Source organism: Amblyraja radiata, chromosome 4 (assembly GCF_010909765.2).
Source record: "Amblyraja radiata isolate CabotCenter1 chromosome 4, sAmbRad1.1.pri, whole genome shotgun sequence".
NCBI classification, from domain to species: Eukaryota; Metazoa; Chordata; class Chondrichthyes; order Rajiformes; family Rajidae; genus Amblyraja; species Amblyraja radiata.
Window position 1 is genome coordinate 14,188,033 of NC_045959.1, and position 144,179 is coordinate 14,332,211.

At 45.9% G+C, this 144,179-nt stretch overlaps 1 long non-coding RNA gene across 2 annotated transcripts; it reads right to left on the reverse strand.

The window, feature by feature from the left end:
• Nucleotides 1-38,469: 38,469 nt before the first annotated feature.
• LOC116971841 lies at nt 38,470-108,610 on the reverse strand. 2 transcript variants are annotated; one of them, XR_004411637.1, is made up of 4 exons: nt 108,409-108,610; nt 84,320-84,789; nt 69,276-69,419; nt 38,470-39,180 (listed from the first exon to the last, which is right to left on the reverse strand). It is a non-coding gene; the product is annotated as an uncharacterized LOC116971841 (long non-coding RNA). The 2 variants fall into 2 exon arrangements; XR_004411636.1 differs by lacking the exons at nt 69,276-69,419; nt 84,320-84,789; nt 108,409-108,610 and adding an exon at nt 74,524-74,650.
• Between the last annotated feature and the right edge of the window lie 35,569 nt (nt 108,611-144,179).

A 144,179-nucleotide genomic window follows, 5' to 3' on the forward strand; every position in this document is an offset into this window, starting at 1 on the left:
CGAATAGATCGATATCTGGTGTTCCATACCGTGCTGCAATATCAGCAAATACTTTTTTATCCAACATCCATTTGGTGTTTTCATTAAATTTGCGTGACCTGGTGTCTGCCACTAAATTTAGTTTACCTGGTAGGTAGGTAGCTGATATTCAAATATTTTTCTGGATACACCATTGCCAAATTGTGTTGGCCAGATTGTCACATGATGTCGATTTATTTCCACCCATGTGGTTGATATATGCTACCACGGTGGTATTGTCAATTTGTAGTCCAACATGCTGGTGATATAACCCAGAACAATATGACTTAAGGCCATGGAATGCACCCAACATTTCCAGGTAGTTTATGCCCAGTGTTTGTAATAATGATGCCTCCTTTGCATTCCATCTACCTCCACAGCTGGAGATGGAATTGGTAGCACCCCAACCAAGTGCACTGGCATCAGTTTGTAGTACCATAGACAGGCTGCTGATAAGGATTTGGTTGGAACAATGCCGAATGTTATCTTTCCACCATTTTAGTTCCATTATGGCCTCGCTTGGTAGCTTCATTGGTCTGTCAAAATGACCCCCATTAATTTTGAGTGCTCGTATTTTTGCCCTCTGTAAATTTTGATAATGTAAAGGTCCGAATTGTGTGGCTGGAAAGGCAGCCACTATTTTGCCAATTATTCTTGCTACCAATCTGATGGATGGTTTACTAATGTCAATGAGGTTACTGCAAGCCTCTGTTAAGGCTGTAACCTTTTCCTTAGGCAAAGTCACTGACATGTGAACTGAGTTAATGGTGAACCCTAGGTAATCCATTGTGGTAGAAGGCGTTAATTTAGATTTAACTGGATGGATGATAAAACCCAGTTTTTCAAATAATTGTTTTGTGGCTGTTACCGTTTGTTTAGCCAATTCCAAAGCTTTACCCACAATAAGTATATCGTCTAGGTATGCCATCATCATGTGTTTTTGTTTCCGCAGAAACGCTAGGGCTGGTTTCAAATTTTTTGTGAACAGCCTGGGGGCTGATGTTAGACCATTAGGTAGTGCCCTGTACTGCCAATGCTGACCCATTCAGTTGAATTTTAAATAACATCTGTGGTCACCTCGTATAGGTACTGAATAGTAAGCATCTTTTAGATCGATGCTTGCCATGTAGTAACCTTTGGAAATCAATTGCTTAGCAGTAACAAAGGTTTCCATCTTGAAATGAATATATTGTACGAAAGTATTCAAATTAGTCAAATCTATGATGATGCGACAACCACCATCTTTTTTGTTTTTGATAAAGATATTGGACACAAATTCTATTGATTCGTGTTGGGTTTTTTCAATTACCCCTTTTTCATAAAGCCGCTCCAGTTCAGCGTGTGCTTTTGATTTTTCTTTGCCTGAAAGCACGAACTTTCGGTTCGGTACATGCTGAGCTGGAGGGTTATGTTTATGTATAAATTCAATGGTATATCCCTGGATACTGCTTAAAATATAAGTGTCGGAAGTTAACTTATTCCATGCATCCAGATAGAAGTGTAATCTCCCACCAACCTCCATGCTTCCTTTAATTCGTAAGGAACCAGACCCACCTACCTCCATGGTTACCAGTGGTAGGTTTACTTCTTTCTCGGTATCCTTCGTGGACGTTGAGGCGCCGGTGTCTGGGTTTGTGGTTGGGTTGGTGTTGTGGGTTTGCGCATTTTCCAGGAAGGCCGGTCTGGGCCATGGCCTAAAAAAGACCGATGTTCAGTGTACCTGGCCTTCGAGCTTTCACCAGTTTGTTTTGTTCGACTGGTGGGTGCGTAGGGGTGCTGTTTCTGGCCGAAGTAGGTTTTAGCTGATGTTGCTTTGATGAGCCCCAGGGTTTTTGCCTCCTCATCGAGTTCTTTCACTTGTTTGGATAGATTACCTCCAAATAGTAGAATTGGTGGTTTAGGGGTTCCAGGTTTGCACAGACCTGCAAATTTAGGGTCTAAAGCAGGTTGGATGGCACTCTTCCTAATACTGTTTATTTCGTATTGAGTGTTACAGAATAAAGCAAGTGCATCCTGTTGATCCTGTGACATGTCTTTTTCATCTATTGTGCGGGCGAAAGCTGTAATTCCCGCTGTTAGGACCTTCAGTACTTTTTGGAGTTTCAAGTCCCTGGCTCTAATTGCTACTCCGAATGTGTTTCCATATGCACTGGTTTACAATGGGAACATTCAGTGATGTACAGTTCCCTGGTGGTAAGTGTCTTGCCGTGGTGTCCATTAATGCCTGTCCTTGTAGCTGCTTAAATGACATATAGTCAATACTGGCAGCTAGTTTTGGTTCCAGGTTTTGGCCAGTTAGGTCTGGTTGTATGAATTGGGACACCATGTCCAGTAAATTATCGTTTTCTTGCACCCCTCGCACACTTGGTGATTGTTCTGCAAACCCCTCTTCAGGGTCAGCCCAGAAGTGACCCCCAGTACTCCCCTCTGACGAGGGAGAAGCACTGTGCAGCCCTACAAGAGGTACTGCTGTAGGACTTACAAATTGCCCACAGTGACTAGCCTCCATCTCCCGGAGCCTGTCACGTTGGAACATTTGCTCCATCAGCCGCTCCAACCGGCTCCAATGCTCTCGGGCACTGGCCGCTCGCGGCTGCTCCTCAAGCCGCTCCAACCGGCTCCAATGCTCTCGGGCACTGGCCGCTCGCGGCTGCTCAAAGTCGGACTCATCGGAGTCAACGACTCTGTCAGACTTTTGCTTCGCCTTAGCGCCCGGCCGCGGTGTAGATCTGGCCGGTGCGGGGGCGAAGTCGGGCACAGCTGTTCGCATTACGGGCGATTCATGTGCCGTTGGCCGCTGCTGGCTGCCCGCAACTCCGCGGTTCTCCCCCGCCAGCTTTGTCGCACCCTTCTTATTCTTCTTTGTTCTGTCCATTGGCTCCACCTGTAACACAGTGAGTGGAAAAAGAACGCAGAGTCTCCTTACCTGCAGTTCCCGGCTTTTAAATTCTGCCGCTGAGGGGGAACGTCGTTCCACTTGCATGACTCTTTTGCAATGCGTGTAGCGATATGACACGCATGCGTCCTGGCGGGGTTCTTCACGTAGTCACTCACGTGACTCCGAAGTAAAATCTAAATTTTGGTTGGCACTAATGAATATTCAGTCCAATGTGGTCCTGTAAACATTCACTGGGCATTTTTGCACCAATCTTCTTTGCATTAAACCTTAGTGCCATACAATTGGTAGATGCACAGTCACCTCATTAATTCTTCAATTGCATGTGTTCCTCAGAGTCAAGTTCAGGGCAATCACTTTATCAAATAAGCAGTTTAACTCAAATGCTATGTACACCAGTAATCTGGGAGAGTTCTAGACCATAACTACTATTCAATCAAAATGTAATATACATTGCCTGTGGACCGAATTAAGCACCTACGCTGAGTTCTGATAACCAATGAGCTTACTGGTCTCTTTGGATCAATTTTGTGGTGCAAACTTCAAGGTACCCAGATGGATCATCAAGTTATCCTGTGTACAGCTATAATTATTTTGTAATGATTTGGCTAATCTCACCTGCTACAAGACTGGGGGGAATGCTATGGTGTGAAAGACACTATGTTTCCGATGACAGTTTAAACCAAGGATCCTGTTTTTATGTCTCATTGTCACCGATTCCTCGGCCAACAATGTGCCATCCTTGATCATCGTCTGCCTTGATCGATTGTTTTCACACCTTACTCATCCATATCTCTAGTTTCCCTCACCTCTGACTCTCAGTCTGAAGAAGGGTCTCAACCCAAAACGTCACCCAGTCCTTCTCTCTAGAGATGCTGCCAGAGTTATTCCAGCATTTTGTGTCTATCTCCATCCACCCTCTCAGGTGAATGTAAACCATCTTACGCCACTATATAAGAACACAAAACATATTGTCCTTGGACTGGTAATATTTACGCCTCAATCAACTTTTCCAGAAATGATTATCTGGTTATTAACATATTGCTATTGGTGGAAGTTAATTGCAAACATAATAGCTGCCAACTAACTCGCTTTGAGATATCCTAATGCCATAGAAATGCAAATCTTTTTTGGGATGCTGAATTGGTTCACCAGAAGTCAAAACAAACCAGAGTTGTAAATTGTTTGAGCTCAGGCATGAAGACAAAGGGTTGAAAGGTCTGATTCTGAGCTGTAAATTTATATGACAATGTAATCACATACATGGGACTTTGGTGATAAAATGATCAAATGGTATTAGTTTATTATTGTCACGTATACCGAGGTACGGTAAAGGATATTGATTTACAAGCTGTCCAAGTAAACATGAGTACAATCAAGCTATACACACGCCAACTGGTAGCGCAAGGAGAAAAATCATCAGACTGCAGAATATAGTGATATGGCTACAAATAAAATGCAGAGTACAAAAAGCTGCAAGTGCAGCAATGAAGTAGGTTGGAAGATCAGGACTACACCCTTCGCTAATGAGAATTCCACCCAGTAGCTTGATAATGGAGGGGAAGAAGCTGTTCCTGCATCCGGTATTATCACTTTCAGGCTTTTGCATCGGTTGCCCAACAGAAGAGAGAAGAAGGAATGACCTGGCTGTAAGTGGTCTTTGGTTATGTTGGGTGCTTTCCTGAGGCAGTGTGAAGTGTAGATAGATTCCATGGAAGAGAGGAGGAGAGTGGTTTGGTGATACATCCACAGCTCTCTGCAATTTCTTACAGTCTTGTGCAGAGCCGTTACCAAACCCATTCTATGGTGCATCTGTAGGAATTAGTAAAATTCAATGGAAACCTGCCAAGCTTAGTTGAGTTTAGTCTATTGTCATGTGTACTGAGGTACAGTGAAAAGCTTTTTGTTGTGTGCTATCCAGTCAGCGGAAAGACTATACATGATTACAATCGACCCATCCATAGTGTATAGATACAGGACAAAGGGAATAACATATAGTGCAAGATAAAGTCTAGTAAAGTCCAACTAAAGAAGCTCCAAAGGGTCTCAAAGAGGTAGAGGGTAGATCAGGACTACCCTCTCCTGATGGGGAGGGAAGAAGAGGGAGTGGCCGGGGTGAGACTCATCCTTGATTATGTTGGTGGTCTTGCTGAGGTAGCATGAAATGTAGATGAGTCAATGAAAGGGAGGATGGTACGTGTGATTTTCTGGGCTGCGTCCATAATTCTTTGCTATTTCTTGCAGTCTTGGATGGAGCTGTTCCTAAACCATGCTGTGATGGATCCCAATGAAATGGTTTCAACAGCCCATGTGTAGAAGCTGGTGAGAGATGTTTGCGAAATGCCGAACTTCGTAAGCCATGTGAGGAAGTAGAGGAGTTGGTGTGCTTTTTTGGCTGCAGCATCAATGTAGTTGGATATGGACAAATTCCATATTTACACTAGGAACTTGAAACTCTCAACAATCTCCACTTCAGCACCATTGATGCTTCCTGGACATGTACCCCGTTTCACCCCGTTTCTTCAAGTCCATGACAAACTTCTATGACTTGCGGACATATGAATCCTATGTGGTGATGTCAGCGCCTCACACACTTTTAACTAATACTCACGGAGCTTGTGAATAAAGCTTTTGTGCAGATTCCGCTCGGAGTCAGTGGCTTCTCCAGAGTCACGAGCAGTAAGGTTCGTGCTACACAGATATGAAGTATCTGTCTAGTACGAACCGTAACCAGCTCCATGCAGTGCGCAAGACATAAAGGTGCCAATCACAGTGAATGATGAGCACTGTAGAGCAGTCTCAAGAGCAGCAGAGACCTTGGTTAGCACACTCAGTTACTGGACTAGTGTCAAGAGGTCTGAATGGTTGAGTTCCAATCGCATCACCATTAATGAATTCATGTAATTGAATAAATCTGGAATTAAAACACGAGTGCAAAAAAAACACTGGATTGGTGTGAAAACAACGTTTCACTAACCACCAATAGGGTTTGCAACACTATTTAAATGTTGGTCTGGCCACATCCCATGTAATTTGCAAAAACAACATCGAAACCTGCCTGCTTTTCTCATTGCTATTCTTGGTGACTTTGTCTGTGTAAGAGTGACTGTAAATGAAAGTAGCACACATGACATTGGTACTCATCAATGGAAATTGTTTCACTTTCTTGTCCAGTGAAGATGGAATACATGAGAACAATCAGGAGAGGGAAAATCAGGAGCAATAAAATCGAATGATTAAGATGTCAACTTCATCAGTTTTCTGTGTGGCGGGGGCTGAAGGGAAACCTGACAAAAGTCCATAAAGTTCTGAGCATAGAGTAGGACCGATTGCCTCGGGTGGAAATGTCCAAAACTAGTTTGCCTTACTGTGCGTGCCTGGAATGTTTTACCAGGGGTGGTAGGGGAGGCAGACTCGACAGTGGCATTTGCAGGGGATGGAGGAATATGGATCATGTGCAGGCAGAGGGGATTAGGTTAACTTGGTATCATGTTCGGTACGCACATTGTGGGCTGAAGGGCCTGTTCCTGTGCTGTACTATTCTGAGTACCACTGAGGTAAATGTCACAGTGGGATTAGCAAAGCAAATGTCAGCTTGCTTCGTTCTGAGCTTGCCAAGGAAGTTGTCCCAAGCACTTCAAGGTCAGCATCAAAGGCCAAGCTATTTGTCCTCTACAGTTCCACTTTCTCTCTTGTAACTCTTAGACGAAAGCTGCTGAAGTAGGTCACCCATGGCACGTGTACGCTGTGTTCTAGGTCTGGCTGGCATGCACTTTGCCTTGAGATATCAAACTAAGAAGGAGGTTAAGGGGCAGAATCTGTAAAATTGGTTAAACATAAAGAAAATTCAAGTGCACACTCTTCATTCATCATCTGCACATCTGCTGAAGGCTCCACATTTTAGAATCGCCCTGCAGTTTCATGATATTCTCAAATGGAAAAAGTGAAGACTATTTTTTTTCTCTCGAAGGTATGCAATATATTTCCTAAGACAAATAGCTCCCAAGTTTTGAATTACATTGCACATTTTCTGAATTTACATTAGTCTTGACTTGTCTTGGTGAACACACTGTGGCACTGTCAGCTGAACTGACAGCTCAATTGTTCCAAGTACAAGACCAGAGGCACTTGGAATGATTGGTGTCATTGTTTATATAGGATAACCTAGTTATTGCAGCATTGATATCCAGTTTATCGTAACATGAGTCCCTTCACAGTTTTGCACTAGACAATAATTCTCCCATTACAGTGGAAAGGCTGTGGATCCCCACGGCAGAAGACCAGGACCCTGTACAACCCCGAGGATCAGAGAACCGGAGAGGAGTGTGGAGGGAGTCGGTGGTGGATGACGAAAAGCAAGAGAACCAGGGTCTGACCTTCCGCGCCCTCAAGGTCAGCTGAAGGAGGCACCGCCCAGCACAAAGGTTGAACGCGGGCCCAGCGAGGAGAGGCACGATGGCTGATCGGGGCCGAGTAGATGACTGGAGGCTCGCCTGGATCAGGGGTCGCTATAGAAGACCATGTGTGTGGATCGGAAGCAGCCTACAACGGACGCATGCAGAAGGCCAGGCCGACCCTACAACGCTGCCAGGCCAACGGTCCTTTATGGCCAGCTGCACTTAAAAGCAACTTGGACTTTGAAAATAAGTGAGTAAGTAAGTAAGTAAGTTTATTGGCCAGGTATTCACATACAAGGAACACAAGTAACAACATGACATACAGTGACAGTTACGAATGACTCAGAAAACACTAAACATTAATAATAATAAAACATTAATGATAAAACACCATTGATCAAGCATGTGAACCAACAAAATACCAGATCAAAGGGAAGCTACAGATTTTTGGCTGTTGAGTAGAGCTACTACTCGTGGATAAAAACTGTTTTTATGTCTGGCTGTGGCAGCTTTGACAGTCCGGAGTCGCCTTCCAGAGGGAAGTGATTCAAAGAGTTTGTGGCCAGGGTGAGAGGGGTCAGAGATGATCTTGCCCGCTCGCTTCCTGGCCCTTGCAGTGTACAGTTCATCAATGGTGGGAAGGTTGCAGCCAATAACCTTCTCTGGTGATCGGACGATTCGCTGTAGCCTCCAGGTGTCGTGCTTGGTGGCTGAGCCAAACCAGACCATGATGGAGAAGGTGAGGACAGACTCTACGATGGCCATGTAGAATTGGACCATCATTGCCTGTGGCAGATTGTGCTTCCTCAGCTGCCGTAGGAAGTACATCCTCTGTTGTGCCTTTTTGACTGTGGAGCCAATTGAGCCAAAACCTGGTGACTCTTGTATATGGACTATTTCTATACACGTTGTACTTAATGCTTATATATTTCAATACTTTACTGAGCCGTATGCAAAGAAAAATGTCACTGTACCTCTGTACATGTGATAATCAAGGACCATTGTAATGTCCCGTGGCTGAGTTGTACATTGGCTCCTGGCATGAATCATTCCACTTGCGGCCAGAATAAAATGGCAGGTGAGCTCTGCCAACAATGAGCATTTGCTCAGTTTGGGGGCAACACTTTACCCTGGGTGAAGTATGGGAACAAATATTTACTCAGGTATTCGCAACCTTCCATTTACAAAATGGGTTACCTTCCTGTAAAATGCTTCATATCATAAATCATAAGCAAAAATGCGAAATGCAGATTGAGATTTTGATCCAGTGTGTTCCTGCTTGTTGTGGCAAAGAATACCGTGGTAAGTCGATGACGCATAGCCAAAGGAGTTAAAGGCATTATAGACATGAGCTTTACTTATGGATTTTTGTAAATCAAGAAATACCAGTGTAACATTACAACCAGACTCAAAGCGGACTCTTCTTGATGCCAGACTTGTTCATACCACAGCCCATGTAGATGGCGAATGTTGAGCTGGACTGGGTGGTCAAGCACAAGTACAGGCTTGGCCTCAAACTGGCCGGCATCTACCAGGATACAATTGGGTGCTGTCTGGCAACTAGGCACTTACTGCACGTCTGTGTGTGGGTGATTGAAGGCTGGCGTGGACTCAGTGGGCCGAAGGGCCTGTTTCCATGCTGTACCTTTCAATTCTTGCAGTCTCCGCCAGGCGGCACTCCTGCACAATGCCAGTCAACGATTGGTGAGGGGTAGCAACAAGACCAGGGTGAATGGCTAGAAATGCCATTCTTCCAAGCAGTGCAGGACAGCCCAATTCAGTCCACCTTGCCAAGAGCCTAGTGCACTCTCCCATACTTTAGACTGTGGACTTTAAAGATACAGCATGGAAACAGTCCCTTCAGCTCACCGAGTCCGCAGCGACCAGCAATCATCCCGTACATTAGCACTATTCTACATTCTAGCGACAATTTACAATTTACAGGAGCCAATCGACCTCTAAACCTGAACGTTTTTGGAGTGTGGGAGGTGTCCGGAGCACCCGGAGGAAATCCATGCGGTCACAGGGAGAACGTACACTCTCCATACAGACGCTTCCTGTAGTCAGGGTGGAATCCAGGTGTATGGCGCTGTCGGCAGCAACCCGACTGTTGTGTCACTGTGCTGCACATTGACTGGAGATCTCTGGCAACTCCCACTACATGATGCCTTGCACACGTCCTCCAACCACAGCCCTTGGTCTATCTCAGAGGTCACAGGTGAAAAGGGAAATCCATCAGCATGTGTTCTTCAGAGTGTTTCCACCTCATAGACCTGCACATTTCAGCCTAATGCCATGGAGCAGAGAGATCCTGGAGCTTTGAGCAACTTACTAATTGTTCCACGAGCCTTCACCACCTGCCCTGTAAAAGCATTGGCCCAAACCTCTGGAAGCAGCAGACTGATGGGCTAGAGGGAGGCAGTACGGGACACTTAATGTAATTATCATCAGGATGAAGGCATCGCAGACAAGGCTATTAGTAAGTACCTGTCTCCAATTGCCCTTGAGGAAGTGGTGGTGAGTTGGCTTCATGAACTGCTGCTGTTCATTTGGTGAAGATGCTCCCACATTATGAAGATGTTTGGGACAGAATTCCAGGATCTGGACTCACCAACAGTGAATGGCAGTATATTTCCAAGTCAGTGTATGACTTATGCAGAACCTCCAGAAGGTTCTGTTCCCAGGTCCTTGTTGCCCTAGTCCTCCTTGGTGGAGGAGAAGGACGTTTGGGAAATGGTGCTGAAATAGCTGAGGTGAGTAATAGCTGTTAGACACAAAATGTTGGACTAACTCAGTGGGACAGGCAGCATCTCTGGAGAGAAGGAATGGGTGACGTTTTGGGTTGACATTTTATAGATGGTACACACTACAGTCACTGCCCGCTGGTGGTACAGGGAATGAATATTTAAGGTAGTCATTGGGTGATGTTGATCTTCTTGAATGTTATTAGTGTAGCATTCATGCAGGCAATTGAAGAGTATTCTATCATACTCTTGACTTTGTACTTTGTCAACAATGAAATACCTTGCAGTGTCAAAAGACGAGTCCCTCATTACGGGATACCTATGCTCTGACCAGCTACTGTAGCCATGTTATTTATATTGCTAGCCCAGTTGTGTTTCTGATCAATGGAAACCCCAAGGGTATTGAAGATGAGGGACTCAGTGATGGTGTTGACCTAGCGCATCACAGGTAGGTGGTTAAACTGTCACCATTTGGACAAGCTCATAGTCTGGCACTTTTAATATAACCATATAACCATATAACAATTACAGCACGGAAAACAGGCCATCTCGGCCCTTCAAGTCCGTGCCGAACACTTATTCTCCCCTCGTCCCATCTACCTGCACTCAGACCATAACCCTCCATTCCTTTCCCGTCCATATACCTATCCAATTTATTTTTAAATGATAAAATCGAACCTGCCTCCACCACTTCCACTGGAAGCTCATTCCACACAGCTACCACTCTCTGAATAAAGAAGTTCCCCCTCATGTCACCCCTAAACTTCTGTCCCTTAATTCTCAAGTCATGTCCTCTTGTTTGAATCGTCCTTTCTCTCAATGGGAAAAGCTTGTCCACGTCAACTCTGTCTATCCCTCCCATCATTTTAAAGACCTCTATCAAGTCCCCCATTGTATGTCTTGCTTGCCACTTATCAGACCATGCATGATCGTTGTCTGAGTCGTGGTGCATGCATGCGTGGGTTGCTTCATTTGCAGAGGAGGTACAAATGATTTGAACATTGTGCAATATTAGCAAACGGCCCCACTGAAAGTGGTTGATTGATTGATACTTTATTATCACATGTGACCATGTCACAGTGAATGTCTTTGTTTTGTATACCACACACAAAGAGTCACCACGTATAAGGCACTGACAAAGTTACAAAAGTATTCAACGTAGTCCCCAGTTTTCCCTCTTTAGTCTCGGCGGCAGAGCAGTGCAGTGCCCTTAACTAAGGTGGGAGTCCCCGGCTCACGGGCAGGGAGGGGGGTCACGGTTGGCAGCCAGTTGGAGCACCAAGGCACCAAGGCACTAAGGCACCAAGGCAACGGGAGATTATTTTTTATGATTCATCGTGATCTTTTACCAACGACCAACATTTCAAATGAAGTCATATGATGAGATTAATGCAATGATTTATAATAGCCTGCACTTTCTATTCAGACTTGAGTTTGAGGACTTAATTATTTTTTAGCAAGTCCTGTCAGGTTCAGGTCGGGCCCACTGGCTCCAACCGGGAAGATAAATGTTGCACATCAGATATATCACAGTTGGCACTTCAATGCTCCCTGCTCACGAAACACATAAATAAGGTTCACATCCCGAAATAAGGGTGGCACAGAGGTGCAGCGGTGGTTGCTGCCTGACAGCACCAGATACTCGCATTCGATCCTGACTACAGGTGTTGTCTGTACGGAGTTTGTACATACTTCCTGTGATCACATGGGTTTCTCCCAATGCTATGGTTTCCTCCCACACTACATACAACAAATAGTCCTCCGTCAATTTCGCCACCTCCAACGTGACCCCACCACTCGCCACATCTTCCCATCTCCCCTCCTGTCTGGCATCCGCAAAGACCGCTGCCTCCGCAACTCCCTTGTCAATTCTTCCCTTCCCTCCCGCTCCACCCCCTCCCCGGGCACTTTCCCTTGCAACTGCAAGAGATGCAACACTTGTCGCTTTACCTCCCCCCTCGACTCCATTCAAGGACCCAAGCAGTCGTTCCAGGTGCGACAGAGGTTCACCTGCACCTCCTCCAACCTCATCTATTGCATCCGCTGCTCTAGATGTCAGCTGATCTACATCGGTGAGACCAAGCGTAGGCTTGGTGATCGTTTCGCCGAACACCTCCGCTCGGTCCACACTAACCAACCTGACCTCCCGGTGGCTCAGCACTTCAACTCCCCCTCCCATTCCCCATCCGACCTCTCTGTCCTGGGTCTCCTCCACGGCCAGAGTGAGCAACACCGGAACTTGGGGGAACAGCACCTCATATTCCGCTTGGGGAGTCTGCATCCTGGGGGCATGAACATTGAATTCTCACAATTCTGTTAACCCTTGCTGTCTCCTCCCCTTCCTACCTCCGCCCTCGGGCTCCTCCTCCTCCTTTTTCCTTTCTTCTCCCCGCCTCCCCCCACCCCCCATCAGTCTGAATAAGGGTTTCGGCCTGAAACGTTGCCTATCTCCTTCGCTCCATAGATGCTGCTGCACCCGCTGAGTTTCTCCAGCATTTTTGTGTACCTTCGATTTTCCAGCATCTGCAGTTCCTTCTTAAACACAAGGTCTGTAGGTTGATTGGCTTTGGTGAAATTGTAAACTGTCCCGAGCGTGTCGGATACTGTTAGTGTACAAGGTGATCGCTAGTCGGCACAGACTCGGTGGGCCAAAATGAAATTCCTCCTTGCAGCAGCAGCACTCCCTGTTCTGAGTGCCCTCCCCTGCTAGAGGATTGGTCTCCCCTGCCACATACACAAGAGCGTCCTTCCTGCCAACTTCAGTAGAACCGTTTTCTCCATCTCTCCTACTGAGGGATACATTTATAAGCAATACCGGAAAATGTTCTCAATCCAGAACATCAGAATATGCTTTGTCGTACAAGATCTGATGGAAGTGGTGGATGGAACTCCAGTTTATTGTTCCTCCAAAGGAGACACATCTGACACTGCAGTAACCATTCAGGTCTCCAGGATTTGCAGGGAGGAGGAACTGCAGATGCTGGTTTACACCGAAGGTAGACACAACATGCGGGGGTAACTCAGCGGGTCAGGCAGCATCTCGGGAGTAAAGGAACAGGTGACATTTCGGGTTGAGACCCTTCTTCAAAATCCAGAGGGTCAAGCAGCATTGTGGAGTCAAAGCTCCAGATCACGGCGTCCACCTCAGTGGTGGACAATGCATCTCTCCTGCTGACATTGCTTCCCTTAAAAAGAAGTTCCATCATCAGCTGGCCCAACAACAGCTCACCGTGTACTTTGTCTCTCTACCCCACGTTAGATATTCCTCCCTCTCTGCGTTGTTGGTCACAGATGAAGTTGAGCTCACTCCATGTCTCACTTTATGACAGGTGCATTTATTTCACATTTAGGATTAAATGGCCTCCCTCCCTGCCCTCATTCAAACGGCAAGCTCTTTAATGCTATAACAAAGGGTCCCTTGGAGAACCGACACAGAGTTCCAAAGGCTGGAATGTTCGAAGAGCATTCGAGGCAGCACTAATGGCCTCTTTAGATGACAGAGCAGCTGCCAGTGGCAGGACCGACGCTGACAACTGTTTTATTGGCTACTGTCACCGTGCAGCTGCCTTCCAGCTATCCATGCGGGTGGTTTTCCCCAGAGCGCTCCTCACGTCCGCCGTGCCGGTGCCAGACATTTATATCACGTTCACAAGTTATAGGAGTAGAATTAGGCCATTCAGCCCATCGAGTCTACACTGCCATTCAATCATGGCTGATCACTGCCTCCTAATCCCATTTTCCTGCCATCTCCCCATAACCCTTGACATGCGTTCTAATCAAGAACTTGTCTATCTCTGCCTTACAAAATATCCACTTACTTGTCCTCCACGCAATGAGTTCCACAGATTAACTACCCTCTGACTAAAGAAGTTTCTCCTCACCTCCTAAAAGAGCGCCCTTTAATTCTGAGGCTTTGACCTCTGGTCCTAGACTCTCCCACCAGTGGAAACATCCTTTTCACATCCACTCTATCTATGCTTTTCATTCTTCAGTGTTTCAATGAGGTCCCGAAACACCTCCCAAAATGCTACAATCTCTCAAAATGTTTCTCAACTTGTTTGGGGGCAGCAGCGGTAGAGTTGCTGCCGTCCAGCGCCGGAGACCCGGGTCCGATCCTGGCTACAGGTGCTGTCTGTATGGAGTTTGTTCGACCTCCCCAACTCCCCAAAGGCGTTTGTTTTCCCTGAGTGCCTCGGTTTGCTCCCACATTCCAAAGACCTACAGGTTTGTAGGTTTATTTGCTTCGGTAAAGATTGTAAATTGTCCCTAGTGTGTCGGATGGTGCTAATGTGTAGGTATCACTGGTCGGCACGGACTCGGTGTGCAAAGGGCCTGTTCCTGCACTGCAACTATAAACTAAAATAAACTTTCCCAATACATATATCGGTGCAAACTATCGGTAACAATGCCGCTGGCCTCTAAGTTCTTTCACACTTTGTTCTAAACACAGTAAGAAGGCTGTGACCAGAGGTGGACCTAATAACTCAAATAACTACATGCAGGAAAATATGTCAAAGGGCTAATTGCATATTTATTGGAATTAGTGCTGGGGAACTTGCCTTGAAATCTGAATATAATCCAGCAAATTACAGAATTATTCTTGTACCTTGAACCCTTAAAGGAGAGAGATGCTCACTGTTTCTGTCCAAGATTTCTGGTTTGGATGGATTAACCTTATTATCCTAGCTCTCCTCACTTGAATCCCTGGAGTACAGAATAAGGTTTTGGTCTTCCTATTTAAGTAAGTAAGTAAGTTTATTGGCCAAGTATTCACATACAAGGAATTTGCCTTGGTGCTCCGCCCACAAGTAACAACATGACATACAGTGACAGTTACGAATGACTCAGAAAACACTAAACATTAATAATAATAAAACATTAATGATAAAACACCATTGATCAAGCATGTGAACCAACAAAATACCAGATCAAAGGGAGTACAGATTTTTGGCTGTTGAGTAGAGCAACTACTCGTGGATAAAAACAGTTTTTATGTCTGGCTGTGGTAGCTTTGACAGTCCGGAGTCACCTTCCAGAGGGAAGTGATTCAAAGAGTTTGTGGCCAGGGTGAGAGGGATCAGAGATGATCTTGCCCGCTCGCTTCCTGGCCCTTGCAGTGTACAGTTCATCAATGGAGGGAAGGTTGCAGCCAATAATCTTCTCTGCTGATCGGACGATTCGCTGCAGCCTCCAGGTGTCGTGCTTTGTGGCTGAGCCAAACCAGACCATGATGGAGAAGGTGAGAACAGACTCTACGATGGCCGTGTAGAATTCGACCATCATTTCCTGTGGCAGATTGTGCTTCCTCAGCTGCCGCAAGAAGTAAATCCTCTGTTGTGCCTTTTTGACTGTGGAATCGATGGTAGCCCCCCATTTAAGGTCCATGGAGATGATGGTTCGCAGGAACTTAAAAGACTCCACAGATGTGACTGTGGTGTTGTTGATGGTGAGTGGGGTGAGGGGAGGGGGAGCTCCCCTAAAGTCTACAATCAACTCCACTGTCCTATTGAGGAAAATATATATTGTACTGGATTTGGAGACAGCCCAGATGAAATACCTTCGACTAATTCCCGGCATGAGGGGGGTGCCCTATCACAAACAGCTAACCAAGTTTTAAAAAACAGGAACTAAAAACCAGAGTAAAAGGGTAAAATGTCCACGAGTAAAAAAGGTCGTGAATTAGGTTGTGAAAGTGGGACAGGCCCTTTATTCCACTTTTGAATCCACTCCCTACACACTAGGGGCAATTTACAGAGGTCAATGGTGGAAAACAGAGCACGCAGAAGAAGCCCACAGTTGCAGAACATGCAAACACCACACAGACAGCACCCAAGGTCAGGGTTGGACTGGGTTTCTGGTGCTATGAAGTAGCAGCTCTACCAGATACACGACTGTGCTGCAATATTTCAGGGGATCTGCTTACCGGGAAACAAACCAATTCAAAACAAGTAAAAGAAATCTAAGATCTACAAACTTCTGGGGCCTTACAATAGCAGGGTTTTGCCCAACATCAATATGAAACCAGCCATTTGAATCACTAGTAGTTCTGCGTGGATCCCTCGATAACAGATGGTTTGGTTCAGCGCGCTGCCCTAGAAAAGGTTAATTTAAAAGCTAATTACTTGTAAACCTATTATGGGATGTGTTATTTGTTTCAACATAATGAGATCTCAAGCCGGTTAAAATTTCACCCAAGATAGACACGAAATATCAGAATAACTCAGCGGATCAGGCAGCATCTCTGGGGAAAAGGAATAGGTAACGTTTCAAGTTGACGAATGGGTAAGCAGCCTGAAGAATGGTCTTTTACCCGAAACATCACCCGTTCCTTCTCTCCAGAGATGCTGTCCGTCCAGCTGGGTTACTCCACCATTTTGTGTCTAGATACCCGAATGTCATAGTTCTGTTTGGATGAAAGTGACTCAAATTTCCCAAAGTTCAGAGTCATTTGATGCAGACAGATCAAACAAAGTTTGTGGGACAATGTGCTAATCTAACAGCTGTGATTTGCATACATTTTCTCCTACGCCTTGTTATTTTCCCAAACCAGGCAGCCAACAACTGTCACACCTCTCTAAGTGTTACCCGTAATCATTTCTAATGGAACAAACTCACGGGTATGGTTCCATGACTTACTTGGATACTGACATGAGAAAACAACTCTGAATTTGCATTGCAATCTGACCTGTCCTTTGTGGTGGCTGGTAAACAAGGGACCTATAAGATAAAACAAAAATCCAGGAATCTGCAAAACCTGTTTTCACCAGCATCAGCTCTCTTGGAGACCTTAACTGGTGGGGTCAGATCTTCCTAATGTGGACGACTAAGCTGCTGTCTTTCCAGCTGCAAGGTGATGCAGCGATGGCCATCCCAGCTACACCCTTGAAAGGACCATACTGTGCAGGAGGCCAATCAGCCCATTGCACCCGTGCTAACTCCTTGCATGAGCTGAAAATTAGTCTTAATGCTATGCACCGGTGCAATGGTATCCACGAGTACTCAACAGCCAAAAATCTGTAGCCTCCCTTTGATCTGGTATTTTGTTGGTTCACATGCTTGATCAATGGTGTTTTATCATTAATGTTTTATTATTAATGTTTAGTGTTTTTCTGAGTCATTCGTAACCGTCACTGTATGTCATGTTGTTACTTGTGGGCGGAGCACCAAGGCAAATTCCTTGTATGTGAATACTTGGCCAATAAACTTATGCCCCTGTCCCACTTAGGAAACTTGAACGGAAACCTCTGGAGACTTTGCACCCCACCCAAGGTTTCCGTGCGGTTCCCGGAGGTTTTTGTCAGTCTCCCTACCTGCTTCCACTACCTGCAACCTCCGGCAACCACCTGCAGCCTCCGGGAACTGCACGGAAACCTTGGGTGGGGCGCAAAGTCTCCAGAGGTTTCCGTTCAGGTTTCCTAAGTGGGACAGGGACATTACTTACTTACTTATGCATGTGAGTTAGCTGTGTCTCTAACGTGATCTAAATTAAACTAAACGGAACACATCATAAATGGGTCTGGGATGAAACCAAATATCGTGTGCAGGTGTATAGGAAAGAGGAACAGATGGTTATACAAATAGCGATGAATGAGATAGGGGGGAAAGATCATTAGCAACAGCACAGATTGGATGATTTCAATGGTCTTTCGGCACCATGAAATTCTATGTAACTGTTATGAAATTTATTGTTTAAACTCATTTCATTGAACTGCTAACGAGTCTAAACCAGCTCTTCATCCAAAGTTCTGAAGGGATAATTGGATGGTGATCAGTTACTCATCCTCTCCTTCACAAGTTGAGGCCTAATTCACGAGTGCTCATTAACCTGTGAGGGGAACTATGTACCTCAAAGCCATTCTCTCGCACTGGACAGTCGCTTAGCAAGGAGAGCCACCGTTCAGGTGACCCAGTTCAATCCTGACTTCAGGTGCTGTCCATGTGGTGTTTGCATGTACTTCCTGTGACCCTTTGGCTTTCTTCCAGGAGCTCCAGTGCCCTTCTAAATCACAAAGAAGTGTGGGTTGTTAGGCTAATTGGCCACAGTAAATAACCCTGAATGTGTAGGTGAGAGGTCGAAACTGGGAAACTATCAGGAGAATAAAATGTGATTCGTTTTGGATGAGTGCTGGATGCTCAGTATAGACAGGGCACAGTGATGCAGTGGGTAAAAGCTGCCTCACAGTGCCGGAGACTCGGGTTCGATCCCGACCTCGGTGCTGTCTGTGTAGAGTTTGCACGTTCTCTCTGTGACCGCATGGGTTTACCACGGGTCTTTCAGTTTCCTCCAACATAACAAGAGGTTTTCAGTTTCAAGGGGAGTCCAGAACCAGGGGCCACAGTCTTAGAATAAAGGGGAGGTAATTTAAGACTGAGGTGAGAAAAATCAGAGAGTTGTGAATTTATGGAATTCCCTACCACAGAGGGCAGTGGAGGCCAGATTACTGGATGGATTTAAGAAAGAGTTAGAGCTCTAGGGGCTAGTGGAGTCAAGGGATGTGGGGAGAAGGCAGGCACGGGTTATTGATAGGGGACGATCAGCCATGATCACAATGAATGTTTCTATAACATCCAAAAGAAGTGGGTTTGTAGGTTAATTGGCCTCTGTAAATTGCCCCTAGTGCGTAGGGAGTGAATGTGAAAGTAGGATGAAATAGAGCTAGTGTGAGCGGGTGATCAATGGTTGGCATGGACACAGCCTGTTTCCATTCTGTATCTCTAGACTAAACTAAACTAAAGGGGTGGAAGGGCCTGTTTCCATGCTGTACGATTCCAGGAGAGGTTCGGTGCCTTCATTATTGCACTGGTCCTTGTGCCTGCAAGCTCAGGGCCACGATCAACAAGACCACCGCCCCATGGTCTTCAATACCTTAGCACGTTGACAATAGACAATAGGTGCAGGAGTAGGCCATTTGGCCCTTCGAGCCAGCACCACCATTCAATGTGATCATGGCTGATCATCCCCAATCAGTACCCCGTTCCTGCCTTCTCCCCATATCCCCTGACTCCGCTATTTTTAAGAGCCCTATCTAGCTCTCTCTTGAAAGCATCCAGAGAACCTGCCACCACCGCCCTCTGAGGCAGAGAATTCCATAGACTCAACACTCTCTGTGAGAAAAAGTGTTTCCTCGTCTCCATTCTAAATGTCTTACTCCTTATTCTTAAACTGTGGCCCCTGGTTCTGGACTCCCCCAACATCGGGAACATGTTTCCTGCCTCTAGTGTGTCCAAGCCCTTAACAATCTTGAGTTACTGTATGATGCATTGTATTCACACCTAAGCCTCTACACAAGCTTCAATGGTTTGGAGTGAAACTCTCACCTCTGCAGGCGTGCAGAGCTGCTCAAAGTGGTGTCTAGGTGTTCCTCTGGGCAGCAGTGGGCTGGGGCTGATATCAACTGTCCCCACACAGCCCATCTGCTTCTTGAGTAGAGGCAGATGAGTATCCTACCTGTTAAATCAGCACTTCTAATCCGAGGGGCAGACAACCACGTTTCAGTGCAAGTATCAGGACTGGGTTCACAAGTGCTTTCATTGCTGTTAGGGCCATGTCTGATCACTCTACTGTGCCCACCAAGATCAACTATCGGCGTGTGAATCAGACAAACCTCCTACAGCAAACCTCTAGACTTCCACAAGCATAAACGTTAGCAGGTACAATCATTGCACATATTTGTGACTGCTTATCATGTGCGATGATCTACCACCAAGCTTTTCTGCACTTGCTGATGGATCCGTGCAGTAGAAGGTAGGATTTAGTAATCGGACCCTCATGGTTATAAGATGCAGGAAGTGAGAACTCCAACCTTGGGCCATGAATGACTGGTGTTGTGGATTAGCCAGGAATGCGACACAAAGTGCTGGAGTAATCCAGCAGAACATTGAGCACCTCTGGAGAATATGAATAGGTGATATTTCGGGTCGAGAACCTTCTTCAGATTGAACTCCTGAACTGCTGGCAAGAGGCACTTCTCACTCAAGTAGCATTTCCCATTGATGCCCACCTGGCCTGCAACAGAGCTTCGAGCAAGAACAAACAAGGGACCTTCCCACAAGAGCCTAATGGCTTCTGCCACCTGTCTCAGCACAGCTGGCACTCCGCCTGGCTCTGCGAGCAGTCAATACGTATAACCCTCAAACATGGGTCTGTGTTTCACTGCGTAGATTAAAAAGCTGTGATTGTCTTGTGTCTCTTTCACATAGAAAATAGGTGCAGGAGTAGGCCATTCGATCCTTCGATCCTGCACCGCCATTCAATATGATCATGGCTGATCATCCAACTCAGTATCCTGTACCTGCCTTCTCTCCATACCCCCTGATCCCTTTAGCCACAAGGGCCACATCTAACTCCCTCTTAAATATAGCCAATGAACTGGCCTCAACTACCTTCTGTGGCAGAGAGTTCCAGAGATTCACCACTCACCGGACCAAAGGGGATACAATAAAACAAACTATCTCTAATGCAATTGGCTTTGGTTTGCCCAAAGTCTCGGGAATGCCGCTACTTCACCAGGCGATTCGTATAGTAAAGTATCAATATATCAAATGCGTACAGTTTTGGTCTCCTAATCTGAGGAAAGGCATTCTTGCCATAGAGGGAGTATAGAGAAGGTTCACCAAACTAATTCCTGGAATGTCAGGACTTTCATATGAAGAAAGACTGGATAGATTTGGCTTGTACTCGATAGAATTTAGAAGATTGAGGGGGGATCTTATAGAAACTTACAACATTCTTAAGGGGTTGGACAGGCTAGATGCAGGAAGATTGTTCCCGATGTTGGGGAAGTCCAGAACAAGGGGTCACAGTTTAAGGATAAGGGGGAAATCTTTTAAGACCGAGATGAGTAAAAACATTTTTCACACAGAGAGTGGTGAATCTCTGGAATTCTCTGCCACAGAAGGTAGTTGAGGCCAGTTCATGGGCTATATTTAAGAGGGAGTGAGATGTGGCCCTTGTGGCTAAAGGAATCAGGGGGTATGGAGAGAAGGCGGGTACAGGATACTGAGTTGGATGATCAGCCATGATCATATTGAATGGCGGTGCAGGCTCGAAGGGCCGAATGGCCTACTCCTGCACCTATTTTCTATGTTTCTATGTTTCTATGTTTACGATTTTGCTGAAATAAATGCACATTGCATTTACTTGCCAAGCTTATATAAAAACTATCGTCATTGGCAACAGGCATTAGAGTGAGTGAGAACGAGCACGGAAACAGATCCTTCGGCCCAACTCTGCACCAAACATCAACCTCGCGTTTATAGTGATCTAATAATAATATTATTTTATTCTTCCCTAGATTTGACCTTCACTCACATCTGAGGGCCAATTCTCTATTAGCTCGCACATCTTCAGGATGTGGGAGGAAAACGGAGTTCCTGGGGGCATCTTACACAGTCACAAACCTCATAGAGACAGCATCTGAGGTCAGGATGGAACCCGGGTCTCTGGGGCTGTAATGCAGCGACTCTACCGCTGCGTTCACTGCCCCATCCATGTAGACACCATCGGGGTCGGGATTGAACCTGTGTCCTTGTTGCTGCGAGACAGCAGTTCTACCAGTTGCAGGAAGAGAGATTTCTACAGAGAGATTTATGCCAGTTGGAAGAGTGGGCTGAAAGATGGCAGATGGAGTTTAATGCTGATAAGTGTGAGGTGCTACATCTTGGCAGGACAAATCAAAATAGGACGTACATGGTAAATGGTAGGGAATTGAAGAATGTAGGTGAACAGAGGGATCTGGGAATAACTGTGCACAGTTCCCTGAAAGTGGAATCTCATGTAGATAGGGTGGTAAAGAAAGCTTTTGGTGTGCTGGCCTTTATAAATCAGAGCATTGAGTATAGAAGTTGGGATGTAATGTTAAAATTGTACAAGGCATTGGTGAGGCCAATTCTGGAGTATGGTGTACAATTTTGGTCGCCTAATTATAGGAAGGATGTCAACAAAATAGAGAGAGTACAGAGGAGATTTACTAGAATGTTGCCTGGGTTTCAGCAACTAAGTTACAGGGAAAGGTTGAACAAGTTAGGGCTTTATTCTTTGGAGCGCAGAAGGTTAAGGGGGGACTTGATAGAGGTCTTTAAAATGATGAGAGGGATAGACAGAGTTGACGTGGAAAAGCTTTTCCCACTGAGAGTAGGGAAGATTCAAACAAGGGGACATGACTTGAGAATTAAGGGACTGAAGTTTAGGGGTAACATGAGGGGGAACTTCTTTACTCAGAGAGTGGTAGCTGTGTGGAATGAGCTTCCAGTGAAGGTGGTGGAGGCAGGTTCGTTTTTATCATTTAAAAATAAATTGGATAGTTATATGGATGGGAAAGGAATGGAGGGTTATGGTCTGAGCGCAGGTATATGGGACTAGGGGAGATTATGTGTTCGGCACGGACTAGAAGGGTCGAGATGGCCTGTTTCCGTGCTGTAATTGTTATATGGTTTATATGGTTATTAGTTACGCCGCTGTGCCAAGGGATTCTCAGCTGTTTCTTGCACTTTTCTCACACCCAACCCAATCTGGGTGTCGCTCCACAGAACAGGTACTCAATGCCCGCTCATGTGTACGCCTGCGCAACATCGCTGAGTTCAGTTCTCTTTGGAGAAGCCAAATATGATACAGTGTTGTGAAATCAACACTCCACTATCCATCTGCAAGGTGGGGAGAAAATAGCTGGAGATCTATATCTGCAGAGCCCCAGAGACCGGCAACATGGCAACTGGCCTTTCCCATAATATGCAACATGCATTTATCAATTCTTGCTAATTGCATTTTAATTCCTCAACGTCCTCATCAATCTATATATTACTAAAAGTCTGATCTTGACCGCTTTTGACCCACTGTGCTGCGATTTCCGAGAGAACGCCGCTACCTACAGCTGTCATTTTTGGCCACCTCGCTCAGAGCCCAGGTCTGCCTTTCTGGACCAGAGGATTTTTCCCATCGATGAAAAATCAGAGGGAGATTAATGTTTTTTTTAAAATCACCATTCTCTCTGCTGCCCCTGCTGGAGGGGGAGGGACTATAAAACTAGGAAGTGGTGTGCCTCACTCAGTCTCTGTAAGATGGAGGTCACGTATCTCTGAGCTCTGAATAACACTGAATGCATGTCTACTCAACTGTGAGTGCCCTTAATGTGGTTTGAAAATGAAAATATGATTGCCTGCAAATGGTTGTTTGGGGGGCTTGGGTTGAATTAAAAAGGCACTCCCTCTCTCTCCCCTCCTCTCCCCCCTCTCTCTCTCTCTCTCTCTCTCTCTCTCTCTCTCTCTCCTCTCTCTTCTCTCTCTCTCTCTCTCTCTCTCTCTCTCTCTCTCTCTCTTCTCTCTCTCTCTCTCTCTCCCCCCCTCTCTCTCTCTCTCTCTCCCCTCTCTCTCTCCCTCTTCCCCCTCTCTCTCTCTTCCCCCTCTTCTCTCTCTCCCCCCTCCTCTCCCTCTCTCCCCCCTCTCTCCACCCACTCCCCCCCCCTCCCCTCTTTTTCTCCCTCTCCTCCTCTCCATCCCCTCCCCCACCCTCCCTCCCCTAAACCCCCCTCCCCTCCACACCCCCCTACCCCCTTCCCTCCACCCTCCCTGCTCCCCACATCATCCCCTCTCTCTCCCCCTCACTCAGCACCCCCTCTCCCCCCCGTCTCCCCCCCTCTCTCTCCCCTCCCCACCCTTCTCCCCTCCACACCCCCTACCCTCTCCCTCCACCCCCACCTCCCCTCACCTCCCTCTCAGCACCCCCTCTCTCTTCTCCTCACTCTCACCCCCTCCCATCTCTCTCTCCTCCCCTCCCTCTCTCCCATCCTCCCCCGCCTTTCCCCCCTCACCAACCCTCCCTCTTCTCCTCCCCTCCACCCCCCTCTCCCTCTTGCCCCTCTCTCTCTGTCTCTGCCTCTCTCTCTGTCTCTGCCCCTTCTCTCTCTGCCCTCACTCTTTACCCCACCCCCCCTCTCTAGATGTGACTGCAAGTTGGGGGCTATGCGTCAGTAGATAGGGTGGTTATGGGGTAAAAGGAGCAAATTAATAACATTAATATAATATCAAGGGGGGGTAATTAGCGTGTGTGCAGGGGGTAGTTAGTGTGTGTGACGCTGCATGCCGCCTCTCCCCCCCCCCACAACTGCACGTTGGGGGAACAGACCCAACGGGTCTGCACTTGGTCTAGTTCCCCACTATTTCTACCACTCACGTCAATGGATCTACCAGCCTGTGTGTACTCAACAATATATAACAACAATATTTATTTCATGTCATTTGAACCTCAGTGAGGCTCAAATGAAACTCTGTTTCCACAGCCATACAAACAAAGACAATTTCCTACAGACATACACACAATTCAATTTACACAAACATCCATCACAGTGAATCTCCTCCTCACTGTGATGGAAGGCAAAGTCTTTTCTCTCCCCTGTTCTCCATTTTTCTCCCGATTTTGAAGCCCCAGGCGGGCGATGGTAAGTCCCACGGCCATTTTAGGATGGGATGTGCGAGAAAACAGGAGCATCCAGAGGAAGCCCATGTGGTCAGAGAGAGAATGCACATTCCCCACAGACAGCACCAGAGGTCAGAACCGAACCTGGGTCACTGAGGAAGCAGCTCTACACCGCCCACCCCATTCAACTCTCATTATCCGTACTTCAAAGGGGGTCATTGCCGTGACATTTTCAGAGATATCCATTGAATTCTTAAGTGATGCCCATGGATTATAGGCTTCATGAGATTGGATGGAGGAAAGAGAGTGTCATCCTACTGGGAGCAATTGAGTAGAGTACGTCCACATTCTCTGGATGTCAGATGAATGATCCAATAGAAATGTACAGAACGCAGTGGAGATGACAGAGTGGAAGCTGAGAGGCAAACTCAGATGTCTGGAGAGTCTAGGCTTGGGGTTTGGAGATTGGAGGCCTGGATAAGGCATCTGTCATTCAGCATGGGATCTGGCCTCACTCAGAAGAGCGTGGATCATTAGATTTGCGGATGCTCAACTGATGAGAATAATCAAGAATGAGAGATCTTTGGGCTCAAAGAGAAGGACATGGGTATATCCTTAGAGAGCTACATTAAAAGGGAAATGACAGGAATGCAAGGTCTTTTACTCTTTGACGCATGTAACCAAATGTCCTTGTTCAGTGGGCATTAGGTATCCACATGCCTTATTTAAAGAAGAGCATAGTCATGGAGTGATACAGTGTGGAAACAGGCCCTTCGGCCCAACTTGCACACACCGGTCAACATGTCCCAGCTACACCAGTCCCACCTGCCCGGGTTTGGCCCGTATCTCTCCAAACCTGTCCTATCCATGTACCTGTCTAATTCTTAAATGTTGGGATAGTCCCTGCCTCAACTACCTCCTCCGGCAGCATGTTCCATACACCCACCATCCACGGTGTGAAAATTTTACCCCTCAGATTCCTATTTTCCCATTCACCATGAACCTATGCCCTCTGGTCCTCGATTCACCTACTCTGGGCAAGAGACTCTGTGCATCTACCCAAAATATTTCTCTCATGATTGTATACACCTCTATAAGATCACCCCTCATCCTACTGCGCTCCAAAGAACAGAGTCCCAGCCTTAGCAACCAATGCAACATTTCCATGTGATGCCCATTCCTTCTCCCTTGGCCAATCCTTCTTAGAATGAGATTGCATAGAACATCAAACTTGGAAAAAACCCGCATGATCTCGAGAAGACAGCATCAAGGATCCCCCACCACTCAGGCCATGCCCTTTTCTCGCTGCTACCATCGGGCAGGAGGGAGAGAAGGTTGAAGTCCCACACTACCAGGTTCAGGAAGAGCTATGTTCCTTCAACTATCAAATTCTTAGACCAACCAACACAACCTAATCCAACCTCAGGAATGGAACTCTTTTTTTTGGTTTTGTCTTTTTGTACTATAATTGTTTAATTGTTTGTTTGTTTCAATGAGCATGTACGTGTGTGTGAACAGAACTTTTTATTCATGTTTATAATGTTTATAGGGAATGGTTTGCATATTCTGTTGTGCTGCTGCAAGTAATAATTTTGTTCTCTCTGGGACATATGACAATGAAATACTCTTGACTAATGACCACCTCTTGAACGACTACAAACTTGGGCTTTATTTCCAATTTTGATTTTGCACAAATGTTTTGGGCTTTTAATGCAGTCTTCTTTCTTTTAGATTTTTATATAATTTATGTATAATGTCTCTTTGTGCGTTTGCCTGAGTCTATGTGCCTGGGGTGTTGTTGCAAGCAAAGTTTTCATTGTACATGTAGTTCACTGTACATGTACATATGAGTAAACAACTCAACGCAATCCGATCTCTTGCGTTCATTTTATTTCTGATGTTTGCGTGACGTGCAGTGATAAAGCTACTTGCCTGAGAAACTCATTCCAGGGATGGTGAGACTAAATTGAGTCAATAGCCTTGGCACACTGCAACCCTCCTCCAAAATTAATCCAGCTGAAGTCTCTGAGTTTGTAGAGCCAGTGTGAAAAGTGCTGAGATACTATACAGCTGGCTCAGTGTTAGAGACCAACAATTGATTTCTAGTCAGTTCCACCTTATCATTTGTGACACCGCTTTACATTACAGCACTTAGTCAAAGGGAGGATCATTAATGCTGCCCATTGAGTTGCCAACTGTCTTGGCTGGAGGATAAGATGCTTCCCTCAAAGACACAGTGCAGCTGCTTGTAAATGGAACGAGGTGCTACCAACGATGCTCTGAGGCTTGTCTCTCTGATTAAAACCCGCTGTGCACTGTTGCAAAATTTTTCTGCTTTATGTTGCAGCCAACCCCTGAAGGAGGCTTGGAGATGCAAGGAACTGCAGATCTTGGATCTCAAGAGTCAAGAGAGTTTCATTGTCATTTGTCCCAAAACGGAACAATGAAATTCTCACTCGCAGCAGCACAACAGATATGTAAACAGAGTAATGCCTACTATGTTCTGTGTGCTGAAGCAAAGCAAGAATTTCATTGTCCTATCAGGGACACATGACAATAAACTCACTTGAACTACTCTGTAAACATCATAATAAATCACAAATAAAGTTCAGTATATATATAAAAAATCAAACGATAAAAGTTCAAAGACAAAATCAATGTCACCGGGTCTATGTCATCTGGAGCATATTTGGAGGTTGTGGTGCTTAATAGCCTGATGGTTGTTGGGAAGAAGCTGCTCCTGAACCTGCACATTAGTTTTCAGGCTCCTATACCTTCTTACTGATGGCAGGAGTGAAATGAAAGTGTGGCCTGGGTGGTGTGGGCCTCTGATGATGCTGGCTGCTGTTTTGATGCAGCCACTCCTGTAGATGGTGGGCAATGATGATCTTGAACAAAACACAGACTCGGAGTTTGAAGAAAGGTCCTGACCCAAAACATCGCCAATCTACTATTTCCACAGGAGCTGCTTGACCTGCTGAGGTACTCCAGCATTCTGTGCTTTCGTCCTGACGAAATAATCTATCATAACCAAGTTAGTGGGTGCCTTGCACAAAATGAATTATTGAGTGTAATGAGCATTATAATCACCAACAAGCACCTAACAGCCATTTCAAGTCCAGGATCACACAAACACCTACGACTAATTAGATTGGCCCGGGGAGAGATGGTTGACATCACCACAATCTCCTTTTTTCTTTGAATAAAGGATAGTTAATGCCCGTCAATAAAAAAATGTGTGTGGATTGGGTTTTTAGCTACTTTCAAGCAAGAAAACATTAATATCACAGCACTCTAATACTGGCAGCCTACACACTCTGGAATACCCCTAATATCACCCTCGGAAACAATAATGCTGCCAGCTGAGCCAAGCCAATGTTAATAAATCATTGTTGGGGAAGGTGCTACAGGATACCTAAGCAACATCACCTTAAGTCCATAGTGACTGACTGCCTTTTGATAATCCACATAACCTAGCTGTAGAATTCCATTCTTTCTAAAGCCAAACCCAGCAAACTAAAAAAATCCAATAAAGCCACTGATCATGACCCATCATAATTGCAAAATATGTTTTTATAGCAGTTTTATTTCATTTGAGACATCTGCTTTTCCTCCTGTCCATGAACAAAGCAGAAAGCTTCCTGACAACACTGTGAACATCAAACGTCATCTTGTTTTTGGATGACTTCGTTTAATTACTGGAAGTGTTGTTCCATTGCCTTACTACCATGGGAGGGATCAAGATCCTGGGTAGGAGTGTTACATGAATCATCATCATTGTGCACAATGATCGGACACAATGATCTCTGCCAAACCTCCAATCTCAATGCAACTGCCAACTCAAACTGCTGTTGCAAAATGACTTGGCAAGTGGTACACACTGGAGTGGAAGAGTGGATCTAGCAGCTGCAAACAGTGCTGCCCTGACAACTCTTGTGCACACAATGAAAAGGATATAACCAGATATCGGCTGCTATGCTGGAAATGACGTTGATGTGGATAAGTGTGGCCAATTCAACTATGAATAATTGTGCCTTTTGACTTCTTCTCCGCACATCACTGCTGGCCATAATGATGCTGTGAATCGTCTTCTCCTCTGTCTCTCATAGATACATAGAAAATAGGTGCAGGAGTAGGCCATTCGGCCCTTCGAGCCTGCACCGCCAGTCAATATAATCATGGCTGATCATCCAACTCAGTATCCTGTACCTGCCTTCTCTCCATACCCCCTGATCCCCTTAGCCACAATGGCCACATCTAACTCCCTCTTAAATATAGCCAATGAACTGGCCTCAACTACATTCTGTGGCAGAGAATTCCAGAGATTCACCACTCTCTGTGTGAAAAATGTTTTTCTCATCTCGGTCCTAAAAGATTTCCCCCTTATCCTTAAGCTGTGACTTCTTGTCCTGGACTTCCCCAACATCGGGAACAATCTTCCTGCATCTAGCCTGTCCAACCCCTTAAGAATTTTGTAAGTTTCTATAAGATCCCCCCTCAATTTTCTAAATTCTAGCGAGTACAAGCCGCTATCTCGTGTCTTAGGGTGGCTTAGTGGCACAGTGGTAGAGTTGCTGCCTTACAGCACCAGAGACCAGGGTTAAATCCTGACTACGGGTGTTGTCTGTATGGAGTTTGTATGTTCTCTCTATCCGGCATGGGTTTTCTCCAGATGCTCTGATTTCCTTACACATTCAAAAGACATGCAGGTTTGAGGGCTGATTGGTTTGTGAAATTGTCCCTAGTGTGTAGTATAGCACTAGTGCATCGCGAGTCGGGATCGCTGGTCGGGGGTGGCCTTGGTGATACCATGCTGTATCTCTAAAATTAAAACATCCTCCTTCAGGAAGGAGAATGGGCTGATTTTCAACCTGTCACTCCCACTACTCACCACCGCCTGCTAAATGTGAGCCAATATCAGCAAGGTGCATGCTGACCAGGCCAGGGATCATGAGGTCCACCCAGGACCAGACCTAAGGCAGTGACTACAGTGATTTAGCAGGGATTGGAGGGAGGGAGGATGAGTGAGGTAAGAGGTGTGCCAGAAGACAGGGTAAAAATAAATGTTAGCGCACTGAATCTCCCCGTTGGATTGCAACCTTGTCGTGGTCGGGGAGCTTGTGTGTCTCAGTGACCCCTGGAGCTATGCCAGTGGGAGATTCGTCTCCTGTTAGGGTCTCCCATGCTGGACAGGTCGAAGGGTAGAGGCCAGACGAAGAGCGATCCACTGGTCCTCCAGGCTGGAGGTTGAGCACAGGGCTAACAACCCTGTCTCGTAAAACAAATATGCTACGGAAACAGCAACTGAAGGAATCAACACTACTGAGTGTATCAGGAGAGGAGGACCTTCGTTGCTGCCCTACATGCCAGGAGGCAGAACAGGCAGTAAGTAAGTAAGTAGCGCGCTGAATCATTTCCTCCCCAGGTACATCAGAGCGCCACCCATCACTTATTGGGCCATGCGTGCAGTTAGTTGCCCGTTATCTCATGCTGATGTCCATTACAACACAATAATACTTTATTAGCCAAGTATGTTTTGCAACATACGAGGAATTTCATTTGCCAAGTCAGTCATTAAAATAAAAAGCAGCAGAGCACACAAAATACATTATAACATAAACATCCACCACAGTGACTCCTCCACATTCCTCATTGTGATGGAAGGCCAAAAAAAAGTTCAATCTCCTGTGCGTCTTTGGAGTGTGGGAATGAGGGAGTGCAGCGTAGGTTCACGAGGTTAATTCCCTGGATGGCAGGACCATCATATGATGAAAGAATGGAACGAGTGGGCTTGTATTCATTGGAATAGAAGGATGAGAGGGTTTCTTATAGAAACATAGAAAAATTATTAAGGGATTGGACACGCTAGATGTAGGAAACATGTTCCCGATGTTGGGGGAATAAGGGGTAGGCCATTTAAAACTGAGATGAGGAAAAACGTTTTCACCCAGAGAGTTGGGAATTTGTGGAATTCTCTGCCTCAGAAGGCAGTGGAGGCCGATTCACTGGATGCATTCAAAAGAGAGTTAGATAGAGCTCTTAGGGCTAGCGGAATCAAGGGATATGGGGAGAAGACAGGAATGGGGTACTGATTGGGGATGATCAGCCATGATCACATTGAAGGGCCGAATGACCTACTCCTGCACCTATTGTCTATGTTTCTATGTGGGAGGAAACTGGAACACCCGGGGAAAACCCACGCGGTCACAGGGAGAACGTACGAACTCTGTACAGACAGCACACGTAGTTCGGATGGTACCCGGGTCACTGGTGCAGTAAGGCAGCAACTCTACCGCTGCGCCCCTTTGCTCGATACAAGTTCATTTATCCATATATTAAAAAGCAGCAAACTACCGGGAGTGTGGGCAGAAGTGAGGCCTCACTCATTCTATTTCAAACAAACCCTTTCTCTCACAGTTCACAAATAAAAATATCTGAAGACATCCAGTTCCCCACCTCAGAGCAGGCACAATCCTGGTGCTAAAAATATCTGTGGTTCAACTAGCCCTCACTTCCTTCCAGTATCATTAACTGGATCATCAGCCTTGCAACCCATCAGGAAATCCTAGCTTGCTTCTCTTAGTGGGCAGGGTGCTCAGAGTGGTGTCTTGTAGAAGTAGGAGATCAGCACCAAGGTTACCAATATCTTCCCTGCGTGCAAGGAATGCAAATGAAAGGTTCAAATCCACAACCAAAAAAAAAGCACATTTGATTTTGTTAACATTTTCAGCCACTCCTGGGCTCCACCTTTCCCTGATCATTGTTGCTGGCTTTGATTTGTTCTTTCCATAACTTTCCATTCATTCGTTCTTTGTACCTTTTCATACCTCTAGTTTCCCTCTCCCGACTCTGTCTGAAGAAGGGTCTCGACCCGAAACGTCTCCAGATCCCTTTCTCAAGAGATGCTGCCTGACCCGCTGTTACTCCAGCATTTTGTGTCTGTCTTCAGTGTAAACCAGTATCTGTCGTTCCTTCCCACACGTTACGTTCATGCTTGTTATGTCAATTAGCTATTTCTAGTACCGTTGGTGGCAGGTACAACGCTGGTGTTGAGGTACTGTTGTTGTCTAGCTTTGGGTCCAGAGGTGTGGGCTCCTAGCCAGAGCTGCCCAGTTTTGTCAAAGGGCCGAATGGCCTACTCCTGCACCTATTTTCTATGTTTCTATGTCAAAGCCTGGTCTAGTATTCTAGTGCCTGAAAATCAGTATTTTGCTGAGGAAATCAGTATATTTACGCAGTGCCATTTTGCTGAATTAAATTTTTTTTTAAATGTGTGGTCATACCCATGTAAGAGTACAAGATTGCAAAACGTTGCTACCAATTGACATGTCTTCTATACACCTTACTTGATAGTGCATTCATTGCCATCTCTTTGTATACTGCTGTTTGAATGGATGCTTCCTGCTTTTAGCACCAATGATGTAGAAGCCATTTTGCATTTTTAATCCCTATTCTTTGTAATCTTGCCGCGTCTCATCCCTCGACATAACAGCTTCGCATCCACCATGCCACGTGGTACGTAACGCGCACCAACGCCCATGGAGCCCCGACCAAAGATTAAAGCCGTAGTGTCATGGGTAATTTTTTGCGCCATCTTAATGTGCTCGCGATTACCGTCATGGCGTCCACAGCTCACTCACTGAATGATACAGACCAAAGATCCTATAGCGAGCAAGATAGTCCACTCCTGCTAAATGCAATGGGCTGACGTGTAGTACGCAAAGGAGCGGAACGTGGGCCATTTCTTCGTCCATTTCAGTAAACCCGACCCGACTTTGTATATCCTTCTCCCAGTGTAATCAGCGTTGCGGGGGAACAGTTTGTGTGTGTGATATAGGGTTAGATTCATAATTCTGTTCATTCATAATTCTGTTAAATTTTGTTAAAGATTATTATGTTAACAAATTATGATTCTGTTAATTGCCATTTAAATGGGGTTTTTTAAACTTTTCTTTTTAAATGGTTCATGTGCTGTGATTGAGTTTGAGTTGATATTTGTATTAAACTTGCACTCTGTAATTCATCTAATCACACTGTTCACAACTGCGGTATTTGGAAAACTAATGGCAATATGTTCCTTAATGATTTTTTGTGTCTATTGAATTGTTTTTCAACAATAAAATGGGTCTGGTCTTCCCAATAGCCAGAGAGTGGAATGAGATCTGTCTGTAATGGTGTGGTTATCTAAATGAAGTATTTAACAAAATAACATTTGTTTTGAGCAAGATTGAAAAACGATGTATAACTTAAGGATGATTTTATTCAGCGAATATACAACTGATTAGATTGTATAGGAAAGAACACACATACACACATATATGAATGTGATATAGATGTATATATAATCATATAACACACACACACACATATATTTCTCCAGATTTTTGTATATAATGATAAACTTTATTTCGGACTCAAGGCCCAGATAAGGGACAACATTACATAAAAATACATTGCAAACCTCCCCGCAACTTTACCCTGGCATCCCAGCCGTGCTGATCCGGGCCAGACTCCCCACACGCTGTGGAAGGAACATAGGCATCTTTTTGCTTTTTATTGTGAGGCAGAGAGGCAGAAAGAAAATGAGGAGAAGATTTTTCCCAAAGGTGTTTGATTTTTACGAGGATATTTCCGTAACCGGCTTGTATCCGCACTGGTGGACAAAGATGGCGGAGACGGAAGCCGGTTACGGAAATGGGGACCGAAGATTACCCATGAATCTGCCCATGACCGTACTACGTCTTTTTCGTCGAGTGGACTAACTTGCTCGCTATAGGATCTTTGATACAGACGACTTGACTGAAAATCACACCCTTCCGATCAATTATTTTAGGATAAGCCTTTCCAGAGAACATGCTACTTTTTGCTTTGCCCCTTTTCAAAATAGTCATTCATGGGCAGAAATTGCTTTAAAAACCCTCCCACCCTCTGTCCCTCCCCTCTCCATCCTCTCCCTCTCTTCACCCCTTCCTCTCTCCCTCAGCGGGTGAGGCAGAAATGCGGGAGAAACTCAGCGGGTGAGACAAAATCTCACGGCAGCATCTCACCCGCTGAATTTCTCCAGCACTTTGCCTCACACGCTGTTTCTCCAGCCTTTTTGTCTCCCAACTGAGTTTCTCCAGCATTTTTGTCTCAGCCGCTGAGTTTCTCCAGCATTTATGTCCACCTTTGTTTGCTCCAGCTTCTGCAGTTCCTTCTTAAAAATAACATGGGTGAATGACCAGGAAGAAGCCCGTGCTCATGGTCCAGAGCCCTCAATGAGAGTGAGTTTTAAGAAATTCTCCCGTCATTAATACTTGGTCAAAACACAATTACATTTACTGAGGAATGTGGATCGATGTATTGATGACACATTGTATAACTACGTTTTAACTACTGGCTGTCAACAACTGCTAATAGTGGTAGTTAACAAATCGTTTTCGTCTCATGGCCGGTGCAGCGGTGACTCGTTGTAACGATTATCCATGGTCGTTTTTTTCTTTTTAAAGTCCGTGTTTCCGTATTCGTATTGCATTTTCGTACGAAATACGGAAAATCCGTACTACATGGCAGCTATGCCTAGCCATTCAATACAAATTCATAGCTGACGTTAACCCCCAAAAAATCCCCATCATGTTGCAATTTATCGTGGTCAAGTGCCTTATGGGTGCCTCAGTGGGCTAAGTCAACAGATTCCTTCATCCAATCTCAGGAGAAAAGAACAGAGTAGCAATTTGAGCTTGGGTCACAACATATGTAATTTGAATTAGAAAGGTAGCAGCCAAGACTGTTGTTATGCCGCTACATCCATAACCGTCTAATGCATCCTGAAGCTGCAGTATTTACAAAGTTGTTGTTGACACCAATTATCATCCTTACCGTTCCACCTCCAAAACGGTACCTGATGCTGCTCTGAGGCTGAGTCCTCCTCAACCGCTTTCCTAGTTCCACACTCAGCATTATTCCAATGACCTCCCTGGCCAGTTAGCTATTTCTACTCTTCCTAAGTGTGGTACCATTCCAACTGCTGTTTCCCGTTGTCCAACTCACATCAAGCCTTGTCCATCTAGTACCCACGTGTTCACTGACATACAATGGCTCCCACTCTAGTAAGGTCACAACTTCATAGAAACATAGAAAATAGGTGCAGGGGTAGGCCATTCGGTCCTTCAAGCCTGCACCGCCATTCAATATGATCACGGCTGATCATCCAACTCAGTATCCTGTACCTGCCTTCTCTCCATACCCCCTGGTCCCTTTAGCCACAAGGGCCACATCTAACTCCCACTTAAATATAGCCAATAAACTGGCCTCAACTACCTTCTGTGGCAGGGAATTCCAGAGATTCACCACTCTCTGTGTGAAAAAAGTTTTTCTCATCTCGGTTTTAAAGGATTTCCCCCTTATCCTTAAGCTGTGACCCCTTGTCCTGGACCTCCCCAACATCGGGAACAATCTTCCTGCATCTAGCCTGTCCAACCCCTTAAGAATTTTGTAAGTTTCTATAAGATTCCCCCTCAATCTTCTAAATTCTAGCGAGTACAAGCCGAGTCTATCCAGTCTTTCTTCATATGAAAGTCCTGACATCCCAGGAATCAGTCTGGTGAACCTTCTCTGTACTCCCTCTATGGCAAGAATGTTTCCTCAGATTTGGAGACCAAAACTGTATGCAATACTCCAGGTGTGGTCTCACCAAGACCCTGTACAACTGCAGTAGAACCTCCCTGCTCCTATACTCAAATCCTTTTGCTATGAATGCTAACATACCATTCGCTTTCTTCACTGCCTGTTGCACCTGCATGCCTACTTTCAATGATTGGTGTACCATGACACCCAGGTCTCGTTGCATCTCCCCTTTTCCTAATCGGCCATCAACATTACTAACACGTTTTCCAATCGCTCTATTGCTCACCCTTCCCCCATGTTATCGTTCCTCCATCCCATCTATCCTCCTGGGTATCTGGGATTAGGAATCTGTGCCACACCATTGGTGCTCCTATTTCTGCTGCCAAGGACTCAGGATCTGGGACTCTCTTCCTAAAGATCTTCCCCTCTCTGACCTGCTTGAAAATGCTCCTCTCAACCTACCTAAGTGACCAATAGCTCCTGTCCCATCGTCATGTTTTGTGATAATATTGTGAACCCTCCCAGGTTGTTCCACAATATTAATTGCATTTTATTAAGGAAATATTTTCTTTACTGATTACTGAGGCTTTGGGCAGCATTGGTGTCCATGCATGTCCTGTGCCTATATCTATCTGAGCACATGATCCAGCCGGTTGTGATCTACTATTAAACATTGGGGTCAAGAGTGTTTAATTGTCATATGCACCAGGAACGGAACAATTACCGGAACGGTTCGTTGGTATCATTTAAGAATAAATTGGATAGGCATATGGATGAGAAGGGAATGGAGGGTTATGGTATGAGTGCAGGCAGGTGGGACTAAGGGAAAAAAGTTGTTCGGCACGGACTTGTAGGGCCGAGATGGCTTGTTTCCGTGCTGTAATTGTTATATGGTTAATTACATTCTTTCTTGCTGCAGCTTTACAGGCACATTAAATGCAACAACAACACCAAATAAATATCCCATAAACAATAAATTATCAGTTATACTAGTTAACGAGAGTATAAAGTGTAAGCTGATATCTAGTGCAATCTATACAAACTGGGTCCTCTGTATTAATAACCACTTCTATGTGGTTAGTATGTTGAATATAGCAAATGTCACACGAGTTTTCACGGGAGTGTTATCAACCAAAGGTCAGGCACAGAGATATTAGGGGAGGTAAGAAAGAGTTAAAAGAGTGGCAAGGAGAAGGCGTGGGAAGAAGAATGGTGGCGGACCGATAATTCAAGAGTTTGAGGAATGGTCAGCTAAAGGGTGCAAATGTAGTGATAAAAATCAGGGTTGGGTGGAAGGTTCATTGGGGAAAGCACAGATCATGAGCAGAGGTACAGCTGGAGATAGAAACAAAGACATAGAAATTAGGTGCAGGAGTAGGCCATTCGGCCCTTCGAGCCTGCACCGCCATTCAATATGATCATGGCTGATCATCCAACTCAGTATCCCGTACCTGCCTTCTCTCCATACCCTCTGATCCCCTTAGCCACAAGGGCCACATCTAACTCCCTCTTAAATATAGCCAATGAACTGGCCTCAACTACCCTCTGTGGCAGAGAGTTCCAGAGATTCACCACTCTCTGTGTGAAAAAAGTTTTTCTCATCTCGGTTTTAAAGGATTTCCCCCTTATCCTTAAACTGTGACCCCTTGTCCTGGACTTCCCCAACATCGGGAACAATCTTCCTGCATCTAGCCTGTCCAACCCCTTAAGAATTTTGTAAGTTTCTATAAGATCCCCTCTCAATCTCCTAAATTCTAGAGAGTATAAACCAAGTCTATCCAGTCTTTCTTCATATGAAAGTCCTGACATCCCAGGAATCAGTCTGGTGAACCTTCTCTGCACTCCCTCTATGGCAATAATGTCCTTCCTCAGATTTGGAGACCAAAACTGTACGCAATACTCCAGGTGTGGTCTCACCAAGACCCTGTACAACTGCAGTAGAACCTCCCTGCTCAAGTAGGGTCCTGACCCATAAGTTCATAAGTCATAGGAGCTAACATAGCCCATTAAATCTACTCTGCCATTCAATCATGGCTGATCTATCATTCCCCTCTCATAGATTATAGAAGACGGAACAGTACAGCACAGGAACAAGCCTTTTGGCCCCCAACATCTGTGATGCTAACTAAGATAAACTAAACTTATCTGCCTGCACATTAAGTTTTTTTGGCTGATTTATTTTTTTTAAGTTAAGACCACAGTTATTGTGAAAGCAAACTTTTGGCAATGAGTCAGGCCAAACCGAGACTTTCTCGCTTGCTCGTGCAGGAGTGGGAAGTCGAACTGTGGCCTCTAACGATGCATCTCACCACTTTCACCGTCTCAAACCACACACCTTCCCTTCCTCTTGCGCCTGAATCTGAGGTAAATTTTTACAACGTTCAAAGCCTTGATCTGCAGAAGTGTAACAGACACAATAGGGCCCTTCCTGAAAAGGATGGAGATCGAGGGCTTGGCTGGACACAGCGGGATATTCTGCACAGAACGCTGCTCAGTGCACTCTGGCTACGATGCCAACTCTTTAATTGAAGCAACCTATTTTGATCGAGCACTTGACTGACAACTGGGAATTTATATCTCAATGCAGCAAGCTATGAAAGTTAAATTTATAAAGTCCGTTTATTTTCCTTAAAGCTGAATCCAGAAAAGATCTGTATAGCTGACATACTTCAGGGTTGTTATCTCAAGTAGGGTCCTGACCCATAAGTTCATAAATCATAGGAGCTAACATAGCCCATTAAATCTACTCTGCCATTCAATCATGGCTCATCTATCATTCCCCTCTCACCCCATTGCTCTGCCTTCTCCCCAAGACCCTTACCAATCAAGTATCTGTTAATCTCCGCCTTAAATACCCAATGAATTGGCCTTCACAGCCCTCTGGGGCAATGAATTCCACTGGTTCACCAGCCTCCGACTAAATAAATTCCTCCTCATTTCCTTTCTAAATAAACGTCCTTTTATTCTGAGGTTGTGTCCATTGGTTCTAGACTCTAGTGGAACTAGACTAGTGAAATATCCTCTCCACATCCACTCCATCCAGGCCTTTCACTATTTAGTAAGTTTCAATGAGGCTTCCCCTCATCCTTCTAAACTCCAGCGAGGGCCCGAAACGTCACATATCCATGTTCTCCAGGGATGCTGCCTGATCTGCTGAGTTACTCCAGTGCTTTGTGTCTTTTGTAAGCTAGCATCTGCAGTTCCTTGTTTCTACATAGTGCTGAATGTTACCCTGGTCAAATCCCAGACACTCTTTCACTGACTGGGCTGAGATGTAAAGGAACGAGGTGGAATAGAGAGAGTGCTAGGGTATGAGGGTGAAGAACGTGGAAGAATTAGGACACACTGGTACAGGCAAGGGTCCAAGATCAGGTGAAATGGGAGGTGCAATGAATGACCTGATTTAATTCTCAGTAGGTTCTTTGTAATTTCTGACCGAGAAAGACACTTCCTTGCCCTACATGGGACGTAGCTCACATTCGGGAGTTGATTCTCCATTCCTCTTTAAGTGGGACTGCGCCAACATTTGAAGGAATCCTGATGGAATTCCAACATCAATTCCTTTGGCAAGGCCAGCTTTATGTGAACACAAGGAACTGCAGATGCTGGAATCTTGCGTGGAGTATAAGTGCTGCAGTTAATCAGTGGGTCATGCAACATCTCTGGAGGATGTGGTTAGGCGACTTTTCAGGTCGGGAACGTTCGTTAGACTCTCCAGCTTTGTGGCCTCAATTCCCTAAAATCCCGTCCTTGAATGCATTCTTCATCTGAGTGCATTCTACTATCCGCAGAAGAGGATTCCAAAGTTCGACAATCCCGACAAAATTTCCTCATCTTAGTTTGAAATGATGAGATTAGAACCTGATGTACTGGGCTTTCCTGTCATGAGAAATAACTATTCAGTATCTGAGTAACTTTGAATGTTTCCAAGAACTGTGTCAATTCTTTCCAAAGACAACTGGAGATGAAAAATATGGTCTTGTCAGCCAAATAAATTTAAAAATTCATATTTTGCAGTCCTGTCTCTCCTTTTCGATTCTTCCATTTTGAAGTGTAGGTTCTTCAGCTGCGGGCCTCATGGTTCAAGAGAATGTTTCATTGTCATATGTCCTGAAATGGAACAATGAAATTCTTAAATGCAGAAGTACAACAGACATGTAAACATAGTACTCTGTAAAACCCATAATAAATAAAAAAACGTTCAGTATACATTAAAAACAGACACAAAAATAAACAATAATAGTGCAAAGTGAAAAATTAGAACTCTTTTTTATAACTCTTCCCCTCTGATGTGTGAAAGTTGGGTGTGATTTCTGGGTTCACCACAAGCCTAGTTCCAGTTGGTACCCTTCCATGATGCCATGAAATGGACAGATCCTCAATTTTGACTTCATGATGATAAGGAGATAGGCAAAAAGCACAAAGTCATGACTTTTTACCATTCTGGTGGTGCCGATCACTAGATTGATAGTTAGAATTTAGAAGATTGAGGGGGGATCTTAAGGGGTTGGACAGGCTAGATGCAGGAAGATTGCTCCCGATGTTGGGGAAGTCCAGAACAAGGGGTTTAAGGATAAGGGGGAAATCTTTTAGGACCGAGATGAGAAAAACATTTTTCACACAGAGAGTGGTGAATCTGTGGAATTCTCTGCCACAGAAGGTAGTTGGGGCCAGTTCATTGGCTATATTTAAGAGGGAGTTAGATGTGGCCCTTGTGGCTAAAGGGATCAGGGGGTATGGAGAGAAGGCAGGTACAGGATACTGAGTTGGATGATCAGCCATGATCATATTGAATGGCGGTGCAGGCTCGAAGGGCTGAATGGCCTACTCCTGCACTTAATTTCTATGTTTCTACACTTTTGAAGTAACCATGATAATGATAGTTAACCAGGGCACAGCTCAGAACTCTATAGATAGTACAAAAGCACAGATAGTGCAAGTTGTATTAACATGTTGCATTGTACCTACTTCTTTCTTTATTAAAACATGTGTTTGAATATTGTTTCTCAGAGGCTCTTTTCGCAGCTTCTCAAGCACTACGCATTTATTTTCAATGCTCAAACCCAAATGTTTCTGTTTGTAGAAGTACGGGTATCTGGCTTATAATAATGCTGTGTAAATCCTGTGAGCTTCAATAAGCTTGGAAGATTTAATCAATTTAATGGAGACTTACTGTACTCCTGTAATAGTAGTATTACTGTAGTTGATATATCCTAAAAATTCTCTTTGGAGGCTCCCTGAAGGCAGGCTTTTTTAGGGGATAGCGTTAATCTTTGAAACATTGCATGGTTAACCCATGAGGTAGTAAATCAACTGGTGGTTAATGGAGAGGTTGATGCAGCCGAACAGTATGTTGGAGTTGGTGTGGGTTCTACAGCCAAAGGGGGTTGCGAATGAAATGAGTGTCAGATTCCAAATGCTTCTTGAACTATGGTCTACGCCTGGGGTGCAATTTTCACTCATTCGGTTACCAATGACTGACAGCGCACTTCATTGGATGCCGTCCGGCTGCAGAGTTTCCTCCTGAAATTTGGACGAGGGGATGAGGAATTTATGGAAGCAGTGAGCCATCTGGCCCCAAATCTACTCTGCTATTTAATAACCTTTGACCGTTTTAATTCAGCATTGCTTTCTGCATGTCATACTAACTGCATGTCTCTTGGACCCAAAAAATAAATATTTAATAAACAATTAAGATCGCCGTCTGGAATGTATTCAGCAAGCAGACTTTCACAAGCTTTTTGTGTAGAGAATTAAAAGATTGGCTTCTGGATGAAGACATTTGTCCTCATCTTTGTCCTGAATGGCTTCCACATAAATTGAGACAGTGAACCCTGGGTCTAGACGTCAAGCCATGGGAAACAGCAGCTCCACGTTTACGTTGCAAATCCATGAAGAATTTTGTATGTTTGACAAATCACTTCCAAACTCTATCGCAATGACACCATGACAGTAAATCTTGAGCCACACGTGATGTTCCCATGCGCTGTCAGATTCAGATTTATTGTCATTGTGCAGTGTACAGTACAGACAACGAAATACAGTTAGCATCTCCCTCGAAGAGCGACATAGAATATGAGCAATAAATAAATATATTTACGTGCATAGTCATAGTAGTGCAATTATTTTTTTCCTGGTGTAAGGAGTGTCCGGGGGGGGGGGGGGGGGGGGGGTTTACCGAGGTAGTGTTGAGTAATGTAACAGCCGCCGGGAAGAAGCTGTTCCTGGACCTGCTGGTCCGGCAACAGAGAGACCTGTAGCGCCTCCCGGATGGTAGGAGGGTAAACAGTCTATGGTTGGGGTGAGAGCAGTCCTTGATGATGCTGAGCGCCCTTCGCAGACAACGCTTGCTTTGGACACTCAATGGAGGGGAGCAAGGAACCGGTGATGCGTTGGGCAATTTTCACCACCCTCTGCAGTGCTTTCCGGTCGGAGACAGAGCAGTTGCCGTACCATACTGTGATACAGTTGGTAAGGATGCTCTCGATGGTGCAGCTGTTTGTAACTCCTCACGGCCTCTTATTTCTGTATTGGAATCTTATTTTACCAGAGTATAGAAACATTGCTACATTTTCCATTGAACATAGCTAGCACTAGGGTATCAGTTGTAAACCATTTAGCAATCATCGATCAATCCTCTCATGATACTGCTGTGTCTGCAAAACTAAATATAGCAAAATCAATAAGAATGCCAAGATGAATACAGTTCTTTTAGAAGCATCCCATTAAGATGTGCTGATTGCTCAATTCAAAAATAAATCAGATATTATAAGATGCAGCCAACATCAACTTACTTTCCACCACACGTGAATCATTTCAAACTGCTGTCGCTAGATTAGACACAAGGAACTTTTCTTTACAGGAGAACCATACGTCAAACAGATAGCCAGACAATTAAACACGCAATCAATAAGTAGACTGGCTGCAGGAGTGCACTGCCTCGATGGTGGGGTAGGTCGCTGGAGGCCCTGCTACAGCCTGGACTGGGCTCAGCTCCAAGAAGCCAAGCGCGTGGACCACACACGGTGTACAGCGGTGGAGTAGTGGCGGAAATCACCAACGGCTATGTCTGGCTAGGCCGACCCGGCAATGCCGTCAGGACAACAGGCCTTCATGATTGTACAAGGCATTGGTGAGACCAAACCTGGAGTATGGTGTACAATTTTGGTCACCCAATTATAGGAAGGATGTCAACAAAATAGAGAGAGTACAGAGGAGATTTACTAGAATGTTGCCTGGGTTTCAACAACTAAGTTACAGAGAAAGGTTGAATAAGTTAGGTCTTTATTCTCTGGAGCGCAGAAGGTTAAGGGGGGACTTGATAGAGGTCTTTAAAATGATGAGAGGGATAGACAGAGTTGATGTGGACAAGCTTTTCCCACTGAGAGTAGGGAAGATTCAAACAAGAGGACATGGCTTCAGAATTAAGGGACAGAAGTTTAGGGGTAACATGAGGGGGAACTTCTTTACTCAGAGAGTGGTAGCGGTGTGGAATGAGCTTCCAGTGGGAGTGGTGGAGGCAGGTTCGTTGGTATCATTTAAAAATAAATTGGATAGGCATATGGATGAGAAGGGAATGGAGGGTTATGGTATGAGTGCAGGCAGGTGGGACTAAGGGAAAATAAGTGTTCGGCATGGACTTGTAGGGCCGAGATGGCCTGTTTCCGTGCTGTAATTGTTATATGGTTATATGATCAGGTCAAGAACCCTGCACTTACAACAACTGGGACTTGAAAATGAGTCAAACTGGTGACTCTGTATACTGCCTCGGTGTACTACTGCTATACGGTGTACTTACTGTTTCTGAGATGCTTATCTAAGATGTATCGTGCTTCTTCTTCTTCTTCTTGCGTATGGCGTGCACAGCCTAAAGTTGTAGGACAACTTGTTCTATTTGATTGTGCATGCCAGGTTGATTGCATTCGTCGAAACAGGGCGGACCACGTGAAGGTTGCAATCTCCCACCCCATCTAAGTGCTTATGTATCATAATAATTGTAATGAACTGTTTACAAACACTGTACCTCGGCACATGTGACAAATAAAGTATCATTGAACATATAGTACCATTGAACATTGATAATTAAGGTAATGTTCGTTTTTATTGTACGGAAAATGTATTTGGCAAACATTTTTGACAATTTCTCCATATATAAAATGATTGAATACATGTATCTGATATATACGACATGCAGTAATGATGTGGCTCTGTTGTTTAACAATGATTATGAATCTGCCACAGTGTCACTGTTTGAAGGTGTACACACCCAGCCTGGTTAGTCTCTCCTCATAACACAAACCTTGACCATCTCAGGAATCAAACTGATGAACATTCATTTGGTTCAACTGTTCATGGTGCAATAACGATAGCAACATAACGATGGGTAAAGAGGGGAGAGGAATTGTTGATGTGTGTTTGGGAGAATGTTCTGGTCTAATACTTGTATGGCTTAACAAGGACAGCAACACTGCTGGTTTCAGTTCTGGGAAATGAAGCTGGCCAAGTGGAGCAAATGTCAATGGTCTCATACAGGGAACATCAACCACTATTACAATCGTACTGTGAAGAACAAACAACTCTAAATGGTGGAAGGCTCATTTCTGGCCTGAATAAATTGGAATTAAGGAATAGCCGGGACAAACGACAACTAAGAGATCTTTAAAGAGATTATTTCTGTACAATCTAGTTGCATTCCCAAGTGGGAGAAAAGAGGTGTGGTTAAATCCAGAGCTATTTGGATGTCTAAGAACACAAACTATGAACAGGCGTAGGCCACTCGGCCCCTCAGGCCTGCCCCTGCCCTTCAGCAGGGAACCAACCTAAGCACAATGACTGGCTTGGACCCCACTTGTCAGAACACCCTATTTATATGCTGTAAACGCTGTGTACTGTTTACTGGATGGGGAAGCCCAAATGGTCTCATGATCAATAGGTGTCCGTTCGATATCTACCACGTTCACCGATCTATTGGGTTCTTTCGAGAAAAATGATAACTTCACATCTGTTTTCTCTCCACTGTATGAATCAACTCTCTCTACTCAACACGCCTTGAAACATTCTGAGCTGTTTCAAGGAGTTTTGGAATGGTTCGTATTCCAACAAAATACATCGCCTGGACAGTTGGGCGGTTTCCTTTGCCTACTGTTTATTTAATTGCGGATGTGCAGAATGCCACTCGCTCAAAAACCAGGATCCACCGTAATTTGGGCAACAGCGACTGTGAGTCACAGGTCGTTTTACACCTCTTTGGGTTTGGAAGTAGTGCTGTGTTTTTGAGCTGTGAAACTGTAATATCTTGAGCACAAAATAGACCTCAATATGCTGAAACACGCATTGCAATATCTTTAATCTACTACCGGCAAAATTCCACTTCCAGTGCACAAAACAATAGCACACACTCTTTCCAAAACCTTTCCCAAGATTGTCACAATAATGTTCTTTCCCATTGCACACATACTGCCTGACTTACATTGTACTTCCAGCACTATCTCCTTTTATACCTAATTTTACAGGTTGAGAATTTATCCTGTAGAAATAAGTAAAGTGTCCAACACAAATATGCGTCAGCAGTGTTTGGGATCCCACAGCATGTATTTAACACAGACAGTAGCTTTTGGCCACTGAGATTTCATTGACCGCCTTTAAAAAGCTTCCTGCGATTTTATCAGCTATGATTCATGTGTGCGGCAATGATTCAGAGGATGTACAAGCATTCCAACTGAGTGAAATGCACACTGAGTTTCTGAAAACCAAAGGCATTTATTACCCACTTTCTAAAAGATTCCATTTAAATTTCACAGGAAATTATTAGAAATAATTTTCCTGTTAACAGTCTCTCATGAGATTTCAGCTGCGGAGGCAGTCATTCATCCCCTCGAGTCTCTATCAGTTTGGTCATGGTTTGAGATGAGTTCAGCTCTAAGTGTCATCATCCTCTTTTCCCTGTTACTTCTATCCTGAAAATCAAAGCAAAACATGCTTTTAATTCCAGTTATTTCTATTTTCTCATGCACTCATCCAGCTGCTTATCAACACATCCTCTCTCTTACCATATTAAGGATCTTTTTTTGAGTGCGAATGGAACAGTATATCACTGAGAGAAGCCTTCTCTTCACCCAAAATGTCACCCTTTTCTCCAGAAATGCTATCTGACCCGCTGAGTAACTCCAGTCTTTTTGTGTCTATCTTTGGTTTATACCTCCATCTGTAGTTCCTTCCTACACATCTTGTTTGCTGTATTCACTTGATAAACCTTGACAAACTGCTCTTTTTCTCTTTAGTTTTTATAATGCATCATTTTCTGGGCATTATTCACTGCAGACTTGCTGCTTAGTGTCATCATCTAATTTTAGTTTCCTTTTTCCTTCACTGCAGGAACGGCAGCAAGTCACCCATTGTTATAAGCCTCTTTTTCCTGCATGTTGTTGTGACTGGACCATATCATTTCCTCTAGATCGCTCCCGCTGTCTGGCATTCTTCACGAAACTGCCCGCGAAGAAATGTTTCCCTTCCGTAATGCCAATTCAACACATTCCGTTTCCACATCATTCCCAAATGGGAAAGTAGATGCTCTGCCATAATTGAGTGGACTTTCACCATTCATTCTCCTCTGACAGACATAGAATACAAGGATTGCACTGTACGCAAGTAAGGCCACTCCTCTTTAGACAATAAACAATAGGTGCAGGAGTAGGCCATTCGGCCCTTCGAGCCAGCACCGCCATTCACTGTGATCATGGCTGATCATCCCAAATCAGTACCCCGTTCCTGCCTTCTGGAGGAAGGCTCTGCAGAGGGTAGTGAGGGGAGCAGAGAGGATCATTGCGTCTCCCTACCCTCGGTACAAGAACTGTTCCAGAGCCGCTGTCTGAAAAAAGCTCAGAGAATTGCTAAGGACAAACTGCACCCCCTCCACATACACCTGGATCTCCTGCCATCAGGCAAGAGATATCGCAGCATCAAAGCCCGGACTACAAGACTGCTAAACAGCTTCCTGCCACAGGCTGTGAGGCTGCTAAACAGTCACTCTGTACTCACAGTCACCTGATTCTGAGGCTTGGCACGGACACTTTAATAACTGGCACTGGCCACTCAAATCAGCTGCCCCGGACATTTTTATGATTGGTTTTACTGTATTTTAACGTAGTTGTTTTACCTGCTTTTAACTATTTATTTATACTGTTCCATCAGGGACTGGATTGTTTTTAGTGTTATTATGTGTGAAATGTTTTAAATTTCATGTGCGATGCTCCGCTATTCCCTGGGAAACGTCTTTTCATTTTGCACTGTACAACTGTTGCTTGCAGGATGACAATAAAGGTTGATTGATTGATTGATTGATTGATTCTCCCCATATCCCCATGACTACGCTATTTTTAAGAGCCCTATCTAGCTCTCTCTTGAAAGCATCCAGAGAACCCGCCTCCACCGCCCTCTGAGGCAGAGAATTCCACAGACTCACCACTCTCTGTGAGAAAAAGTGTTTCCTCGTCTCCGTTCTGAATGGCTTACTCCTTATTCTTGAACTGTGGCCCCTGGCTCTGGACTCCCCCAACATCGGGAACATGTTTCCTGCCTCTAGTGTGTCCAAACCCTTAACAATCTTATATGTTTCAATGAGTTGCACTCTCATCCTTCTAAACTCCAGAGTGTACAAGCCCAGCTGCTCCATTCTCTCAGCATATGACAGTCCCGCCATCCCGGGAATTAACCTTGTAAACCTACGCTGCACTCCCTCAATAGCAAGAATGTCCATCCTCAAATTAGGGGACCAAAACTGCACAATACTCCAGGTGTGGTCTCACTACGGCTCTGTACAACTGCAGAAGGACCTCTTTGCTCCTATATTCGATTCCTCTTGTTATAAAGGCCAACATGACATTCGCTTTCTTCACTGCCTGCTGTATCTGCATGCTTACTTTCATAGACTGATGTACAAGAACCCCTAGATCCCGTTGTACTTCCCCATTTCCCAACTTGACGCCATTTAGATAGTAATCTGCCTTCCTGTTTTTGCTACCAAAGTGGATAACCTCACATTTATCCGCATTAAACTTCATCTGCCATGCATCTGCCCACTCCCCCAACCTGTCCAAGTCACCCTGCATTCTCATAGCAATCTCCTCACAGTTCACACATGGCCACCCAGCTTTGTGTCATCTGCAAATTTGCTAATGCAACTTTGAATCCCTTCATCCAAATCATTGATGTATATTGTAAATAGCTGTGGTCCCAGCACCGAGGCTTGCGGTACCCCACTAGTCACAGCCTGCCATTCTGAAAGGGGCCCGTTAATCCCTACTATTTGTTTCCTGTCTGCCAACCGCTTCTCTATCCTTGTCAGCACTCTACCTCCAATACCATGTGCCCTAATTTTGCCCAGTAATCTCCTATGTGGGACCTTATCAAATGCAGATAAGGTCCCACATTTAGACGAGATACAGCGCAGAAACAGGCCCTTCAGCCCACCAAGTCGAGCCAGGCAGTGTTCCCCGTACACTAGCACTATGCTGCACACAAGGGACAATTTACAATTTTACCAAAACTAATTGACCTGCACGTCTATGGAATGTTGGAGGAAACCGGAGCACTGGGTAAAAACCCATGCGGTCACAGGGAGAACATACAAACTCCTTACAGACAGCACCAGTAGTCAGATCAGATTCAATCTTAATTGTCATTGTCAGTGTACAGTACAGAGACAACGAAATGCATTTAGCAACTCCCTGGAAGAGCGACATAGCAAATGATTTGAATAAATAATAATAAGTGTCCGGGGGGGGGGGGGGGGGGGGGGGGGAGGGGGGAGGGTGATTGGCAGTCACCGAGGTACGTTGTTGAGTAGAGTGACAGCCGCCGGGAAGAAGCTGTTCCTGGACCTGCTGGTTCGACAACGGAGAGACCTGTAGCGCCTCCCGGATGGTAGGAGGGTAAACAGTCCATGGTTGGGGTGAGAGCAGTCCTTGGCTATGCTGAGCGCCCTCCGCAGACAACGCTTCAGGATCGAACCTAGGTCTCTGGCGTGGTAAGGCTGCAACTCTGTGCCACTGTGCTTGAATAGTGTATAGATCAGATAAGCACATTCCATGAAGTTATGTGACAATACTACAGAAGGTGCAGAGAAGATTTCCATGCATATCGCCAATGCTGGAGAATTTTTGTTACGAGTAGAGTCTGTTTAGACTGGAGTGGTTTTTATTTGTAGTGGGGCAGGGAGACTGATAAGTGAATTCCAGGTGGTATATAAAATTACAAGAGAGCTTGTAGCGCAAACAGATTGGATCCAAACAGAAAGGGTTAGAGCGATATGTTCTAAACGTGGGCAGGTGGAACTAGCGTAGAGGGGGCATCAAGGTCAGCATGGGAACGTTGGGCTGAAGAGCCTGTATCCGTGCTGTATGACTATGAGTGAGGTTGAGCATCAACATTAATTGGCAGAAGGATTAGGAGAGTTTTGAGAGAAACACGGAAGCATGAACTCACTGTCTGAAAGGGTGGTGGAGGCAGAAACATGAAACCTTCGCACATTTAAAAATTATTAGCTGGATGACCATCTGCTGTGTCCTGAATGTCTAAGACCAAGAATGGGAAATGCAAGAACCAATGGTCCATTATTGGCTAATATGGACATAATGGGCTGAATGGTCTTTTTCTGTGCTATAACCTTGTGATTCAGCTCGCCACCTAAAATGGATTCATTAGCTCAATTTGTGGAATTGTGCTGGGTAAAATATAACTGCCAAGTGTGTTTAAACAAGCACAATGCACCCGAGAATAATTCAGACTGTCAAGCTGAAAACATTGTAAACTATTTCATTTTTAGCTTACCTATTAAATAAAGTTATCTAACTTCCTTGTCCAGCTATTGCCCTCCAAGTAAATTCCATCTTCAACTCTGCAACCTTACTCCAACATCCCACAATCATTGTTACTCATTTCATTTTGGTCAATATATCTTTGAGTCTACAAGCAGATCATTGTCTTTGTAGAGTCAGACCTAAAGCCTGAAGATTTTAGTTGATTAGATTATACCTTTAATAATCCTTTACAGGAAATTACAGTGCCACGACAGCTTCAAGACAGACATAACACCACACATTTCCTCAAATGGCTTCCATACTTAACAAGTTAAAATACAAGTTAAAATACAAGTTAAAATACAATTAATTTAAAAAAAAGTGCAGTTATTTTTTATTTGTGCTGCACAAGTTAAACATGAAATGCCTGGTAGGATCAGAAGCCCAATGCTTTGTTAGTGGTGGGGTCAGATTGGAGGATTATGTGTGTGTGTGTGCGTGTATGTATGTATGTATGTATGTATGTATGTATGTATGTATGTATGTATGTATGTATGTATGTATGTATGTATGTGAGGTGGTAGGGGATGAGGAGGAACATAGGGGGAGCTTCTGACACTTTATTTAAGATGCAACACTCCACAAGTTGGGTTTCGGCCCGAAACGTCACCTATTTCCTTCGCTCCATAGATGCTGCTGCACCCGCTGAGTTTCTCCAGCACTTTGGTCTACCCTTGAGACCTTTAAACGTCACTGACTTACGCCTTGCATTTGATCCCGAGTCCTGATTGTCTGCGACTTGCTTGTGGCTTCTACAAGTCATGCTTGTACGAATGAATTTTGTGGAAGATATTCGGGGAATGCCACTGTGCATCTTTACACTCCTGTGGCCTCTGGCACATCATAGTTAAGGAGGTCTGAGGGAAAATCTCCGACCTTGTAAATCACACCGCAAGTGCCATATACCAATAAATGTATTTAAAAAACATAAATAAACAGATAAATAAATACCCCGACAGTTTTGCTATGAAGTGAACATAAACGTCACACTACAACAGTAGCACAAATTTCTCCCATTTTGATCCTTTAAAAAAAATACTCCTCCCTTTTCCATAACCTTCTGGAAGATTTTTCTCGTTGCTTTCCAGAGGCATCGCTGAAATCACTGTTACCATCTCAGCAAAAACCTGAATCGAGTCTGTTGGACATGTGCGGTTAAGAACAAATAATATGGTGGGAGATGTCACAATCCTTCTCTCATGCCATACATTACCTCACTTCCTTGTTATTCCTGTACCGACACTCCCTAAATCTAGATTTGGACAGTTAAGGTTCCAAGGTAAATGCCTTCCCTTCTGGGTTTCTTGCTGAATGGTTGTAGTATACTGTCGAATAGCTCAAAAGAAAAAATAACATTAAGGAATCCGTCTTTCTAAACACCCTCAAGACTCTGCTATATGGGTACACGACAAGATTTATGCGTCCTGTTCTCGTTGCACTAACAGCTCACCCTGTGGCAGTCAACAGAGCAGAGCAGAGGAGAGACCTACCACCTAGCCCTTCGCTCATTGCAGGATTCAGCTAAACATTCCATGCTGCTCTCGAGACAGTTTGCTCGAGAGGATGACACCTGATGCATGGTGGGTTCGGAAACCAGAGATGGTGATGGTGCATGTGTAAATGACACCAACGCCTTCCTCACCACAGAGATCTGGCAGCTCTTGAGCCTTGAGTATGACTTTATTGGCCGAGAGCCTAAAAAGCAACATGCACATATGCTTACATCTTAATCAGATTTACTTGTTACTGACGTCGTTGCAGCAGCCTGATCAGTCTAGGTTTCAAGGGTTTAGCTTCGACAGGTAATGCAGAGGATGCTCAGACCTCCCTCCAATCCTCTTCATTGGAAGTAGAGCATCATCAATGGCTGCACCATGAGCTCATCCATCTTCCTCCAGGTCCTCTCATCCTCTGCAACATTGCTATTCACGCTCCTTGATGCCCAGAACAGTGGTACCACGCAGCATCGCTGTGAGAAACTAGGATCATAGAAACATAGATAGAAACATAGAAAATAGGTGCAGGAGTAGGCCATTCGGCCCTTCGAGCCTGCACCGCCATTCAATATGATCATGGCTGATCATCCAACTCAGTATCCTGTACCTGCCTTCTCTCCATACCCCCTGATCCCTTTAGCCGCAAGGGCCGCATCTAACTCCCTCTTAAATATAGCCAATGAACTGGCCTCAACTACCTTCTGTGGCAGAGAATTCCACAGATTCACCACTCTCTGTGTAAAAATTTATTTTCTCATCTCGGTCCTAAAAGATTTCCCCTTTATCCTTAAACTGTGACCCCGTGTCCTGGACTTCCCCAACATCGGGAACAATCTTCCTGCATCTAGCCTGTCCAACCCCTTAAGAATTTTGTACGTTTCTATAAGATCCCCCCTCAATCTTCTAAATTCTAGCGAGTACAAGCCGAGTCTATCCAGTCGTTCTTCATATGAAAGTCCTGACATCCCAGGAATCAGTCTGGTGAGCCTTCTCTGTACTCCCTCTATGGCAAGAATGTCTTTCCTCAGATTAGGCGACCAAAACTGTACGCAATACTCCAGGTGTGGTCTCACCAAGACCCTGTACAACTGCAGTAGAACCTCCCTGCTCCTATACTCAAATCCTTTTGCTATGGATCGGTGGCATTGTTGTTCTGCATTCCAAACGTGAAGGCGTGGGTTCAAATCCCGCCACAGGAGCTTAATAAACCTGCAATAAAAATCCTGTACTAGTGATGGTGACCATGAGGGCTTCAAAGTGGCTCAAAAACACATCTCTTTCTCTGGTACCCAGCAGGAAAGAAACTCAGTTTGATATTGAGACAACAAAGCCACCCCTTTTGCGCTCTCTAAAGTGACCAAGCGAGCCACTTAGCTCTAATAATTGAGGGTGTGGGCAGTAATGTCCACATCTCCTGTAGCATTCCAAAGGGTTATTAACCAGCTCTGAAGTGGTGGTGTTCGAGTTAACATGTATAGCATTCGCTGCCGAGATCTTCACAGACAACGACAAAGCCCTTAATAGCGTAGTCAACGAAATGGAAATATTGAGTTATGTAAAAGAGGTGGCACAACACTGAAACTTCAAAGGTAACTGAGCCAGATTAGAATCTCTCCAATTTTCGGCATGTTCAAAGCTTCAAACGCTCCACACCCACACTGTCACACAGAAAACGCAGCTGGGGTTCTCCCGGTAGGTGAGCTGTTTAATGTGCCGGGTAGTGGAGTTATACAGCTTTTGGGTGTCCCAGCTTTGAGTCTTGGCCCAGGTTGACTGGCCAGCAACCTCTCAGATGGGGGACGAGAGTAAGAAAATATATATAAATTGGAATAACAGCCCTTTGCCCTGGCCCTCAGCTGATCAGGTGAGGAAAATACTGTGTATGGAAATGAGGAACTGCAGACGTTGATTTACAAAACAAAGGCATGGTGTGCTGGAATAACTCCGCGGGTCAGACAGTATCCCTGGAGATTACGGATAGGTGATGTTTCGAATCGGGACTTTTCTTTTTCAGAGTCTGAAGAAGGGTTCTGACCCAAAACTTTGCCTATCCAGGGATACTCCCTGAACTGCCGAGTTATTCCTGTATCTTTGTTGAGGGAAATACCAAGAATGGCTATTGGGCCTCTGAGCAAAATAAAATATTCTGATGTAGGCTTCCTCTTGTATAATTTGACAAGGTAATGCAAGATTGCCAACAGCCAGGTAACATCCATTGCTCACACACTGCTCACAGTTCCTATACCGATGATGCAGACACAGATCAGCCAAAGAACAAAAAGTCCGTGTTTGATAGACTATTTCAGTCAAAGTAAGTTTTTGATAAAGTGAAGCCTTATTCATGTATTACTACCAATTTGGTAGTATTTGGTCAAAAATGAGCGATTGCAGAACCTTTCAAATTTTAATTGTTAAAGTTAAAAAAAAAGTTAAATTATTTCTGTTTTACATTTTGTTTGCCTCGTTTAATTTTTTCCCCTTTCAATCCAAACTTACTTTCCCTCTCTTCATTTTGCTTTCTTTATCTGACTCGATATTGGATTCATTATCCTAACATGCTGGTATGACTCCACGCTGCCCTTTGATGATTCCACAGGCAAGTTGGACCCGGAGACCTGCGGCAGCATTTCCTCTTCAGTTGGATCCACGAGACTCTGCAGAGGATGCTGTGGAGTTTTGAACTTTCACTTATAGCACCTCGCCATGCACAATCCCGTGGCAATCAAGTAGGCAGACCAAGTCTTGGTGGCCACAGGTAGACACAAAATGCTGGCGTTATGCCCTGTCCCACTTAGGAAACCTGAACGAAAAGCTCTGGAGACTTTGCGCCCCACCCAAGGTTTCCGTGCGGTTCCAGGAGGTTGCAGGTGGTTGTCGGAGGTTGCAGGTAGTGGAAGCAGGTAGGGAGACTGACAAAAACCTCAGGGAACCGCACGGAAACCTTGGGTGGGGCGCAAAGTCTCCAGAGGTTTCCGTTCAGGTTTCCTACGTGGGACAGGGGCATAACAGCGGGTCAGGCAGCATCTCTGGAGAGAAGGAATAGGTGATGTTTCGGGTCGAGCCCTTATTCATAGAAACATATAAATTAGGTGCAGGAGTAGGCCATTCGGCCCTTCGAGCCTGCACCGTCATTCAATATGATCATGGCTGATCATCCAACTCAGTATCCTGTACCTGCCTTCTCTCCATACCCCCTGATCCCTTTAGCCACAAGGGCCACTTCTAACTCCCTCTTAAATATAGCCAATGAACTGGCCTCCGCTACCTTCTGTGGCAGAGAATTCCAGAGATTCACCACTCTCTGTGTGAAAAATGTTTTATCTCATCTCGGTCCTAAAAGATTTCCCCCTTATCCTTAAACCGTGACCCTTTGTTCTGGACTTTCTGGAATTCAGACTGATCAAGACTGGGTGCCCACAGTCTACGTATATTTATTCATTATAGTTAGTTGCTGGAGAAAATAATTCAGGCACATTGTGCTGCATACTGGGTTGATGCACTTGTTTGAATCTGATAGAATGAACGTCTATTCGCCCTGCAGCCTACCAACTGCCAGAAAAATAGCTGGGCTCTTTCAACCCCAACTGTACTAGATGATGCCACTCTCACAGTCACAAGTGTGACAAGATTATGAGGCAGGAAGTTAAGATAAAGAGCTTGATTATCAACTGTGCTAATGGGATGATGAAGGTGGGGACATTAATATTTGCACTTGATGCAAGATAATTCACTTTGCAAATTTGGACTGCCTGCAACTTCCCTTGACTGATAAATGGAAGATTTATATGTGTGCCTCTGAGGTCTTGATGTGTACTCCCACTGTATGGAGCTCTGGCACATGGCATTGCCCATTCCACTGCAAATAAATTACTCACATGCAAGCAGCAAGCAAATACTTACGGAGAAACAGTTGGGATTTTAGATACAAGGAGATTGTTAAACATACTTGAACAATGCAAAAGAAAAATAGAAAACAGAGGAAATTTGCAGCTGGTGAGCCTGCATCTGAAGAAAAAGAAGCTGAATGTGACATGGATTTTAAGTCCGGTGCAAAGTTTTAACTCTGCTGGAATCCACGTGGAATTGTGTTCCTCAGCATAAAGAGAAAAATTATTTCCTGCTTTCAGTGAAATTTATCGTCTCAATCAGTGAAGTCTTCACATACATAATCAAAGAGGCGCAGCGACTACGACAGGTGCCGGCAGTCGCCGAAAAAAATCGCGTAAGTGGGACAGGCCCTTTCAAACACACTTCCCAACAGACATGGAAAGTATTGGAATGCTCAAAAGATTGTTAAGTACATCTATCTGCGTTTGGAAGCGTTGAACTGGTGAGCAGCAAAAGGATATTTGTTTGGAGGTTTGCTGGATTAATCCTTGTGTGATCATAGAATGGGGCAGAATTTATTATTACAATGATGAGCCAACAATGAGCAAGGTTGGCTCACGATTGATCAAAGGTGATGTGTAGGAATAAACTGCAGATGCTGGTTTATACCGAAGATACACACAAAGTTCTGGGGTAACTAAGCAGGCTAAGCAGCATCACTCGAGGAAAGAGACGGGCGACATTTCGGGTCCGATCCCTTCTTCAGACTGCGAGGTGTTCTGAAGAAGGGTGCCATCCCGAAACGTCACCCAGTGATCAAAGTGATGATAGAAACATAGAAAATATGTGCAGGAGTAGGCCATTCGGCCCTTCAAGCCTGCACCGCCATTCAATATGATCATGGCTGATCATCCAACAGTATCCTGTACCTGCCTTCTCTCCATACCCCCTGATCCCTTTAGCTACAAGGGCCACATCTAACTCCCTCTTAAATATAGCCAATGAACTTGCCTCAACTACCTTCTGTGGCAGAGAGTTCCAGAGATTCACCACTCTCTGTGTGAAAAATGATTTTCTCATACAATACAATATAATACAATTTATTTGTTGTCATTTGAACCTCATTGAGGTTCAAACGAAATTTGGTTTCTGCAGTCATACACACAAGAAAAAGAACCAAGACACAACACAATTTACACGAACATCCATCACAGTGAATCTCCTCCTCACTGTGATGGAAGGCAAAGTCTTATCTCTCCCCTGCACTCCTCGTTCCCCTCCCGATGTCAGAGTCAAAGCCCCGGCGGGCGATGGTAAGTGTCCCGCGGCCATTAAAGCCGCGCCGGGCGATGCAAGGCCCCGCTCCAGGTAATTTTCAACCCCGCAACTCGGGCGGGAGAAGTCGCCGTTGCGGTAGCCCCGGAAAGCGGTCTCCCAGCAGGGACCCACGGGCTCCCGGTGTCACCGTCCACCGGGCCGGCGGTTGGAGCCTCCGAATCTCCGGGGTCAGGTCTCAGCCGCGCGCCACCACAGCTCCACCCGCTCCGAACTCGGCCAGCTCAGCGATGGTGGATAAGTCCGCAGGCTCCGCGACTGGAGCCCCAGGTCGTTCCGGTTGGAGGCCGCTCCACAGTGCTAGGCCCCAACAACAACGGAGACCCGACAGGGAAAAGGTCGGGTTCTCCGTGCAGGGGAAAGATTTTAATAGTCGTATTGATATCCCCCGCCCCCCCCCCCCCCCCCCCCACACACATATCCAGTTAAAAAAAAAAGAAGCACTTTAAACTCCATTCAAACATTCAAACGCGACAAAAAAGAAAAAACGACAGACGGACTGCAGAGGCCGCTGCGACGCCCACCCATCTCGGTCCTAAAATACTTCCCTCTTATCCTTAAACTGTGACCCCTTGTTCTGGACTTCCCCAACATCGGGAATAATCTTCCTGTATCTAGCCTGTCCAACCCCTTAAGAATTTTGTAAGTTTCTATAAGATCCTCCCTCAATCTTCTAAATTCTAGCGAGTACAAGCCGAGTCTATCCAGTCTTTCTTCATATGAAAGTCCTGACATCCCAGGAATCAGTCTGGTGAACCTTCTCTGTACTCCCTCTATGGCAAGAATGTCTTTCCTCAGATTAGGAGACCAAAACTGTACGCAATACTCCAGGTGTGGTCTCACCAAGACCCTGTACAACTGCAGTAGAACCTCCCTGCTCCTATACTCAAATCCTTTTGCTATGAATGCTAACATACCATTCGCTTTCTTCACTGCCTGCTGCATGATGTGTAGTACAGGCAGCAGCCGCAGGTGGGTAAAGATGTGTAAATAAACAAAGACCATCTGCACTGAGAGCAACATGTCCTGGTTGTTCTCACCAAGGGACTGGAGGACGACTTCAGTGCCTCGCTGTCTCTACCAAGGCAGGCATCTATATGCCAGACTGCTGCTGCTGGATGAGCTGCTCTGGGCCTCTGTACCCATCTGATCCCCTCTCCAATTACATCAACCTGTTGTGCCCACTCTTTACACATTGCTTCCTCCTTATTCTTATCAGTACGACTCGTTCCTCAATTCTCCGTGGCTCATGTCCCAATGCAGAGAAATGGAGGGGGAAAAAAATTGGCTGCAACAAGAACAATCTGCCGGAGGAACTCAGCCGGTCAGACAGCATCTGTGCAGGGAAATGGCCAGTCGACGTTTTGGGTCAGAACTCTTCATCTGGGCTGAAAGAGGGCAGGTAGGCAGTATAAAGAGGTGAGGGGGCAAAGCGGAGCTTGGAAGTGATAGGTGGATCCAGGTGAGGAGGGGTTGACTGGTAGATCGAATCAGATGGGGGAGGGGGAGGATGGAGATAGTGAGAGAGGCTGGAAGTTGATTAGAGGAGACACCAAACGGCTGCAGATGATGGGATCGCATGAAGATGATGGAGTATGGATCCAAATAAGGGAGATGGGGTGGGCCGATGGGAACAGTGGGCGGTGGAGACCCAGCGGGTGGAGTGTGGGGTGATGGATTGATGGAAGGGGGAAAATCAACTGGCCTTCAACTGTGCAATGTTGCAGGATTGATGCACGCTCAGAGGTGCCATCTTCCAGCTGATACTTCCACCCCTGTCCCTTTCCCAACGGCTGTCCTCTTAATTGGATAGGAATACTTCCTTAGGACTATTTTAAACATGAGGGCAACTCGGGCTATGAGGGCAACTATCCAAGCTGTGCATCATCACTAAATCAGTTCACTACCACTTTCAGGGAGGACAGAGATAAGCAATGGGGCAGCACAGAAGTGCAGCTGTTAGAGACACTGCCTCTCAGCTCCAGCAAACTGCGTTTGATCTTCACCTTAACAGGTGTCGGTGTGAGGTTTGCACGTTCTCCCTGTCGATGTGTGGATTTCCCTCAGGTACTCCGGTTCCTGTCCCCACATCCTAAAGATGTGCTGGTCTGTGCATGTGTAGGGTGCAGGCACAAACCAGGGTGACGTATTAGGAATTAAATAGGGTTAGTACAACCTGAACGGCCTGCTTACGCGCTGTGTGGCTCTATTAGAGGACACAGCAAGGCAGGTGCAGTGCTGATCAGTACTTGAATGAGAGGCCATCTGGAAAACAGATGACCGACCAACAGGCAGAATTCATAACACAATGTGAATCTCAGCCACACTGCATATGCTTAAATAAAATGAATAGCTACTTGCGGGAGTTTGCAGTGCACAATCCAACTGCTGCTGTTCCTGCATCTGAATGGTGAATGTTGTTAAACATATTTAATTGGCTGGAAACTAGAACTAAAATTGTTTGGTTTTAACCATGCACACTTTTTGGCGTATGTGTCGGGAGTCTGTGTGCGCGTAAGGTGTGTGTCTGTGTGTGTGTGAGGGGCGTGTGTGTGTGTGTGTGTGTGTGTGAGGGGCGTGTGTGTATGTGTGAAAGAGGTGCGGGTCCACGTTTGTGTGCAATGTCTGTTTCCAAATATGTGTGTGCCGTGTGTGTGTGTGTGTGTGTGTGTGTGTGTGTGTGTGTGTGTGTGTGTGTGTGCATGCATGTATCTCTGCCAGTGTATCTGTGTGCGCAATTATGTCTGTGTAGGTACATACCTCTCTGCCTGTGTGCATGCGTGCATCTCTGCCTCTGCCTGTGTGCATGCGTGCATTTCCACCTGTGTGTCTGTGTGCATGTGCACATCTCTGCCTGTGTGTGTACATTGCTGCCTGTATGCATGGATCTTTGCGTGTGTGTGTGTGTGTGTGTGTGTGTGTGTGTGTGTGTGTGTGTGTGTGTGTGTGTGTGTGTGTGTGTGTGTGTGTGTGTGCGTGTGTGCGCGTATGCCCTATGGGTATCTGGCATTGCTCACTTTCGTCCCTTTTCGCGTGTCACATCATTTGCTTGGGTGACATTTGCTCGCCCAGCACTTCACCTCCAGTGATCTGCCTGCGGAAGCCACTTCCTCCAATGGCCGAGAACACCCAGACCAGATGCAGGCACCGGCGGCAGAGAGGAGCAGAAGCTCAGTGTGTGTGTCCTTCTCCTGCACGCACAGAACCTAGCGCCGATGATCCCAGCTCACTAAATCCAAAAGAGTAATGGGTAGGCTTTGAATAGGATGGAGCTGGTGGGAGACTAGTGAATTTGTTTTGTTTTGAGAGAGAGGAGAGAAAGGTCGCCATTGCCACAAGAATGATTTTTTACGGGTACAGGTAAGCCTTTGAATTATTACTGCCGATCTTCAAAACAAACTGTTAATTATTAGTTTCAACAACAAAAAAAGCTGCTTGCATAGGAAGAAGAAAATATTCCGTTCCGCAGTTAAAAACAGGCAAATATTCATAACGATTAGTAGACGAATGACATTCAACCGAGACTACATTTCTTATAACTGGGACAAACAAGGTATCTGTTCAACGTTCTACCTTAATTTAGCATCTGGAACACTATTTTAGGCTTAAATTACTAATACCGTTGCCGCTCTAATGGAATTTCCCCAACCAATGAAAAGAAATACAAAGTTTAGATTCTCTAAAGTAACACGAAGAAAATTAAATTTCCCCCTGTACCATCAGGGAATAATAGCAAGAACAAAAAAACAGATATCTTGAAAACCTTTATGAAAAGGGCGGTGAGTGAAAGCCGTTGGCAATTCAACGAAAAGAAAGCCATTGGAAGGAAATGCTGCAGAGTTTGCACCGTCGTCAGTGCAGTGGATATAAGTATCATCTGTTGCAGCTATTGGTCAAAGCAGACAGCACAGTGACACAGCAGTACAGCTGCTGCTTTACAACGATCCCAACTACCGGCGCTGTCTGTGCGGAGTTTGTACGTTCTCCGTGACACCGCGGGTTTCTCCGGTTTTCTCCCACGTTCCATGGACGTGCAGGATTGTAAGTTAATTGACTTCTGTAAATTGTCCCTAGTGTGTTGGATAGAACTAGCGTGCAGGCGATCGCTGTTCAGCTGTGGAACGGTCTATTTCCACGCTGCATCTCTAAACTAAAGTAAACTATGACCACATGAAAAAACCTCCGTCACTCCCTGTTCCTCCGACAGATTTACTGGAGACCATGGAGAACTAGTCTTCTGTGCCCAGACTGTGGGACAGATTAATGCACACTGACCCACTGCACCTACCTCAGCTATAAATGATAACTGTTTATCTGTTGTTGAACCTTCTCCCTTCAAATATCCAAACCGGGCCAGTTTAAACACGCAATATTTCAAAGCATCTCTGACAGCCAAGTTAAAGAGATGGGATGGAAAGCACTGCAACAACTCAGGCTGCACATTACCCAATCAAACCTCAGAAGTACCACGCTGCTTGATGTAGGGGCGTTTGCCCAGTTACTGCCGTCAGCAGTGAAACAGGAGCTAATATTGTGGCACAGTGGCGCTGCTTGTAGAGCTGCTGACTCACAGCGCCAGAGATCCCGAGTTCGGTCCCGGCTTTCTCCCCGTTTCTTTGCTGCATCTGTCAATCAATCGACGAAAAGGGTGATATGAGGGAGATTCCCTCCAACCTGGGACAGGTCATCACTTCTTTCCTCATATGCCACTGGATATCTAGGTCCCAGGACTGTGCTTGCCAGTGCTCAGTAGAAGGCTAAGACTTATGCCCCTGTCCCGCTTAGGAAACCTGATCGGAAACCTCTGGAGACTTTGCGCCCCACCCAAGGTTTCCGTGCGGTTCCCGGAGGTTGCAGGTGGTTGCCGAAGGTTGCAGGTAGTGGAAGCAGGCAGGGAGACTGACAAAAACCTCCGGGAACCGCACGGAAACCTTGGGTGGGGCGCAAAGTCTCCAGAGGTTTCCGTTCAGGTTTCCTAAGTGGGACAGGGGCATTAGCCAGCACTGAATGATGAAATGTTGCTGGAGAGGATGGTCCACAGATCAACTTTGCACCACTTAAAAGACACTTGTACAGGTACATGGATAGCAAAGGTTTGGAGATATGTGGGCAAGGCACAGGCTGGGTTAGCTGGGGAACTTGGTCGGCATAGGTGGGTTGTGCTGAAGGGACATTATCGTGTTGCATTGGTTCATGACTCTGGCACAGCCAGTGCTGGGGGTGCTGATCTTCTCCCAGTACCACAGCCACTGCTATGTGACAATGCCTTTCTCACTCTCAAGCAGAGTCCCATGCTCTCTGTCCCCAAGAAAAACTGGCCACCTACAGTTGCAAAATCAGAAAGACTTCACGTCTCTATCCCCTTGCAGCTCATTGACTACACATCACCTGTCTTTCTGCTGGTTTATTTACGAAGTGAAATCTGACCCGTTTTTGCGAGAGCATGTCGTCAGTACATATTATTCACAAATAGAAGACTGAAAAGACTGCAGATATTGGAATCTTGAGCAGTAAACAACCTGCTGGAAGAACTCAGCAGTCAGGCAGCATCTGTGGAAGAAAATGGGCAGACAACTTTTTGGGTCGGGACCATTGTCTGTCCATTTCTCTCCACAGATGCTGCCTCACTTGCTGAGTTCCTCCAACATTTTTAAAATCTGTTCTGTACAAATATGTTCTCTTGATAACTACAGTGAGGAGAGGGAAGTCACAGCCCAGACCTACCACACCCCTGCACCACACACTGGAGAAAGCTACATCGTGGAGTCACGCAGCAGAAAACAGGCCCTTCAGCCCATCCAGTCTTGCTAGCCATCAATCACAAATGTACGTTAATCCTACTTAATTCTTCTCACATTCCCATCAATACCAGGCCACCTATGACTCTACCTCTCACCTACATACGAGGGTTAATTTACAGCAGCCAAGATGCAGCCCCTCTACTAGCTGTGCTACTCTGCCGTCCTCGTTTGACCCTGCCTTCTTCAAATACAAACACCGCGTTCCATTTAGTAACTTACTGAATAAAGTGCTCAGATGAGTTTCAATAAGATAAACAGGATTGTACTATTATTTCACTGCCCCAGTGAACACCAATGCAAACCGCTTGCTTTTTATCTCCCCGTCCATTCAAGATCTAACGATCTTGTGCACGGCTCCATGCGAGGCAGTGTAACAATGTGTACTTGGCAAGCTACTCTCTTCCAACAAAATAAAATCAGAAATGGCTCTTTGGGGGAAAATAATATAATATACAGCATAGTCTGCTGTAAATATTAAATATTTTCAGGCATCAACAAATCATATGGCTCCAGGGCATTGCGCTACTGTAGAATTGGCGATTGAACATATCTTGGTGTGTGTCTGCAAGCCTGATACTATCTTGGCAGATTCATGACTGTTTCTAAATTTAGTTTAAAGTAAACTGGTGTTTCATACCCATACACAACAATAGAGCAGTGTCAAAGCAGCAAAAGGAGCAATGTACAATCACCCATGCTGGTGAGATGGCTTGCAGCCCAAATATTATTTTTAGCCGTTCCTTCCCTTTAAGGTTCCGCTTCTGCCAGACGCTATCGCCAAGTGGTGTAAATGGGATATTGGATTCAGTTCCCGGCAACTGCCCTGCGCCAATGTTCTCTGTCCTTCACTTCATTCCAGGCCATTGGTCAGCTTCCCATCAACGTCAAGGAACGGGTGTCCTTTATTTGTGCACATGCTTCAGTGTGAGCTGTCGGCAGCATTGTCCACTGTGAAGAGGGCAGTGACAAACTGCACCAGGAGATATATGCAGTGGTAGAATGGGCAGATGTGCAGCAAAGGGTGTTTAATGATGTGAGATGTTGCATTTTGGTAGGAAGAAAGTGGCATAATATAGAACAACGGTGTTCCCGATGCAGGATTTCGACTCAAAATGTTGTCCGTACTTCCTCCCTCCCATCTTTCCCCCACAGATGCTGCTTGATCCACTGAGTGTCTCCAACAGACTGTTAGTTGTTCCACATTCCAGCATCTTGTGTCTCCACAGAACAAAGGACATCGTCCCGAAAGAGATGCAGGAATGATCTGGGAGTAAGCTAGACCAAGATCATTGAAAGCGGCAGGGTTGATTCAGAAAGAGTTCAATAAGACACAGGCAACTTTGGGTTCTATCAATAAAAGCCGAGAATATAAAATGAAGGAAGTAACACTAAAACTTCTATAAAACACAGCTCCACCCTCAACTGGAGCAATATGTTCAATTCTAGTCACCACATTATAGGAAGGATGTGAAGGCATTAGACAAGTTCCGAAAAAGATTTGTGAGAACCGTTCTCAGGGCTAGGAACTACAATTAGATTTGAAAGGCTGGGAATAAGAGAAGGCCGAGGATAGGTTTGATAGAAGTCTATACAATGTCAATGGGTCCAGACATTGTGGAGAGTGGGAGGCTGGTCTCATGGCTGGAATGGTTAGGAAATGGAGGTCTCGGTTAGAAAAAAGGGGAAGAGAATTATCAGTGACATGAGAGAAAGTTGTTTTTAAACATTGCATGGTTGTTATCCGGAATGCACTGCTGAATATGTGGTAGAGGGAGGGTCCACTGTGGCCTTGAGAGAATTGGATAAGTGCGTGGTGGAGAACATTTTGCAAGGTTACGGAGAACGGCCAGGGTGGTTGTGGATGGGGTGGGGTGGAGGGAGTAAAGAAGGGTGGGACAAGAAATTTTCTCTGGAAAACGGCGGATTTGGTCATGGTACATGGATAGGAAAGGTTTAGAGGGATGTGGGCCAAACTTGGGCAATTGAGACCTGTTTAGATGGAGCATCTTGTTCGACATGAATGAGTTGGTCTGAAGGGCCTGTTGATGTGCTGTATGACTCTCCCTCTCACTCTCTGATGGGCCAAATGGCCTCCTTCTACGCAGTAACCATTCTACGATTCTATTTGGCTGCAAGGGAATCAGTGTGGACCCCAATCCTGCCAACTCGCACCAACGCTCACACACACACTGGCAGCGATGAAAGCAGGTTAAGTGGCTATCCACGAGTTCTGTTCTAACCTTTAGGAGACAAACAATTGAACCAGAGATGACAAATGCAGACCTGTGAAGCCGTGAGGATTTGAGCTTCACCGCATGCAAGGGAAGTGTGCTGAGAGGAGGTTCAAAATTAAATGCCACACAGTTTTCAAAGAGAACTGAGTATTCACTTGATGGAGAAACATATGGGGGTCTGAGGAAGGATCTGGTGAGAGGCCTAGTCTTCAGAAGGATCTTCAGGAACTTTCAAAATCTGAAGAAGGGTTTAGGCCCGAAACGTTGCCTATTTCCTTCGCTCCATAGATGCTGCTGCACCCGCTGAGTTTCTCCAGCACTTTTATCTACTTTCAAAATACATTTGGACAGATAAATGGAAAGCAGGGGCTTGGAGGAATATGAACTAAATGCAGGTAAGTGAGACTAACCCAAAGTGCCAACTTGGTGGGTGTGGACAAGTTGAGCCAAAGAGCCTGTATTCCATGCTGTATAGCTTTATGACTTAACACAGAGGAAGGTGGGTAAATCAAAAGTAGATACAATTTCAATAATGGCCGAGGTAGATACAATAACAACATTTATATAGAAACATAGAAAATAGGTGCAGGAGTAGGCCATTCGGCCCTTCGAGCCAGCACCGCCATTCAATGTGATCATGGCTGATCATTCACAATCAGTACCTCATTCCTGCATTCTCTACTATCCCTTGATTCTCCTAGACTAAGAGCTCTACCTAACTATCTTTTGAATGCATCCAGTGAGTCGGCCTCCACCGCCTTCTGAGGCAGAGAAGTCCACAAATTCACAACTCTCTGGGTGAAAAAGTTTTTCCTCGTCTCAGTTCTAAATGGCCTCCCTTTATTCTTAAACTATGCCCCCTGGTTCTGGACTCACACGACATCAGGAACATGTTTCCTGCACCAAACGTGTCCAATCCCTTAATAATTTCCCATGTTTCGATAAGATCCTTCTCATCCTTCTAAATACCAGTGCATACCCCGACTGCTATTTTTAAGAGTCCTATCTAGCTCTCTCTTGAAAGCATTCAGAGAACCTGCCTCCACCGCCCTCTGAGGCAGAGAATTCCACAAACTCACAACTCTCTGTGAAAAAAAGTGGTTCCTCGTCTCCGTTCTAAATGACTTACCCCTTATTCTCAAACTGTGGCCCCTGGTTCTGGACTCACCCAACATCGGGAACATGTTTCCTGCCTCTAGCGTGTCCCAACCCTTAACAATCTTATATGTTTCAATGAGATATCCTCTCATCCTTCTAAACTTCATAGTGTACAAGCCCAGCTGCTCCATTCTCTCAGCATATGACAATCCCGCCATCCTGGGAATTAACCTTGTAAACCTACGCTGCACTCCCTCAATAGCAAGAATGTCATTCCTCAAATTAGGGGACCAAAACTGCACACAATACTCCACTGTGGTCTCACTGGGGCTCTGTACAACTGCAGAAGGACCTCTTTGCTCCCATATTCGATTCCTCTTGTTATTCAATTCAATTCAACTTTAATGTCATTGCACAGATACAAGTATGGGTACAACGAAATGCAGTTTAGCGTCAGTCCGTAGTAATAGTTATAAAGGCCAACATGCCATTCACTTTCTTCACTGCCTGCTGTACCTGCATGCTTACTTTCATAGACTGATGAACAAGGACCCCCCAGATCCCATTGTACTTCCCCTTTTCCCAACTTGACGTCATATAGATAGTAATCTGCCTTCCTGTTTTTGCTACCAAAGTGGATAACCTCACATTTATCCGCATTAAACTTCATCTGCCATGTATCTGCCCACTCCCCCAACCTGTCCAAGTCACTCTGCATTCTCATAGCATCCTCCTCACAGTTCACACTGCCACCCAGCTTTGCGTCATCTGCAAATTTACTAATGTTACTTTGAATCCCTTCATCCAAATCATTGATGTATATTGTAAATAGCTGCGGTCCCAGCACCGAGCCTTGCGGTACCCCACTAGTCACTGCCTGCCATTCTGAAAGGGACCCGTTAATCCCTACTGTTTGTTTCCTGTCTGCCAACCAATTCCCTATCCATGTCAGCACTCTACCCCCAATACCATGTGCCCTAATTGTGCCCACTAATCTCCTATGTGGGACCTTATCAAATGCTTTCTGAAAGTCCAGGTACACTACATCCACTGGCTCTCCCTTGTCCATTTTCCTAGTTACATCTTCATAAAATTCCAGAATCTTATAGAAACATATAAACTTCGTAAAGGATTGAACAGGCTAGATGGAGGAAAAATGTTCCCGATGTTGGGGGAGTCCAGAATCAGGGGTCACAGTTTAAGAATAAGGGGTAGGCCATTTAGGACGGAGATGAGGAAAAACTTTGTGAATCTGTGGAATTCTCTGCCACAGAAGGCAGTGGAGGCCAATTCACTGGATGTTTTCAAGAGAGTTAGATTCAGCTCTTAGGGCTAAGGGAATCAGGGGATATGGGGAAAAGGAACGGCGTACTGATTTTGGATGATCAGCCCTGATCATATTGAATGGTGGTGCTGGCTCGAAGGTCTGAATGGCCTACTCCTGCACCTATGTTTCCGCGCTGTATCTCTAAACTAAACTAAAGTGCCTGCGGAATGTTGTTTGACCTGTTGCATATTTCCACCACTTACAGTTCCTATCCCAGATGATCAGTAAGTACCTTTGTATTTGCAATGTGTGGCACTACTTGGCATGCCTTGCCCTTCAAGGGAAGGTCGTTTGCTGTTGGACACTGGCACTTGTCCTTCTTGTTAGCAGAACTATGCCCTAATTGTGGTGATTTGCAGTCCGTTCGCATGCACCTTGCAAAAACAGACACACAGTGACTCCAGCTGAACATGCAGACCGCAGAGATTAGCACCTACAATAGAAAGCACATCATCCCTTTGTAGCTCACCTTGCTACTATGTCTTGCTCTTCTAGAGCAGAAATGTACCTCCCTCCAATTGACAAGCCCATTCACATTTCATTCAAAAATGTATTCTGTGAATGAAAAGGAAAGCTACAGCACATCCTGTGGCTTGTCATTAAAAAGGAAGTTAACTTGATGACATTGAACAAGCATCAATGAGACAATCATTCTCTAATACTTTTTTCAAATTCTGGTTAAAATAGCTACAAGTCAAAGGTAAGCCCTTATTCTCTTACACAAATGTGTTGGTTTAGTTTTAAACCAAATAAGATGACCATGACACACACACACTCGGAGATAGACATCCAATGCGACTGGAACACCATCAATTTGGCCATAGACGCTCCTTGGTCTACTCGAAAATTGTCATTCTTTCACAGAGCAAGTTACCCACAAGTTAAGAGTAGAAACAAAGAACAGCAGACGCTGGTTTGCAAAGAAAACACAAACTGCCGGAGTAACTCAGCGGGTTGGGCAGCATCTCTGGAGAACATGGATAGGTGATTCTTTGAGTTAGGACCCTCCAGGTCTGAAGAAAAGAAACCTGAAATGTCACATGTCAATATCCTCCACAGATGCCGCCTTATTGAGTTACTCCGGCACTCTTGTCTTTTTTAAATTTAATATAAGCTATTGCTGCCACCCGACACATTGCAGACGGCAGGAGTATGTGCTGAAGGATGCACTGAACTTGATGCAGCCAATACAAAGGTTCTGAGTGAAAGTGTTCTTTCACTACTGGACATTGAGGGGCTAGGTCCAGTGTAAAAAGCCCTCACACAGCAGAAAGGGGGCCAGAAGTGGCAATTGTGCTCTGCACAAAACAGACATGCTAACAATGCTATGCATAATACTAACATCACTGAATGTATAGACCAACACTTAGAATGTATGAAGAGCTTGGTACTTTCCTTATGTATATACCAGTATATAAAAGCTAATTTTCCTTCAAATACAAACTGAAGGGTAGGTGCCCTTAGGGAGCATACCCAACCAGAGGGTTGGACAGACAATTGCAATCTATAAGAAAGGAATGATAATTCAAATAAAACTCAGTTTGGACCGTTAGAAGAGGGGCAGCACAGTGGCACAACTTGTGGAGGTGCTGCCTTGCAGCTCCAGGGATCAGGTGCAATCCTGATGTCGGGCACTGTCTGTGTCGAGTTCACAAGTTCACTACTGGACACTGAGATTTATCTGGGTGCTCCGATTCCCTCACACATCCCAAACAGTGCAGGCAGGTAGGTTCCTGGTAGACCATCGCCACTGGATGCAATTCAATTCAATCATTCATGAGCAGAAATAGCAATAGTGATAATGCTGGAAGTCAGACTGCAGGACACTCAGAAATATTTAAGGGCCTATCCCACTGTACGAGCTAATTCAAGAGATCTCCCGAGTTTAAAAAAAAATCAAACTCGTGGTAAGCACGTAGAATGTACGTAGCGGGTACGTCGGAGCTCAGGACGTTTCTTAGCGGCTCATAACGCTAACGGCAGGTACTCGGGAAACACGGTAAGCTCGTGAGAGCCCCGGGCACCTACGATCGGCCATTTCCGTAATTCTCCGAGTTCGAATCAGGAGAAACTCGGGAGAACTTTTGAATTAGCTCGTACAGTGGGACAGCCCCTTTAGTCATGCAGCATGGAAACAAGCCGTTCGGCCCTCTGTGTCCATGGCAACCACGGGGCAGTCATCTACATTAATCTCATCTTCCAGCACATGGAGACATGACAGATTGTAGATGCTGGAATTATAAGAGAAAAAAAAAATTGCTGAAGGAACACAGTGGGTCAGGAACACTGCGGAAGGAAATGGTAATGACCAGAGGAACTGTCTCCTTCTTCTGTCTGTGGTTTGGGGACGAGGTGTGAGAACGGAGGCGTGGGAAACCACAGGAGACACAGGTAAAAACTCCAGTTTTGGTCTCCTAATCTGAGGAACGACATTCTTGCCATAGAGGGAGTACAGAGAAGGTTCACCAGACTGATTCCTGGGATGTCAGGACTTTCATATGAAGAAAGACTGGATAGACTCGGCTTGTACTCGCTAGAATTTAGAAGATTGTGGGGGGATCTTATAGAAACGCACAAAATTCTTAAGGGGTTGGACAGGCTAGATGCAGGAAGATTGTTCCCGATGTTGGGGAAGTCCAGAACAAGGGGTCACAGTTTAAGGATAAGGAGGAAATCTTTTAGGACCGAGATGAGAAAAACATTTTTCACACAGAGAGTGGTGAATCTGTGGAATTCTCTGCCACAGAAGGTAATTGAGGCCAGTTCATTGGCTATAATTAAGAGGGAGTTAGATGTGGCCCTTGTGGCTAAAGGGGTCAGGGGGTATGGAGAGAAGGAAGGTACAGGATACTGAGTTGGATGATCAGCCATGATCATATTGAATGGCGGTGCAGGCTCGAAGGGCCGAATGGCCTACTCCTGCACCTATTTTCTATGTTTCCATCTACATCTGAGGTGGTGTGGGACCACGTTCACTGAAGAAAGTGAACATCCCAGATATCCTAGAGTGGAACGCCTCATCCTGAGAGCTCCCATTCCCCTCCACGGATGCTGCCTTTCCCGTTGAGTTCCTCCAGCAGTTCATCATCCAGCACTTGGCCTGTGACACTCTACACTTGCGATTCAAATGTTTGACTGGACTCTCCCTAATTGCTGTCAGCATCTCTGCTTCTAACTTTCTATCCCCTATTTAGAAAAAGATTTTTTTTTTTAAGGGAACCACGTCTTACCTTGTGACTTTCACAATCTGGTTTGAGAAAAGGGGAACTCGTTGGGTTTTCTCTTGGTCTGAGTCACGGAAAAACACTTTGCCGTGGTCTCCATGGGCTGAAGAACAATTTGCCACTTCATGTCTGCAGGAGAATCAACCAGTCCTGTCCGACACAAAAGAGGATCTGGAATCTAACCTCATTCACACATCACAGAGCACTCAAGGGAAGTCGGCAGAGATTCCCGCGCTTGATCAGAAGAGACTGATCTCAGGGATATACAACAGCTGCACAGCCAATGGAAGGAGTAGCGTGGGGACACACAAGTTCCTACTTCATTCCAGTTTTACCCCCACGGAGAGGAGAACTGGCAATGATTAGTTAAACTTGCATTGACAATATGGGCCTAAGGGCCTGTTCTTGTACTGCGCTGTTTTACCACTAGGGGTGCCATATGATTGGCAGCCTTGCCAACTGTTTGTCTACTTTTTCTTCTTTTTTTGTCATTGCTAGTGTGTTTTGAAAGTTTGTTTTAATGTTCTCTGGTTTGTTTTATGTGGGGGAGGGGGAAGGGGTCGGGGGAAATTTATTTTTCAATCTCTTATCCTGCCGGAGATGCGATTACTTTCCAGGTCGTATCTCCGATCGATCTGCGGCCTAACATTTTGTAGCTGGAGGCTTCGCCTGGGACTGACTTTGAGTCCCACCGTGGGGCGTGGACTTACCAGCGGAGCCGATCCCTCGCCTGGGATCGCTCCAACTGCGGCCTGCGGACTTTACCATCGAGAGCTCGCAGTCTGGGCAGAGCCCGTGGAAGGCGAGAGCTCCAACGATGCAGAAGGTTCGACAAGCTCCGACCCGGGGTCCGATCGCTCGGTGGTGGGGAAGCCAAGATTCCCCCCGATGCAGGGGTGATCTCCCCAACGCGGAGGGCACGAACACCGCCAGCTACAGGAGCCAAGATCGTCCCGTCAACAGAAGGCTCGAGGACCCTGACCGCGGGAGGACAAAGAGGCTTCCATCACAGTGAGGAATGTGGAGGAGTCACTGTGGTGGATGTTTATGTTAAAATGTATTTTATGTATTCTGTTGCTTTTTATTTGTATGACGACTGACTTGGCAAATTAAATTCCTCGTATGTTGCCAAACATACTTGGCTAATAAAGTATTATTGTATTGTATTGTATTATCCCCACTGTAAAGCAGCACTGAATACAGTGGAAGCTTCAGCAGATTGCCACCTCCCTCTCCCAATTTTACCACCTTACATTCAATAAAATTTGCAGAGCGACATGTGCCAACTGATACCCAACCCCTGCACCAGAATCAGCATTACGAAGTTGTTGGTTGTCTGAAGTGACAGGGAGTAGGGGGTAACCAGCTCAGTCAGAGGTGCCATCATCATCAGGTGATTTTAGACTGGGATACCCCCAGAGTCCCAATGGAAAGAATTTCAATCCATCGTTCTGCTCCATCAACAACCTCTATCCTCGCATACATTATAGTGTTCCCAAATGTCTAGACAAGTCTCAACCAAACACTGAGCCTGCCCCAAGAGTCACACAGTGTAGACGACGAGGAGCTTAGTTCAGAAGGATGGGTTTAAGGAGCATCTTTACAAAAGAGAGGCAGACAGGTTTTGGTTGGGATGGGGCACAAAATGCTTGATTAACTCAGCGGGTCAGACAGCATCTCTGGAGAACATCGATGGGTGATGTTTCAGACTGAGTCAGAAGAAGGGTCCTGACCAGAAACGCCACCTATCCATCATTCTCCAGAGTTGCTGCCTCACCCGCTGAGTTACTCCGGCACTTTGTGTCCTTTTATTACACATGCATCTGCAGTTCCTAGTTTCTAGGTTTAGATTGGGAATTTGAGGGTGTGGGGGAATAGTACATGGGCCAATAATGTACAGGCTGTATTGGGTGGTTGAACAGGGAGCTACAATGGATGGAGCAAAAAGAGTTATTGGGAAGGAATAGCGGAGGGGCTGAGACCATTGAATGATTTGAAATAAGGGCAAGACTTTTGGATTGTGGAACTGATTTGATGAGATAAGCATTACTTATTCCTCAACCAAAACATAAGAGGACCAATCATGACAGATCAGACATGTTAACTCTGTTTCTCATTCCGCAGATGTTGCCTAACCTGCTGAGTGATTCCAGAATTTTTCAATTGTAATACCCATGAGAATTGTCCAGTAGTTACTGCAACATTGCTTCCCCTCTGCTATCAAGCTTCTGAACGGTCCTTCCCTAAGATAGTGTACTGCCCGATTCACCTCTACCTCATTGCAGACATCGGACGTTACCGATACAACTGATGCGCCATATCTTGCCCTTTCCTCTATCTATTGTAGTTTTGAGTCTGACTTGATTGTATTCATGTATAGTGTGCCTTTCACTGTATCTTGGTACATATGACAAAAATAATCCTAAAGCTCAACCTGGTGGAGTTTGTTAATCCAAGATTGCGGAATAAGCTCCCCGTATTATAACAGGCTGCCCAGGAGCTTTCTTTTGATGATTTAAGCTTTGAAGAAGGCACTACATAAATGTAGCTGTCTATTATAGAGGCTTGTTTTATCTTGCAGTAATCCCAAGTGTTCTCTGTGTGGACTTTGCTCGATCTGTTTGTAATCACGTGGTTGCCTCCGGATGATCCCATTTCCTCCCACTTCCCAAAGACATACCGCTTGGTTGATGAATTGGCCACTCTAAATTGGCCATTTGGTGTTGGTGATTGGTGAAATCTGGGGGTAATCTGTCAGAAAGGGAGGGAAATATAAAATGGGATTAATGTGGAATTAGTGTAACTGGCCGACACAAACACAGTGTGTTGATGGGCCCGTTTCTATGCTGTCTCTCTCTCTATGACTCTAAAGCCAAAGAAACATGCAAATATTGGAAAGATTATATTAAATTGGAATCGGGTCAGCAGGAAAGAGGAGCGGAAAATGTTGACTTCAATTACTTTCAGAGGACTTGAAGTATTTCTGCCTGGCTTATTTGATGGGGAGCCCAATGGATCCCAGAATTACTACAAGTAATCCAGAACAAGGGGTCACAGTTTAAGGATAAGGGGGAAATCCTTTAGGACCGAGATGAGGAAAACATTTTTCACACAGAGAGTGGTGAATCTCTGGAATTCTCTGCCACAGAAGGTCGTTGAGGCCAGTTCGTTGGCTATATTTAAGAGGGAGTTAGATGTGGCCCTTGTGGCTAAAGGGATCAGGGGGTATGGAGAGAAGGCAGGTACAGGATACTGAGTTGGATGATCAGCCATGATCATATTGAATGGCGGTGCAGGCTCGAAGGGCTGAATGGCCTACTCCTGCACCTATTTTCTATGTTTCTATGTTTCTACATATGATTCGATATAGAACTTTATTTTTCCCAGGAGGGAAATTGGTCTACCAACACAACAAGATACATGAAATATGAAATTAAAGTGATGAGTGGAAAGTCCAGGATTAGGGATGTGTAAGGATTGGAGGCGGTGGGAGGGGGAGTCAGACTACTCCACGGCAGAAGGGGGATTAGTTGCAGTTTGATAACTACAGAGAAAAAGGATTTCCTGTGGCGTTCGGTCCCGCATCTTGGTGGAACCAGTCTGATGCTGAAGGTGCTCCTCAGGGTGACCAGTGTGTTATGGAGGGGATGAGCTGTATTGTCCAAGATGCTCCACAGTTTGAGGAGCATCCACCCCTCCAAGACCATCTCCAGTGAATCCAACTCCACCCCAGGAAGGAGCCAGCCTTGCTGATGAGCTTGATAATTCCGTTGGCGTTCACGACCTTCACCCTGCTGCCCCAGTATACGAGAGCGACGAAGATGGCACTGGCTACCACCGATTGGTAGAACATCTGCAGCATCTTACTGCAGACGTTGAAAGAGCAGAGCCTCACCAGAAACCAAGAAAACTAAGGGTTGAGGGGCACTGATCAATCTAATACAACTCAGTAATCTACAGTAATGGGAGCAAACTATTGCAGATTCCCAAAACTGGAAATGGAAAATGCCAGAAAAACTCAGCAAGAAAGGTTGCGTCACTAGCCTCAATTATTCAGTCCAAAGACCCTCCTCATGATTCACTCCCCTTCTACTGAAAAATCTTCGACCTGAAACATTAGTCTCTCTCCACAGATGCTGTCTGATCTTCTGGAATTCTGCCGTTTCCTCTTTCGGTTGACTGCAATGAAGCTACAGATTTTCTCTAACTGCACTACTTGCGGTAGAGACATAAGCACCATGACTAAAAACACAAGTCCCCAGCCCTTACCGTGCTTTCTCAAGTTGCACACTGTGATGGATATCATTGCCTTGATTTGGGATTTAACATCAAGCAAGGAAACAATCATCCAGTCCCATGAAAGTCAAACAAGGAGAAGGTGCACCCATTGGGAGCACAAACGCCACAGGGCTGGGGACAGAACAGTGACACAGCAGTAGAGTTGCTGCCTTACAGCCCCAGAGACCTGGGTTCGATCCTGACTATGGGTGCTGTCTGTATGGAGTTCGCACTTTCTCCTCGTGACCGCATGGTGTCTTCCCGCATTCCAAAGACTTGCAGATTTGCAGATTCATTGACTTCTGTAAACTCCCCCTGGTGTGTAGGATAGAACTAATATATGAACTACTATAGTTCATACATAGTATAGGGGTGATCGCTGGTCGGCACGGACTCGGTGGACCGAAGTGATTGTTACCATGCTGTATCTGTATAACTAAACAGTAACAGCTCTTTAACTACAGCTGAGACAGTTCTCTTCTAGGCTGCAATCTATCCAGTTTTAATCTTCATCGAAAGGCAAACTAAGTGAACATACTGAAGAAGGGTCTCGACCCGAAATGCCACCAACTCTTTTTCTCCAGAGATGCTGTCTGACTCACTGAGTTACTCCAGTTTTGTATCTATCTTTAGTTTAAATCAACATTTGTAGTTCCTTCCTACACATAGAGAAATCTAAAATGTAAGGAGCAAATGGCAGCAACTGAGAGTAGAACGGTTAAAATTACAAGGCGCTGATCTTTCATGTTTCATGGCTCTGAAATATTAACATTATTTCTCACCACAGGCACCAACAATGTCTTCCCAGCAGGTTCTGGTTTTGAATAGTCAGTGGTGAAATGTGCTTTTGATAGAAATTTAGTCATCTCACACTTGGTGTGGGGCAGGGGAGCGCAGAGCTAAATCATTGATAATAAAAGCAAGAAACGAGAAAAGAATGAGGGAGAAGGAAACAAACAAAAAGTCAAAGAATGACCTGCATTTCTGTAGCACCTTCCACAGCTTCACCTGAGCTCCCATGCGGTTTCTGACCAATGAAACACCAGAGGTCCAGTCACTGACATCATTCCTGCTCCAGGTTTTTCCACGTTATTTGCCTGTTGCGTGTAAGGGTTTCGGCCCGAAACGTCGCCTATTTCCTTCGCTCCATAGATGCTGCTGCACCCGCTGAGTTCCTCCAGCAATTTTGTGTACCTGCGTGTATTTTCTACTATGCTAGGTCATTTTCATTCATTTATTTCCTTATCAGACATGGACATCATTAACAAACTGGCAATTCAATGCCTGTCACTAATTGCCCATCAATTGTGTTTAGTTTAGTTTAAAGATACAGTGTCACAACAGGCCTCACCGTGTCCGCGCTCACTAGCATTCCATGCAGACTCATGCTAACACACACACACACACACACAGTACAATTAACAATTATACCAATCCAATTAACCAGAGAACCTGTACGCTTTGGAGTGTGGGAGGAAACCGGAGATCCAGGCTAAAAACCCCGCAGGTCATGGGGAGAACATACCAACTCCATACAGATAGCACAGATAGTCAGGGTTGAACCCATGGTTAAGTGTGAGTCTGAATTTATATATCAGCAAAATTAATTAGGGCTGGTGGGTGTTATTCCCTTACAGGCATTGGAAAACAGATTTGGTTATCTCCAGGTTACTCTTAGTGCCATTAGTTTTAGTTCCATATTTTAATTTGAGGACCGAGATATGGGTGGGATTTGAACTCGTGTCTCCAGACTGGTTGCCAGTCTAGTCACTTAACAATTATGCTACAATATCTGTTCAGCTATTTCAAGATTATGACAAATAACTAAGAATTATTCATTACTCATTATTATGAAGCAACCATAGCTTTAAGGTGAGGGTAGAATATTTTATAGGTACCTGAGGGATAACTTTTTTTACACAAAGGGTGGTGGGTGTATGGAACAAACTGCCGGTGGAGGTAGTTGAGGCAGGTACTACTGCAACATTTAATAAACATTTAAACATGTACATGCTTAGGATAGAGGGATATGGGCCAAACACAGGCAGGTGAGATGAGTGCCAATGGGACATGTTATTTACGATGGGCAAGTTGGGCCAAAGGGCCTGTTTCCACGCTCTATTTGTTATAACCATCACAGCTCTCAAAAACACCCTGCCCCAAAACATGTTCTGGACTGAGGTGCACAATTAAAATACTATTCCAGTAGTTGACCCACTCAGTGAGCAGAGAAATAGCATTCACATGAATACAAGAAAACATTAGCAGGAATGAGCCTGCCCTGCAACTTAATCTGATTATGGCTGATCTGCCCAGGCCACACCACCTCCTCCGTTTGTTTATTGCTTCATTCTCACTTGTGCCTAGATACAGTGAGGAACTTTGTTTTGTTTGCAATCCAGGCAAATCGTACCATACACGAGTACAACAGGTAATGCAAAAGAGAAAGGATTGGGTGATCGGGAATACTTCCTTAGTTTATGAGAGGTCTGTACAATAGTCTGTAACAGAGGAAGACAGTATGGAAAAAGCTGCTCTTGAAACTGGTGGTATGTCTTTTCATGCTTATGTATCTTATATATCATCTGCCTGATGGGAAGGGGGAGAAGAGGGAATGACTGAAGTGTGAGTAGTCCTTGATTATGTTCGCTGTTTTCCTGAGGCAGAATGAAGTGTGGATGGAGCTATTGAGTGGTTGGGGAAGTGGGTGCAGGTTTGCGCGATGGAGTGGCTGAATCGACAACTAGCTGCAATATCTGAGCCATTAGGTCCCTGATCTTTGAAAAATAAATGACCTAAATATTCCGTAAATATCTCAAGTGATCTATCTTCCACAACTTCAACAACATAGGGCGCCAGTGGTGCAGGGATAGAGTTGCTGCCTTACAGCCCCAGAGACCCGGGTTCAATCCTTTCTATGGATGCCGTGCCGTTTGTACAGAATTTTACCTTCTCCCCGTGACCTGCATGGGTTTTCTCCGGAGGATCCTGTTTCCTCCCACACTTCAAAGACGTACAGGTTTATAGGCTAATTGGCTGGGCAAAATAAATTGTAAATTGTCCCTAGTGTGTGTAGGATAGTTTGCGGGGATTACTGGTCGACGTGGACTCAGTGGGCCGAAGGGCCTGTTTACGCGTTGTATCTCTAAACTGAAGTCACCAGGGTGGACAATTCCAGAGATTCATCATCCTCTACGAGGAATTCCTATGCATCTCAGTTTTCAGTGATCGCCCGCATAGTTTGCAACTTTAACCCCTCGTTCAAGATTCGCTCACTGCTGGAAACATTTCAGCACCTACCTTATTGTGCCCCCTTGGAATCTCCTATGTTTCAATTAGATGCCCCTCATTACTCTAGACTCCAAAGAATAGAAATCTAATATTCTTAGTGGTTTAAGGTAGGGCAACTCTCTCATCCCAGGAATTAGCCTGGTAAATCTCTTCTGTGATACCAGTTACCTCACTGTGACGTCTGCTGTTAGGCGTTCGTAGGAAGCTCCTGTCAGTGACTTCTCAATAACTGTTCATGCATTTGCCTGCACCCATTAGCAGTGGATTGCTTTATCAACACCAGCACTAAGAAGCAGTTCACTACTGCCCGTGGCATTGCTGTATATTTAACGGCATTAGATTTATTCATCACCCAGGAGCCAAGTAAGTGAACATATAGTCCCACTCTGTGCTGCTGCTTATATACATAATGGCACAAAAATTCACAGCGATTTTTTTGGGCAAATTTCCAACTCTGCCGGCACAATGCACACTCTTTTTAAAACATTCCAACCTCCCATTCATTCCCCCCAATTTTTAGCCTGCCATCCCTCTTCAGCTGCTGAAGTGCAGTCCAACAGCTGAGTCATCTTAGTGAGCTTTGGCTGCCCAAAGCTCACTATAAAGGCTATCTCTGCGTGTACGCGTCTGGGCCAGTGTCTAGCAGCAGTTCAGGCTGTGAACACCGTGAGGTAAGCAGCAAATAACTCTGCCCCACCATAAATATCAAACTCTAGCATCTGGCTCCTGCTGTCAAACATCTCCATAGGACTGAGAGTAAAATGAGTCAAGGTAATAATGCAGGGAGGGTGAAGGATTCTGAATCATAATTAACCTTCAAATGTGTCCTGGATTTTATTCTATTTTATCACCACTTTAACAGCAACCTGTATTTTTAAGCACACCGTTATCGGAATCAGGGAGATACTGTGCTTAATAGCCCCTTCAACCCACCAAATCTTCACGGACCACTGATTAATTACCAACATTTACACTAATCCTACATAAATCCTTTTTTAGACACAAAATGCTGGAGTAACTCAGGGAGACAGGCAGCATCTCTGGAGAAAAGGAATAGGCGATGTTTCGGGTCGCAAACCTTCTTCAGACTGAAAGAACAAAACAGGGCCGGCAACAGATGACCTCAGGAACGGTGGAGTCCATAATGGCCCAATGTTGGCTGGGGAAGATGTTCTCATGAAAGGGTACGAGGAGGCGAACAGTGGAACTAGTAGAACGACTAGGGTGGGGGTGGGGGGGAATGCAGGAGTAACTTGAAATTAGAGAAATCAACTTTCCTACCACTAGGTTGTAAAATGCCGAAAGCAAACCATGAGGAGCTAGATGTTCCTCCAATTTGCGTGCAGTGGCAATGTGACAGTGGAGGAGACCCAGGATGGAAAGGTCAGTATGGGAAGGGGAGTTGAAATGTTTGGTTTACCGGTAGATCACACAGGCCACCGCGGACTGAGCGCAAGTGTTCAGCGAAATGATCTGCAGGTCTACGTTTGGTCTCGCCATCCGACAAAAACCTGGACAGTGGGATAATGTTCTTATGCAGGAGACCAAAGAGCTCAGGGATACAACTAAATACCCTGCTCTGAAAGTTTGAGAGTGATACCAAAAACAACATCACCCCCCACCCCCCCAATGTTTCACTTCTCTTCCTTGTGTCCCACCTGGATGGCACCTATCCACCTGGATGCGCACCTATTCCTCCTTTTCAACTCCCTCCCCCCACCCCCAACTACATTCCTTTCTGGCTTCACAATTCGTGCCTCTTCTCACACTTTTTGTCCTTTCATCTCTGGCCTTTTCCTAACCATCTGCCAATCACCTGTATCCACATCACTTACCAGACTTTGTCCCGCCCCCATCTCTCTTCCAGCTTCATCCCTGCCACTACAATCGGTGTGAAGAAAGAATCCTAACTCAACCCGAAATGTCACCTCCCCTTGATGTCCAGAAAATCTGCCCTACCTGCTAAGTTCTTCCAGCACTGTGTCTTTTTTTGAGAAACCAGCACCTGCAGTTCCTTGCGTCTACAATAAATTTAAAGTGCCTATTTGTCTGAACAACAAATATAACATAAACCTCAGTGCTGCAGTAACTCAGCGAGTCATTGAGGTGACCTGCTGAGTTACTCCTGCATTTTGTGTCATTTTTTGGGAACCAGATTCTGCAGTTCCTTGCGTTTCTAACATAAGCCTCGCTTGGTTTTCATGTGCCAATACTGAGGGGACAACACTGGCATTGTCCCTGGCCCTGCACACCTCACCTCTATGGTCTGGAGATCAGAAGATTACAACAGGTTAACAGGAGACCAGAGTCTTCAGTGACACGTTACTATTGACACACACAAGCAGTGAATCGCCAAATAGTTACATCAGGGAAGGAGGCCATTCAGCCCATTCGGGACTTGACTGTCTCTCTCTGCATTGGTACAGAGCTCCACAACACAAACACTGCAGAACCTTATGCCAATTAAGGAAGATTTCTACTACAAAACACAAAGTGCTGAAAACAGTCCACATCTGTTGAGGGAAATGGATAGATGATGTTTCAGGTCGGGACTCGTCTTTAGTCGCTTCTCGACACAGAACATCTCCAAACATTGCAGTGGCAGCTGACAAATTCATTAAATATGGGGCATCATAAAGGGAAAGGGAGATTTACTGAAAACTGTAACTCCTCGAATCTCAGTAGCCATAGAAGGGTCCCAACCAAAAGCATCACCTAAGACAGTCTCAAACTACTGGAGTAACTAACTCAGCAGGTCAGGTAGCATCTCTCATAAAGGATGGGAGACGTTTTGGGTTCTTCAGATTGATAGCATGGTGGGGGAGGGGGAAGACCAGTACAAATCAGGGCTAGCACCAAATGGCCTTACTTACCCAGGGAGGTTCCCTGGCAGGCCAATTGTTGGCTGGGGTAGATGTGGTCTCAAGAGGGATACATTGTTCAGAAATGTGGAACAGTTTAAACAAGTAAGGTAGAGGAAGGGGACAAGAGGAGAGTGGAGTGTTACTAGAAATTGCTTAGAATTAGAGAATACAACGTTGGGTTGCAAATATCGCCAATCCATTTCCTTCCGTAGATATTACCTAATCGCTGAATTCCACCAGCACTTTGTGTGTTTTGTTCAAATTTCCAGCATCTGGAGTTTCCTGTGTTTCTGTATTTCTACTGTTTGGCATTTGGTATCCCCTGGTGATTAGCAAGCTACAGAAGTGTTTGCCAGTGTGGCTAAAACAACTTGTGTTTATACGATGAAAGAGATCTCCAGACACAGCGGCAGCAGGTGACGAGTTGATAATTGTGGAGCATCTTGAAATAAAATAGGGGAGGGGGAAGTGGGTTGGGGGGGGGGGGAGTGGAAAATTGAAACTCCTAGAACCTCAGCAGCTGGAGGCCCCAGGAGTAGACGCCAATAGTGATGGGAGAATAACATGCAAGAAACAAGAGTTAGAGAAGCCCAAATAACCTAGGGTTGCAGGTCCTGAAACAGTGAGAGTGAGCGAGGCTATTGTAGACGATAATGGTCTGGTGGTCCGAGATATTTGATGGGAGAAGGGCAGGATGGAATGGCAACATCCTTGACTATTTTGATTAAATTCATTTAAAGATACACATGGAAACAGGCCCTTCGGCCCACCGTCCTTTGCCTGCCGTTGATCACCTCTCCACACTATATTATCCCACTTTCGCATCCGCATCTTATAGGGAGGTTGCACGCAGTTGAGGTCACGACCCGCGACCTGTACTGTTGCCACGCCAACTGGAGTACACGCGATGAACTGCAGGTAAGCATTTACTATGGCTGCCAGCACAGCGGGCCCTTCTTCTGGCCCAGCATCCGGACCGGTTGCACACTCGCGGACCCCAGGCCGTCTATCCCCGCGGCAGGGGGTGAGGGGGGGGGGGAGGACGAGGTCGGGGTGTCGGTGCAGCACGGTCGGTGACTCTGGGTGGGCGGAGGGAGCAGACCATCCCCAACTTTGCTGCAGCTGACGTTGCCCAGAGCCACGACCTCATCTCCCCCGGCCCCGCTTCAACCGGCCCCTCTTCACCCGGCCCGGTGTGTGGGCGCTGCCGACCCACAGCCCCTGACAGTGCGGCCCACAGGGGGAGACGGGGCGGAGGGCAGCCGTGGCCGGACAGCACTGATCCCAGGGGGCTGAGTGGGGGCTGTCCCGAGGGATGCGCTCCTTCGGCCGCTTACACCTTGGTGCTCGGGCTCAGAGCAAAGATATTAGAGCGTTTGGTTCTGAGTGCTAAGTCACCTATAAAAATAACCCCACAATATTGCAATCAAATTGCTCTGAGTTTGAGCTTGCTTTATTTAGCGAAGGCTTATCGAGATGGTGCTATCTCTCTGGACACGACAATGAATGCGGCTATTAGTTGCGGATTGTAAAAGGCGCTAAACCATGAGATAACACCAGTTTCAACCTGGTTCCTTCCCGCTTTCAATGACAGCACCCACAATTATTTACATTGTAGAAAATGACCATTTTGGCGTTTTTTAACAGGAAAGTACGCGATTTGTGTGTTAACAGTGCGTACCGAGGCCACCATGTCCTCCACATGGATTGAGCTGCTCCGTGTGTCACGCCCTCTGACCTGATTACCTTACGTGCAACCCCCCTATACACTACGGGCAATTTACAGAGACCAATGAACCAAAAATAAAGTCACGCGTCTTTGGGATGCGAGAGAAAACTAGAGCACCCAGAGGAAACCCCCGTGGTCAATGGGAAAACATGCAGACTCCACATAGACAGCACCCAATGTCGGGATCGGCGCTGAGAAGCAGCAGCCCTGGAAACCTGCCCCATTATGCCACAAAAACGTGGGAGAAATAGAGTGACCGAGGTAATTCACTGCATGAAGATGGCTGTGCCTACTGAGGGAGGACATCAGAAACGTGAAGGGCAGACACAATCCCACCATTCACATTCTCCACCAGGATGTTTAGCAACTGTGGGCAGAGCATTAGGCAGCTCGCAGCCATCAGACACCCAGTGACTACTGCCCAATCTATGTGCCAATGGTAGAGCAATCCCTTCATTGGCCCGACCACCATCGCAATGTGACTGAAATATTTCCACCGGGTGGCGGCATAGAGTGTGGCGGCCTCGCCAGCAGCTGTCTGTCCTTGCACCCTTTTGTTTTAAAGGTTTCTTAGTCTTTTTTATGTGTGTGGGTGGGGGGGGGGGGGGGGGAATAGGGGGAAACCGTTTCCAATCGCTCACCTGGACAAAGATGCGTCTTTTCGCATCTTCCTTCCCCCCCCCACGTGGACTACCAACTGGATTGGTGCGGCCTGTCCTGCCGGAGACCAGCCGGAGCTTCAGCAGCGGCGCAGCACTGAATCCCATGGCGGAGCGGGACGATGCCTTACTGGGGATCGCCCGTGTTGAAGCTGCAGAGTGTTGGGCCTACTGACTAACACCGTGGAGCTGTGGTTGCGGAGCTCCTAGCCGCGGGCGGCGCTGACTTTAACATCGCGAGTCCTGGGATCCCTTTGCCGACGGTCGCCAGTGTTGAATCTCCGCCCAGCTCGGCCTGTGGACTTCGGGAGCCGCGGTCTCTGATAGGAAGTGGCCGATTCGGAATCTCCAAGCCGCTGAGAGTGTTCTTCCGTTCCAACGCCGGAGCTCCAATCATCCCGACGAGAAGGCCTGAACATCGGGCCGCCGTAGCGGCGACTGCGGAGGGCTCAAAGGCCCCGAGCACGGATGAACAAAGAGGAAGATGACTGAACTTTATTGCCTTCTCTCACAGTGGGAAACGTTGATTCCGCTGTGTGGGGGGTGTTCATGTTCAATTCTATCGAGTATTGTGTTCTTTTTATTCGTATGGTTGTATGGGAACTCAAATCTCACTGTACCAATTGGTGCATGTGACAATAAATGTAAACTTGAACTTGATATTGACAGTAAACCACACAAGAAGAGAGCTAGGGGCTAGAGTGGAGGAGTTAACAAGCATTGAGGAAGATGCAAGAAGGACACCGTTTAGCGGCAGCATTTCAGACAGTATTTGTGGTTACAACCCCCATCAATGCGGAAGCAATAAAAACTGGGGATGTATGTGAAGCCAGGACCATGGGCAGGTGGGGAAGCTTAATATATAAGCTCCTGCAAGTTCTGTAAAAGATCAATAATTAATTTGAGCATTTAATCTGATTTAATATATTTGTCCAGGGCTATGGCAACCTCACCCCATAGAACACTCAAAGCCTGATATGGTCAGGATACAGAAAGTGGTTGACAAAACCCAGTCCATCACTAGTACTGATCTCAAGAAAGTAGCTTATATCAAAGACGCACACAACCATGGATACTTTAGACTTTTAGACTGAGGCCATTTAAGACTGACGTGAGAAAAAACGATTTCACCCAGAGAGTTGTGAATTTGTGGAATTCCCTGCCACAGAGGGCAGTGGAGGCCAAGTCACTGGATGGATTTAAGACAGAGTTATGCCCCTGTCCCACTTAGGAAACCTGAACGGAATCCTCTGGAGACCTCCGGCAACCACCTGCAACCTCCGGGAACCGCACGGAAACCTTGGGTGGGGCGCAAAGTGTTCAGAGGTTTCCGTTCAGGTTTCCTAAGTGGGACAGGGGCATAAGATAGAGCTCTAGGGGCTAGTGGAGTCAAGGGATATGGGGAGAAGGCAGGCACGGGTTATTGATAGGGGACGATCAGCCATGATCACAATGAATGGCGGTGCCGGCTCGAAGGGCCGAATGGCCTCCTCCTGCACCTATGTTCTATGTTCTATGTTTAGAGGCAGCAAGGCAGCTACTCTACCGCTGTGCCACCTGTCGCCTTTACGCAATTGAGGTCCCTCAAAGTTGCTTCAGGTTGGAGAGTCCGATAGTCAGGAGAGAATGCGTGCTAATCCACTGAGGCTTGCAACTCGGGGTTAGTGGGTCAGAATGACACGGTGTGGGCAGCCTGTGAGGACGACCCATGGATAAGCCCCAAATGAAATGAACTCAATGACAGCGAGGCAACACCGCTGGCTTCCAAACCACTTTCATTACCATAAGAGGCCGTCCAGGCCCGACAATGGAAACTTTCAAAGCATTGTTTGGACTTCACTCTGAAACATGAGTTCCAGTGCTTTGTTCCTGCAGATTTTAACACTTTGCTGAAAGCAGTTCCTTCACTCACAATGCAGCAGGGAATTTGAGCTCAGCTACCTAAAACTTGAACGACAATGGTGCAGGGTTGAGCCATTGCTGGCCATTGAGGGGTTAGTCCAGTGGGGATGCTCCTGACACAAGGCAAGGATATCACCCCTGAGGGGCCACAACAGTGGCAAAGACACTAAATGTAAGGAAAAAGGATGCACGACAGGGTATAACCCCACCAATATTGAATGCAGAGACTAAGAATGTAGTAAGAATTTTGCATTACCTTTATTTTGCATATATTTTTTAATAATAAATGCACTGAGTTTACTTTTAAAATTATAAAAAAAGACTCACTTGCTTCAAACCCACTCTTTCACCTTTTGTACTTGCACAATAAACTTCTGGATGCCCGACCACAGTGAAGGCAAGAGGCAGGGGGCATTCGGGCACTTACTGCTGCTGGTAGTAACTGGGATCACTGAATCCTCGCTCCAATCCACAACACAAATCCCACCAGCAGGGAATGGCAAGGTATCGTCAGGATTACGCTGAGATTTTCCATCCTATGAACCAGATAAGCAAGAACTCCTGGATTGAAGTCCTGTGTCAGAGATGTACTGAATGGCAGATCAGGGACAAGGGGTGTGTGCAGCAGACTCCTTCTCCTATCATGGCACGCTGTAAGGACAAGCACCGTGGCACAGTTGTTAAATCCGCTGCCTTGCAGTATCAGGGACCTAGGTTCAATCCTGGCCTCGGGTGCTCGCTCTGTGAAGTTTGCATGTTTTTCCTGTGACTGATGGATTTCCTCCAGGTGTTCCTTCCTACAATATACAATACGGTTTCATTCGTCACATTGCACATAAAGTGCAAGTGAAATCAATTTGCCAGCAGCGGTACAATGATAAAGAACACCCAATAAAAACTTAATACAAACTACGCCTTCCTCCCACATCCCAATGACGGCTTGGTAGGTTAACTGGCCACTGCAAATTGCTTCTGGCCTACAGGTGAGCGGTGGAATCCTGGTAGGAAGGAATTGCTGGTTTAAACCGAAGATAGACACAAAATGGTGGAGTAACTCAGCGGGACAGGCAGCATCGCTGGAAATAAGAAATAGGTAGAATCTGGGGAGGAAAGAACTGCAGATGCTGGTTTAAATTAAAGGTAGACACAAAATGCTGGAGTAACTCAGCGGAACAGGCACCATCTCTAGAGAGAAGGAATGGATGACGTTTTGGGTCGAGATGGGTAGAATCTGGGGGGCAGGTTGGTGAGAATGTGTGGAGAATGAAAATTGGGTGGGTTGCAGGGCATGCATTTCTCCTTGACCCTGGCAAGGAGTTCAAAGAGAATACTCACTCCTCAGGGCCCAGAGCACAAGCCTTCTGAACACATTTTGACATGGGACTATCCAGGAACAATGATAGTCAGTAAAGTAATTCACAATTCTCAAGGCACACGCAGGATGCCAAACCCCAGGCCAAAAACCTCAGCAGATTAGAGAAAGGAGGGAAAAAAAAATCTAAGTGATACACGTAGGAAAGACAATACTGTATCCAAGGCTGTTAGACGGCCATCTGCTCCAAGCCGGCCTTGGATGGGCCCCACAGTCACAGCGATAAGCTGAAGAACATGCCACGGTTGGAATTGCTACTGCCGAAAACAAAAGGGACCAGTCGTTTGATAAGTGATACCATGACATTCCGTGTTAATGTGATACAGACTGCCTCTGTTGGGAGTAACTGCCCGGTTGGTCTAACCAAATCAAGTAAATGAGTGTGACAACACAAGATACAACCGCTCGCCTTGGGAATGCAAAGCCATGTCACTTGTCGCTGATTGATACACATCTGAGGACAGAAATTCCTCACCTCTGGGGCCCAGGGGAAGGGTCAGGGCACGCTGACATCCAACCAACCTGCGCACTTGGCTTTTTTGTTTTATTTGTACAGCAGCCTGTGCTGTCCACTGCGTAAACAAGATCGCCAGCCATTCAGCAAAACACACGAGGAAGCATTGTCACGGGCAGGTGAGCCGAGAGCTTGCTCTCAGCAAGATACGGCTTATTTCAGGGTAGGTGAACAAGCAAAATCGCCACTCCCATCACAAATAATGGATCCGAAACGACAAAGAATCACACAGCCATATGGGATGGGTGCAGGCCCCTCAGCTGCTCATCTATGCCAACAAAGAGATGTCCATCTACACTAGTCCCATGTGCCTCTAAACCTTTCCTATCCGTGTACCCGTCCAAGAGTCTTTTAAAAACTGTTATAGTATCTGCCTCAACTACCTCCTCTGGCAGTTTGTTCCATATATCCAGTATCCAAGTAAAAAAAGTCGTCCCTTATGGGCCTGTCGCACTTAGGCGATTCTTCAGCGGACTGCTGCCGTCTGTCAAGGTGCCGGCAGTCGCCTGAAATACCGGCAACTGGAAGGCGACTGTCACAGTGGAACACACACACACACACACATCGCTTCATTCACCAGCCCGTGTTAATTTTTTAGACAGCGCTCCCCCCACTTGCCCTGTAAAAAATCTACTGTGCCAAGGCAAGGTGAAACAGACACACACCGCGATGAACAGGAAGGTTGGCGTTGTAATTAAGACGGCTAAAGCACAGTGAACGGTAAGTCCTTTAAAAGGGGGGAGGGGGGAGAAGGAGTGGAGGCAACTTTTAAGAAGCCAGAGAAACAAGGCTGTGGAGCTCGGCGGACATTTAACGTATCCTTGGTTCTGAAAACTGCTGCTTACCTTTCTTTCCCCCCAATTCACCGGTCAGCACCGGCTAAAACCTACGAGAACCTCCGAGAACCTTCGACCTCCTGGCAACCCACTAGGACCTCCTGCCGACCCACCTATTGCTCGAGAATTCGCGCCACTCTCTATGGCGGCTTCAATTGAGTCACCGCTAATTTTTCAACGTTGAAAAATTTGCAGTGACCAGAATGTGGCAACTCCTCGCGACTATGAAGGCAACTCCCCGGCAACCACCCGTGAACATGTGGAGACTACATAGTCTCCTGCAATCACCTAAAAAGTCGCCTAAGTGGGACAGGCCCATTATGTTCTTACTATATCTTTCCCCTCTAACTTTAAACCTATATCCTTTGGTTCTTGATTCCCCAACCTGGAGGAAAGATAATGTGCAGTCACCTAATTAATTGCCCTCATGATTTAATACACTTCTATAATTGTTTAAAATCAAGACATATTTGTAAAGAATAATGTAGAATCAGTACAAAATGCAATTAAAATTCGGAAAATTCGTCGTCCAAACAAAATAATTCCTTCGTGGGTAATAGAGATAGGTGTTGGCCATTTCAGTGCTTGTCACTCAATGGCATCCTGCAGAGTCTATTACCTTGCCCAATCCCCATATTCCTCAGCATACACGAAACCCAATCCAAACAGACTGCAATTTAGAAACTAACTCTCTCGAGTTGAAAGTGAAGAACTTCCTCCTGAGTTAAGAACTTTCTCCTGGCATAGCACCAGAGACCCGGGTTCAATCCTGACCCTGTCTGTGTGGAGTTGGCATATTCTCCCTGTGATTGCGTGGGTAATATGGATGTGTCGGTTTCCTCTATTTGCTTCTGCAAATTGCCCCTAGTGCGTAAGGAATGGATGAAAAAGGCGGATTACAGAGAACGAGTGTGGATGGATGATCAATGGTCCATGTGGATTTGGTGTAAGCCAATTAACCTACAAACCTGCACCGTCTTTGGAGTGTGGGAGAAAACTGAAGATCTCGGATAAAACCCACGCAGGTCACGGGAGAACGTACAAACTCAGTACAGACAGCACCCGTGGTCAGGATCGAACCCGAGTCCCTGCCGCTGCAAGTGCTGTAAGGCAGCAACTCTAACAATGTGCCACCGTGCCGCATGTGAGAAGGAAGTTGATGAGAATGTGGGTAGAATTTTAAAATAGAATTAAAATGTAGGGATAGCATAAATAGTTGGTTGATGGTCAGCACACCTTCAGTGGGCTGAAGGGCCTGTTTCCATGCTGTGTCTCTCTCGATGACTATTTCTAGCTGAGGTAATGCTGATCGCCAGGATGACATGATGAACAGCTACACTCGTCCCTCTCTGTCCGACCCTTCCCTGAGATGATACGATATCTACTGGGCTCTGTGTACATCCTGACAAACTTGTAGATTCAGGTCATGCATCATAAAACCAGGTTCGGATTGGATTTTGCCCCCAAGTAGACCCCCACCACGGGGGCGTAGGAAGGTAGAGATATCACGCAGTATCTGGTCGTGCATATTTCCGTAGATCTTTCCTGGACCCAGCACACTGATGCAATTTTAAAGAAAGCACATCAGCGCCTCTATTTCCCGAGAATATTACGGAGACTCAGTATGTCAAGAAGGATTCTCCTGAACTTCTGCAGGTGTACGGTAGAGAGCATACTGACTGGTTGCATCGTGGCCTGGTTCGGCAACTTGAACGTCCAGGAGCAGAAAAGACTGCAAAAAGTTGTAAACACTGCCCAGGACATCACTGGCTCTGACCTCTCCACCATCGAAGGGATTTATAGCAGTCACTGCCTCAAAAAGGCAGCCAACATCATCAGACCCACACCATCCTGGCCACACACTCATTTCACCATTGCCATTGGGAAGAAGGGACAGGAGCCTGAAAACTGTAACGTCCAGGTTCAGGAACAGCTTCTTCCCCACAGCCATCAGGCTATTAAACACGACAACAAATAAGCTCTGAACTACAATAGACTATTATTATTTTTGCATTATAATTGTTTGTTGACACCACCCATCGTCAGGATCGAACCGGGGTCTCTGGCACTGTAAGGCAAAAACTCTACCACTGCGCCACTGCACCGCCCAGCTGGCTGGCTAGCTGCTCAGTATCTAGAAGGCAACTGGATGCTCAGTATATAGAAACAAGGAACTGCAGTTGCTGGTTTATACATAAGGGCACCAAGTGCTGGAGTAACTCATGGGCCAGGCAGCATCTGAGGAGGACATGGATAGGTAACGTTTTGGGTCAGGGCCTTTCTTCCGAGTGTTCTGCTCACCTACTGGATAATGCTGTGGGCTGCTTGTGGAGTAAGAAGGATCTGGTTAGTATTTAGGAAAGGAAGTACATGTATTTAGATTAAGACTGGTTGGCACCTCAAGTACATAATCCCCTGATAACCTTACTAAGAGAAGAAAAACAACATTGAATGAAGGTAGATCCCACGTGAGTTGTTTCGGTGTTTGGAGAGAGGGGCGAGTTCAGGTTGTAGCTGTTTGGATGAAAAATACTCTTTTGACACTCCTGCCATTTTCTCCAGAAGAAGCCAGAGAGAATTCCAGAGCGTAGGAATGTAATGGGCGCAGCCTTGAAGGGAGTGGACATGCGTAGGAGGTGATAATCAGATGGACGCAGTCATTGAGGGTGTTTGGACTGGAAGAGGTTACACAGATAAGAAGGTGGGGGAGCTGGACAGCACACTAGTGTGTGAAACAAGGGACAGGAATCCTTCACAAGCCACTGCATTCTCATCTCTAGGCAGGACAGAGCTATCGCCTTTCCTTTCCTGATAAAATAGACAGACAATCCATTGTTCCTTCCTTCCAGTTAATGCAACCAAATTGCAAAATCAAGGTAGGGAAGGTATCGTCCTTTACCTCACTTCCCCATAACCGGATTAATGAGAAATACTTCAGTCTTTGTCTGAGCCATGGGTTGGCGAACACTCTGGAGGAGAGGAGATGACACAGGCCTTTTACAATTAACTCTTAGATAAACAGAGCGATGAGAAGCACCAACCCGCTGTCCAGCCAGGCCTGGCGTTTCCCCAGTGACCCGCACCAGAGGCCACAGGGCACTTCTCTGAGGGAGACGCGCAAACTACTCTGAGGACTCACAGCTTGGCTTCAGCTGCTGAGGATTTAATGACTGTGGGAATGTCTGCGCCCAGTTCAAAGCAGCAAAGCACAATAAACACAGGAATGCTTACATTTCCTCCAAACTTGTGAAAGGCAGTAGTTCCAATTCCACAAAGCAATGTGGGATGCAATTCTAGCCACTTGCAAAATCAACACCAACAAAATCCCTCTGATTATCTTTCAAACTAAAAACATGTTTTGCCTCTGTCATCTTGGCATCCTTCAGTGCACACATCCTCCCTCCGTTGTGACTCAGTCACCTCCTCACCCTCCCCCCCCTTCCCCTCCCTCCCCTCCCGTGTCTCTCCCTCAACTCTGTGTACGCTTCTACTGATCGAAGATGGAAACATAAATGAGTGTCAAAACCTCAATGTATGACCCTCCTCAGTGTCTGGGATTAGAGAGCTTTGAATGCAGGCAGGCAGGCAGGATTGGGCCAGGAAGTAGGTTAATCTGGGAAGACACTACCTGTAAAAACTGGGAGTTGGGGCTGAGAAAAGTTGGGACCATAAAATTCACATGCAAGGAAGGCGGATGGGATGTGAGCTGTGGTAGAACATCAGATGCAACCAGCAGATATGGGGCATGGAAAAGTGGGGGATGTCGAGCATCAAATCCCAGGCCCAAACATAGGGACTAGGAACAGTGGGAAGTTGTGGGAAAGAGGGGGAGTTGCAGGGCAGGGAACTGCAGTGGATTCAGGAGAGAAGAAATTCATTGCTGCCAAGGATTATTGGCTGCTGTTTACTGTAAAATGACTCCATCTGAAAAATAACTCTGCAGATCACTGCATTACTATGTCTGATTAAAGTTGACTGTGCATAGATTCAGATTCAATGTCACAGGACTGACTCATGTGTAGAGTGACCACACATCCTAGATATTCAGTGAATCTATTTTCATTGCTTATATGGTGCGATTCAGGGAAGATATTTTTTTTTTAAAACAGCTACAAATCATTCATCTCCTGCGATAATTTATTGAATGTGTAAAAGCGAATCAATTATCCCAATATTCTGAAGATACTACAAACAGATGAGTCACTTATCACGGTTATTTTCCCCCACTAACTTTTTTTTGTTCAAAGATGAAGTGTGGAAATAGGCCCTTTGACCCATCGAGTCCATTATCACCCATTCACGCCAGTTCTCTGTTTTTTCACCTACCCTACATAATTTACAGCAGCCAATTAACCTACAGATCCACAGTCTTTAAGATGTGGGAGAGAAAAAAGGGGACAAGGAGGAAATCCACACGGGTCAAGGGAAGAACATGCAAACTCCACACAGACAGTACCCGGGGTCAGGACCAAACCTGGGTGCTATGAGACATCAGCTCAATCAGCTGCGCCACTGTGCTGTCCCCAATCATCGCACATGCAGCAGATCTCTGGAATTCTCTGCCACAGAAGGTAGTTGAGGCCAGTTCATTGGCTATATTTAAGAGGGAGTTAGATGTGGCCCTTGTGGCTAAAGGGATCAGAGGACATGACTTCAGAATTAAGGGACAGAAGTTTAGAGGTAACATGAGGGGGAACTTCTTTACTCAGAGAGTGGTAGCGGTGTGGAATGAGCTTCCAGTGGAAGTGGTGGAGGCAGGTTCGTTGGTATAATTTAAAAATAAATTGGATAGGCATATGGATGAGAAGGGAATGGAGGGTTATGGTATGAGTGCAGGCAGGTGGGACTAAGGGAAAAAAGTTGTTCGGCACGGACTTGTAGGGCCGAGATGGCCTGTTTCCGTGCTGTAATTGTTATATGGTTATATGGTTATATGGTATGGAGAGAAGGCAGGTACAGGATACTGAGTTGGATGATCAGCCATGATCATAGTGAATGGCAGTGCAGGCTCGAAGGGCCGAATGGCCTACTCCTGCACCTATTTTCTATGTTTCTATGTTTAAACATTTGTGACCTGATCCGCTGACTCACACTTAACACAACCCTCCCGTCTGAGGAAGGGTCCTTACCCGAAACATCACCTATCCATGCTCTCCGGAGACGCTGCCTGACCTGGTGAGTCACTCCAGAATTGTGTGTCTTTATTTTTGTAAACCAGCACCTGCAGTTCTCAGGATGTGACTGCGATGTGGCTCGAACATAATTGCTGTCTTCAACATCTCCCCGAATAATAAGCTGCCTCCTCCCAACTAAAGCAAGGAAGGAGGCAGCTTGGAATGTGGTTTTGAGAGAGATTGCGAGAGACAGCAGAATGGCCCACTCTTGCTCCTATGTGCTAGAGTAGGGGTCACCTCCAATGAAACTGCAACCCAAGCTTGGTACACTGAATAAATCTGTCCCCTCACCCCTTGCCAATAAACTCCACACTGTTTATACAGTCCCATAGAACGCCAACAAATGGCCAGCTGTTCCCCATGGTGCTGTGTCGCTGGCTCATGGAGGAAGACACAATGAATGGCATTAACAAATCTATCCCTCACCTGCCTGCCGCTTTCCATGCTGAGACTGAGGGAGGGAACACCTACCAATCCATCCACCACCTCCCAACTATCTCATCCGAGGGGATGCCCAGCCAACAGACAAGCCCTGCACCCATCCACCACCTCTGCTACAATATGTAGGAAGGAACTACAGATGCTGGTTTAAACCAAAGATAGACACAAAAAGCTGGAGTAACTGAGGCAGCATCTCTGTGGAAGGGTCTCAACCCGAAACGTCACCCATTCCTTCTCTCCAGAGATGTTGCCTGGCCCGCTGAGTTACCTCTGCTACAATGTAAACCTTGGCCACCTTGACCGAAGGCAATCCTCTCCCCATTACAGCATGTGCAGGTTTTGTACAATCCTTGTTGTATTCATGCTGTATCACTCTATCTATAACCTGTCTCCGTCCCCTTCTTCCTCCTAATCACACTTTCCCTCCTCTGACCAGGATCCATTGCCTATAATCCGGCCTGACCAACAATGACTTTGGACACGGTCTCTCCCAGTGTTCAAAGTCAAGGGAAGTTAGCCAGATATCTATTCGTTTCCACACAGGTGCTGAGCCTGTAGTACCAGTTACTCCTGGAGGGGGCAGTGGCTTCAAGTGAGACAGCCACCCTGATTACACACTTTGGCCACCCGCTCGCTCCACACGAGAGGAACTCTGACTTCTTTCACCCCCATCCCACATTTTGGTGTCTCGGCAAACACAACTGCAAATATTTAAAATGCAAAATCTTAAAGGAAACTAACACAAAATCTGCTAAAATAATTTAGTTTGGTTTGTTATTATTGCCACAGGTACCACCGAGATGCTTGCTAATCAGTCAAATCATACTACACGAGTACAATCCAGTCATACAATAGGTAGCTCTACGGGCAAAATAATAGTGAGCAGAATAAGGTGATGTAGCAGTCTTTGAGATGAGGGAGAAAACCGGAGGAAATCCACACGGGTCACAAGAAGAACGTGCAAACTCCACACAGAGAAAGTGCAGATTTAAAAAAGTCCAGGGGCTGCAATGAAGTACGTCGGTAGATTGTGACCATACTATTAAATCATTCGGTAGTCCGATAACAGCGTGGAAGAAGCTGTTCCTGAATCTGTGGAATATGATTTCAAGCTTTTGTACTTTCTGCCCGATGGAAGTGGGGTACAAATAGTCTTTGATCATGTTATCTGCTTTCCCCTGAACTCTCCAGAGAGAGAGGGCGCGGGGGAAGGAGAAACCGAGCCAGGAGGAGGGGAAGATTAAAAAATATAGAATCTTCCCTTTATCGCACATTATAAGCAATGAAAATATATTCACTGGATATCTCGATAGCAGGGGGAAGGGGCGAGAGAGGGAAGAGGCGAGCAGAGGGAAGGGGGGGGAAGGAAGGGGAGGATAGAAAGAGAATGACAGAAAATAAAGTGAGAAAATAAAGTGGGAAAAACGCATGGAGAATGTGTTTTCACAAGTATCTGGGAATAGCTGTTTTATACTTACCTTCCCACCCCTTAAGTTTCCAGAGAAAAGCAGCCCTCGAAACCCATGCAATTAAAACCTCTCAGGGCCCCGAGGCAAAATTAAAAGCTGACCCATAAGAGATTGTCAGTGGGAAACTCTCACAACTGTCCCATTTGGCTTCAATAATATTTGGTGCTTTAATTTGCACCAATTTATCTGGTATCACCTCTCTCCTATTACTTTGAGGCAAACACTGAAAACATTTGGCTGGGTTCCAGCTGATTGAAGAGAGCTACAGCCACATTTGGGGAGCAGTCATCAACACGTATCATTTCCGTCTCACACATGTGGCCAATTATTTTCTATCGTGTAGTGCGTCTGCTTGGTGCACATGTTTCTCCCTTTTAATACCCACATTGAACATATTATGACATCACCAGGGCAGATGCAAGTATCTCCAAATCTGGCTAAATTCCCCACAAAACCCCACTCTGTTTGTTTGCATCATGAGTAGGTTCCTCGTAACATCACCCATTCCAGCTTCCTGCAGGAAGTAGAAGAACTGTCCGATATGTTACAGGGGGCAGGAAGACTCACAGTATTTAAACTTCCAGATACAGTGCCCTCCATAATGTTTGGGACAAAGACCCATCATTTATTTATTTGCCTCTGCACTCCACAATTTGAGATTCGTAATAGAAAAAAATCACATGTGGTTAAAGTGCACATAGATTATAATAAAGGCCATTTTTGTACATGTTGGTTTCACCATGCAGAAATTACAGACTTTATACATAGTCCCCCCCCCCCTCCATTTCAGGGCACCATAATGTTTGGGACACAGCAATGTCATGTCGATGAAAGTAGTCATGTTAAGTATTTTGTTGCATATGCTTTGCATGCAATGACTGCTTGAAGTCTGCAATTCATGGACATCACCAGTTGCTGGGTGTCTTCTCTGGTGATGCTCTGCCAGGCCTGTATTACAGCCATCTTTAGCTTATGCTTGTTTTGGGGGCTAGTCCTCTTCAGTTTTCTCTTCAGCAATTATAAGTGGTTGCTCTTTTAAGTACTTCTTGGAAAACTATAACCAATAGGATAGCCATGGCCATCCTATTTTTGCGGCTAACCAGTGGTTTGCATCTTGCTGTGTAGCCTCTGTATTTCTGTTCATGAAGTCTTCTGTGGACAGTGGTCATTGACAAATCCACACCTGAAGAGTGTTTCTGATCTGTTGGGGATTTTTCTGTATTGTAGAGAGAATCCTTCTGTCATCAGCTGTGGTGGTCTTCCTTGGCCTGCCAATCCCTTTGCGATTAGTAAGCTCACCAGTGCTCTCTTTCTTCTTAATGATGTTCCAAACAGTTGATTTTGGTAAACCTGTTTGGCTGATGTCTGTAACAGTTTTATTCTTGTTTCTCAGTCTCATAATGGCTTCTTTGACTTTCATTGGCACAACTTTGATCCTCATGTTGATGAACAGCAATAAAAATTCCAAAGATGATGGAAAGACTGGAGGAAAGACTGGTGCTGAGAGCTCTCTTATACCGGCATTAAGGAGGCATTTAAACACACCTGCGCAATTACAAACACCTGTGAAGCCATGTGTCCCAAACATTATGGTGCCCTGAAATGGGGGGACTGTGTACAAACACAGCTGTAATTTCTACATGGTGAAACCAAAATCTATAAAAATACCCTTTAATAAAATCTGACAATGTGCACTTAAACCGCATGTGATTTCTTCTATTACAAATCTCAAATTGTGAAGTGCAGAGGCAAATAAATAAATGATGGGTCTTTGTCCCAAACATTATGGAGGGCACTATAAGCTATTGTATCACCAAGGAATAGGAAGCTAGGGGCCGAGAGCTGGAAAATGGGATCAATATAGATGGATGTTTGATGGCCAGCGTGGGCTTCGTGGGACAAATGCCATGTATCCCTGCCAAGTGACTTCATGACATCTCCCTACATAACACTGGCCCCATAACAAACATTGACCCCACAGCCCTCTACCCACTGTGAAACAATACAGACAGAACAGTGCAGCACAGGGACAGGCCCTGTAGCCCACAATACCTGTGCAAACGTGATGCCAAGTTAAACTAACCTCCTCTGCCGAATGGGATCCATATCGCTGTATTCCTTGCATATCCATGTGCCTATCTTAAAACCTCTTAAATGCCACTATCATGTCTGCTTCCGCCATCACGCCTGGCAGTGTGATCCAGGCACCCACCACCCTGTGTTAAAAAATTGCCGTTCACATTTCCTTTAAATTTTGCTCCTCTAAACATAAAGCTATGCCCTCTAGTATTTGACATTTCCACCCTGGTAGAAAGTCTCTGACCATCTGCCCTATCCATGCCTCTCGTCAATTTACTTAGCCTCAAACACTCCAGAAAAAACAATCCTAGTTTGTCCAACTTCTGCTTATTGCTCATGTACTCCAATCTAGAAGCAAACACAAAATGTTGGAGTAAGTAGCGGGTTTCACCACGGTTTGCGTTTCTTGCTGAATATTCCAGCAGCGACAGTTTCTGGTCTCTCTCATCTAACAATATCCGAGTGAACCTCTTTTGAATCCCCTCTCAAGCCTCCACATCCATCCTGGAATGATGCACTTCAGTTCCCGCATTATTGCCAACTCCACTCACCCAAGCAAAGTTGAGTTTATTTTTCTCTCCAACACGGTCACAGTGAGAACGTACAAACTCCACACAGACATCACCCAACATCAGGCATCAACACAGAGCCAAGGAGGTTCTGGTGGCGCCTGGAAGCCTTATGGAGTTTGAGCCGATCGCATTGGAAGGCAGTGCCACTTATTTCTCTCACCACATCTAGTAACACTGCTCTGTAATATTCCAACAACCATGGGATAGTCCTTCTTCACACTTGATAGAGATACAGCGTGCGAAACAGGACACTTGGCCCACCTTGACCATGCCGACCATCGATCACCCCGTACCCAAGCACAATCTTACGATTTACAATTACAATTTACCAAATGTAAATTACCTACAAACCTGGACGTCTTTGGAGTATCAGAGGACACCGGCGACTGCGGAGAAAACCCAAGCAGTCATGGAGAGAACATACAAACTCCATACAGAGAGCACCCGTAGTCAGGATCGAACCCGTGTCTCTGGCACTGTAAGGCAGCAACTCTACCGCTGCGCCACTGTGCCGGCCCGGTTCCTTCCAATCCTGATGGCAGGAGACATGAGGGGCTCCTGCCAGTGGATACCCTAACGCCTGTGGTTCTGGATCCCCTATATGGGAGCTCATTCTCACAGCCAACCCAGTTCAATCCACAATGCAGAGCAAGTCCCTGACACCACTGGCTGCGCGCAACTTCCCTGACAGCAGAGGAAGCACTTGCAGCTTGATGCAGCATAACAGCTGCATGTCTACCCAGCACCATGAACCTGACAGTTCCAGCAGAAAGAGTGCGCATGCTGGGGATATCACAGACCAAGACTCAACGAGTCACAACATTTATTGTTCCCACAATCACCATCTGTCATGAATGAATGAAGACAACTTGCATTTAAATAGCACCTTGTGCGTCACTTTTGTAAAGTCCTTGCGGGTTTCAGTTAATAAACTACTTCTGTTTGAAGAAGAGTGTCAACTCGAAACGTCACCTATCCATGTTTGCCAGAGATGATGCCTGACTTGCTGAGTTACGCCAGCATTTTTCCAGAGTAGTCATTACTTTAGTGAGGAATGAATTACAGATGCTGGTTTACACTGAAAATAGACACAAAATGCTGGAGTAACTGCTGGCGATAGGGTGGTTCAGTTGCCTGATAACAGATGTAAGGTGTCACCCATTCCTTCTCACCAGAGATGTTGCCTGTCCCGCTGAGTTACTCCAACTTTTTGTGAATATCTTTGGTTTATACCAGCATCTGCAGTTCCTTCTTACACAGATGCGAGGAAATTGTCACTAGTTCTGGAGGTGTGCATTTTCACACTTCTGTCCCTCTTGCTGATGCGAGGGGAGAAGAGGGAGTGACCATGATGAGATTGGTCCTTGATTAAGCTAGTGGCCTTCCCAAGGCAACGTGAAGTGTAGCTGGAGTCAGTGGAAGGGCGGTTGGTTTGAATGAAGGTCTGGGCTACGCCCACAACGCTCGGACGGAGCTGCTCCACAATTGGGGCCTTTAAATAATACCTCATTTGTAATCCAGTGCTTTCAATACTGCCTAGACTAGGCATGATTCCAATTCGCAACCTTCTGACTCAGAGGGGAGAGTGATGCCAACTAAGCCACAGCTGACGTTGTATGGGAGCATGCATTCCACAGCCTCCCTCCTCACCCCTTCCCGCTGACAACTCCAGAATGAATGCGAGGTCTCCTTGCTCCTAATTAGCAGGGAATGAGTAAGCAGCCACAGGGGCTGTGTCTATGAAGCTTCCTTCCCATCCATGCCCCCCACAGGCAGGCTGAGTTTGTGCCATCCTTCCTGGTAGCAATTTTCCACGCCGAAGGAATGCCTAGAGAACAACACCCCCCCCCCCCCCCCCTCCCCCACCGCAAGAATGCCTAGAAAGAAACTCTGCAACAGAAGGAAAAGGGTCGCCTCAGCGCCTTTAATGTGGCTTCTTGCAGTCAACTCTGAAGCAGCATTGGCAAGAATCTGTGTATTAAGAGGGTTGAGAAATTCCGATCGAGAAATGTCATGGCAATCAATCCAAATGCATTTTTTCAAACATCTACTTTTGCAGAAGAGTTAAAGAAGCACATTCATTGTTAAAGATAGACAAAATTGCTGGAGAAACTCAGCGGGTGAGGCAGCATCTATGGAGCGAAGGAATAGGTGATGTTTCGGGTCGAGACCCTTCTCCAGACTAATGAAGAAGGGTCTCGACCCGAAACGTCGCCTATTCCTTTGCTCCACAGATGCTGCCTCACCCGCTGAGTTCCTCCAGCAATTTTGTCTATCTTCGATTTTTCCAGCATCTGCAGTTCTTTCTTAAACATTCATTATTAAAGATCACTTTGCAAGTTAAATATTATAGTGACTAATTTTCCCCTCTTTCACTTACCAACATTCAACCAAATGGGTTTGAACGATTAACAATGCTCCATTAATGCCCTCCACTTATATATAAGCGGTATGCCCATTGCAACGTTCCCTGATTAATGATATCATAAGACATAGGAGGAGAATTAGGCTGTTCAGCCTATCGAACCTGCTCTGCGTTTTGATCACAGCTGATCTAGTTTACTGGCCTTACAGCACCAATGACCCGGGTTTGATCCTGTCTATGGGTGCTGTACTGTATATAATTGGTACATTCTCCCTGTGACCATGTCGGTTTCCCCCGGATGCTCTGGTTTCCTCCCACATTCCAAAGACGTACAGTGCTAGTGCACGAGGTGATCGCTGGTCGGTGCAGACTCGGTGGGCTGAAGGGCCCATTTCCACGTCTATCTCTAAAGTCTAATATCCAAAAATGAAAGAGGCTCGGGAGGGTTTGTCCCCCACTTACCACGGTTATAGTCATTATACCAGGGTAGAGACCATTCTACCATTGTCCATCTGATACATCAAGGCACCTTGAAGATTAAACGTCAGTGCTGATCACTGGCTCCTTTCTCACAGGTCTTCAAATAAGTTTCTCACGAGTGCAGAGATTGCTCTCTTTTTTGCAGAGATTGACTATTTGTAGAAATCCCCTAGTCCTTAAACCATGCACTAATGAGAGCAGATTGCCTCTCTTTCTCTGATTAGGCAAGGAAGGATCGGAAAACTGTGCCAAGTCGTGTATACTTCAAGGACCGCAGAGCAAAGATGATCTGGGCCAGTCATCGTCATTCCTATTCCCATCAAATCTCCTCTTCATCTTCTCCGTTCCAGGGAAGAACAACAACTTCTCCCAACTGGCCCAATGACTGAAATCCTTTGTCCCTGGAACAATGGAACCATTCCAGTACCTTCCTTCCTCCCCAGGACCATCACACATGCAGGTTAAAATAGAGTCTGAAGAAGGGTTTTGGCCCGAAACGTTGCCTATTTCCTTCGCTCCATAGACGCTGCTGCACCCGCTGAGTTTCTCCAGCATTTTTGTGTACCAGGTTAAAATAGAGGTTGGAGGAAATTAGGAGGGGAGGGGGGATGAGGATGGGGAAGAGAAAATGTCAGAAACACTCAACAGGTCAGGAAGTATCCCTGGGGAGAAAAACAGTTCCCATTTCAGGTCAAGGAAGATTTAATGAAGGTCACTGGGTTTCTGTTTATCTCATAATGCGCTGCTGACCTGTTGAGTATCTTCACCATTTTCTGTTGTACTTCAGATCTCTGGGTTCGGCAGTGTTTTCTATTTTTACTTGTGAGAACGGGAATGGAGTGACAGTGAGTCAACATAGGTTGAATGGATGAGGCATGGTGGTCAGGACTTACAATCCTTGTCCTCGCTCACCTCATGGTGGGGAAGTGAATGTAACGGGGAACATCACCCTGCAGTCTTGGGTTTTATCACTTCACTTTTGTTTACTTTCAATAAAATTGCAGCATTATAATCAGATGACGTTTAGAAGCACAATGGTGCCTTCAGCTCGGTTCCTCAGCGTTGGGATCTCCATGTCAGTGGGGGCACCACTTCTGACAAAATAAACGCAGCCAGATCTCCCCGAGCCAAGACGATCGATAGGGCTACCAGATTGCTCATCTGGGAGCCGATATTCAGCAAGACTCCTCCAATTTGTAACGGCCTGTCCTTGGAACCGAGCGAAAAGATCGAGGGTAAAAGAGAGGCAATCAGGGATATCTCACTATTGATATTGGCAAGCATCTCCAGGCTATTGCAGCCCTTAGTAACACTAGACCACACATCGAGGCAGCTGGCAGCAGATTTCACACTTTGGCCCGTCTGGAAACACTAATCCCTTTTACGTTAAACACGGCAGCCAAATGGCTCCCCTTTAAAAGCCCAGTGCGCGCGCTCGGCACCAGCAACTGGTGCATGACAAGCTGATGGCCAATAGATTTCGTCTGCCACATAATTCCTGTGGTCAGAGTGCTGAGATCAGACCTGGAAGTGAGGGCTGACTCATCACTTTTACTTTCCGGATAATACAATGAAACAACCACAAAAAAGCGCCAACAGAATATCAGGATATATAGATATACACACACCCAGATCAGTAGCCTAGAGGGCTCTGGAGGTCAAGCGCACAGTTCAACAATGGCAGAGCCACACTATGCTTGTAGGGACACATTCCATCCTGCTCAGCATGCCTCCAGCTCAAACACGAGGCTGCTCAGAAAGAGGTTTCAGAAAGGCACCAGATTCCTGGTGTTACAGTGGTTTTGAGGAGTAGGGTTCATGAGGCAATTGAGATAAGAGAAACTTGCATTTATAAAACATCAGGTAGACACACAAAGCTAGAGTAACTCAGAGGGACAGGCAGCATCTTTGAAGAGAAGGGATGGGTGACGTTTTGGTTCGAGACCCTTCTAAAACGTCCGCAGCTCAATGGATGCCACAAGGGCTTTCTAGGTTGAAGGGAATGGGGCACAGAGGGAGGGTCCACGATTATAGTTGTCACTGATTGCTGGTCCCTACAAGATACAGCCGAGGCTCCCAGTGTCCTATTCTTGCCACCTGATTGGATGCAGGCCAAGATAGTGGAACTCAAGATTAGGCTCAAGGCCACGTGAGCACTCAGCGATGGTGGGATACCCGGGACTGGCCTTACTCTCAGGGAGGGATGAGAAATGAGGGCAGGACACTGGTTTGTATAACTGATGGGCGGGAAACTGCTCAAGCAGCGTGCATGATGACTGGTCCGAGGTGACAAAAAGGAGATCGGCTTTGGGAAGCGTTTAAAACGAACCTGGAAAGAATTCCAGAGTCTAAGAAACGGATGTCTGTGGACTATGCTGCTAAAGATGGGATGGAGGAAGACAGGGAGGAGATGGGATTTGCAGTGCCTGGGCTTGATGAACAGCTGGAACCAGAATGCAGGGATGCCTCAGTGGAAATCCCTGGAGGATGGGAAGAGGCAGCCTAAAGTGTGCGGTCGGTGAAAAGGCATGCGCGTGCAAAGACGTCGGGAGAGGCTTGTACGGAGAACGGCTGGTTTTACAATAATGAGGAGGAGACAGCAGCCTAAACCCTGCGCTGACCTGGAAGCCACACTGGCCCCATCTCCTGGGCACCAGCAGCAGGAGCCAAAGGCCATGGCATCAGCTTGCCTGCTGAGGAACTACAAGCTGTAACTCATTCACTCCAAAGTCCGCAATCCAAAAACAAACCACCCATTGCTACAGAAGCAGAAATATTAACCACTATTAAATAAATACATTTCCCTGAACGCAAAGGTTGTAAAAATCCAAACAGTGGCCATTTCAGATCCTATTCCCTACCAGGATGGTTAGGAATGCTCAGTACAGGAAAAAAAGAAAACAGTAACTTCTTCTGCAGTTAATGATCAAAGAAGCACTCACCTACCATCTCTCGAAGTCTATATTTTTTAAATGGGGGAAAGGGTAAGCAAATCTCCTCCAGTCCCATGGGTGTGTTAATGTTGTGGTGGGAAAAGGGGGCATAATTCTAAGTCATTTTTATTTAATGTGTTAACGTTTAAAATTAGAGTGGAGTGGGAAGCAGTAGCAGCAGAAGGCTCTGAAGTAGGGCATGGCTACCTGTACAAAGTATCTTTCTTCACCTCATGCACCACATCCAAAGCCAGTGCAAACCATTAAGCCAGTGCCAACATGGTCAAGGGAGACAAACGTCACTGCAGGCTTGCCACTAATCTCCTGCAGTGACATTTCAATCTACCAAATGGTTTAAATATAGAAAAGCACAGCACAGCATCAGGCCCTTCAGCCCACAAAGTCTGTGCTGAACATAATGCCAGGAAAAAGCAAAGAAGGGTCTGAAAAAGGGCCCCGAACCAAAACGTCACTTATCCATTTTCGCCCAAGTTGCTGCCTGACCTGAGTTACTCATATTGTGTCTATCTTTGGTATAAGCCAGCATCTGCAGTTCCTTTTTATTACATTATACACCAATCTCAGCTGCCTATACATGATCAAATTCCCTCCATTCACAGCATATCCACGTGCTTACCTTAAAGCCTCTTTCATATCGCCTCTACCACCAGCCCTGGGAGTTCTTTCCAGGCACCCACTACTCAGTGTGTAAAGAAATTGCCTTTAAATTTTGCCCCTCTCACCTAAGAGCTACACCCTCAAGTATCTTATATCTCCAGCTTGGGAAAAAGGTTCTGACCATCTACCGAATCTATGCCCCTCATAAATTTGAATACTTCTATCGCCTCAACTTCAGGTGATCTAAAGAAAAACAATCCAAGTTTGTCTTAATCTTGGTAGCATTCTGGTAAATCTCTTCTACACTCTTTTCAAAGCGTCCCCATCCTTCCTGGAATGGGGTGAGCAGAATGACACACAGTACTCTAAAGGAGGCCCAATCAAAGTCCTATGCATCAGGATGCATCATGACTTTCTGATTCTTATACTCAATGACACATCCCAAGAAAGATGGCGTGTTACCTCCATGGTGCCAGGGTCCAGGATGCCCTGGAGTGACTGTAGAACATTCTCAAGGGGGAGGGGGAGCAACCAGGAGTCGGTGTGTACATTGGAAAGAATGACAAAGGTAAGAAAAGGGATGAGGTTCTGCTATGTGAATACAGGAAGTTGGGTAAAAGATTAAGAAGCTGGACTTTAATGGTAGTAATCTCTAGATTACTCCCGGTGCCAAATACTGGTGATGGTAGTAGGAAGATAGGGCACAATATGTGCTCAAATATGACATATTACTGTATATTGGAGCTTGCTATGCACACAATCCAGCTGCTGCCTTCTCTGCACCATAGTAAATGTACTTGTAAAAATATTCCATTGACCGTAAAATCAAATCAAAAGTCTTTTTGTTTAATAACGTACTAGCTTTGGTGCATATGCCCATTTGTCGTGTCCACATGCTGCCTGTCTGTCTCGGTGTGCACATGTGGACACTCCAGTTTCCTTTCACTTCCCAAAGACGTGCAGGTCGGTAGGTCAACTATTCTTGTTTATTGGCCCTAGTATGTAGGTGGGTGGGGCGGGGCCTCTGGTGTGGGTGATCTAATGGCTCTGAGGGACAGCAGAGACATGATGGGCAGAAAGGCAACCTGCTACATCGTGAGATAATGTAGAGAACAGGGAAATGTTGTTTTTTTAAGGGAGGGAAGATGGGGGCTGGGACAGTCTGAGGAGGTGGTACATTTTTGTTCAATGAAATCGACTCGAATGGAAAAGCTCATTCTTTCCAGAAAGGGAGCCCACTCCTTCCAAAACTCAACCTGGTAAAACTTGGTTTGCAGTGCTTCTGAGACAGGGCCAAAGCTGTGCACGGTCCTGCAGGTACGGTCTCGCCAGCGTCCCGAGGAGTTGGCAGCAAGGATTCCTTACTCTTTCCTTCCATTGCCCTTGGCCAAGATGTTGTCTTAACTTCCCCGCTGTTGCAGTACCTAAACTTTAACTTTCTGTCGATCGCTGTACAAGGATACTCAGCACTCTTTATACATCTCAATTTAATAGATTGTCTCCACTGAAGAAAGCAGCACTTAAAGCAGCAACTGGCATTATTTCCTGTCCTCCAGCAGCAACCACACTTCAAAGACACCTCACTAGAGGTGAAACGCGTTGGATGTCCCAAGGAAATAAATGGCAAGTTTCTTTCTATTCTGCAAGTTAGATTCCGTTTTTGTAGCTAAGTTCAGAGTAAAATTCCTTTTTAATTCGAAACTATTAGTCTGGACCTGCTTTTCCAGATAGTGGAAATTACGAGAATTTCCAATGGAACGTCTTGTAAAAAAGTTCATTTAATTTAAAGCAGCCGTGCCTTAGTTGGTAACACTTGCATCTCTGAGTCAGAAGAGTGTGTGCTCAAGTCCCATTCCAGAGGCGTGAGCACTAAAGTCCAGAAGCCGACGTTCCAGAGGGAAGTGCGGGGCAGCAGAGCTGCAGACTCACAGCACCAGAGCTTCATGTTCAACCCTGACATTCGCCACTATCCACGTGGAGTTTGTATATTCTCCCCGTTATCTCATGGTTCCTCTTCCCCCGCGCCCCCAAGGTGCTCTGGTTTCCTCCCACCTCCCAAAGACGTGCAGGTTTGTAGGTTGTAAGGGAAGGAGCTGCAGATGCTGTTTTACACCAAGGATGGACACAAAATGCTGGAGCAACTCAGTGGGTCAGGCATCATCTGTGGAGAAAAGGAATAGCAGACGAAAAGTCACCTATTTCTTTTCTCCAGAGATGCTGCATGACCTGCTGAGTTGCTCCAGCACTTAGTGTCTGTACAGGTTTGTAGGTTAATTAATTGGATTTTGTTAATTGCCCTTAGTGTGTACGATGCAAAAGTGGAATAACCTGGAACTAGTGTTTTGGTATGCCATTGGTCACTGGCATCAACGAAAAGCACAAAGTGTCCGCTCACTGCAATGGTGCAGATGCTGAACACATCATCCATCACATCATCAAGTTCTCTGTGTGAAGTCTTGGCAAGTGGGGTGGCACAGTGGCGCAGCTATAGAGTTGCTGCCTCACAGTGCCAGAGACCCGGATTCAATCCTGACTGTACTTCGGTACACGTGACAATTAACTCAATTCAAACTACGGGTGCTGGCTGTGAGGAGCTTTGGAAATGTCTTCCTGTGACTGCGTGTGTCTTCTCTGGGTGCTCCGGCTTCCTGTGACTGCGTGTGTCTTCTCTGGGTGCTCCGGTTTTTTCCCACCATCCAAAGAAGTGGAGGTGTGTAGGTTAATTGGCTTCTGTAAATTGCCCCTAGTGTGTATGATTTTAATCCTGCACAAATTCACACCCAATAAAAAGCATACTGTAACTGTAATTGCTTTCTTTTCTTGACATGCTTAGCCGAAGGTTTATCGACATGCAATGCTTCGTTTTTTCTGGCCTTACAACATCTCGACACTTGAACCATTTAATTACACTCGCATCTCCTCGCACTTGGGACCAACATCCGCCACATACCTGCCCATCTCACCAGTCTATGTCTTTTCCAATCATCCTTAATGTGTATAGGTTGTCGTGAAACAATGTGACCGTTGAGTTCCTCAGATAATATGTGTTGCAAAAATAATTGTGTGAATGGGAAATGGAGGGCTTAGAGGTGTTGGGGGCTAGAGAATTTAAAAATCACTATAACAAAGTATTTTATCCTGCAGGATTTTCAAAAATAATGGGGGGGTTTTAAATAAAAAATACTAAAGGTTTTATGTTTTAAATTGTAAAATAGAGTATAAGTGCACATTTATCAATAGAAGTTACTGTTTATTTAACTATAATAGCCACCAGCGGTCACTAGCAGCCACATTCTTAAGAGAGGGTGATGTCCATTTACTGTGCCAGGTTACATGTAAAGAGGATTTTCTTCCAACACTGATGGGGTTTTTTTTCCCCAAGACAGCCTTTTCTAATTTACACAGTAATTTTACATGGTTATCTAGTTCCCAATCCAAATTGGGTTATAATCATTTCGGCCCACCTAATACAAAGAGTGCTCCCTAATTTAGCAGACATAGTCATTATAACCCACTTAGACTTTAGAGATACAGCACAAAAACATGCCCTTCTGCCAGCCCATCGAGTCCGCACCGACCAGCGATCACCGGGTAAACTACCAATATCCTGCAGACTCGCAACAATTTACAATTTTACCAAAGCCAACTAACCTGTAAACCTGTACATCTTTGGAGTGTGGGAGCTAACAGGAGCACCTGGAGAAAACCCACGTGGTCACACAGGGAGAACATATAAACTCCATACAGACAGCACCCATAGACAGGATCAAACACAGGTCTCTGGCGCTGTAAGGCAGCAACTATGCTGCTGTGCAACTGTACTGCCATAATACATTTTTTCCATTTTTGAAACACCATTATAATGGAGCTACCTTTACTACAGTGCCCACCATAATGTTTGGGACAAAGACCCACCATTTAATTATTTACCTCTGTATTCCGCAATTTGAAAATTACATTAGAAAAATCACATGTGGTTTAAGTGCACGTTGTCAGATTTTAATAAAGGCCATTTTTATACATTTTGGTTTCACCATGTAGAAATTATAGCAGTGTTTATGCCCATTTCAGGGCACCATAATGTTTGGGACACAGCAACGTCATGTAAATGAAAGTAGTCAATGTTTAATATTTTGTTACATATCCTTTGCATGCAATGACTGCTTGAAGTCTGCGATTCATGGACATCACCAGTTGCTGGGTGTCTTCTCTGGTGATGCTCTGCCAGGCCTGTATTGTAGCCATCTTTAGCTTATGCTTGTTTTGGGGGCTAGTCCCCTTCAGTTTTCTCTTCAGCATATAAAAGGCATGCTCAATTGGGTTCAGATCGGGTGATTGACTTGGCCACACGCGAATTAACAATTTTTTAGCTTTGAAAAACTCCTTTGTTGCTTTAGCAGTATGTTTGGGATCATTGTCTTGCTGTAGAATGAACCGCAGGCCAATGAGTTTTGAGGCAATTGTTTGAACTTGAGCAGATAGGATGTGTCTACACAGTTCAGAATTCATTATGCTACTACCTCAGCAGTTGAATAATTAGTGAAGATAAGTGAGCCAGTACCTTCAGCAGTCATACATGCCCAGGCCATAACACCCCCACCACCGTGTTTCACAGATGAGATGGTATGCTTTGGATCTTGGGCAATTCCTTCTCTCCTCCATACTTTGCTCTTGCCATCAATCTTCGTCTCATCTGTCCACAAGACTTTTTTCCAGAACTGCAGTTGCTCTTTTAAGTACTTCTTGGCAAACTGTAATCCGGCCATCCTATTTTTGCCGCTAATCAGTGGTTTGCATCTTGCAGTATAGCCTCTGTATTTCTATTCATGAAGTCTTCTGCGGACAGTGGTCATTGACAAATCCACACCTAACTCCTGAAGAGTGTTTCTGATCTGTCGGACAGGTATTTGGGGATTTTACTTTATTATAGAGAGGTTTCTTCTGTCATCAGCTGTGGAGGTCTTCCTTGGCCCGCCAGTCCCTTGGCGATTAGTAAGCTCACCAGTGCTCTCTTTCTTCTTAATGATGTTCCAAACAGTTGATTTTGGTAAGCCTAAGTATTGGCTGATGTCTCTAACAGTTTTATTCTTGTTTCTCAGTCTCATAATGGCTTCTTTGACTTTCATTGACACAACTTTGGTCCTCATGTTGATAAACAGCAATAAAAGTTTCCAAAGGTGATGGAAAGACTGGAGGAAAAACTAGGTGCTGAGACCTCTCTTATACCGGCATTAAGGAGGCATTTAAACACACCTGCGCAATTACAAACACTTGTGAAGTCATGTGTCCCAAACATTAGGGTGCCCTGAAATGTGGACGACGATGTATAAACACACCTGTAATTTCTACATGGTGAAACCAAAATCTATAAAAATCTTCTTTAATAAAATCTGACAATGTGCACTTTAACCACATGTGATATTTTTTCCATTACAAATCTCAAATTGTGGAGTACAGAGGCAAATAAATAAATGATGGGTCTTTGTGCCAAACATTATGGAGGCCACTGTATGTTTCCAGTTTATTGACCCCAAACCAGATACATATGGAAAACAACACTCACCGTGAAAGCTCGTGTGCTGGTGTCCACGTGATGAGAGGGTGGGAACGTTCAGGCCTACATGGAGTGTCGTCACAAGGAGGGCAAACACCTTCAGCTGAGAAATAGAAAGGAAAGAAAATGAGCCACAGACAGGGGGGAAAATTATTCCAAAGTTTTATAGCTTTACACGCGGTGCAAGAGGAGGACTTTAGCTAACTCAAGCAAAGTAACCTCTGGGTTTGTACAGTACTATTCTGCATTAGACTCCATACTTATCAGTGAGTAAAACTACCTTGTAATGAGCATCCTCAGGGAAAGAGCCAGAAAGATGGCAAGTGCAAACCAGCAGGTCAGTTCATTTACATTTTGACAAAGGCTATGAAGAATGGGGGTGGGGTGGTGGGAGGAAATGAATTAGGAAACTAAATGGCAAATTTATGGCTTAAAATAAGAAAGGGGTCACAGATTAAGGATAAGGGGGAAATCTTTTAGGACCGAGATTTTTCACACAGAGAGTGGTGAATCTCTGGAACTCTCTGCCACAGAGGCCAGTTCATTGGCTATATTTAAGAGGGAGTTAGATGTGACCCTTGTGGCTAAAGAGATCAGGGGGTATGGAGAGAAGGCAGGTACAGGATACTGAGTTGGATGATCAGCCATGATCATATTGAATGGCGGTGCAGGCTCGAAGGGACGAATGGCCTACTCCTGCACCTATTTTCTATGTTTCTATTCTTCTTTTATTTTGTTGTGCTTCGGTGGAATATCGTTCTCATTAATGTACTAATCGGCCAGGGAATGTACAATCAACAAGGTAATGGGGGATGCAATAACCCATTGCGATAGGCAAAATTCTATACAACAGTAATATATTTTTAAATTCTCAGATTCGTAATTATCATTTAGTACACATTTTATAACTACTCATTCACTCCTCGCAGTTTGAGGAGCCTTTTGGAAAAAATCCGAGCCAATTCCAAATATGCCTTTGGTGTATCATCACAAGGTGGCTAAACATATTACGGTCTGTCACCTGGACGGAGGCTGAAAATAACTGGTTTACTACTAATATGCTGGAAGGAACTACAGATGCTGGAGTAACTCGGCAGGACAGGCAGCATCTCTGGAGAGAAGGAATAGGTGACCTGTCTGAAGAAAGGTCTCGACATGAAACGTCACCCATTCCTTCACTCCAGAGATGCCGCCTGTCCCGCTGAGTTACTCCAGCATTTTGTGTCTCTGTGTTTTGTGTCTATCTTTGGTTTAATACTAATATGGAATTCTCTGCCACAGAAGGTAGTTGAGGCCAGTTCATCGGCTATATTTAAGAGGGAGTTAGATGTGGCCCTTGAGGCTAAAGGGATCAGGGGGTATGGAGAGAAGGCAGGTACAGGATACTGAGTTGGATGATCAGCCATGATCATATTGAATGGCGGTGCAGGCTCGAAGGGCCGAATGGCCTACTCCTGCACCTATTTTATATGTTTCTATGCACATGTACTGCACCTAGAGGATAACTGGTGCTAAGGAGACAATTCAGAAACTGCTTCTACAATATAAAGATGGGATGGGTGGGGGGTGGGGGGTAAAGGAGAAGATGATGTTTCCTCTATGCATGACTGTTTTGGGTTAACGGACAAGCATGGAGATCAATGAAATCTTGCTCTCCAGACCTTCAGCTAATGTTCACTAGGCAATGTTCCAATCTAAATTGCTTCAATACAATTAGCTTTGGTTGCTAGGGCAACCAGAACATAAGCAGAAAGCAGAAGTGAACGATATCAAAGACATTACACACTTTTAGGGTTAATGGGAAATAATGTGTCTAGAAACTATTACAGCTAATCTCAACCGATCACTTCCATGTTAAAAGTACCATCCTACAAATTGTAGCCATGAATTAACACGGGCAAGTATTTTTGACAATCTAATTTAAATTCCTAAATAGTTAAAGCTACCTGCTGAATAAAGCTACACTTCAGTGAAAGCCTAGATTACAGTTGACAGCACAAACTCAGAGAAAACCTACATCAACTTTGAAAACATCAGCAATAGAAAAGCTTTAAATACTCAGCAAGATCAGATAGCATCTGTGGAAAGAGAAACAGTTGACAGTTCAAGAGCAAAAAAAAATCCTTCCTAGGAAGAGAAAAATTCTTTATCAAAGGTTTATGGTAACTGGTCACATTGGTTATTCCTAATCTAGTTCATTGGGGCTTGCGTGCAATTTGTGCTTCAATGAACATTATTATTCCCCAAATGCACTTTATTCATAAAACATGTAAATATATAAATACATAATTTATAAATATATAAAATACATAATTTATAAATATATAAATACATAAAATATAGTTAAACAATTCACTTTGCTCAGCAATACTTGCTTACAATATTTCTTTATTTTCTTAAGAGTCCCTGACAATTGAAGATGACCTGCCACCAGTGAGGAGTCAAAGCAGCCTGTGGGTTGGATTCGTTAACATGGGGACACTGTTGCCCATGGCCAATAGCTCAGACTTAATGCAGGGAATTCTCGGTTCAATGTCAGGGATCATGTCAACAATTTTGCAGCCCCAGAAAGTGTCTGAGAGGTTATTACAAGGTGTTTCCCTGTGTACAGTCCTGGGAGAACTCCACACTCCTGTCTTTCTTTGCCCTAAACTATGACAGTGGCTGCACAGAGCTTCAGAGCATCCTTCAGCACGTATCTTGAAATGTGCCAGTTCGCAGCATCCGGTTGTGGATGACTGTCCACTCTGGAAGACCAAAGAGTTTTGGGTAAACCCAACATACATCTTTCACCATTCAATGATCGTCAAACGGCAGGTCTCTATCAAACACCCTTGGAGCATACAAACAAACGTTGGCAATCAACACTGCAGCCCTTTCCAGAACCTCTTGGAAAACACAGTTCACAAGAACATGGTATTCCTATTTCCTATGCATGATGTCCATTCACATCCAAAACTGTGCTCCCAAGCTCTGGGCTTCCCCTCTCAAACAGTATCTCCTCCCGCCTAGATTACTGCAACTCTCTTTACACTGGCATCAGCCAATCTTCCCTGTCCCGCCTGCAACTGGTCCAAAACGCTGCAGCGAGACTCCTGACGGGCACCCGAAAAAGGGACCACATCACCACGATCCTGGCCTCTCTCCACTGGCTCCCTGTGCGGTTCCGTATAAATTTCAAGATCCTCCTTTATGTCTACAAAGCCCTCAATGGGGTTGCCCCCTCCTACATTAAAAGTCTTCTCACCCACCACACCACCTCCAGGTCCCTCAGATCGGCCGACTTGGGGCTGCTGAACATCCCGTGGTCTAGGCATAAGCTTAGGGGCGACTGCGCCTTTGCGGTTGCAGCTCCTAGACTGTGGAACAGCATCCCCCTTCCCATCAGAACTGCCCCCTCCATCGCATCCTTTAAGTCAAGACTAAAAACGTATCTATATTCCCAAGCCTTTCCTGATGTCCACTGAGCGAGGGCTATATGTATATATGTATGTAGTTTGTTTGTTTAGACTATTCTTATAACAAATGTAAAGCACTTTTTTAACGAGTTGTTTTTTAAATGTGCTATATAAATAAATGTGACTGGACTTGACTAAGGCTCAGTGGCCATTCTGCATTCATGGAATGCTACAACTGTTACAACATAGGAGGCCATTCAACCCATTGAGACATTGCCAGCCACAATCACAGCAATCATCCTCATTGTTCAGCAGATTCTCTCTCAAGTGCCTGTCCGATTCGGCTGACTGATTCTGCTTCCAGTTGTTTCATTTAGTCCAGACATGCAGCATATGAACAGGCTCTATAGTCCACCGAGTCCACATTGACTAGCAATCATCTGTTCACACTAGTTCTATGTTATCCCACTTTTGCATCCACTCCTTACACATTAAGAGCAATTTTTACAGAGGCCAGTTGGCCTGCATACCCGCAAGTCTTTAGGATGTGGGAAGAAACCAGAGCAACTAGAGGAAACCCACGCGGTCACAGTCAGAAAGTGCAAACTCCAAGGCCAATGTATTATACTCTCTACAATTTAAGAAGCTCTCTTGCGAACAAAGTACCAGAGAGGGAAGGCATGTGGTTCTCGGGTGTGGAAGGTGAATTCAGCGCCGCACATTCATTCATTGGTAACTCGGGTGACAGATGGACTAAGCACGATGGCACGGGCACTGTGCCAGAGAGAGTGCGGGCATCACCCATTAGAGGGCATCTCCCACAGTCATAGGCAAGATTGACCACGCTCATCTGCAATGATGTTGTAGATTCCAAGTTCAAAAATGGACATACACTCCGTATCCAAATGGAATAAAGTGCCAGGAACCCTTTGACACGGCAGTAAAACAGGCCTCCTCAATGTCTTTGGAAAGTATGGATGTCTCTCCATGCTTCTTCCCCAATGTTAACCAGCAAGATAGGCTGGAGGCCTGCTTGAGCATGAAACAGAAACCCAACTCACCACGGCCAAATCAAACTCAAACCCAATCCTACCACGGCCAATCCAACCCCGACCTCAATCCCACATTAGCCAATTTACTATCTAAATGGCGTCAAGTTGGGAAAAGGGGAAGTACAACGGGATCTGGGAGTCCTTGTACATCAGTCTATGAAAGTAAGCATGCAGGTACAGCAGGCAGTGAAGAAAGCGAATGGCATGTTGGCCTTTATAACAAGAGGAATCGAATATAGGAGCAATGAGGTCCTTCTGCAGGTGTACAGGGCCCTAGTGAGACCACACCTGGAGTATTGTGTGCAGTTTTGGTCCCCTAATTTGAGGAAGGACATTCTTGCTATTGAGGGAGTGCAGCGTAGGTTTACAAGGTTAATTCCCGGGATGGCGGGACTGTCAAATGCTGAGAGAATGGAGCAGCTGGGCTTGTATACTCTGGAGTTTAGAAGGATGAGAGGGTATCTCATTGAAACATATAAGATTGTTAAGGGCTTGGACACGCTAGAGGCAGGAAACATGTTCCTGATGTTGGGGGAGTCCAGAACCAGGGGCCACAGTTTAAGAATAAGGAGTAAGCCATTTAGAACGGAGACGAGGAAACACTTTTTCTCACAGAGAGTGGTGAGTCTGTGGAATTCTCTGCCTCAGAGGGCGGTGGGGGCAGGTTCTCTGGATGCTTTCAAGACAGGGCTGGATAGGGCTCTTGAAAATAGCGGTGTCGGGGGATATGGGGAGAAGGCAGGAACGGGGTACTGATTGGGGATGATCAGCCATGAACACATTGTATGGCGGTGCTGGCTCGAAGGGCCAAATGGCCAACTCCTGCATCCATTGTCTATTGTCTAATCCAACCCCGACCCCAGCCCCACCACGGCCAATCCCGACCCGAATTCCAACGCAGCCAATCCAAACCTGTCCCCAATCCCACCGCGGCCAATCCACACCTGACCCCACCATGGCTAATCCATATCAGAACCCAACACCAACCCAAAATGACTAATCCGAGCCTGATCTCAACCTTGCTGTGGTGAATGTAGACATAACAGGAGCGTGGCATGTACAAGTTAGTTGATAAGTTACCAAAGCACACTGGGTTGGGTGCTGTCTGAAGACCTGGCACTAAAGGTATGCTCCACGCAGGCTGTTCGGTTTGATGGACCAACACCCTTCACCAATTCTCCACCTTCTCCCCCTCCACCCCCCCAAAAGGGTTTAAAGTGAAGGTTGCAGTGAAGCAGTCGCCTTCTTACACGCACACTCTTTTGCAATCTTCTTCTGCACACCAACTGCTATCCGTGGTTCTGCGGCAAGACACTCAATTGTGTACAAGAGTAGTAAACCCTACAATCTCTTAGGCCTAAAGGCAAAGATAAAGGAGAGAATCGTACCCATTTTTAGGTTCTTTTCTGCTGCGAATGCACTTCTCACTGCATGAACAGATTGTCTTGAATCACCTTCTCCCTTTCTTGCCCTAAATACCAGTGACAAGGCCACCGTGATCTTTAGAAATGCTCTTCACCAGTCCGGTACTTCCCCAGCCAATGAATGTACACTGATCCCTTGCATCCGTGAAAGCTCATCACTAAAGCAAAGCTGTTTCAGATACAGATTCAGATTCAGATTCAATTTTAATTGTCATTGTCAGTGTACAGTACAGAGACAACGAAATGCATTTAGCATCTCCCTGGAAGAGCGACATAGCAAATGATTTGAATAAATAATAATAAGTGATAATAAGTGTCCGGGGGGTGGGGGGGTGATTGGCAGTCACCGAGGTACGTTGTTGAGTAGAGTGACAGCCGCCGGGAAGAAGCTGTTCCTGGACCTGCTGGTTCGGCAACGGAGAGACCTGTAGCGCCTCCCGGATGGTAGGAGGGTAAACAGTCCATGGTTGGGGTGAGAGCAGTCCTTGGCGATGCTGAGCGCCCTCCGCAGACAACGCTTGCTTTGGGTTTGTGTACAAACGCTCTGCCCTTAGTAACTTTGCCTCTCATCTTGAGATACGGTGAACACACTTGTAGCGAGAAAGTCAAATGGACAGCTTCCACCCTCTTGGTATCAAGTGGTATAATCAAATCACCAACGCAGAGGTCTTTAACAAAGCCAACCAACATGCCATTGGTCAGTGTTAAGGCCACTGCAGGGAATGGAACAACCCAACAGCATCTTTCATTGCCAAGTTGTACGTGGTGGGATTCTTGGTTCTTGGTTTCTTGGTCCTCCAAAATATTCCAAATGGAATTTAAACTGGAGGTGGTGGAGGGAGGGATTAAGCCAGAAAGGGTTATTGGGAAGAAAGAGCTACTTTAAATTTAGTTGCATCTGGTTGGGTAACTATAGTTGGGTGGAGATTATTCCATGCTTTAATTGTGCGTGGGAAGAACAAATTGCTGTACACATCTGTCTTTGTAGCTGGGATCACAAATTGGATCGAATGCCCTCGTCTGCTCCTAATTGGTTTGGGTTTGGTGTAGGTCTTGTAGTCTATGTCGAGCTGACCATTTAACATATAAAGAGTAGATTGCCGCCATTTCAATGATATGTGGAAGTGAGACAGCAAGGTTCTTGATCCAAACCTTGAGGCTACCTTGGAAAGAGATGGTTCAAGCAATGCTGCCTTCTTCACTATGGAGTATCAAAATCAGAATGTGATAACAAGGAGACATTAGCTTGGATGCTGTAGAATCGGTATGGGTAGAATTGCGAAATAGCCAAGGGCAGAAACCGCTTGTTGGAGTTGTATACAGACCACTAAACAGCAGTAGGGAGGTTGGGGATAGCATCAAGCAGGAAATTAGGGATGTGTGTGACAAAGGTACAGCGGCTATCATGGGTGACTTTAATCTACATGTAGATTGGGCCAACCAAATTGGTAACAGTGCTGAGGAGGAAGATTTCCTGGAATGTATACGGGTGGGTTTTTAAATCAATATGTAGAGGAACCAACTAGAGGGCAGGCCATCCTAGACTGGGTATTGTGTAATGAGGAAGAATTAGTTAGCGATCTTGTGCAAGGCCCCTTGGGCAACAGTGATCATAATATGGTTGAATTCTGCATTAGGACAGTTAATTCAGAGACTAGGGTCCTGAGCTTGAATAAAGGAGACTTTGAAGGTATAAGACGGAAATTGGCTAGGATAGACTGGCAAATTATGCTTCAAGGGCGGACAATGGAGATGCAATGGCAAAGATTTAAAGACTGCATGGATGAATTCCAGAAATTGTTCATCCCTGCCTGGTGAAAAAATAAAACTGGGAAGGCGGCTCAACAGTGGCTGACGAGGAAAGTCAAGGATAGTGAAGGAAAGACAAAGGGGTTAATTATGAGGGGGGGAAGAGCATGAAAGAAAGCTTGCGGGGAATATAAAAACTGACTGTAAAAGTTTATTTAGGTATGTAAAAAGGAAAAGATTAATGAAGACAAATGTAGGTCCCTTACAGTCAGAGACAGGTGAATTTATTATGGGAAACAAGGAAATGGCAGAACAGAACAGAGTACTTTGGTTCTGTCTTCACTAAGCAAGATACAAACAATCTCCCAGAAATACTAGGGGACCAAGGATCTAGTGGGAGGGAGGAACTGAATGGAATCCACATTAGTCAGAAAATGGTGTTAGGTAAACTGTTGGGACTAAAGGCAGATAAATCACCACAGCCTGATGGTCTGCATCCCAGAGAACTCAAGGAGGTGGCCTTAGAAATCGTGGATGTGATAAATGTCTTTGTATTCGATGATATTGTACTTACTTCTAATAAATAAATTTAATAAAATTAAATTAAAAAATTTAAAAAAAGAAATTGTGGATGCATTGGTGATCATTTTCCAATGTTCTCTCGACTCTGGATCAGTTCCTGTGAACTGGAGGGTAGCCAATGTAACCACTTTTTAAGAAAGGAGGGAGAGAGAAAACGGGGAATTATAAACAAGTGAGCCTTACATTGGTAGTGGGGAAGATGCAGGAGGCAATTACTAAAGATGTTATAGATGCACATTTGGAAAGCAGTGACGGGATCAGTCAAAGTCAGCCTGGATTAATGAAGGGGAAATCATGCTTGTCTAATCTTCTGGACATTTTTTGAGGTTGTAACAAGTAGAATGGATAAGGTGGAGCCAATGGATGTGGTGTATCTGGACTTTCAAAAAGCCTTTGACAAGGTCCCACACAAGAGATTAGTGTGCAAAATTGGAGCACATGGTATTGGGGGTAGGGAATTGACATGGCAGTGACGAGTGGGGTGCCGCAAGGCTCGGTGCTGGGATCCCAGTTATTTACAATATATATTAACGATTTAGACGAGGGAATTAAATGTAACATCTCTGCGTTTGCGGATGACACAAAGCTGGATGGCACTGTGAGCTGCGATGAGGATGCTAGGAGGCTGCAGGATGACTTGGATAGGTTGGGTAAGTGGGCAGAAGCATGGCAGATGCAGTATAATGTGGATATGAGATCCACTCTGGTGGCAAAAACAGAAAGGCAGATTATTATCTGAATGGTGTCAGATTAGGAAAAGGGGAGAAAACGAGACCCGAGTGTCCTTGTACATCAGTCACTGAAAATCATGCAGGTACAGCAGGCAGTGAAGAGAGCAAATGGTATGTTGGGTCTTCACAGCGAGAGGATTTGAGTTTAGGAGGAAGGAGGTCCTACTACAGTTGTACAGGTCCCTGGTGAGACCGCACGTGGAGTATTGTGTGCAATTTTGATCACCTCATTATTACTATTGAGGGAGTGCAGCGTAGGTTCACCATGTTAATTCCCGGGATGGCGGAACTGACATATGATGAAAGAATGAGTCGACTGAGTTTGTATTTGCTGGAATTTAGAAGGATGAGAGGATATCTGATATAAAATTCTTAGAGCATTGGACAGGGTAGATGCAGGAAAAATGTTCCCGATGTTGGGGGGGAGTCCAGAACCAGGGGACATAGTTTAAGAATAAGGGGTCGGCCATTTGGGACTGAGATGAGGAAAAACATTTTCACCCAGAGAGTTGTAAATCTGTGGAATTATCTGCCACAGAAGGCAGTAGAGCCAATTCATTGGATGTTTTCAAGAAAGAGTTATATTTAGCTCTTAAAGCTAAGGGAACCAAGGGATATGAGGAAAAAGCCAGAATGGGGTACTGATTTTGGATGATCATCCATGATCATGGCTCGAAGGGCAGAATGGCCTACTCCTGCACCCATGTTTCTATCTATGAAGCGGTGACTCACATCACAAGAGAGAAACGGGAGCAAAAAGAAAGCTGGTCAGGATGGTGACCACATCTACCTGTCACCACCATGGCATAAGCGCATATCCCAATAATAGCCTCCGGAGGATCCCTTCCCCCTCGATCTCTTACAAACAGAGACCTCGCCTGCATCGGGATGAGAGACCACCGAAAATTGTGCAGTCTTTGTTAAATTCTGCAAAGAATGAAAGTCTAGGCTGAACACACCATCCTCTTACACCTGAGCAAGTTCGATTGAACACAAGGAAACCAAGCATTAAAACAATTTCAATGACACAATGAAAGATTATACCTATCGCATTTTATTGTGAGATATGGATAAAAAAATGCTTTTTCCTTCTCCTATCTATCACACCAGGGGTGCTCCCGATTACAGGCGATTGCATCAGAGAACTAAACTAATGCAACATGTGAATGAAAGCAGGGTTGGCGCTGATCCAAGGGGCACGTCATACGGCAAATATAAGCTGCATTCATGTGCAATTTTGAGGGATCCTTCGTCTCTTCGGCAATGCACACCAACCTACATCTGGCTAACACTGTGAAGCTTCTGAAATATTCTCCCCATTTCGCGTAAATGAAAAATGATATGACAGCCTCTCTGCGGGAAGGCCTAAAGACAGAAACTGGGCGGCTGGTGCACTGTAAGTGCTCTGTGCAATTAAACATCAAGACGTTAAGGCAGATTGAGAATGATTAGGTTATTCGAGTGGAAGTGCTGCAATGGAAAAATAAATTCACAAACTCAGGTTTGCACCGCCTCCTGTCACTGCAACAAGTTATTGCCATGGAAACTGAATTTCCTGCACTGATGTGGCTGCTGCACGCGCCACGGAATTATTATTCAGGAGTGTTTGTCGGTGCATATCCCTGGAGGGGAAATTTCATGTTTTATAATCATCCCGAGTTGCTGGTGTCTACTGCTTCACATTAGCTCAGGTCAGCCCAATGAACTGCATAACACCAGGACACACTGGCGACTTGCTGCCTAGCCCTGCTTCATTAGCCTCTGATTGATGGCGCTGCAGAGAGCTCGGTGGTGGCAACTCGAATCGAGCGCTCGGTTTGAAACTAAATGGCAAGAATCATGCTGTCAAATCCACCCTTGCACTGAATTCAATGAGCCACTTAGCCTCAGCAGCCCATTTAAGGTAACGGTAGTTAACTAACTGCTCACTACAACAGATTGACTTGAATGTTCTATACATTTCTGAATTCTTGCCTATAAAGTACATGGACGGTAAAGATTTAGAGGGAGAGACACAAAATGCTGGAGTAACTCAGCGGGTCAGGCAGCATCTCCGGATAAAAAGGCCGGGTGACATTTCGGGTCAGAACCCTTCTTCACATATAAAACATCTGCCATCCTTTTTTCGCGGAGACGCTGCCTGACCTGCTGAGTTTCTCCAGCATTTTGTGTCTTTTTTTTGGCATAAACCAGCATCTGCAGTTCCTTCCTACATAGGGTTTAGAGAGATATGGGTCAAATGAGGGAATATGGGACTAGCTTCGATCTTGGTCAGCATGGACAAGATGTGCCTAAGGGCCCGTTTCTGTGCCGTGTGACTCATCCTATAGTTTGAGATAAAAGGGGCAGGAGAAAGACAGTAATAATGATAAAACATTATTATATTCCACGGTGGTGCAGCAGTAGTGTTGCTGCCTTACAGCGCCAGAGACCCGGGTTTGATACTGCCAATGGGTGCTGTCTGTATGGAGTTTGTACGTTCTCGCTGTGGGTTTTCCCCCAGTTGCTCCTGTTGTCCTCCCACATTCCAAAGACGTGCAGGTTTGTAGGTTAATTGGCTTCTGTAAATTGTCCCTAGAGTGTAGGATAGAACTAACGTCTGGGTGATTGCTAGTCGGCATGGACTTGGTGGGCCGATGGGCCTGTTTCCACACTGTATCTCTAAACTAAACTAGATTATTGTCAGAACCTTTCATGTGCAAGTCCAGTTTTTTTTTTACTACACAGAGGGAGGCGAGAGCCTGGAAAATGCTGGAGGCAGATACAGAGGCAGATACGGAGGCAGATACAGAGGCAGATACAGAGGCAGATACAGAGGCAGATACAGAGGCAGATACAGAGGCAGGTACGGAGGCAGATACAGAGGCAGATACAGAGTGCTGGAGGCAGCTTAAGAGGCTTTTGGAAAGGTGCAAGGATATGCAGCAAATGCAGGAATATGGATCATCTGCAGGCAGATAAGATTAGTTTATCCTGACATATTCGGCACAGACATCGTGGGGTGAAGAGCCTGTTCCTGTGTTGCACTCTTTTGTATCGACCCTGCTTGAACTTGGGTGTTTACAGTTTTCCACAGCATTCCCATTTACCTCTGAACAGGATTTTGCTCACCTGCCCCAAAATACAACAACAGAGCACGATGTTGAATCTTGCATGAAAACACTGAAGGCTGTTGTTGTCTGCAACACTTTGGAAGCGAGGCTGACTGGGAGGCACGTCATGCTTCCAAAGTGAGCAACTGATTCTGAGGTGGTGTCTATTTACAAGTCTAAAGTTAGCCAAACTGGAAAGAAAGGTACAGTATAGGGTGGCCATATTCCAGAAAGGGCACCGATCAAATCCAAAATTCCCTGAACTGAAAGCAGGCTCAGTTTTCCAGGAACGTTACCAGATTACTGCATCTCACTGGCGTATCAGTTTTCAAGCATGAAATTCAACGCTCACATTGCAGCCTGGACGTGGATGTGGTGGAGAGGAGGGGAAAGCAGCAGTACTTAAAATGTCAGGATTGCCATGTCCCAGTCAACAGCCTGAGTGAAGTTGCAGGCGGTGGCTCCGTAAACTCTGAGCACCAAAAGCAGCTTCAGTCCAATGTACTGCGGCACTAAAATGACTTTGCAGGTTCATAAATTATAGGACAAGATTTAAGGCCTGCCCCACTTATGCGATTTATTCGGTGACTGCCGGCACCCGTCATAGTTGCAGCAGGTCGCCGAAAATGTTCAACATGTTGAAAATCCAGCGGCGACCAGAAAAGGGTACGACTCTTTGGGTGACTACTCACGACCATACAGGCGACATGTCGCGGGGTGACGCCTGTATGGTCGTGAATAGTCGCCCAAAGAGTCGTACCTTTTTCTGGTCGCCGCTGAATTTTCAACATGTTGAACATTTTCAGCGACCTGCTGCGCCTATGACGGGTGCTGGCAGTCGCCGGAAAGAATCGCGTAAGTGGGACAGGCCCTTTAGGCCATTCAGCCCATCTAGTCTACACTGCCATTCAATCACGGCCGATCTATCTCTGCCTCTCAACCCCATTCTCCTGTGTTCTCCCCATAACCCTCAGCACCCTCACTAATCAAGAATCCATCTATTCCTGCCTTAAAAATTCACTTGGCCACCACAGCAGTCTGTGGCAATGAATTCCACAGATTCACCCACCGACTATAAAAAATCCTCATCTCCTTTCTAAGGTATGTACTTTTTATTCTGACTGATCCTAGTGTAAATAGCTCGTTCTAAGCTCCCCCCCCCCAGTCTAGTTTCAGTCAATAAAATACTGAGTCAAGCACTTGCGCATATAAACTTTATTTTGGAAAAACACAATAACAATTCCCCACTACTATACCTCACCACCGCGGGTTCGATCCTTGTCGAGCCCTTCTTGGGTGCCGAGCTGTGTCGGCACCCAAATTATGGAACGATCTGCCTCTCCACATTAAACAGGCCTCTTCTCTGTCTGTTTTTAAATCACTTCTTAAAACCCATCTCTTCTCCGTGGCCTTTGATACCCAGTAAGATGTCGACTTTATTTACTTGATTTAATTTCTTATTTTGATTGCTTTTATTGCGTGGCTATTATTTTTATTCATGTTTTATGTCTTTTAATTCATTGTTGTATTTCATATGTAATTTTTGCGCCTTATGTGAGCTGTTATGTTATGTTCTGTTATGTTGTCTGTTTATGATGTCTTGTTTATTCTTCTGTACAGCACTTTGGTCAACATTGGTTGTTTTAAAGTGCTTAACAAATAAAGTTGGATTGGATTTAATTCTTGGCCAAGCCCTCCTAGCCTCGTGCAAGCAGAGACACTCCAAAAGGTCACGCAGTCCCAAACGTTCTCCCAGAAGATCGACACAGGACCTCGTGGGAGCTACCTTTTATAGGTCCCCGAAACATATGGGGCCAAACCATATGGGGGTGGTCTCTTTATAAACCAATTATACATATTAATAATAACAGTATATGATAGACATTTCCCTAACCCAATAATACAGTGACTAATACAATGTATTTAAAAGAAAGTTCCAGGAGGAAGCAAACAAGAATAAACATTGAAACATGTGCCCCGAGATTCAAATGGTTTTTCCAAGACTCAACAGTTCGACCAATCATCAACCAACAGGATGCCTGCCTTGCAACATTATTTATACTATTTATAATGCCCTTGCAGCGATCCAATCGATATGATGCATTCGGGGTTTGTTTGCAAAACTACTATACATTTTATCAATTTAGGAGAAACAAGGAGAACACCTGGAGCCCTCACCATCCTGCGTACCAGTCTGAGCCTAGACTGACTGGCGCCATCCAAAGCCTGTAAATTTCAGCTGACAAGGGTTAAGCAATTCTGACAAGTGCAGTGCTCCTCCATTTTATGGTGTCTTTAATTTGGCCAGTATTAACATTCCCCCGTTTTATCATTCATGATAACCCTCATTATAAATGATAACTCCAGAATACAATGACGAGTGCTACACTTTAACAATGTTCGAACAAGAAGATGTTGATGTAGCTTCTCATGTGAAATTCTGTATTTGGAAATTTGATTCTGCAAATCTAAACTCGTTCTCGGGCCAACTAGTTTTGGTGAGTACCACTCCAAATACGCGGGCTCTCGAATTCAAATTAAATTGCCCAATGAAATCTCGAATGGACTTGAGTATTCCCAGCCAATCTATACACTAGCCACTGAGCCCAGTGCCTTTAAGAGATTCCTCGTCCAACACTTCAGGGAGGGATTTGGATATCTTCACACAGGCATGGCCTCCAACCAACCTAGGTTTGACCTCTTCAAAAGGATTTCCTTTACACCTGCTTGGCACTGGGTGTCAGCGCTTGGCCTCTTCGCACTGGCAGTGGATGCCGATTTTCGGAAACGCACCTTTCCAATTAGCGCTCCCAGCAACGACAGGTCAAATGCTTCACCGCTTAGCACGTAAACCAGACTTGTAATTCAATACCTCACCTATTGGACACCAAATCTGGTGCAGGGTGCGCGCTTGGCTCTCGTTAAGCAGCTGCAGTCTGCCAACTACGACCAAGTTTTCCTCGCCCTGGTTTTATGGGCCCCTAACCTTAAGGAGTGCTATCCACCCCCCAGTGCTTGCTAGACTCGTTGGGACCCTTTCCCAAGCCCGCGAATGATCGATCTGCTCCGAGTGGCGGTGAATTACAGAGATTCCAAAAAGGAAACCCCCTCTGGAGCTGATACTTCAATCCAATATTTCAGCATTGAAGTCGACAGCCAAGCCACACACGCACAGCCACACTCATACTTTGCATGCTTCAAATAATTGCACCAAACATGATACCTAGATCTTTTTTGTTTTTTTAAATCATGTGATATAGATGAAGTGGATGAACAGAGCATGATTCATGTTTAATAAAGTTGCATTTGAGTAATCTTGCCTTCTTCACAATTCATTAATTCTGGGTTAGTTCCAACGTCCACGCTAAATCTCTGGCAATGTATTGCAGAGCCAGGATGCTGCACTCGAGGAGAGCGGGTGAAATCATTGCCTGACTTACTCTAGACCAACATCATCTGCAGCACTGCGAAGATTCAGTGTCTAGACAACAAATTTCCAACTCAGTACTGGACAAGACCACAAACATTTTAATTGGGAAACATATTTGGCTCAATATATGTGCTTCAGTAATTCACAATCCGAGCCCAGCACCTCAGTTCCAGTGCAGGTTGGGTGCTGCGCCAAGCTGGAAAGTAAATTGAATAAGTATTGATTCACACACAGTGACATCCTGCCTGGCCCCTAAATAGCTTGGCACTGCTCGCTCACCAGCACTGGACACAGACATAATTCACAAAGGAACACTCAAAGACATCTTCTCCACAGATCTCGGCTGCAAGCGAGCTGTGTCAGATGTGCAGGGTGAACCTCTGCTGATTAATACCAATAACATGCAGATATAAAATCTGGAATGCAGACAGCACAGCCGCTGATATAGGGGGAAGGCGGGGAGAGAGGGGGAGGAGAGGAGATGGGGTAGAGGGAAGAGGGGGGAGAGAGAGGGGGGAGAGAGTGAGGAGGGAGAGAGAGGGGGGAGTGAGAGAGCGGGGGGTGGAGAGAGAGAGGGGAGAGAGAGAGAGAGAGGGGGGGAGAGAGGGGGGGGGGGGGGGGAGGGGGAGGGGGAGGGGGAGGGAGAGAGAGAGGGGGGGAGAGGGGGGGAGAGAGGGGGGGGGAGAGGAGGGGGAGAGAGGGGGGGAGAGAGGGGGGGAGAGAAGGGGGGGGGGAGAGGCGGAGAAAGAGGGGGAGAGAGGGGAAGAAAGGGGCGGAGAGAAAGAGAGGGGCATAGGGAGGAAGAGAGTGGGAGAGGGAGGAGGAGATGGGGAGAGAGGAGAGAAAGAGAGGGGCACAGGGAGGAAGAGAGTGAGAGAGGGAGGAGGAGATGGGGAGAGGCTGGAGGAGATGGTGAGAGGGAGGAGGAGATGGGGAGAGGCTGGAGGAGATGGGGAGAGGCTGGAGGATAGGGGCACAGGGAGGAAGAGAGTGAGAGAGGGAGGAGGAGATGGGTAGATGGAGGGAGAAGGGGAGGAGGGATTAGGGGGGAATATTTGTCAATCACTCTATATTCAGTGGGCCAATACCGCGTGATACCAAGCCGCTACCTGCGTTCCCGCTAGAGCTTTGGAACTAGATCCACTGCTCTCACTTAAATTGATGAGTCTGTGCATGACCCTGAGCTCATTACTTTATTGCAGAAGAGAGAACGTTATCTTGGATACGGGAAACTGCGCACCAGATTATAAAATCTTCTTCCGTAGTTTGCATCACTCTAGCTGTCCCCACTTTAATCTCAGGTAGAGACAAATTGCTGGAGTAGCTCAGTGACTCAGACAGCATCGCTGGAGAGAAGGAATAGACAATAGACAACAGGTGCAGGAGTAGGCCATTTGGCCCTTCGAGCCAGCACCGCCATTCAATGTGATCATGGCTGATCATCCCCAATCAGTACCCCGTTCCTGCCTTCTCCCCATATCTCCTGACTCCGCTATTTTTAAGAGCCCTATCTAGCTCTCTCTTGAAAGCATCCAGAGAACCTGCCTCCACCGCCCTCTGAGGCAGAGAATTCCACAGACTCACCACTCTCTGTGAGAAAAAGTGTTTCCTCGTCTCCGTTCTAAATGGCTTGCTCCTTATTCTTAAACTGTGGCCCCTGGTTCTGGACTCCCCCAACATCGGGAACATGTTTCCTGCCTCTAGCGTGTCCAAACCCTTAATAATTTTATATGTTTCAATGAGATCCCCTCTCATCCTTCTAAACTCCAGAGTGTACAAGCCCAGCTGCTCCATTCTCTCAGCATATGACAATCCCGCCATCCCGGGAATTAACCTTGTAAACCTACGCTGCATTCCCTCAATAGCAAGAATGTCCTTCCTCAAATTAGGGGACCAAAACTGCACACAATACTCCAGGTGTGGTCTCACTAGGGCCTCTGTACAACTGCAGAAGGACCTCATTGCTCCTATATTCGATTCCTCTTGTTATAAAGCCCAACATGCCATTCGCTTTCTTCACTGCCTGCTGTACCTGCATGCTTACTTTCATAGACTGATGTACAAGAACCCCCAGATCCCATTGTACTTCCCCTTTTCCCAACTTGACGCCATTTAGATAGTAACTGGGTGACGTTTCTGGTCGAAACCCTTCTTCAGACTTTAATCTCTCCTGGATCAATTAATTGTTGATTAGCTACAATGTGTAAAAGGAAGCCCCACACGGTTTGCAAGTCCGTGAGCTGAAGAAAAAATAGTCGGATTCAATAATAATGGATGGGATTTATATAGCGCCTTTCTAATACTCAAGGCGCTTTACATCGCATTATTCATTCACTCCTCATTCACACTCAGTGGTGGTAAGCTACTTCTGTAGCCACAGCTGCCCTGGGGCAGACTGACGGAAGCGTGGCTGCCAATCTGCGCCTACGGCCCCTCCGACCACCACCAATCACTCACACACATTCACACACAGGCAAAGGTGGGTGAAGTGTCTTGCCCAAGGACACAACGACAGTATGCACTCCAAGCGGGATTCGAACCGGCCACCTTCTGGTTGCCAGCCGAACACTTAGCCCATTGTGCCATCTGTCGTCCCAAATTTTGTACTTGTATACTTGTACTTTTATACAATACTTGTACTTTTCTTGTTGTTGTGCACCAAGCCAATGACCAGCTGGGGCAGTCACTGTGGTTTAATGCCATTATTCCAAATTAGCCAGTCCTCATTGTGGGCAAGTCTATCACTCTGACTAATATTTCTGCAAGATTCGTCTTTTGAAACTAATCACTGAAAAAGTGATCAAAGGATTAGTCTTCCCCACGGCATCTTGCCGAGATATTACTCAGATTTAAAACCTGTAGTGAACTAATCAGTCCGATATCTCCATCCTTGGACAATAACTGGCCTAGAAGTGAAAACTGGAGATTCTTGGAGATCAGAAGTAAAATCAACAAAAAGCTGGTGCACCTGTGGAATTTTCCAGTTTTTGTTTAATTGTTATCTTGTTGCTTCAGTGTTCATGAGAGGCTCTGCCATAATGGGGCAAACCCATGTGGAGAGATATGTGGAGAGATAGGGGTGCACTCGCCACTCACTGAGCACTGGAGATCAGGTGGCTGCCTGGCTCTATGGGAGAGGTCCTGTCCCGCACAAAGGCAATCGCTCCGTTTCTCTGTATCCAACTTCGGACTTGATGACACTCAGGTTGTAGAGTGTGCACGTTCATAGATTGATAGAAACCGGCCGTTCAGCCCAGCGTTGATACTGATCGCAATTTATTCTCCCCCCCCATTCCCATTCCACCTAGTCCCTTCATCTATTCTACCACCTTACCTAAACACTCGTTAAAGTCTACGGTAGACATCTGTTCGACCAACTTTGGGATGTGGGAGGGACCCGGAGGTTGAGAACCACAGCCTGCCCACCACTGACCATTCATCATGTATCGGTTCTTTGTGGATGTTTATAATCATGTATTAGTCATAGAGTCATACAGCATGGAAACAAACCCTTCGGCCCAACATGCCCTACACTAGTCCCAACTGCCTGTGTTTGACCCTTATCCCTCCAAACATGTCCTATCCATGTACCTCTCGAAATGTTTCTTAAACGTTGCCATAGTACCTGCCTCAACCACTTCCTCCGGCAGCTCATTCCATACACCCACCACCCGTTGTGTGCAGAAGTTACCCCTCAGGTTCCTATTAAATCTAGGATTTGTCTATTATCTTTCCGCTGACTGGTTGGCATACAACAAAAGCTTATCACTATGCCTCGGTACACGTGACAATAAAAGAAACTTCAGAACTTCAAGCCCAGCACAGCTGGCTCTAACTCCAGAAAGCTACATCACTCGAGCAGCATGTCCGACTGGCACTGCCAACGGCTGCCTATCAACAATACACGCGCGCGCGCACACACACACACACACACACTCAAGAGTGCAGCCAAAATTCCTGGACGTTTGAGCTTGTGGTAAACGCATCTGACATTTGGTGGAGTGGGAAGGTACACAAAAATGCTGGAGAAACTCAGCGTGTGCAGCAGCATCTATGGAGCGAAGGAAATAGGTGACGTTTCGGGCCGAAACCCTTCTTCAGACTGATGGGGGGTGGGAGGTGGGGGGGAGAAGGAAGGAGTGGGGCCTGGTTAGAGATACACCGGAGACAAATCAGCTGTCGGAAACACATGTTCTGCTGCAGGAGCAAACATACCATCTGTTGTTGAGCTTTGTGCAACAGGAAATGACGAACCAGCACCCCAGGCTGCCGGCGAATCTGCTTTTGAACTTGCATTGGATTCTAACAAAACAGAGTGAGCGCTTGTACCTCCTCTTGGAGCTCAAGATGCAGCAGTGAAAAATGTGTAGGAAGGAACTACAGATGCTGGTTTAAACCAAAGGTAGACACAAAATGCTGGAGTAACTCAGCGGGACAGGCAGCATCTCTGGAGAGAAGGAATGGGTGACTTTTCGGGTTGAGACCCTTCTTCACACAGTGAGAATTGTCTTCTGCTGGTCTCAGCATGAAGTGATAGCACCATCACACCACATTGAACACTCAGCTCACAGGCACACGTCCCATAATAACTGATTGCATCCCCCTCTCACTGGCAACAAGGCAGCGGCTCAGCCCACATTACTTAAACTAGTCATTTGTAAATCTGCGCATTAGCTCAGGCAAGCACTGGAGTTAAACACCTTATATAAAACACTTCAATCTACTAGAGGCAGAGCGGTAGTGTTGCCAGAGTGCCGGGTTCGATCCGGACTATGGATACCTGTCTGTACGGAGTTTGTACGTTCTGCCCGTGACATGCGTGGGTTTTCTCCGGGTCCTCCGGTTTTCCTACCACACTCCAAAGACATCCGGGGTTGTAGGCTAATTGGCTTCAGCAAAAATTGTAAATTGTCGTGTGTGTGTGTGTGTGTGTGTGTGTGTGTGTGTGTGTGTGTGTGTGCGTGTGCGTGTGCGTGTGCGTGTGCGTGTGTGTGTGTGTGTGGGGGTGTGTGTGTGTGTGTGTGTGTGTGTGTGTGTGTGTGTGTGTGTGTGTGTGTGTGTGTGTGTGTGTGTGTGTGTGTGTGTGTGGAAGGGCCTGTTTTCCCGCTGTATCTCTAAAACTAAAAACAATTATGTAAATTCTCAGCAAGTCTAAGTTTTAAGGTGACAGGGGCGAAGTTGAAGGGAGATGTGTCGGCCAGCTTTGTTTCACACACCTATACAGGGTGGTGAGTGCCTGGGAGGAGTTGGTTTGAGGAATGGGCCCGGGAGGATAATGTGAAATGAAATGTGCGTGCCCATTAGATGACAAATTTCTCCCTGGTTTTAAATGAAAGGAAACAAAGAGTGCTGTGTCCCTTTAAAACCCCAACGCGTCTCGATTACAGTGAACACACACACACACACACACACACGGCCCACCCGCTCACTTGCTGTCACTCAGTGCCGGTATTGTTTGTAGCAGATGGCAGGCACTCTGAAACACAACTGCTTTTGGGCAAAAGGATCCAATATCCCCCCCCCCCCCCCGGGTCACTCAGACTGACCACAGTTCAAGAGCAAAGTGATTCCAGTATGATAAAACCCCTGCCCACAATGCTAGGTGTGGGTGGAGTGGCTAAGCAGCCACCAAGGTGAATCCGACTTAGATCATAAGGGATAGGTGTAGAATTAGGCCATTCGGCCCATCAAGTCTACCCCACCATTCAATCATGGCTGATCTCTCCCTCCTAACCTCATTCTCCTGCCATCTCCCCATAACCTCTGGCACCCGTACTAATCAAGAATTTATCCATCTCCGCCTTAAAAATATCCACTAACTTCAGTAACGTCATCCTGTAACACACCGGTTCCCATCCCAGGTATGTGCCGACAACTCCTAGCTTCATTTTTCTCAACTCCTCCGCATTCTCTAAATTGTTGGACTGAGCCAGCAGTGTCTGCCCTGGCAGAACTAACTGTTAAACACAGGAACTTTCAGAAACACCTCATTGTGTCTATGCCATTGGGGCTAACCTGCCATTCCATCCCTCTCCTGGCAACTCAGAGCCCATTTGCAAACCTGACCCACACCAACAACAACAACCTCCAAGGCACTGTCCAAACCCACTCGCGCCGCACTCATCTTTTGCCCCAACCCTCTCCTGTACCTTTGTTACAGCTCTGCACTCTCTAAAATTGTGGTCAACTTAAAGTCCGCTGACATAATATTAATTCTATTATATTCTTCCTGGAGGCATAAGAGATGGCGGGTGCTGGTATCTTCAGCGAAAGAAGGTGTAGCTAAACAAACTGGGGTCAGGCAGCATCTGTAGAGGAATGGACCCTCGACGTTTCAGGTTCAGTCCCTTCATCTAGGCTGTCGATCTATTTCCATCCTGTTACATGATCCACTGCATTCCTCCAGCTACTCTGCTTATTCTCCCTACCGTCTCCTCAGATTCTATCACTAACCTACACACAGGAGGCTGTGGTCAATTAACCCCAGCAACCCGCACACCTTTGGGATGTGGCCGTCAGAGAGAACATGCAAACACCACACAGATAGCACTGGAGGTCAGGATCATTGGAGCTGTGAGGCAACAGTTCTGCTGGCCGTGCTACCATGCCACCCAGCCCTTGTATCACCATACCTGGCTCTCAATGTCAGCCCTTCCTTTAATAACGTTAGTCAACTCATATCAGGGCAGCTTTGCTTTATTTATGACACTATGAAGGGTAATTCAATGGACAATCGACAATAGACGCAGGAGTAGGCCATTCGGCCCTTCGAGCCAGCACCGCCATTCAATGTGATCATGGCTGATCGTCCCAAATCAGTACCCCGTTCAAGTTCAAGTTCAAATGAATTTATTGTCATGTGTCCCTGTATAGGACAATGAAATTCTTACTTTGCTTCAGCACACAGAACATAGTAGGCATTTACTACAAAACAGATCAGTGTGTCCATATACCATGATATAAATATATACACACATGAATAAATAAACTGGTAAAGTGCAAATAACAGAAAATGGGTTATTAATAATCAGAGTTTTATCCGAGCCAGGTTTAATAGCCTGATGGCTGTGGGGAAGTAGCTATTCCTGAACCTGGTTGTTGCAGTCTTCAGGCACCTGCACATTCTACCTGAAGGTAGCAGGGAGATGAGTGTGTGGCCAGGATGGTGTGGGTCTTTGATGATACTGCCAGCCTTTTTGAGGCAGCGACTGTGTTCCTGCCTTCTCCCCATATCCCCTGACTCTGCTATTTTTAAGAGCCCTATCTAGCTCTCTCTTGAAATTGTTGTTCCAAAGCCAGGGGTTCAAGTTCCACTTCGGGATGAGGAGGGAAAAATAAATCTGGAGGAGGAAAAATTCTGTTCGCTAATCTGCAGACGACACGAAGCTTGCAAATGTGGTAAAGTCAGAAGGGCTGTGGTGGCCCACAGGACGCGACGCAAGCTGGCAGAGTGAGAAAGTAAGCGCTGATGCAGCATAACAAGAGAAAAGAGTAAAGTGATATAAAGCACAAAGGATGTAGACTAAATGACAATAGGCCACAAAGGGTGTGCAGGAGCACGGGGTTTGGGTGGAAAGTGAAAAGACGTGTTGGAAGAGAGGTCAGTAAAGCAGAAGGGAGCCCGGGATGTGACAGTACAAAAGCAGAGGGGTTACGTTCAATCACAATTACGGTATCGTGCCCAATGTTAGTCATTTCAAATTAGGAAGGATATAATGTCTCTTGGGATGTCACAGAAATAGTCCCGGGGGGGGTGAGGAGCTTCGCCGCACACTGGCATTGGGGAAGTTGGGGTTGTGCGATTTGCATCAAAACAACTGGTTTAGAACGGGGAAATTAAGTGAAGTATTTTCCGCTAAGTATACAATTCAAGGACCGGGGCAGAGATGTAATGGAATTTAAAATATAGAAGGGGCAAATAATCATTATTTTTTCACCTCCAAGGAAACACGGGTGTAAAAAAGCTGTGCGGAACTAACTCCCTGCTTCAGGTGATAAAGGGGGGGGCGGGGGCAGGGAGGAGAAGGGGTGACAGATTCCACTGGGGCTGTGGGAAAGGAATTGTTTGATGGCTGAGGAACATTAAGTATCAGGGCTATGGGGCAAATGGGACTGATGCAGTTCTGCAGATACCAGCAGGTATTGTCGACAGAACGCTCACCTACTGCGTCTCAATGCTTCTACAACAACTTCAAATCTGCTACGTGAAAGTTATTACATTTGAAACATATCACTGCGAAGATAAATGCTTCCGCTGCTTTGCTGATAACATCATCTTTCCCGTCTCTCAAGTCTGCTCGTTTCCTTCAAATGCAACTTACTATGAAAGTAAGTTCAAGTCTGAACACCCTACAAATGCCGGGGCGAGGGAGGCAGGGGGCTGCAGTTAAGGGGGTGCCTATCACTGCCAGATATTTATTCTGCATTTGAACTAGGTCACAAGTCACAACTTCAGCTGGGTGTCGCTTTTAACTCCGTGGTATCCACTCTCACTTCCGAGTTAGAAGTTTGTGGGTTTAAGTTCCCCTCCCAGATCTGGAACACAAAAGCTCGGCAGGATTGGACGTGTTGCATTTCAGGCGAAACCGACAACTAGTGGCCTCCCTCCGCACATCATATGGATGCTTACGATCCATCAGGGGACAGCAGAGTGTCAGTCTGAAGACAGGTCCTGACCCGAAATGGTGCTTATTCATTCACTCCACAGATGCTGCCTGAGCTGCCGAGTTGCTCCAGCACTTTGTGTTTTGATCAAAGTTCCAGCGTTTGCGGTCCCTTGCTTCCTTCCGACTCCGGCCCTCCTTCCAAGCCCATAAACAAGCCAGCTAATGGGGTGGGTTCGGCTACTCAGTGGCTGAGCTTAATGACCTCCCACAGCCACACAATGAGGAACAGAGAACGTGAACACCTGAGTTCAGAGCCACAACTTCAGACTGAGTCACCAAGCGTGGGTGTGGAGTCCAATTCTATACAGCCTTCAACACAGAGATCGCATACCATCAACATGCAAGACAAAGAGATAGATGGCCTCTTTTCAATCTGATTTGTAAATATTCTTTTTCAAATAAAACAATTCAGATTCCATGCCAAGGGAAGATCTCCAACAGAGCCCACCATTGCAGTTTTTAATCTTATCCTGGTTAATGCACTGTGATAATTGATTATCAAAACATGGGTTCTCCAATCAGTTACAAATTGGTTTGATCTGAGATTGTCTGTGCTGTTTTAAAGGGCCATTTCTGCAGCAAGTGGACAATTTCATTTCTGTCATTTCATTCAGGAGGAAATGCAAATTAAAACTAAATGAAAATGTGCCTATCATCCACTGATCTGGAGACATGAAACTCCTTGCTACTGAGGCATGTTTTAAACAGAGTGGCTCGTTTCATTATCAGATCCTTAAAGCCCTGTCCCACTGTACGAGTTCATTCAAGAGTTCTCCCCGAGTTTGCCCTGAACTCGGAGATTTATGGTAATGGCCGCTTGTAAGTACTCGGGGCTCTCGTGGACATGTTGAAAAATCTTCACGAGTCTTCCCGAGCTTACCTGCCGTTAGCGAGTCTTCCGGAGTACCTGCCATTAGCGTTACGAGCCGCTAAGAGATGTCCCCAGGCTCCGACGTACCCGCTACGTTCATTCTACGTGCTTACCACGAGTTTGATTTTTTTTTTTAAACTCGGGAGAGCACTTGAATGAACTCGTGCAGTGGGACAGGGCCATTAGCACAGCCTCCATGTCCCCAACACCTCTTGTCCAAACACAGAGAAACACTTGAGAAGGTTCACTTGACACCCAGGAAATAGGTGCCACTGTGGCTTCCTTCAGCTTACATTAAAAGCACTAGGCACAGTGGTGCAGCGGAAGAGCCACTTCCTTGCAGTGCAAGAGGCCAGGGTTCGATCCTGACTACGGGTGCTATCTGTATGGATTGTGTACGTCCTCCCTGTGACCACATGGAGTTTCCGCCCACATTCCAAAGCTGTACGGGTTTGTAGGTTACTTGGCTTCTGTAAATTGTACCTAGTGTTATGATAGAACTATATAGGGCACAGGTGATCGCAGACTCAGTGGGCCTGGTTCCATGCTATATCTCTAAACTAAAGCTAAACTAGCAGCACTAATCTACTTCCAGGAGGTTAATGAATTCAGGTAAACTTGCTTCTGAAAGGCCTCCCTGTTTTTGGACTTTGACAGCTGGAGGAGATTTCAACCACCACTTTAAAAAAGCTATGGGGTGGGTGAGTCGGAAAATCAGTCAACATTCTCAGCATCAGTAATTTGAAATTGTGGTTTGTGTTAGCCAATTGCTACAAATCATGGAAATGTGCTGTGCGGTGCGAGTTTAAAAGGTAAGTAGCCGATACCTGTTTTGCTTACAAACATACGAAATAGGCCACTCAGCCACCAATGTCTGTTCTGCCATTTGATAAAATACTTTCTAATCTGATTTGAATCTCATTACCACATCCTCATCAACATGCAATATCTTTTCACCCACTTGCTTTATCACCTTCTTCTACCTTATATTTAAATAAGCTGCATCCAATGGCTTTTGAGGACCCTTTAGAAGAACAAATTTTGTCTCCACGTCTTAAATAGATATTTCTTTACTTTTAAACGTAGATCTAGATTCTCTGACAAGCCTTAATATCCTTGCCACATCCACCCTTTAAGATACCTCAGAATTGTAGATGTTTGATACAGAGGCATCATTCACCACGCTGTATTGCAAGCAGCCTGATGGAGGACAGAGGCATATTAATGATCAAGACGTCCAGCCAGTTGCCAATAATAATGCACAAAAGTAGCTTTACTTTAAACTTTAGAAATGCAGCATGGAAGTAAGTCCTTTGGCTCACTGAGTCTGGGCTGACCAGCGATCACCCATACACTAGTTCTATCCTACATACTGGGGACAATTTGCAACGTACCAAAGCCAATTAACCTAAACACCTGTAGGTCTTTGGAGTGTGCACCCAGAGAAAACTCACATGGTCACAGGGAGAACGTACAAACTCCATACAGACAGTACCCCAGGTCAGGATCGAAGCCAGGTCTCTGGCACTGTTCTGTTATGCCCCTGTCCCACTTAGGAAACCTGAACGGAATCCTCTGGAAACTTTGCGCCCCACCCAAGGTTTCCGTGCGGTTCCCGGAGGTTTTTGTCAGTCTCCCTACCTGTATCCACTACCTGCAACCTCCGGCAACCACCTGCAACCTCCGGGAACCGCACGAAACCTTGGGTGGGGCGCAAAGTCTCCAGAGGTTTCCGTTCAGGTTTCCTAAGTGGGACAGGGGCATAAGGTAGCAACTCTACCGCTGCGCCACTTTGGCTGCCGTGTGCAGTTGTTGTTGTTGCAGATCAGATACTTATCTTACTAAGGAGTTTCACTTGTCTAGAAATAAGGAAAGACTTAAAACAGACGAGCTGTAAAAAGAGAGCACTTTGTCTCACCCACCCCAAAACCCCAAGCCAGAAAGCCGAGACATCACTACATCCTTACTGTGAGAAATGGGTTGAACTACAGGTTGGCATTCTTAAGACAAACCTACACATGGATGCATTAATACAAGATGACCAGGTGTTCTGTGCAGAATGGGACATGGGTTGGCTCCAAGAAAATGAAATTACTCAACTGACAGATAAGGAGACACTATAGTGCCAAAGCAGTACATTATGGCCTTGTTTAGCACACAAAATCAGCTGGACTTGGTGTCGCGATAATAATCATTGAATCATGGATTATTACAGGACATCACATACCACTGAGACCCGTGGCAGAACAATCCCATCCCCCTGTTCTTTCTGCAAGAGCCATGCAATTTATTTCCCTTCAAATATCCTTCAAACTCCCACAAGAACCATGTTTCCATCAGCTTTATAGGCTGTGAATTCTGGAGTACAACTATTCCACATTATAAAGGTCTACCTCACATCCCCTTCGCCCCGTTTGTCCCAAATTTCAAGAATGTAGCCTATCGTGCTACTTCATATTGATGATTGTAACATGGACCGATCATGAAATGCAGAAACTTTTGAAATGATCCAATAGATACAACACCTCACTGGGGTTGCGTCCGCTGTTTCTTACAGTAGGATTGGCAACATCCAACCACTGTATAAGAGTGGCATAACAAAATTAAGATTTTCTGAACAACAGAATTAAGTTTCTCATTCCTATATTACTTGCAGCTAAATATTTATTGGCAGCACAATGGGGCAAAGTTGCCGGTTCATAGGGCCAGAGATCCAGGCTCGATCCTGGAGTTTGTTGGTTCTCCCTGTGATCGTATGGATTTCGTCCGAGCGCTCCAGTTTCCTCCCACATCCAAAGATGTGTGGGTTTGTGAAAATGCTCCTAATGTGTAGGGAGTGTATGAGACAGTGGGATAATGCAGTTGTACAGGGTCTTGGTGAGACCACACCTGGAGTATTACGTACAGTTTTGGTCTCTTAATCTGAGGAAGGACATTCTTGCCATAGAGGGAGTACAGAGAAGGTTCACCAGACTGATTCCTGGGATGTCAGGACTTTCATATGAAGAAAGACTGGATAGACTCGGCTTGTACTCGCTAGAATTTAGAAGATTGAGGGGGGATCTTATAGAAACTTACAAAATTCTTAAGGGGTTGGACAGGCTAGATGCAGGAAGATTGTTCCCGATGTTGGGGAAATCCAGAACAAGGGGTCACAGTTTAAGGATAAAGGGGAAATCTTTTAAGACTGAGATGGGAAAAACATTTTTTACACAGAGAGTGGTGAATCTCTGAAATTCTCTGCCACAGAAGGTAGTTGAGGCCAGTTCATTGGCTAAATTTAAGAGGGAGTTAGATGTGGCCCTTGTGGCTAAAGGGATCAGGGGGTATGGAGAGAAGGCAGGTACAGGATACGGAGTTGGATGATCAGCCATGATCATATTGAATGGCGGTGCAGGCTCGAAGGACCGAATGGCCTACTCCTGCACCTATTTTCTATGTTTCTAACATAGAACTAGCGTGAGCAGTTGATTGCTCGTCTGTGTGGACTTGATGGGCTGAAGAGCCTGTTCCACACTGCATCTTTAAACTAGACTATATTATAAAGTGTGATTGATCCCAGGCTGTCTATTAGAAATAGGGATTCTGAATGCCCTGGGAAGAAGGAAGATTATTCGTGATTCAGACGATCTTGCGATCAATGCTTCAACATAATACTGGCAGGCATTGAAGAAAGTGGTTTCAAACAAAGAAATACATCTGCTAATCTTCAAGGACAAGTAGTTGGAGTGCATGATGTTCGGTACATATTAGGGAACCTCTGCTAGAATAATCAAGCAGATGCAGATTCTTGTTACGTCAAAACCAAAATAAGATACAAACCACCTACTGACAAACAAAACACAGAAATGTTTATGATAGGGTGCGTTCTCAAGATTCCAGCAGATCAAACTGCTTCTTCAAATGTTTCGAAATGGATTAAAGACTAAACTGCTTGCTAGACAGTGACAATTAGATAATGATACACCTATCAAAAAAAAAAAAATCGTAGGCCCCCCTCGGTCATGACTGACCATGGGTGATGCATCCTAGTTGTTGGCTGCTTGCTCCAAACCTCGCTAGAGCAGCGTCACTTGTGGCTGAAGAGACCAATGCGGGAGTGACAGTCTCTGTGGCAAAGGTCACATGTGTGTGTGGTCTCTGGTTTGTTGAAGTTGCTGCGCTCCTTTCTGCGTGCTTGCTTGTCTGCCGCTGTGTTCAACAGTTTCTCTTCCCCCGTTTCACAATATTGGTCCAGGGTGCCTCTCCACCTCGTGCGGTCAGCTGCAAGGCTCTCCCTGGACTCCACATCGATGTCGAGCGCCTTCATATCTCTCTTGCAGACATCCTTGTAACGTAGCTGGAGGTGGCCGATGGTTCTCCTCCCAGATGTCAGCTCTCCATAGAGGATGTCTTTTGGAATACGGCCATCCTCCATGCGGTGGACATGGCCCAGCCACCGCAGTCTGCGCTGCCTGAGTAGAGTGTACATACTGGGAAGGCCAGCGCGAGACAGGATCTCGGCGTTGGACACTCTGTCTTGCCAGGATATGCCCAGGATACGGCGGATGCTTCTCAGGTGGAAGGTGTTGAGTCATCTCTCCTGTCTGGCATATGTAGTCCATGTCTCACTGCCGTACAGCAGCGTGCTGTTGACACAGGCGTTGTAGACTGCTATCTTTGTCTTCACTGTCAGCTTTGGGTTGGTCCACACTCGAGTTGTGAGGCGAGCGGGAGTTGTAGCTGCCTTCCCGATCCTCTGATCAATCTCTGTTTCCAAGGAGAGTTTGTCGGTGATGTTGGAGCCGAGGTACGTGAACTGATGGGCGGCATCAAGTTCGTAGTCGTCGATGGTGATGACAGGCGGCGCCTCTGTATCCTGCCCCAAGACGTTTGTCTACTTCAGGCTGATGGTCAGCCCGAAGTCCTTGCATGCCCGATAGAAGCGGTCCATCAGTGACTGTAGTTCCTGCTGGGTGTGGGACACAACTGCAGTATCGTCGGCAAACAACATGTCTCTGATGAGAGCTTCACGTACTTTTGTCTTTGCTCTGAGGTGGGTGAGGTTGAAGAGCCTGCCACCTGATCTAGTACGCAGGTAGATCCCCTCTGTTGCAGTGCCGAAGGCATGTTTCAGGAGCAGTGTGAAGAAAATCCCAAAGAGTGTGGGAGCGAGGACGCAGCCTTGTTTGACGCCACTGCGGATGTCGAAGGGCTCAGAGAAGCTGCCATTGAACTGCACTGTCCCCTTCGTGTTGATGTGGAAGGATTCTATCATGCTCTGCAGTTTTGGTGGGCAGTCGATCTTTGGCAGAGCCTTCAATAGGCCATCTCTGTTGATGAGGTCGAATGCCTTGGTGAGGTCAATGAAAGCAACATACAGGGGCATCCGCTGTTCTCTGCACTTCTCCTGGAGCTGGCGAAAGGAGAAGACCATGTCCACTGTTGACCTTCCAGCTGGGAAACCGCACTGTGACTCTGGGTAGACATGTTCTGCCAGCTTCTGCAGGTGGATCAAGATGACCCGAGCAAAGATCTTGCAGACGCTGTTGAGGAGGGAGATGCCTCTGTAGTTGTTGCAGTTGCTTCTCTCGCCCTTGTTCTTGTAGAGGGTAATGATCGTGGCATCCCTCATGTCCTGCGGTACAGCTCCTTCTTGCCAGCACTGGCAGAGGACTTCATACAAAGGAAGCAGTAAGGTAGTCTTGCAATGCTTGATCAGGTCAGGGGGAATCCCGTCGCTGCCTGGGGCCTTGCCTGAGGCCACGCTGTCAATGGCCTTGCTGAGCTCTTCCACCGTCGGCTCTGCGTCTAACTCATCCATGGTCGGTGGCATCAAGGGCTGAGGGGGACACAGTGTTCTCTCTCGAGTAGAGGTCGGAGTAGTGTTCCACCCATCTCTCCATCTGCTGGCATTTGTCTGTCATTACCTCCCCAGTGGAGAGTTTGAGGAGGGCTGTCTTGCTCTGGACTGGTCCTAATGCCTTCTTAATGCCTTTGTACATTCCCCTGATGTTCCCTGTTATGGCGGCCATCTGGATGTCCTCACTAAGCTGTGTCCAGTAGTCATTGGCACAACGCCTGGCAGTCTGCTGAACCTTGCTCCTGGCAGCCCTGAGGATCTGCAGGTTCTTCTCGTTAGTTGACCGCTTGTACTCGACTAGGGCGGCGCACTTGGCTTCGATGACGGGAGTCACCTCGGTCGACTTGTCCTCAAACCAGTCGTGCGTCTTCGAGGCCTTCTTCCCAAAGCTAGCCAAGGCTGTGCGGTGCATGGTGTCCCGCAGAATTCCCCACTTCCCTGTTGCAGAGTCTCCAGGACACGAGGTGCCAAGTTCTCTCTCAGAAGCCTCTGCAAACTGTTGCACGAGGTCTGGACGGGGCATCTTGCTGACATCGATGCACCCATGAAGAACACCACATTCCATCTTTATCAAAAGAGTTTAATAGCAGCATGGTGTCGCAGCAGGAGAGTTGCTGCCTTACAGCGCCAGAGGCCCAGGTTCCATCCTGACTATGGAGGCTGTCTGTATGGAGTTGGTACATTTCTCCCGTTTCCAGGTGCTCTGGTTTCTTCCCACACTTGACAGACGTGCATTTTTATAGGTTACTTGGCTTCTATAAATTGTCCCTAGTATATAGGATAGAACTAGTGTATGCAGTGATGGCTGGGCTGCACGGGCTTGATGGGCCAAAAGGCTTGTTTCCACACTGTATCTAATTTAAAAACCTGGGTCAGCATGGGGTAGCAGGTCTAGACTAGTTGGTTTTGAAACCAGTCACGAATTGCCGCTGTACATCTCCCATGTGTCTACTTCTCTAATCTACTTCCAAAACAAAACGACCCAGAATTGGCCCTCGTCCATTATACTGAAGGTTAACCTCCTACGCGACCAGTACACTGTGGCTGTAGTGTGTACCCTCCATAGAATGCATTCCAGCTTCCTCCCTGGGATCATATATTTGATAGTTGGGATCTGCGTCTTGCTGGCAAGGCCTGAGTTTATTATCCAATCCCAAATGCGCTCAAGTAGGTGGCGACACGTGGAACTGCAGATACTGGTTTACAAAAAAAGTTCTTAACTCGGTAATTCAGCATTGAGTGAAGGGCCTGTCTCACGAGCATGCGACTCCATGCGGCAAGCACGACCGAAAGGGCCTGTCCCACCAGCATGCGCCTGCATGCGGCAAGCGCGACCTAACGTGGTCGCTTGAGCCGTACGGCCTCGCGGGGCCGGTCCCACTTCGATCGCCGGAGCCGTATGGAGTTGTGCGGAGCTGGTCCCGACATCGCGCGGGGCCCCGAAAACTGACCGTTCAAAAAGTCCGTGCGGCAACGGCCTGCCGGCCCGCAGCCGACTCGAGGTCGTACGCACCGCGCGGACTTCGATCGAACTTCATGTCACTCACTCGACCTCCGCGCGGCCCCCGCTTCGGGTTTGGTCTCGCTTGTCGTATGCAGGCGCATGATCATGGGACAGGCCCTTAACTTCATTAATTGAGTAACTTAGCAGGTCAGGCTGCATCTCTGGAGAGTATGGACAGGCGACGTTTCTTTAGAGTGAAGAAGGGTCCCGACTCGAAGCATGACCCATCCATATTCTCCAGAGATGCTGCCCGACCCGCTGAGTTACTCCAGACGTTAGCGGAGCAGGTGGTGGGGAACTGACTTCTTTAAGCATTGTGGTCCTTCTGTTGAGGGTGCTCCCACATTGCTGTTGGGGAGGGCGTTGCACGATTTAGATCCCGATTTGGGCAAAGGGCGTGTGACCAAACCACACAATGAAGCTTCCCCGTCCACACTGCTCCCCATTTCACCCAGACCACTTCCTTCTCCAAGCTGGCAGCAAACATAAAATGGCCAAAGAGAGGGGTGTGGATCTATAAAGAAGAGTTTAGGGGTGGATGAGGCATGGGGGACGGGCAGAAAGATGAAGCCAAGAAAGAAGCAGAAAGGGGATGTTGACACTTTACAAATGCCAAGTGGTAAAAATGCCTAAAATGTAGCAAGCCTGCATGGGCAAACTGGTTGACTATAATAATATTAACAATGCATCAGCCAAGCAGTTTCCATTTCTTCTGTGAAACATTATTCCTTAATGTACTGAACAGTCACCACTTCCTGGAATTCCCAATTAACTGAGGAAACAAGTGTCACAATACAGCCGGCACTGGACTCGACTGCACCGATTCCCAATTGTATTGTTCATTCGCATGTGGCTAGACAAGGTGAAAGGCCAAACAAAACAACGCCTGCTATCTTCACTGCTACTATGACTCAATGTGAGTAACTACATCAGGCAGTCGGCTGACCCCTCTGCCGTAAACACAGATCTGCCCTGGATTTCCCCTTCACAAGAGTGTGGCCTTGTTAATCCAACCCCAAATCCCATCACACATACATTGGGCTTTCTCATCAATCTCCCTTCAAGTAGCCACTTTTACATATCAAAGCTCTCCTGCCGTGCGGTCACAGTGGTAATGTGGCAAACACAGCAGCCAATTTGTGCACAGCAGGCTCACGGAAGCAGGGGGTGCAGTAACAATCCCCCTGACTCGGCTCGTACTCGCTAGAATTTAGAAGATTGAGGGGGGATCTTATAGAAACTTACAAAATTCTTAAGGGGTTGGACAGGCTAGATGCAGGAAGATTGTTCCCGATGTTGGGGAAGTCCAGAACAAGGGGTCACAGTTTAAGGATAAGGGGGAAATCTTTTAGGACTGAGATGAGAAAAACATTTTTTACACAGAGAGTGGTGAATCTCTGGAATTCTCTCCCGCAGAAAGTAGTTGAGGCCAGTTCATTGGCTATATTTAAGAGGGAGTTAGATGTGGCCCTTGTGGTTAAAGGGATCAGGGGGTATGGAGAGAAGGCAGGGATGGGATACTGAGTTGGATGATCAGCCATGATCATATTGAATGGCGGTGCAGGCTCAAAGGGCCGAATGGCCTACTCCTGCACCTATTTTCCATGTTTCTATGTCATGTTCTGTAGAGATTGAGCGACAGGCATCAGTAGGATAACTTGTCCAAAGTAATGCTATGAGATCCTTCATACCCATCCAAGAGTTAGGCCCCAGGGCTCCTGGGTGAAACATGCACTCCCATCCTTAAAAGACACGGTTGCTGTGCGTATGCAATAATCTTTGGCGTGTGTGGTGTGTGAACGTGGTGTGGTTGTGGCTCCATGCATTCCATCCCCCTGCACAGACACTCCTGTGTTTATCAGCTCGTCCAAACAATGGTGCCTCTTGACAATTCAGGACTCCCCCGATCTTGCACCAAAATGTTTAGGTGTCATGCAAATTCCTAAATAGGACCTAACCCTCAGTCTATCTGGCACGTCAAGCAGGCAACACAGCCTGCCCCACTGCATCTCACTCTCTTAATTGCTGTAAGGATAGAAAATTGAAAGTTGGAGAATCGGTGATCAGGGACAGGAGTCCATCAGACTGCAGTTACACACTCCTGATCATGCTGGATACTACTGGATAGATAGCCTGCAATCCCAGGGGCAGCAGGGTCCCGTGCAACAACCTCTCAAACACAAAGTGGCTGATGCCTCAAGAGCCCACCAGTGGCATTAATGCGTTATTCTCTAAATCTATTAACCTGAAGACACCACTAATATCTGGATGGACGCACAAAATGCTAGAGTAACTCAGCGGGCCATGCAGCATCTTTGGAAAAGAAAGGACGGGTGACTTTCCAGGTGGGAATATTTCTTGAGACCGAAGGGTTTCAACCCGAAACATCATTCGTTTTTTCCCCCAGAGATGCTGCCTGGCCCGCTGAGCGACTCCAGCACTGAGTGTCTATCTGCAGTATAAACTAGCAGTTGCAGTTCCTTGCTAGACAAAAATGCTGGAGAAACTCAGCGGGTGAAGCAGCATTTATGGAGCGAAGGAAATAGGCGACGTTGCAGGTCGAGACCCTTCTTCAGACTGAAGAAGGGACTGAAGAACACCTCGTCAGTCTGAAGAAGGGTCTCGACCCGAAACTTCGCCTATTTCCTTCGCTCCATAGATGCTGCCTCACCCGCTGAGTTTCTCCAGCATTTTTGTGTACCTTCGAAATTGCAGAGTCATGGACACAGACCATTCCATCACACAAATCAGCCTCCTCGTCAACTCTGTCTACAGTCACTCCATCTCAAAACAGCAACCGACATAATCAATGACCATTCACAAAACTACTCACAATACTCCAAATGCAGCCTGACCAGCACCTTATCGAACCTCAGCAATATATCTCTGTATTCCAGTGAAGTTGCCTTCCACACTCCCGATTTTGCCTTTCTTACTGCCGATTTAAGACTGCAATTTGTTTGGCTATTATAATTTGCCATGAGTGCACTCAAAATAAAGATTTTCACTGTATCTACGGTACACATTATGATAATGAGCCAAAACACAAAATGCTGGACTAATTCTGAGTTACTCAGGCCCTGTTTTGCTCAATATGTCAGTCAGTTCCTTGTTCATTTCAAAAGTCATAGGAGCAGAATTAGGCCATTCAGCCAATGAAGTCTACTCCACCATTCAATCAAGGCTGATCTCTCTTTCCATCTCACCGCACTCTGCTGCCTTCTCCTCATAAACCCCTGACACCCTTTGACTTGCCCACCACAGCCGTCTGCGGCAATGAATTCTACAGATTCACCACTCTCTGGCTAAAGAGATTCCTCATCTCCATTCTAAAGGTACGTACGTCCTTTCATTCTGAGGCTATGGCCTCAGGTCCTAGATTCTCCCAGTAGTGGAAACATCCACTCTATCCAGGCCTTTCAGTAATTGGTAGGTCCTC